The sequence below is a fragment of the Ananas comosus genome, linkage group 20, assembly GCF_001540865.1.
Source record: "Ananas comosus cultivar F153 linkage group 20, ASM154086v1, whole genome shotgun sequence".
Taxonomy (NCBI): domain Eukaryota; kingdom Viridiplantae; phylum Streptophyta; class Magnoliopsida; order Poales; family Bromeliaceae; genus Ananas; species Ananas comosus.
In genome coordinates this window covers 371,431-506,604 of record NC_033640.1, presented here as the reverse complement: position 1 = coordinate 506,604, position 135,174 = coordinate 371,431, and the positions used below count along the sequence as shown (strand labels likewise).

Below are 135,174 nucleotides of genomic sequence, written 5' to 3'. Positions count from 1 at the left end.
AAAATCGAATGACTTTCTAAGAATGGATGATCGAATATGTCAATTTAAGAGTAGAATTATTGATCTTTATCTAGACAGTGAAAAAAAAAAATTTTACCAAAATTTCAGCAGATTTCGATTTTTTTACATCATTAAAATAACAAGTGTTTCACACCGGCTATTAAAAATTATTAATTTTGATATCTTTTGATCGTAAAGAAAATAATGGCGCAAAATTATAATATTTGATTTTTAAAAGTTTTAAATACTCTAGATAATGTCTAACCGTATGGATTGTCGATTTTAATTAAAAGCTTTATCATTGAAAACGACTTATAAATACGAAGGGGATTGTACTTATAAGAGTATAATAGCTAGACTCATATTGCTACTATAGAAATATAATATTAATAGCGTTGCAATACCAATTAAGATGCTACATTAATTTCCTATTGGCGACTCATCAATATTTAGGCTTAGTTTGGTATTGAGGCCTATCTAACGCTATTAGATAGAATGTAGTTGAGGAAAAAGCATGTAGGGATATGCTTCTGTGTTCTCCGATGAGACCGTAGAAAATATATCGTAATCGACTCATTGTGCTATGCGGAACGCAATATTACGTACAGAAACAAACAGAATATTTTTCCAACATACTTTCTCACCGCACGTTACGCAATCTCTCCGCAATCCCAAACGAAGCATTAGCGAACTATACTGAGTTGTGGAGTTTAATTAGTTATAATAATTTATAAAGTTTGAATTAGAAATAATAATAAAATAAAAATTAACGACCGTCACATGCCTCATAGTTTGAGGATGAAAAGTGTAATTTATTCCCCCCTTCACCCTCAAAATAAAAGTGGTAAATAAAAAAATATTTAAATTTCATTCTTTACTAATATAAGTTTTGAGAGAATAATGATTATTTCATATTTCTTAATATTATATTAGGGTAAGAAAATCTAAGTTCGAGTCACATCATTCTGCTAGCATTATAATTTTCTCCTATAGGGAGAGTATTAAAAATAAAAGTATTTAAATATCGTTAAATACCGTTATTTTACAGAGTGATTATTTAACAAAAAGGAGACACACAGGCAACATAAGAAAACATTATCTCTAAAAGAGATAAAAGATTATTTCCTATTATTTAACAAAAAAAAAAAAAGCAACATAAGAAAACATTACCTCTCTTAAAAAGGCCGACTCACCCTTCCGTAGGGCTGGCAAATGAGCGAGCCGGCTCGCGTTCGACTCGATATTTGGCTCGCTCGAGCTCGACTCGAAATTAAATGAGACGAGCTTGAACAAAAAAAAAGGCTCGAAATTCATTTCAAGCCGAACTTGAGTATTACTCGGCTCGTTCGAATTATGCTCGAAAAGCTCGAAAAGCTCGAATATATATATATATATAATATATAAGTATGATATATATATGATCTCATATATTTTTAAAAGAGTATCAGAGTATTGGCTTTGTGGATTTTTAGTCATTAGATTAAAAGATATGCGATTAAGATGATGTGGGCCCCGCTAGGGTTTAGTGGGATGGTTGGTGAATAGTATAGATTAGATGTGTTAAAATGATCGCGAGGATTAAATCTAACGGTAAAGAAATTTAGGAAGCGAAGCACAAGTGCTTTGGTTCTTTGACAAGCACCATAGCTAGAACTCCTCATATTATATATAAGTATATATATATATTAAAAATATATACAATAGTAATTATATTTTAATTATAGGGTCAAATGCATACAGCTGCCCTGCAAACATAGCCAATGTGCGGAATATATCCCTGCAAAATCGAACTCCATAAGTTGCCTGCAAAGTCTTCATTAGGGCAGATATGTCCCTGCAGTTAACATCCGTTAGTGAGCTGTTTGTTTTTTAACAGCGAAGTCGTGAAATGACCATTTTACCCTCACAAATATATCCCTCCAAAAGTTTTCCTCTTCCCCTTTTCTTTCTTTTCCTCTTCCGGCCGCCGGAGCGGATGGCGGCGACGGCGCGGGTCGACCTCGCCGGCGACGAAGAAGAAGGAAGAGAAAGAATGAGAGGAAGAAAAAAAGGGAAGAGGAAGAAGGAGAGAAAGAGGGAGAAGAAGAGAGAAGAGAAAGATAAAGAGGGAAAGGGTTCGTCGCCGCGCGCCGTCGCCGGATCTTCTCCCTCGCCGGCGGCGAAGAAGAGGGAAGAAGAAGAGGAAGAGGGAAAGAAAGAGGGAGAGGAAGAAGAAGAGGGAGAGGGAGAGGGTTCGTCGCCGCCGTCGCATTTTCTCCCTCGCCGGTGATAAAGAAGAGGGAAGAGGAAGAGGGAGAGGAAGAAGAAGGGAGAAAAGGGAAGAGGGAGAGGAAGAAGGAGGAAAAGAAAGAGAGAGGGTTCGCCGTCGCCGCCGTTGTCGCTGCCGTCGCTGCCGCTGTCGCCCTCGCCGGCGACGAAAAAGAGGGAAGAAGAAGAGGAGGAAGAAGAAGGGTAGAACCGTAAATTCACGTTATAATTAACCATGGTTAAGTATTTTAACCGTGGTTAACGAAAATTTTCTAACAGATCTGGAAGGCAGGGACATATCTGCATAACTTTAGACTTTTGCGGGGATATCTTATAGAGTTTTCGTTTTGCAGGGATATTTCTGCAATTCACTATGTTTGCAGGGACGTGTATGCAAATAACCCTTAATTATATATAGACTGAGTGAATAATATGAGTTTAGTTAAAATTGGACTAATATTGTTGACCCATAAAAATAAACCCAATAGACAAATAAAAGATCAAAATTTCACTAAATTTATACATTTTTCCTTTTTTTCTTTCTTTCACAGAGCTCTAAACTTTTAATATGTTTCTCTCTTTCTTTTTTTCTGTCTCTCACCCTAAGTGGCCAAACCGGAAGCCCTCCAAGTTATCAAGTAACAGTATATACCCACCATTGCCTACTTTGCTATTAATTGTATGCTTGAGAAAATATACAAAATATTTTTAAAGTAAAAAATTATTATTCATATAAAATTTTAATTTTAGTTGTATATGATTGGATAGTTTAATCCAATATTTATTTATATAATTTATTTATTTTTGATTGTATAAATGAAAATGAATAATATGGAGATTGAAGGCGAAAGAAAAGATACGTGAGACGGAAAAGATTAGATATTTAACTCATAATTTTTTTTTTTCATATTATAATACTATATTTTATATAATTATTTTGTACTTTGAACTATTTGACATATTTTTGTATCAAATTATAAATAATATTCTATACAAATTAAACTATTGATCGTATGATGTTGAGAATTTCAAGCGGCTCGTTTAGGGCTCGAGCTCGCTCGACTCGAAATTAGGCTCGCTCGAGCTCGGCTCGAATTAATTTCAATCCAAGCTTGAGCTTAAATTTAGGGTCGAAATTAATTTCAAGCCGAATTTGAGCCGAGATAAGCTCGCTCGAGCTCGGCTCGTTTCCACCCCTACCCTTCCGAATGGAAAAAGTGGCTTCCCTTCTCAAGCCTCTCTATTTATAGGGAAAACTTTAAATACCCCCTTCTGGTTTTATTTTTTCTCACTTTAGTATTCTATGGTTTAAAGTGTATCAAGTTAGTACCCTGTGGTTTTGCATTTTTTCACTTTAGTATCCTGTGATTTAAAGCGTATAAAGTTAGTACCTTGTGATTTCGTACTTTATCACTTTAGTACTCTGTGGTTTCGCACTTTTTTACTTTAGCACCCTGTGGTTTAAAAATTACGGAGTACTAACTTGATACAAAAATAAAACTATAGAGTACTAACTTGATAGACTTTGAACCACATAATACTAAAGTGATAAAGTGAGAAACTATAGGGTACTAATTTGATACAAAAATAAAATCACAGAGTACTAACTTGATAATTTTAAAACATATGGTACTAAAATAAAAAAGTACGAAATCACGTAGCGGTTTTTGAAGTTTTCCCCTATTTATACTAATAAAAAAAATATGGAAATGATATTTTTATATGTAAGTGGTCCTTCGAAAGGAGGGGAACAAAAAACTTGGTGAGCGTTCGCTTTGGCCCCAGCACGTGAGAAAACAGACACAACTGAGTCAATGCTCTCGTGGGCTCCGTTAAACTTTAAAAAAATTTAAGATCATATTTCTGTCATTATTTTGATTTTTATATTCGAATGGTAGATGTTGATTCTTGTTCTTAATTCGTTCTCGTTCACGGTTTGTGAAAGAGCAGTTTTCTTATCCTCGGAGATGGAACCATCAGGAATTAGAATTAGGGTCAAGCCGAGAATTCCGTATATAATATATTTATGTATAACTTAGATATACAAATATTAAATCACGTCTGTCCATTAAGAACATATCCGGATATATCCTGCTAAATTTATCGTATCTTTATAGATCGATTTGAATAGACCGACTGTATTTTTATAAATCACCTTAAATAAATCACGTGGGTCACATTCAATAGGCTCTTCTAGAAAGAGCAGGAGAGAGCTAGAGAGAAATTAACCGAATTATTTGTGCCGAGTATATAAAACACATCGAATATGTTATATTAGGTTTAGATTTGTGCCGAGCATACAAAACACATCGAATATGTTATATTTGGTTTAGATTTGTAGTTACTTAACTTAAAATTAAATTATAATTTAATTAGAATTATATATAATTTAAATTTAATTTGGTATATATATGGATTATAAATAAGAGTGTAATTCTAATTGAATTAAAATTATATTCTAGTTAAAAGACATGTGTTATATACACACGCTACGGCCAAATTAATGAAAGGCAGCAACTCGCATTAAGCCTAGTATATTAGAGAGTTCTCGGTTTTGTACGGTCAAGGAGCCAAAGGCGCGTTTGCTTGCTTATGCGGAGGTGCCGTACATTCTTGTTTTGGTGAGCCGAGTCGAGATATATTGTCGGGATGCGTGCTAAGAAGGTACCGTATGCGATAACGCGCGTCGAATATATATTTACTTTGGTTTTCAGTTTCTTCGAGAGATTATTTTTGTACTCCGCATTTTCGATATTAATAAAGTATTTACTCCGTCTTCATCCGCGGACGTAAGCCGTTGGCCGAACCACGTAAAATATCGGTACGATCTTTTCTCTTTTCTTTTCTTTTCCAGCATTAAATTATTTTATAGATCTATTTTTCGCCGTTCCGATTTTAACATAATACAATTCCCAACTAATTATATTGTGTCAAATAAGTTTGTACTGAAATCATGATGCTGTTTTTTTTAAATAAGAAATTATATATTCATACAATATGAAGATATTTGATTGGATGATTTTTTTAAAAAAAACTTGCTAGTGTATCAATTAAATTTATAGTGAGTTCGGGTAAGTTGTTCAACGTGAAGGGAGATAAGTGAGGATTAGAACTCAAGCCCAAAATCCATCAAGTTGAAGGTTCACTTAATTACTAGGATTTTTTTTTTTTTTTTTTTAGAAAAAAGTACCATACTATTTGAAAAAAAACTTAGTTGAAAATACGAATCAGATAGAATTCGAATTTAGGATCTCGAATATCAATCATTAAATTTTTTACCACTTCAGTTAGAGACAAATTATCAAATTCTTTACTACTTGCTTTGAAAACGGTCGGTAATTTTTCTTTTTCTAATTCGCTATTTTGATGTTGTCCTTTCCGAAATGCATCAAAAATATTGAGCTGTCTCTTCTAACGTCGAGGCATCACGTCAGCATGAATACAATTGGAGGCGTGAATCACGACACGGAAAAATTCTAGAATGTAACGGATATATTAGTGACGTGGCATAACAAATCAATTAAATATTTTATTTTAGAAATATGTCCCATCATAATTTTAAAAAATATTTTTATTGTATTTTTATTTGAAAAGAAAGAATCTGTTTGACTTATTATTAATGACGTGGTGTAAGTGTGATCGTACAGAAATCCTCCACGACACGGCCCACCACAGAATTAATTTTGGAGCTTCTTTCCATCCACCACATGCTCCAATTACCAACACGCAGTCCATAATAAATGTAGTAGTACCATTGTTCAAAGCTTCTTAATTAACCTCGTACGATTGAATGAATGATTAACTGTTGATATTTTCATCCAAAATTCTGTAGTAGAGAAAAAAAAAATTTTTGAGAGAGAGAGAGAAAGCTCGTTCGACGAAGGAAGCGATATAAATGTGTCTGTGAAAAATTCAAAATTTTAAAATTTGAATTTTATACTATTTGAATTTTAAATTTATTTATTTAATATTTATCATAATTTTTTATTTGTTAATTTTATTCTTTTATTTATTTAATTTTATTTATTTACTTATTTTATTTTCTTTCTTAGTGAGGAAGAAACCAACGAGATTTTTTTTTTTCGTTCCGTTTCTTTCGCCAAACGGCGGATTCTGCTTTTTTCTCGTAACGAGAAAAAGCGTGAAATTCTCTTTTCTTTTATACCATTTCTTTTTCTCCTTGTTTAAGATAGAGCCGGTAGAAAAAATATTAGATTATTGGTTAATTCTATTGATTCATTCTTTTATCTTTTATTTTTGAATATTCTCTTTATCCATTCGGTGTTGACAGAATCTCCGTCAACCTTCTTCACGATCGTGCTCGCACAAGGAGAAATTGCGGTCGTACCTTTGGATGTTATTTCTGATTAATCCCGCACGTAAGGACGGAAATACGCTTTAGGGCAATGACTCGCATGCTTTCGGATAAAATCAAATTTTTATTCAGATATTTGTGTTTATCTGTAAGTTGATTTATTTATTTTTATCACAAAACTAATTAGATTTTAATCACAATCAGATTTCAATGCGGTATTTCCCTAACAAAATGCTTGCTGAAATGACCGGCATATCCCATACTGGTGTCCGTAAGCAAAGTAAAAACTGAAATCACTTTTCAATTTTTGGGTAAATTGCACTAGTTTGTAAATTTTAAGTCAAGTTTTATTTGATCCTCAAACTTTTGATTTTGATATTTAAGATCCAAAATGTTCAATAAGATTACATTTTACTGAGTAATGGAGGCACGAGGGATGCCCGCGCAAGCAAGTTATGGAGACTTCGTGTACCTTTAAAAGTTAAGGTGTTTTGCTGGCTCGTCCTAAAAAAGAGGATTCTTACGGCCGATAACCTCCTGAAAAGAGGGTGGAGCGGTGACACGGCTTGTGTTCTGTGCGGGTCTGAAGAGGAAACAGCGGATCACCTGTTCACCGCTTGTGTCTTTGCTAAATCCATCTTTGTGATGGCAGTAGAGGGTGTGCAACCTTGGGAGTTGGGAGACGGCGTTCAAGGGATATGGGATACATGGGCGGGTAGAAAGAGCCCACAATATACGAGTAACAGGCTTCCGGAACTAGCGGCTTGTTGGTGGATCATCTCAGAGAGCAAGAACGATGTGATCTTCAGAAAGATTTAGCTGGAACCGCTGAGAGTAGTCCGTAAGGTTAAACAGTTGTCGATTTTTTGGGACCAATTTTTGTCGGCTAATCGGTATTTTTTTTTTTCATCCGAATCGAGGCCCAGTTGCCTCACTTCTGTAGCCTAATTCATCTGTCCAATGAATGAAGTTGGTAGCATACTACCTTATCCTCAAAAAAAAAAAAAAAAGATTACATTTTACTCTCCAAGCTTTTAACAAATCTTTATTTTGATTCTTACCTTAAAAGTAAATATTATTGGTTGCACATAGTTTATATATAAATATGCATACTAAAAAAATTTGTATATCATACTTTTCATTCCCAATCTGCTTCTCTCTCTCTCTCTTTTTTAACAAAACACTCTTAAAAATGTATTGGGACCGCTCAACATGTACAGTAGGCCACTTGTAAATGAGTGGTTGAGTAAAAAGTTAGGGATAAATTTAAGAATACATAATTAATTATTGTTGGATCGTTGTCGCTAGTCATTAATCTCAAAAACTCGAGCTAATAGAAAGATACAGTCAATTTAGTTATAACGTATAGATACAATGCCCACGGATTTCGATTGTGACTCGGCCAACCAATCTCATACCACTCCGAATATGACTCGGTCCAACCAGACCTCCACCAATCTGGCCTCTCCCACCACTTGGCAAGATACTGGCCAACAATTAGTAGGTTGTAATTTACTTGTGAATTTGAAAAAGAGTACTTTGCTGCCCAACTTGCTTTATATAAATTTATTCAGATTGTGATTACGATGGTCGAATCAAGAAGTTTGGTGGATATGCTTTAATCTACTCTAAATGGGTGGTTGCACCATTCCGTACATGAAAGTAATGTAGCTTATTAGCATCTATGATTTGTGTTGAGCAAGTTAGTTGTGCACTAATGTACTATAAAAATGAGTACATTAGTATCCTATTTTTTAGAACCGCTATTTTTTTAACCCTATTCTGTTTTGATTATCCTATTAAGTTAAGTTTCGATTATGCCTAATCTAGTTGATATTCTAGTTTTAGTAGATTTGTATTTCTAATCGTATTAGGATTTAACCACTATTATAAATTTATCCTTTATTTTATTAATTTGGTGCGACAGATGAGAAACTGTATGGGTGTATTTTTGAGATTAGGATTTTGTAAGGGAGGTATATTTTGTACACCACTTTAATTATAATGAAGATCTCCACAACGTCTTCGTCCGTGGACGTAGACCGGTGGCCGAACCACGTAAATATTATGTGCTTTATTTTTCTACTCTCATTTTCGATTCTCTTTTGGTATTTTTGCATCCGATGAATTTGATCTTTTCGGTTTTTGTTATAACAACTCACACCACGGCCCACAACAAAATCTTCTGAATTTCTTGCCTTTCGAAAATTTTTAAAATGTAATACTTATTTTGCTGATATGATATCTTTAACCAATCAAAATACTCTTGAGATTCACCGGTCTTGTCATAATTTTTATAAAAATATTTTTATTATATTTTTCTCAAAAAAAATAATTAATTAAAAATATATATGACGTGGTGTAATAAGTGTTATACAGTGCACTTCCTCCTTCCCCTCCACTACATGAATCCGACTATATGCAGCCCATAATAAATGTAGTACTATCCTTTTTCTTTCTTTTTTTTTTTTTTTTTTTGTCACGTGCGCTAAGGACGGTCGTCGTATTATAATTACGGTGGTTGAGTCAGTAGCTTGGTGCATATGCTTTAATCTACTATAAATAAGTGGTTCCATCATTCTTTTCATGAAATTAATGTAGTTTATTAGCATCTATGATATTTGAGCAAGGTAGTTGTGCATTAATGTACTAAAATAAAAAAAATATAAAATAGAGTAGCTGCATCACTCTTTTCATGAAAATAATGTAGCATATATAGTACGAATATACCATCTATGATTTGCATTTTATCACCTGGGGCTTATATTATGTAGTAGTTTGTTATCTTACTTAATAATAATTTTTTACAACTGACCATCCCTACACCAAGTGACAAAAGGTTCGGTGGATGGTACCCGAGGTCCCAAGTTCTAATCCTAGTTGATTCATATTTTTAGTTAAGTTTATTTCTAAATGAAATAAACGAAGCGGGTAGCGTGCTATCTATCTCTCAAAAAAAATAATAATAATATTTTCTTACAATGAAATAAATTTTATTTTTTCAAGTGTTTAAAATTAAGGACGTGTGTTATATTTTCTATACTTTTATTGTTGCGGATGGATGGATTTGATGTAATTAAGGACTTCATTTTTGTTTTTTATTGTTGTAATTTTTTTAAAATTTTTGTATAATTGATTGTGAATCTTTCTAGTTGTAGGAAAGATGTAGATGGATTTGTTCGAGTGTTTATATTCAGCTTATTTTGAAGCTGGATTTGTTTTCTCAAAATCATCACATAACTATGTATATATTACGGACGCTTCTACTCTACAAAATGTATCACAAACACATAGCTAGAAAATTATTGTATCATTTACAAAAATATTTTATAATATTTTTCAAACTCTACAACATACTAGTTATATTTCAATCTTGAAATTATAGTCATGCTTATTTTCTCACAATTTACACTTTTCTATTAATTAAATACCGCCACTTATATCAGTTTATAATATGCTGTAAAGCTTGTTCGTAAGTATAGCATTACTCATAATAATATTATGCAAAGTATGCTCGTGGAGAGTCAAATTAGAAGTAATATGATATTTTATATTAAAACGATGCTTTCAAAAAAAATTCTTGTACTTTTATACAATGTGGAGATATCTGATTGGATATGATATTTTTTATCTGAAATTGATGAAGAAGATTTTCACAGTGAGAGAGCTTTAGGAAGAAAGGACGGAAGCTTTCATGCTTTGATTTTATTTTTATCAAATCTTTCATGCTTCAAATAACTACTAATTAAATCGATAGAAAATAGAATTTGAGCCATACCATTGGCGAGGAGTTGTATCGTATCAATATTTTTTCAGCATAGTATAACAAAATAGACACAGCTTGTGCTGATAGGCGCTACAATCGTTGCATACCACACACACTTTTCGCGATTTATATCTGCATCAGAGATCTCATCCAGGATCATATGTGTGAAGAAATTTCATGCAAATGAAAAGACACTATACTAATAACTATACTCTTATGTATTGTGTATTGTGAGAATCTTTAATTGTATTGTGTATTTAAATTGCGTTAATTTTAGTTTATATTGATATATGGAGTCCGGCTACTATACCCTTATGAGTACGATCGCCCTCGTACTCATAAGTTATTTTCGATGATGGAGCTTCCGAATCGACAATCCATACCGTTAAACATTATCTAGAGCATTTAAAACTTCTAAAAATCAAATTTCATAATTTTTCGACATCATTTACTTTACGATCAAAAGCTCACAAAATTGATAATTTTTAACGGCTGGTATGTAATACTTGCTAGCTTAACGGCGTAAAAGAATTGGAATTGGTTGAATTTTTGATAGAAAATTCTATTCACTATCTAGATAAAGATCAATAACTCCGATCTTAAATTAAAGGATCCAATCATCCATTTTTAGGACGTCGTTCGATTTTGACCGTTTATTTTATATCCGCTTGATTGACTTTATTATGATTTTGAAAACTTACGAAATTTATTTTTTAAAAGTTTCAAATACTCTAGATCATATTTAACGGAGTGGATCGTCGATTCGGAAGCCCCATCATCAAAAACAACTTATGAGTACGAAGGGCTCTATACTCGTAATAGTACTATATAGCCCTACTCTTGATATATGTATATTAGCATACATCATTAATTATCCGAATTATTCCATCAATTTCTTATAATTTATACTCAAAATGCTCTTGAAAATAATATAAATATATTAAAAAATATTTGTTATTATAAAATAAGTAAAGGTAATTTGATCGTTTAGTTCTCTTCATTAACTCTGTAATTACCTAAAAATATTTTTGAAATTTTAAAGGGTAAAAATATATGGAGGCCCTCACTAGTACGCCATTTATAAATGAGTGAATGAATAAACAGTTAGGGATACACAATTAATTAAACACTACGTTGTGATTAACTTATGAGTTTATAAAAAGTACTTTCCTGCCCTACATGCTTTATATAAATTTATTCGTATTGTAATTATGGTGGGTAGAGTCAATAGTTTGGAGTATATACTTTAATCTACTGTAAATTAAAATGAGTGGTTGCATCATTCCTTTCATGAAAATAATTAATAATTAATGTAGCATGTTAGCATCTATGATATTTGAGCAAGGTAGTTGTGCATTAATGTACTAAAAAAATATAAAATAGAGTAGCTGCATCACTCTTTTCATGAAAATAATGTAGCATATATAGTACCAATATACCATCTATGATTTGCATTTTATCACCCTACGACTTATATTATGTAGTAGTTTGTTATCCTATTTAATAATAATTTCTTACGACGAAATAAATTTTATTTTTTCAAGTGTTTAAAATTAAAGACTTGTGTTATATATATTTTCTTTACTTTTATTGTTGCGGATGGATGGATTTGATGTAATTAAGGACTTCATTTTTGTTTTTTATTGTTGTATTTTTTTTAATTTTTGTATAATTAATTGTGAATCTTTCTAGTTGTGGATGGATTGTCCGTTTGCTTATGTTCAACTTATTTGTAGCCGGATTTGTTTCTTCAAAATCATCACATAAAAGTATAAAACTATGCATTACAGACACTTTTTTAAATCTTGCGTGTTTGCGCGTATGTTTGTGTCAGACTTGTGTTCGCAGATATGCTATGGTCATGTGCTTGGTATGAGTCCATGTTGCAACCCATCAAAAAATATTTTTTATTTTATTTTTTTATACAAATATCATATTTTGGCTTTTAATGAATGTATACGAAATTTTTTTAGACAATATAAATAAATTATGAATGGTGGTGAAAAATTTTCATACTAAAAATATATAAACTATTAACAACAATTTTATTAACTATCATTTCTATGAAGCCTAATTCATCCATTCAATGAATGAAGCAGGTAGCGTGCTATCTATTCTCTAAAAAAAAAAAAACTATCATTCCTATAAAAATATAACGATATTTTAGCAAAATTAATATTTTATATATAATAAATATATATTATTATAATATTGCTAATATTATATTTTGTTAGCAGTATTACATTGTGTTCATGTTCTAATTTTTAAGAATCTACTAAGTCGTCGTGTCTAAATTGTGTAGTATTTCGTTCTCACGTCCGTATCTGGGGATGCTTAGTCACATAATATGGTCATGTAGGATCTCAATTTCCACAACTACCTCTAGGAACTGCAACTTCTTTCACTCTTTATTTGAAATCTTTTTTTGTATTGAAAAACTTTTTTTTTTTTCCGTATAAGGTAGTGTTTTTGTAAGTTTATTTCTAACAAGTTGATCTTTCTAAAGGCATGCATGCATGAAAATTCAGATTTTTCAAAGAGTATTTATATGTCGATTTCTCTCTCTTTCTGTGTCTCTATATATCTACTCTTCTTTTTATTGATTACTTTGGATTTTTGTTTTGTTTTGTTTTTTTTTTTGCTTTTTGTTGTTGAATTGCGTATGCAATGGCTAATCAATGATTTTCCAGCTTCTGAGCAGCTTAAAAGAAATTTGTATATCATGGGCTAAGAGAGAGCCTTAGCATTTAAGATAACTTTTGTAGCTTCAAATCCAAATTATTGCTATTTTTGGTGTTTTCATTGTAGATTAAAGAAATTTGAGATAAATTATATGATGGTCTGTCGGGTTGTTGGCGTTAACCATTAATCCCAAAAGCTCGAGCTGTTAGAAATACGCAATCAATTCACTTAAAACGTACAGATACAGCATCCATGGGTTTCGATTGTGACTCGACTCAACCAGTTTCACGCCACTTCGAACATGATTTGGCCCACCCCAGCCTCACACTATTTCGAACATGGCCTCCCGCCACGGCCCAACATGGCCTCCCGCCACAGGGCAGGATGCTGACTTATTTAAGTCAACAATACCCCCTCCAACATCTAGACACATTTGCAACATGCGGAAATCAAACCCGTGACCTTTGGTTCTGATACCACTTGTAAGATCGTTGGTGCTAACTATTAATCATAAAAATTCGAGCTGTTAGAAATACACAACCAATTCACTTAAAGTGTACAGATACAGCGTCCACGGATTTCGCTTATAACTCGGCCCAACCAATCTTACGCCACTTCGAACATGACTTGTCCCACCCCAGTCTCACGCCATTTCGAATATGACTCGGTCCAACATGGCCTTCCGCCACAGGGCAGAATACTGACTCATTTAAACCAACAGGTGCAGATAAAACATACTCTTCGAGTGCTCCTGTTTAGGAGTCAAATTGTTGGCAAATTAAAGCAAGGAGTTGAGTAAGAACTGTTGGAATTTGTTATTTACTTGGTGATTTAAAACTTTAATTTGGGGCATTGATCTGTTGATCAGTTCAATATCTAATAGGCTATATCTCGGATTTTTAACACAATTTTAAAGAAGTTTTAAACTTTTATTACTTAAATAAAAACCCCGCAAATGCTTTGATAGAAGTTGAGACATGAGAGAGGACATAGCATCTCGTCTTAACATTTTAATGTCATCTTTTGATAGTTCAAAATAGCTAGTAACTAATTTTAATACCAAATGTAATAATCCAGTCCACTAACACTGAAAACTCATCTGATCTAAATTATCTGTCCAAAATACTTAAATATGATTATTAATCAGTATTTTTTTTTCTTTATTGAATGAGGCGGTAGCATGCTACCTCATTCTCAAAAGAAAAAGGTACTAAAATCTCTAGTTCTTTATATTCTCAATCATAATACCTTTTTCATACGACGTAGGTCTTAAGTGAAAGTTTTTGTTCCGGTGCACATAGGTGTCAATAGATAAGGTTTCGTTAACGTCACTTTTTTAGTGCATTAAAGAGAGCTTAGTGAAATTAGTTTGGAACGGCGATAAGGCTATGGTGGCTCTAGATGCAGCAACTAACTTCCAATCTCTCTCACACACACTTAAAACATGATCAGGCCACAAAAAAAAAAAAAAAAAGTTAGGTTGAAATAAGAAATCAAAATTTGAAAACCATATTAAATTAAAGGCTCCTAACTTTAATTAGTAGATGACGAAATCCAAACACATTACNATAGCTAGTAACTAATTTTAATACCAAATGTAATAATCCAGTCCACTAACACTGAAAACTCATCTGATCTAAATTATCTGTCCAAAATACTTAAATATGATTATTAATCAGTATTTTTTTTTCTTTATTGAATGAGGCGGTAGCATGCTACCTCATTCTCAAAAGAAAAAGGTACTAAAATCTCTAGTTCTTTATATTCTCAATCATAATACCTTTTTCATACGACGTAGGTCTTAAGTGAAAGTTTTTGTTCCGGTGCACATAGGTGTCAATAGATAAGGTTTCGTTAACGTCACTTTTTTAGTGCATTAAAGAGAGCTTAGTGAAATTAGTTTGGAACGGCGATAAGGCTATGGTGGCTCTAGATGCAGCAACTAACTTCCAATCTCTCTCACACACACTTAAAACATGATCAGGCCACAAAAAAAAAAAAAAAAAGTTAGGTTGAAATAAGAAATCAAAACTTGAAAACCATATTAAATTAAAGGCTCCTAACTTCAATTAATAGTTGACGAAATCCAAACACATTACCTGTCATGCACTCAAACAAACAAAAAAAAAAGGAATAAAAGAGAAAAAAAATATAAATTGAACCCCAATATTCTTGACCTAACAGTTGACTCCAACAGTAGCAAATTAATTAGAGGGGTATTAATAAAAAGAGAATTGGGACAACTTCGTTTTCTTATCCATGCATGTACCAGAGCAACAAAACAATCAATTAATTTAACTTATAATATAGAAAAAAAAAAAATAGGATTGTTAATATCCTATCCCCTTTCCTAATCTCTCTCTATAAATATATCAATTCCTGTCCACAAACGATTCACTAGGAGCATCCCATTCCATTGCATGTGTTAGAGATTTACTCATCATCTTAATTTATGGCAATAAAGGTAATTAATTCTCTTATCATAAGCTTATAGATTCAATCATCTTTTTCATATGTTATATGACCTTCAATAAAGTGTTCTTTTGAGTTTTATGTTTAAACATTGGGTTGAGCTAGTTTGAAATAGTAAACATGCACATGCCGAACTTACCAGAACTATATATGATCCATCAACTATATATCTAACATACCGACCGTCTCTAGTCCAAGTGGCAAAGGGGTTGGTGGTTGGTACTTGAAGAATTAAATGGTTAGTTTGATCAAGCGCAACATAGTTTCCGGATAAGTTTCGTATGTTTTCAATTTCTAGCTGAGAATTACTAATTTGTTTTTGTATTGAATAATATAATTACTATATGTTGTAATGTCAATAATAAAGAGTAAGTAAATTGAGTTGGGGAATTGATTAATATGTAATGCAGCAAAAGATAGAGATTAAGGTGCAAGTGGAGTGCAAAAACACGAGGCAACAAGCCATGAAGATTGCTTCACTAACAGATGGTACGTAATTGGTGCCCCCCATAATTAATTACTATTTTACGCCTTACATTTGGTATTATTTTCATTACTTTTTTTTTATTTTTGAGAGAGAGAGAGAGAGAGGGGAAGCATCTGTTGTCCATGCACTTCATTCTTTTTAAAAATATATATATATTTATCTGAACATGTGAAGTTTTTAGATTTTGAACTTAGAACTTCGAATATCAACCATTAAATTTTTTTGCCACTTGGGCTAAGTGTGACAGTTTATTTTTTTTCCTCCTCAAGAGTTAATATTGTCTAGATATAATCAAAATGATGTGTAAACCGAAACAAACACGAATATAAATAATAATACAATTATGGTATAGTTAGGGGTGTAATGTGGGCCGTGCCGGGCTGGCAAGGCCCACATTTTTCGGGCCGAACCGAGCTGGAGAGTGGCCCGGCCCGGCCCGTGACTAAATCCAAGGCGGGCCGTGCCGGGCCCAAACTCCCTACCATCCGGCCCAGCACAGCCCCTGGGCCCGGAAGGCACGGGCCATGCCGGGCCGGGCCGTTCTCCGGGCCGGCTCCTTTTTTTATTTTTTAAAAAATGTACATATAATTTAAAAAAAATATNATAATCTATGCTCAATTCTGCTGCTTCTAATGGCATTTTTTAGTAAGTCAGCCCTTGATCCGAAATACAGTTATGGATTCGTTTTCCATTAATATCTCGAAAAAGATGAATCTCTGGTTTGATCTTATGTTTAATCATTCTGTTCAAGAGGGATCTTCAAATCAACGCCAGGGCAATTCCATAGATTTCAATCTAGCTCTTGGCTATTAGTGGTTTGCTTTCTAAGAGGGATTGATTCCCAGCAACCCTACTAATAAAGGGGCTTGAAAGCTGCAAAGGGTGCAAACTCAGGAACACCCTATCTTACTAATAAAAATAAAGGAGCTCGAAAGCAACAACTCGTAGAATAAAAGGGCCGAGTCGCTAGCTTTACCTCGGCCCGGCACGGCCCAGGCCCGTTTCGGGCCGTGCCGTGTCGGGCCGTCGGGCTCCAAATGTGAGGCCCAGCACGGCCCGAAGTGCCTGCCGGGCCCGGCCCGGCCCGGGTGCTATAGTGGCCGTTAAACATGATCTAAACTATTTAAACTATCTGGAAATCAAATTTCACACATTTTCGATACTGTTCTCTTGTCCATCAAGTGAACAGAAAAATGAATGGCTGGAAATGAATATTCTTCAAAAAATGATGATACAATTTTTATATTTGAGATCTAGAGTCTAGATCTTATTTTAAATAGTTTAAAGAATTTTTTAACAAAAAATTAATTGATTTGAACTCTTCTATACCGTTAAACGAGCAACCGCACCATATCTGCTATTAAAATTATAGATTTTGTGACCCTTTGATCGTTCAGTTAGTGATGTCAAAAAATCATGAAAATTGATTTCTAGATAATTTAAATGGTCTAGATCATGTTCAACGGTGCCGATCGTCGATTTGGAAGCTCTATCATCAAAAACAAATCGGTAATAAACCGAACAGTTTACTACCGATAGTAGCCCAGTCAAACTCTATATATATATATATATGTGTCCAAATATAAACATTACATGTAGGAGCTTTATTGAGAACTTTGATGCCAAAGTTTGGACAATAAGTATATATACATTCGCGACTTAATTAGATACTGGGTCTCTGACTAGTTATGCATTTCGCCCTGCTCTAAACTAAAGGCTCTTTAAATGTTATTGACTATATCTATCAAGTTACATTTCATTTTAAGAACTAATCATTGCATGGAGGTATATATATTCTCGATATAGCTAGATACTACAAAAAAAAAATTTAATATAAGGACTCTTTTTAGACGACGCTTAGGGAAAGCGTCTCTAAGTGTTTTTACAATATAGAAAATACCGACACTTCAAAAAGTATCGTCATATGATATCAAACAATTTATTAAATGATGATAAATTTTACTATTATATATTTTTAATTTTCCGACGCTTTAGAGCGTCAGGATTTAAAAAATCCTGACACTATAAAGCATCAGAATATATTTTACCGATGCTTGGTATAAGCGTCGATATATGCGTGGCAACTCTTCATTTGCCGACGCTTTCAAAAGTGACGTTGGAATATATTAAGCATCGTAAAATATAAAAAAGAGCATCCTTAAATGTAACGTTTTTTGTAGTGAGATAATAGTTCTTTGCAGTTTTGAAAGGTACGCGGTGGTTTGCGGTCTAGAGCTTTTTTACTGTAAAAAGAAGCTTAATTAAATAAGCTTCCATAATTAATCAATATTAGGACACAAACCAAATTGCGTAATTTTTTAGCTTAAAATTTGCAGGTGTTGAAAACGTGGGAGTGGAGGGAGATAAGCTGGTGATAACTGGGACTGGAATTTACTGGGTCAGACTGCTCAAGTCGTTGGAGAAGAAATTAGGGTGTATACAACTCCTCACACTAGCAGAGGTGAAGCCGCCGCCGCCGCCGCCGGATCCAAAGCCAAAGCCGAAGCAGGAGCCCCCACCGCCGCCGCCGCCTCCTTGCTCACATCCACCTCCTATGTGTATTATGGTTGATTCCCCTTGCTCCGATCCTTGCTCCATTATGTGAGCAATGGGGATTAATTAACGTTAAATATAAAATTAAATAAATATCGTTCTCTAACAGCTTAAACTGTTAGAGTATAACGGTTGTTTCACATGATATCATAACAGGAGGTCCTTAATTCAAGTCATGTCAGGCTCATAATATATTAATTTTCTCCCATTTAATTCAAACCCACGTCATGGGCCGACTAAAAAATCTCGAGCCCAGACGTGAGGGAGAGTGTTAAATATAAAATTATATAAATATCGTTCTCTAACGGTTTAAATGGTTAAAGTATAACGGTTGTTTCACAATTAATGCTATTAATAATAGTGAGCTACGTATTCTGTAATAAGCACGAATTAGTGAAAATAAAACTCTGGGTCATTACTTGCACTACTGTAAATCATCAGTTTCATTATCTTCTGTATTAATATATATATATATATATATATATATATATATATATATATATATATATNATATATATATATATATATATATATATATATATATATACACTTACTTTAACATGATTTTTGAGTTATTTGATAAATAATACAAACGGATTGAAAAGATGGTAGAAAAAAAAAATAAAAAAAGAAGTGGCTAGGCGATCAGCGACTGAAGCGGCGACCAAGTACAACGTATGAGTTATAACCTTTTCTCTTTTTTTTTTTTGAGAAATAGGTAGCACACTATCCGCTTCGTTTATTTTATTTAGAAATAAATTTGGCTGAAAATGTAAATCAACTAGAATTCGAATTTGGATCTCGGATACCAACCGCCAAGTCCTTTGCCACTTGCTCTAGGGACGATCGGTATGAATGAGTTATAACTAGTTCGGGTTCCCATCTACTTATAAGGCTTTATGGATAAAATATTCTGTAGCCCTACAAAAAAATTTCATGGTTTTGTAACCAATAAATCAAAGACAATAAGTCACCAGATCAAACGGATCGAATTCCATGGTACGCTACAGTATAAACAAGATTTGACACAACCTTTTTTAATCGTAATTTTTTACCTAACACTACTTAAGTTAATCCTTTAGATTAATCCTCCCCTTAATTTTCTGATGGAAATGGACTGTTTCATTAATTAGGAGACAACAATTAATCACTGTAGCTGAAGAGCAACGTTTTAACGGTCACCTCACGATCGATCGCAGGTTCCAACTGGGACCGGGAGGGATGAGATCGGACGATCGAGAACAACATAGCGACAAACTTCAAGGACATGATAATTAAATAGCGCAAGCAAAGTCTGCATTTGGAAATTATATATATATATATAGAGAGAGAGAGAGCTTTGAGTTTCTGTATATTTATAATTTTTTAACAATCGGATAGCCTTAAGATCCATACATGTTAATAAATGAGATTTAAATAGATACATTATTAATCATATTGTACAGATTTTGAGACGATCCGGCGTTAAAAAAGGTCACAGACACGAAGCTCACCTCTCTCTCTCTCTCTCTCTCTCTCTCTCTCTCTCTCTCTCTATATATATATATATATATAGTTTAAGTGGCAAAGAACTCGGTGGTTGGTATCCGAGACTCAAGTTCGAATCCTAGTTGATTCACATTTCTAGCTAAGTTTATTTCTAAATGAAATAAGCGAAGCGGATAGCGCGCGTGCTATCTATCTCTCAAAAAAAAAAGAACAATGCGAACATATATGCAACAACAGTTTTCTAGTTCTATAATGATTAATTGTAACCGTAATAACAAGTTAGAAACCATTTAAAAAAAACAGTGCAAAAAACACATATTGAATTAGATTTGATAGGTGCAATATGTGTGAGTTGTACTTATACACCCAGTGTAGGCAATAATTTCTCCAAAAAAAAAAAAAAAATTGCTTGTTTTCAACAATAAATTACTTTTTAGCACAAGTGACCAATTATTTATTTGAGTTTTCCTGTTTTATACTCTCTGAATAATTGCCTACTATGGGGCTAGCTACTAAGACAATTAGAAAACCTAATAAAACTAACAATTAGAATTTATCTTAATATATAACAAGCCAACTAATCATTTGTACTATGTTAATAGAATATTTTAAGAATCCTTCAAACAAATTAATATATGAATGAAGCAGTTAGCATGCTACCTTCTCCTCAAAAAAAAAAAAAAAAGAAAAAAGAAAAAAAGAAGGAACTGATCTTAAAAATGTATTGAGGCCCCTCACCTGTAGGCCATTTATAAATGAGTGGTTGAATAAATAGTTAGGGAGAGATAATTATTTACTAGGTTGTAATTTACTTGTGAGTTTATAAAAATTAAGTACTTTCCTGCCCTACTATTCAGATTGTAATCAGGGTTGTTGAGTCAACAATTAGCTAGTTTGGTGCATATGCTTTAATCTACTATAAATGAGTGGTTGCACCATTCTTTTCATGAAAGTAATAATGTAGCTTATTAGCATTTATGATTTGTGTTGTGCAAGGTAGTTGTGCATTAATGTACTAAAAAACATAGTTAGTTAATTCGAATTCGGCAAAAATTCAATACGGGTATAATACGCATAAAATTTGTTTTCTAATTTTTAAATTCGTTGAAAAATTCGGCTTAAAAAATAAATTCAGTATAAAACATAAAATATAAGATAATATATATTTAAACATAAAAATTATAAATTTTTTATTCAGATTTTCAATAATTCAGGAATAATTCAACTGGCCCAATATATATATATATATATATATATATATATATAATATATTATATTAAACCTGGCCAATCATAGGGATTCAAACGGGGCGGATCCGGGGCGGGAGAGTTTCCCCACCTCCCGCTCCATGTTCTTATCTGGGCGGGGCAAGATTCGGGTCGGGTTACTTTTTATTTTATTTTTGGCTCCCACTTACCGCTCCATTCGGGGCGGGAGCAGGATTTTAACCGGATCGGGATAGATTCAAAGGAAGAAAAGAGTCTCCCGCCTCCCCCGCTCCCCGCTCGCATTTACTGGCGGATCGGGGCGGATTCGGGGCGGGTTATATTTTTCTATATTTTTTGTTCCCACTTACCACCCCAGTCGGGGCGGATCGGGGTGGAGCTCCACCAACCCGGATCCATTTGCATCCCTACTGCCATCCTTTTAGGATGATAGAGACCTTCGTCCTATCAAATAGTTTTTGATGATAGAGATTCCAAATTGATGATCGGAACCGTTGAAATTAATTTAGAGTATTTGAATTATCTAGAAACTAAATTTTATAAATTTTAAAATTTATTTACATAGTGATCAAAGGATTAAAAAATTGACCGTTTTTTACGGCCTATATGAACCATTTGCTTGTTTAATAATGTAGAGTAATCCAAAATGATTGAATTTTTGATAGAAAATTCTTTATACTATTTAGATAATTTTTAATAACTCCGATTGTAAATTGAGAAAGTCTAACCACTGTTTTCAGAAGGTCATTTATTTTTAACCGTTCATTTTTTGACTCTTCGATGGGCTTGATAATGATTTTTAAAAATTATAAAATTTAGTTTCTAAATTTTTCTAAAAGTGTAGATCACTTCAATGGTTTATCAATTTGAAGTCTCAATCATCTAAAACGACTTGATATGACAAAGGCTTCTATCCTATTAAGAGAATAGTAGCCAGACTCTATATATATATATATATATGGGTTAATTCATACAGGTCCCCGCAAACATGATGAATAGCAGATATATTCCTGCAAAGTTCAACTTTCATAAGTTATTCCTGCAAAAGTCTTAATGTATTCACATATGTCCCTCTGGTTAGAATCAGTTAGAGAACTGTTAATTTTTTAACAGTAGAATTATAAAATGACAACTTTGCCCTTGCCCTCTTCCTCTTCCTCTTCCTCTTCAGGCTGTGGAAGCGGCGGCGGCGGCGACGGCGACCTTGCGGAGCTTGTCGGGGTTGCCGCCAACGGGGTTGCGGAGCTTGTCGACGTCACGGCGTGGCCGATGCCGTCGGAGGCGCCTATGACGATGGCCTACGTGGGCACCACGACGGCAATGACGATCGGATCATCGACAATGACGACGAAGAAAAAGAAGAAGGAGGAAAAAATGAGGAGAAAAATGAGGATATGAAGAAGAAGAGGAAGAAGAAGAAACAGAAGAGGAAGAGGAAGAAGAAGAAAAGGAAGAAAAAGAAGCAGGAGAGGAAGAGGAAAAAAGATAAAAATGTCTTTTTACCTAATTAATTAACTGACTATAGTTAAGTATTTTAACAATGGTTAACTAGATTTCTCTAATAGAGATTAACGACATGGACATATCTGAATACATTAGAACTTTTGAAGGGATAACTTATGAAAGTTAAACTTTGCAGGAATATATCTGCTATTCATCATGTTTGCAGGGACTTGTATAAAATTAACCCTATATATATATATAGAGAAGGGCTGCTGTGCTCTCAGGAGCACGGAGGCCTCCGTGCTCCTGAGCCGTTTTCGATGATGGAGTTTTCGAATCGACGATCGGCTCCGTTAAACTTGATCTAGCGTATTTGAAGTTTCTAGAAAATAATTTTTGTGATTTTTCGATATCATTTACCTAGCAATCGAAATGATTCAAAATTAATAATTTTTAACGGCTGAAAATAAAAATCCTTATAAAAAGTGGTGATATAGCACTAAAATTTTTTATCAGAAATATTGATTTTGTTGTAGACAGTACAAAAAATTTTGTATCAAAATTTCATCTGATTTGAATACTTCTACACCGTTAAATTTGAAAACAGCAGATATCAACCATTAAAAATTATGGATTTTGAATCCTTTCGATCACTAGGTAAATGATATCAAAAAATCGCAAAAATTATTTTCTAGAAACTTCAAATGCGCTAGATTAAGTATAACGGAGCCGATCGTCGATTCGAAAATTCCATCATCGAAAACGGCTCAGGAGCACATAAACCTCCGTTCTCCTGAGAGCATAGCAGCCCTGCGCTATATATATATATATAGTTGAGCTAGAATACTCTCAAAAACACCAAGGGGGTGGTGCTTTTGAGTTTTTAACCATTGGATAGAGAGATGTAGGATTGAGATGATGGTGGTAGGTAGTGGTAGGTGATGGTAGGTGGAATAGTATTTGATCCAAGGGTTATTAGTAATTAAGGAGTAGATCTAAGGGCTAGAAACTTAGAAGCACCAAGGGGTTGGTGCTTCTAAAAGTATTCTAGCTCAATTATATATATATATATATATATATATATATATATATATATATATATATGAGTAGGGCTAGAATACTTGTAAAAGTATCATGGGGATGAACTTGTGTGTTTTTTAGCCCTTGGATGAAAGAATGTGACGTTGAGATGATGATGGTAGGTGGTGGTAGTGGAATAGTGTTTAATCCAAGAACTATTATAATCAAAAAGTAGATCCAATTGCGTTTAAAACCTAATAGCCCATAATAGTGATACTTGTAAAAGTATCATAGCTCAACTCATATATATATATATATAATATATATATATATATATATATATTATATATATATATTGTCTACTATACTATTAATAGGATGATAGTGATCCCCTAGAGTTGAGTGGGTTAGTTGTTGTATAGTATGATATATCAAGTGGAATTGATCAAAGGTGTAAATCTAACGCGCACAAAATTCGCCAGCACTAAACATTGGTACTTTCAATAATATAGTAGCCGGACTGTATCTTCTCTCTCTCTCTCTCTATATATATATATAGTCCGGGCTATTATACTATCTATAGTACCAGTCGTTTTGTGCTATCGAGTTTTCTGCCCGTTAGATCTACTATATATATATATACATATATTATAATTATATATATATTATATATATATAGATATATATATAGTCCGCTACGGTACTTGTAAAAGTACAAAGCACTTTGTGCTTGTAATTTTTTACCGTTAGATTTACGCCTTTGATTCATTTTTCCGTTAGATTATACTATTCAACCAACACCCACTCAACTCAGGGGCCCACATCATCTTAACCGCAACATTGTTTAATCCAAAGGCCGAAAACCACAAGTACCAATGACTTGGTACTTTTAAAAGCATAGGAGCTCAAATTATATATATATATATTATAAAGTTCGGCCTACTAAACTATCGATAGTTCCAACTGTTTGGTGATATCGAGTTTTCTGCCATTATATTCTACCCCTTAGCCATTTTCATCCATTAGATCATATATTAACTAGCCACCTCCTCAACTTTAGGGGGCTACTATCATCCTGACCACACATCCTTTCAATCAAAGGGCCGAAAGCTATATGCAAGCGATGGTGATTATTAATGTATAGTAACTATATATATATATATATATATATATATATATATATATATGCTAGAGCTACTATACTCTAATAAATATAAATTTCTTTATACTCATAAATTTTCGGTCGTTGAATATGCAATTAGAATGATAATGGTCCCCTAGGATTGAATGGGTGGTTAGTTGTATAATATGATTTATGGATGGAAATAGTCAAAAGCATAGATCTAATGGTCGAAAATTTATGAGTATAAAGAGGTCTATACTAATAACAGTATAGTAACCAAACTCTCTCTCTATATAATTATATATAATATATATATTAATTATACAAAATAATATATAGTATATATTTTAATTATATTTGTATAGAATTTAGATTATTGGGTCCACAAAACCAAACTAGTAAAATCCTACTCTAATTGCTCTCTCTCTCTCTCTTTTCACTCGCTCACAGAGTCGCTTTTCCTAATTTTTTTTAATATTATAATATCGTATTTTATTCATTCATTTTGTATATTGAACTATTAGATATATTTTTTGGTATCGAATTTTTAGATAATGTTTTATAAAAATTAAACTATAGATTGTACGATGTTAAGAATTTCAAATGGCTCGTTTAGGGCTCGAGCTCGCTCAACTCGAATTAATTTCACGCCGAGCTTGAGCCTAACTTTAGGCTCAAAATTATGTTCAAGCCAAGCTTGAGCTGACGTAAGCTTGCTCGAGCTCGGCTCATTTCTACCCTTAGGTGGGATCGCAGAAAATATACAATAACCGATTGATCGCAATAAAATATTACGTACAAAAATAAATAAGATTTTTTTTTGAGAGATAAACACGTAACGTAATCCCTCCGCAATCACAAACGAAGCATATATGCGTCTCTGGGGATTTTTTTTTTTTTTTTTTGAGAGATCGCAATTGAGGATTATGACTTTGCCGCTTTGATAGTTGTCATATCCGAAGCCGGATCGGATCCGATGTTTTATCGGATACTATGATATCCGATCCATTTTCACCCATCACTCCTATCCGAACAGGGGATTCTCCACGCTCTCCCCACCTCTCCTCGCAAATGAAAAAAAAACCAAAAACAAAACAAAAAACAAACAAAAGAAAATAACAAATTAAATATAAAAAATTAAAAACTGTGCTTTTGTAGGGGAAAAATGGCGTCTGCGGCAACAATTCCACCATCATTTAATTATGTATGATTCCTTCTACTCTTTTTTTTTTTTCAAGTGTTTACAATTAAGGACATGTGTTGTATTTTTCTTCTTTTTTTTTTTTCTATTGTGCTTTTTTCAGGTTAATAATTTGTATCATTATCATCTATTTTCTGCTGCAATCAAGCCCCACTCGTTGAGAATTATCAGAGTTACTCAATGTCATGTTCATAAACTAAGCAAAGGAAAAGCACATCATGTCAAAATTAAGAATTTAAATGGTTCTTCAAGGGCTATGGTGCAAAATAGCATTTACATCCTTGAACCATCAATAGTAGTAAGTTCTTAGCTTTCATAATTTTTCTTTTTTTCTTTTTTTTTTTTAAAAAATTTGTATGTATGTAAATAGATAATCTTGCATATCTGCTTGTTTTTTTAACTATTTAGTTTTCGATTATTTTGGCAGCGAGGAATTGTGCTCGACATTGAGGGAGCAACATCTCCGATATCATTTGTTACTGATGTTTTATTTCCCTATGCTCGAAACAACGTGCGGAAGCATTTAACGTGGACATACGACAGCGAGGAAACGAAAGATGATATTAAGCTGCTGTGCGAGCAAGTGAGAAAAGATTACGACGCATTCGTATTGTTCGAACATAATTATCCTCTCTGAGTACCCAATTGCACTTCATGTTTTCTGAATCGAAGTTGTGAGCTATGAATTTTGTGTCAAATGCTGCGAATTCTTAATTCTCTGTCGAGTATTTAGATCGCGACATATCAGGTCCATGCTGCAGAATCGATAGGAGCGCATAAATTGATAAATAATCTCCTTACTTTTCACCAATTTTCATTTTTATGATCTGATTTCCGACAGGTCGAGGATGACTTGAAGCGAGGGGTTTCAGGGGCAGTTCCAATTCCACCCGATGATGCTGGAAAAGAGGAAGTGATCGATTCCTTAGTCGCTAATGTCGAAGCCATGATCAAAGCAGATCGAAAAATCACATCACTTAAACAGCTGCAGGTAGTAACAGATATAACTTGGTCTTAGTAGAACATAGCTGACAGCTGTTAGAGATGTCTTATTTTCATGCTGACATGCAGGGCCATATATGGAGGACAAGATTTCAGAACAAGGAACTGCAGGGGGTTGTTTATGATGATGTTCCTGAGGCTCTTAGAAGGTGGCATGCTAATGGAATAAAGGTAACTATTTTAGTTGATCTTAGTGATTATATATCTCTTTGGTTTTATGTATAACTTTTGTTAACTGATTCTGCTAATCGAATAATCGGATTATGCTTGACCGATATAACCTGCACACAATTAAATCAAAACACCATCTAAGTATAAACATCGATTTAAGAGTGCTTTGATAATCTAAGACTTCAAAAATTATATTAATTGGATGAATCAGCATGAGAAAACAAGTAAGATTCTTCTCAGAAGAGAGCAAGTGTGAGGAATAAGTTCTCTTTTTTGTGCAAGGAAAAGAAGGGAGAATAACAGCAGCTATTATTGAAGTTTATGTCAATATAAATATTAAAAACATCATTCTCTAATAACTCAAGCTTTTGGAGTAAATGACCGTTTCATATCTTTTTACATAGTATCAAAGCAGGAGGTCTCAAATCTTACTTTATTTCCTCCCGTTTAATTCAAGTCCATATCTTAAGTATATCAAAAAATCTCAATCAAGACTATCCGAAGTGAGGGAAAGTGTTGAATATATATTAAAAACACTGTTCTTTAGTAGCTTTAGCTTTTGAAGAAAAATAATTGTTTCACACTATGTAACAGTTCGGCTACTTCAATAGTAGCATTGAGGTAAAGCACTTTTTTCTTATTCTGAAGTTGCTGGTACATAATTGTTTGATACAAAAAGAACTTTGATTGACATTCTTTTTGGATCTGCCTATAAAGGTTTACATATATTCAAGTGGTAGTAGAGAAGCTCAGAGACTTATATTTGGAAATACTACTTATGGGGACTTGAGGAAGTACCTGTGTGGGTTTTTTGATACCACAGTGGGGTAATTTTGCAGTTACTTGATTACTTTGATATGCAATTACTTAACACTTATTAGTGCTATATCTTTTATGACTCAAAGAGATTGTTTTCTTTTTCCTTTTTCTGTTTATTAGAAATAAAAGAGAAGCGCGCAGCTACTTCGAAATCGCGCAGTCGGTCGGAGTAGACGAGCCATCACAAATCTTGTTCATTACTGATGTTGTTCAAGAAGCAATCGCAGCGAAATCCGCAGGTAAAAGATACTGCCCTACACTTGTGATGGTTCTCTTTGTTTGTTTCCGCATTTTCGCAGATTGCACTTCTTACTGGTATTGCATGGTTCTTTTTCAGATTTTGCAGTTGTATTTTGCTCTTTTTATGCTTCAGTATTTCTCTTTCGAATTCGCATACTAAAGTTACATATGCCGCATCACATGTTCCAGGTCTTCAAGTACTAATCTCGGTTCGCCCCGGAAACGCACCTCTCCCTGAAAATCACGGATTCGAGACGGTGAATTCATTCGCTGAAATTTTGAATTAACTTAAAAAAGATGTACAAATTTCCTGATGGTTTATTGCTCATAGTTCTTGTTAGCATTGTATGTAAACCCTTTTGTGGGCCAAATTGTCTCTACTCAAATGTATCATAATTTTTTTTTGTTTACTATGTATAAAACTGCATTCATAAACTTAATATATCCGAACAACTGTAAAATGTATTCATTCAAAAGCTTTTAAAATTCTACATTCAAATATTAAAAAGAGACATTAATACAAATTTAGTCCCTAGAGTTTGACCTATATTTCAATTATCTAGCACAAACTGCAGGGATGAAATTTGTACAATTCACAAACGAGGACGAAATTGAAATCAAGGTGAAACTTCAATGACAAAATTTCTACAAACTCAAAATATATGTTGTGGCGTATACACAAGGACCGATTAGTATTGGCATCAACAACAACATAATTTACCAATAACTTGTTCCTAAGAATACATTTCCATCTCGAGCCACTGTAACGACGATTGTACCCTTGAAGAGAGAAACCAAAAAAAAAAAAAAAAGACCAATGTCATTATTACATTTTAGCTGGTCAACCTGCCATTTCGATATCGTTAGATCCATCTTCGTCGGTAGGGCTTGATCGGATGCATGCAAATAAATCCTCGATTCGCAGAGGAGAATGACGAGCAGCATACTGGAACAAAACCTAAATGCAAACAAAAAATAGAAAAAGCAAATTGGAATGAATTGTATCCTCTCTCTAATAACACGGAACTCATAAAACCAGCAAGCACAGTTTCTTTATATACCTTGGAGTGGCTGTCGGCAAAAGCGCGTGCACGATTAGACCTTCCTACAAACTGGAGGTCACTGATCTCCATCTTTCCATCAACAAGCCTCACACTTTCATCTCTAATAGCAAATCGGAGAAGATTTCCTGGGCGTAAACCCGACTGCAAAAAGGATCTAACTGTAGTTCAACACTTCAATTGAAAGAGAACAAATTTTGTCCTCGAAAGTTCAACTACAATTTCAATAACAACTTCAGAGGCTTTATTATAATGATATAGTCAGTGAAGTTTGTGCCGCTTAACGGTAAATTAACAGAACACTTAATAATAAATAGAACAAACTTCAGGGACTAAATTATTGAATTGAGACATTGAGGATGTATTATGAGATATTGGGTTCAAACTTTAGGGACTAAATTTGTATCTGACGCAGTAAATAAATCGAATAAACAAATTAAATAAGCAATACGGGGTTAATTAAAATTTATCAGTTTGTAAAAGAAACGAAAGAGGCCTTAAATAAAAGAGTCAGCTAGACCATATGGATTGGAAAAAAAAATAAAAGGATGTAAGAGTTACCTTCTGAATAAAGTCTCGATCGAAGCAACCAAAGACATGAGGGGGATCATCAGAAGTAGTTAATTTCCCATCCTCTTGCAACTCCAAGACAACCTGATTAATCCACAACGAAATGTAGAAAACACAAATAGGAGTTACAGCGCACAAACAAATGTACGATGCATTGTGTACAACTTCAGCTACAAGTCCATCATGTTTGAACAGTGATCGAATGTATAGTGGTAATGTATGTGTACCTGCTGCTGGCTTGGAACTTGTCCTTTGCTGTCGGTATCAAGAAGATACTGGCTACAAGCTCCATCTTTCCATACTAATGCTAAAGGCGTGTTCCCAGTTTGGTAATGTGCTTGCCTATGTATAAACAAAAGAAAACAAATAAAGGGAAATGCTTATGCAAGAAAGTTTCAAAAGGGGGGAAAAAAAATAAAAAGAGAGCTAAATCATGAACTGAGAACCACGAATTAAATAGCACAATCTTCATTCCTATAGTTAGAATTCTCTAGTTGGATCCATTTTCTCAATTAAATTGGTTAGTTACATGTCAAATAGGGCAGTAATGAAATTATTGTATTTTTGCAACTAAGTGTCCAATTCAAATTCGAGTCATATGAAGAAGCCAAAATAACAGTAGTTAGCTGTTACATAATGATCAATATACCTGCGATAAAGCAACGTATATTACTAAAAGAGTCATAGCCAGAGATTTTTCTCTTTTTTGGGGGTAAATGCACCAGAACGCCCTACATTGTCATGCTTTTAACCATGGAAACCTGAATATTTACAAGCTGAGAAAAAAGTACATGCACAATCTGCAAGTTTCCAACACCTAATCATATTTCTATCAGTTTTTCTTAACAAACGTCAGACATATGAAAGCTAAATGACTACAAAAGGCCCTAAAATCTGGCCTTCAAAAGAACAGGGGTAAGACCTAAACTCGTTATGGGACAGTCATGTCCTACGGCCATTCCAGGAAATTGAAGGAATTCAAGTAAGTAGTTAATTGAAACAGACAGATCCTTCTAGTAGTTCCTTTAACTTTTGAAACTACATGCGGCAGTATGCAATAATGCTATAGCTCAAGGGGACCAACTCATCATCTAGCCATTTTCTTGCTGTTCAATAGTAAACAAATAGTGACAGTAAAAGATGATGACATAATAAGCAGAAAAAGATTGTCTATCCAGATAGGAAACTGAAATAGCAGTGTCCTGAGTAGAGAACTTATCATCAGTGTTACACTGAGATTAGCTATTTAACGACATACGGTACAAGAAAATGTGTATCTTACTTGTTGTAGAATAGAAGCCCATCCTTGACATAAGGCACAACGCCCGAATACGCTGCATGTAGACCCTGTTCAGTGCATTCATATATTGGGACAATGCTGAACCTGTACTTATGATATGTTGATGGAGGATTGCAAGCTCCAGTTTCAGTAAGCTTAGAATTCAACCAAAAGAACCTGAACTCCGCACTGCAGTCGTACAATGAGTATCCTCGCCAGCAAACCATGTCAATGACATAGTATGTTTGGTCAGGCTGAAATTTTATCACCTCATTGTTAAATAATGACATAAATAAAGATGAAAATAATTACATAAACAATTATAAGATATTTACATCCTCTTGCAAGATTTTATATATCCCTACAAAGTCCTACTTTTCGTATATGAACATATATGGTCTTGCCTGCAAGACGAACAAAGAAATGCCCCAATTTAATCCAACATTCTGCAGTGACTTGATGACTCCCCAACTTAAACACGAGGGTATTGTTGTATGAAACTGCTTTTTGAGCATATATTTGAAAATTCTGATTTTATGGAGGTATATGTGTAAAACATCCATTATTAGTCTAGCAATTGATAAATATCGATAATCAGAAACTCTTGCCCTAAACAACATAGAAGATGAAATCTCACCTCATGAAATATGCAGTCAAGAATAGAGTAGGAGCTTGATGGTCCCGACTTGTCTTTTGTTCTAGCTCCGTTAGGCAAGGAAGATGGAAAATGGTGTAGAACCGAGCCATTACGAAGCCTACTCACTGTTGTACCATTAGAAGAAACCACAAAACACCGTTTCCCGGCAGGCCTCGGAAAGACGTACCTACAGAAATTTCCTGTTTACTGTTAATGAACAATCCTATAAATATAGCTGATAAATTTTCCTGCATGTCCTACGTGAAAGTTTCGAGACTAAACTACTTAAATTAACAGTTCAAGAATCAAGATATCATAGAGACTATCCATACATTTTACAACCTTTTCCATTGTAGTTCTTCAAAGCAAGAACATCGTATTCCTACAACTTCAGATACTAATAACACCATCAGTTGTCGAAGTAACAAAAAGATGCAATGAGAAGTCCTTCAAATTATAACACTAAATCCCTACGACTCAACAAATATAACTATCAACAGTTATAGAACTACAAAGTATGCGACATTTCAAAGTTCATACTAGTATCTTCCGAACCCTCCCAATTCAAATATTACTGCAAAAGCAGAACTTCAAAACCTCGTTTTGGCTTTCTCTCACAGCACAAGCCACAGTTATCGCATTTGCCAAACACTCTCCTGCTGCTTCACGGAGTAAAGAAGCACTTCGTGCCACATCGGAAGTGCTTTTGAGCTTAAGTTCCCTGCATCTCATCAAAATCTAAACTTGCTCAAATCCTTCCATATTTCACTACGTTTGGCTCAAATTTATAACATTAAATCCCTACAACCCCACAAATTTAAGTATCAACAGTCCAAAAACTACAAATTACACAATATTTCAAATTAGTATAATCCAAACCCTCCTGAATCAAATCAAATACTAATAAAGGGGACGAACAACAACAAACCAATTGCGATCGAGGTCCGGAGGGGCGTCGATCATCCACTCCGGGAGCATGATCTGGCGCGCGAACCACCGCCGCGCCTCGGCGCCCCCGAGCTTCGCGGCGCGGGGCGCGTCCAAAACCCTAGCCTCGGGTTCGACCTCCGGCTCGGTCCCCGGCTCAACCTCCGGTTCGATCTCCTGCTCGGTTCGGAGAGGGCCTTCAGAGGAGGGGAGGAGGGAGGAGGCGAGTTGCCGCGCGCGGTGGTGGGAGTCGGCGCGGTGCTGCGACTGGCGGAGAAGCGCGAGCTCGCGGCGCCGCTGCTGGTCGGAGATCGCGGGGCGCTTGTAGGCGCGGCGGAGGTCGTGCGACGGCGGAGCCATCGCCGCAGCCGTAGTCGTTCGCTGGATCGTTTACGGTTAGGGTTAGGGTTCCTCCTCCTCCTCCTCGGAGCTCTCTCCTCTCCAGTGTAGTGAGCAACAACAATGGCGATTTTTTTTGGGGGGGGGGGGGGGGGGGGTGGGGGGGGGGGGCGAGATGAGGGTTTTTTTTTTTTTTTTTTTGCTAAATTTATTTATTTATTTATTGATTTATATTTTTTTACAATTACCTCGATCCTTTTTAAATAGTGAGGAAAATCAGAATATTCATTTTAATAATCTGTATGTGGAAATTCAAAGCATCTAAAAATAGTAAAATTTAATTATAATAGTACTAATTTTAAATATCAATTATTTATTTAAATTATGTTGAAAAAACGGGCTTTTTTAACCCTCAATTTATTAACAATAAAATTAAAAAACAACTTTAAGTTGGTTTAGAGGACAATATGAAATGTCCTACTATTATTTTTTCTCCCTAGAGCAATAAATAATTGATATTTAAAATAATAATAATTTATAGAAGTTCAATATTATTATTGTCGATATAATCTTATCAAAAAAAAAAAAACTTTAATGACAGTAAAGTATCTGTTTCTTCACTTTTTCTTTCTAATTTTTAAAATTCTATATTTTACTCCCTAAATATTTTAAGTTATTGCATTTAACCCCCTTCCGTCAGGTTTTATCACTATTCTGTCAATTTCTTATAATATATATTGAAAATATTCTTCAAAATGACATAAATATATTAAAATTATTTTTTATAAAAAAATAAAAGATAATTTGATTATTTTGTCCTCTTCATTAATGTCGTACTCTACTTTTAAAATTTTAATAGGGCAAAATATAAATGTTTAAAAATTAGAAAAAAAAAAGTAAATAAATAGATATTTATAGAGAGATTTTCTATAATTAAGCCTAATTAAGCCTAAATTTTAATTAAATAAAATATGATATTAAGCATTTCATATGTATATATATATATATATATATATATATGTATATGAAGAATATGTATTTTGCATCGATTGTCCAAAAAGCATCATTTGTGGGCATTGATATTTCCAAATAAAAAATTATTAATTTTACAGTAAATTTATTATATTTAACCATGTTTAAGATTTTTTGGCTCTAATTATTGTTTAAATAAATTATTTAAGCAATACCAATTTCTATATAGTATAATTCTCAAAATTTAATAATATTGACTATTGTTAGATTTACAATAATTCAGTACACCTTTCAAATATTATAGAATATATATATTTGATTAGTTAAATTCTGATTTTAAGAATTGTATTGCAGTATATAATGAATGTATATAGTTAGTTATACACGGGGTGCACGCAAACAATGTTCCCCGTAGTCTCTAGTCCCGTGGACCTAAAACCCACACTGTTCACGGTCAGGCCCCACGTGAGATGTTTTATCAACCGTTCATCAAATAAATGGCGCGAATCTTAAAGTCATATAGACGGCGGATATGACTGTCTCACCGACATCCCCACCAAATTTCTGTTTTTAAGTCACGACCTTGTTTATCCTCCGTATTCCGTAATCTACAATCCCTCCCCCGATAAATCTCCCTCTCTCTCTCTCTCTCTCTCTCTCTCTCGTGCGCGCTCTCTCTCTCTCCATGGAAACCCACGCCCCGCAAACCCTAGATCTCCAAATCCAAACCCTAGCGGCCGATCCCTCCCCGCAAACACTAGGGGCCCACGCCGACCCCTCCCACGAAACCCTAGCCCCGGGCGGCGCGCGCCAGGGCTCCGTCGAACGCTCGGCGGAGAACGGCGCCAACAGCGGCGGCGGTGGCGGCGGGGGCGGAGCGTCCGGGGGGGAGGAGGACGCGAGTAGCCGCCGCCGCCGCCGGAGCCGATGGGACCCCCCGTCGGAGAGCGACCACTCCGCCGGCGCCGCCACCACTAGCGGCGGCGCCGGCGACGGATCCACCGGCGGTGGAGGCGCCGGCGCTGGGGCTGGGGGGAGGAAGAGGAAGTCGCGGTGGGCCGACGAGGAGCCGAAGCCGGTGGTGCAGCTCCCGGACTTCATGAAGGACTTCACCGCCGATCTCGATCCCGAGGTGCAGCTCCTCAACGCGCGGCTCCTCGAGATCAGCCGCCTCCTACAATCCGGAGGCCCCCTCGACGATCGCCCCGAGGGGGCGCGGTCGCCGTCCCCCGAGCCCATCTATGATAACATGGGGGTCCGGATCAACACAAGGGAGTACCGCGCCCGCGAGCGGCTGAACAGGGAGCGGCAGGAGATCATCTCCCAGCTCATCCGGCGGAACCCCGCATTCAAGCCCCCGGCCGATTACCGGCCGCCGAAGCTCCAGAAGAAGTTATACATTCCAAAGGACTACCCAGGTTGGAAACCCACAGATTTTTCCCATTTTTGTGAAAAATCAATGAATTATTTACTACTATGTGTCAGTAGAACCCTAAAAAATCACCAAAAACTATGATTTAGCGGTATATTACTTAAACATTTCAAGAGATTTTACCCAAGTTTACTGAATTTTACTGAACATAAGCTGAATGTCAATTTGGTGACTTCGCAGGTTATAACTTTATTGGCCTTATTATCGGGCCGAGGGGGAACACCCAGAAGAGGATGGAGAGGGAGACGGGGGCCAAGATTGTGATCCGGGGTAAAGGTTCAGTGAAAGAAGGGAAATTGCTGCAGAAGAGGGACATGAAGCCGGACCCTGCGGAAAATGAGGATTTGCATGTTCTAGTAGAGGCAGATACACAAGAAGCTTTGGAGGCTGCAGCTGGTATGGTGGAGAAGCTTCTTACTCCTGTTGATGAGGTGTTGAATGAGCATAAGAGGCAGCAGCTGAGGGAACTCGCAGCACTCAATGGTATTGTGAAGCAACCTTCTTCCTTAAAGGATATTGTGTTTTAATATATTCTATCAGCGTTGCCACTCATATCTGGCCTCGATATATTTTTAGTAGACCCAAGATGTTGATTTTTAGTCAAATCGGAGGAAATTAAGTAACACTAAGGACTTGGAAATATTTGACTTGAGACCTCCTGCTCTGTTATCGTGTGAAACTGCTGTCTTTCTTTAAAAGATTAGGCTTCTAGTGAATTGTGTTTCATAATATTTTATATTCAACAGGTACGATCAGAGACGACGAGTTCTGTAGGTTATGTGGCGAGCCTGGGCACCGGCAATTCGCTTGCCCCGCACGTACAACAACTTTCAAGAGTGATGTATTGTGTAAGATTTGTGGAGATGGTGGGCATCCCACCATAGATTGCCCTATGAAAGGATCTGGCAAGAAGATGGACGACGAGTACCAGAATTTCTTGGCTGAATTAGGTGGGAGCGTCCCAGAATCTCTAACAAAGTCGAGCTCAGCACTTCCTCTGCTTGGTTCGGGCAGTTCAGGAAACACGGCTGCGAATGGTGTTAAGAAAGAGTATGATGAGACAAACTTGTATATTGGGTATCTCCCTCCTACCCTTGATGATGATGGATTGATCCGCTTGTTCTCGTCCTTTGGGGATATTGTGATGGCGAAGGTTATTAAGGATAGGACCACCGGGCTTAGCAAAGGTTATGGCTTTGTGAAATATGCAGATGTGTCCCAGGCCACTCAAGCAACCAAAGCCATGAATGGGGCGAATATTGAAGGGAGAACTATAGCTGTAAGAGTAGCTGGTAAGCCTCCTCAGCCCACCGTGGCCCCCGGACCTCCGGCGCCCCCAGCACCACCATACCCTTCTCAGCAGTATATGGCTGGAGGGCAAATTGCCAACCCACCACCCCCACCACCCCCTGGAAGTTATATGCCCGCTCCTGTGCCTTGGGGGCCGCCGGCTCCTTCTCCGTATGCTCCATATCCTCCACCACCCCCTCCTTATGGAATACATTATCCACCGCCAGCTCAGACTGTTCCTCCCGGCACTGCACCGCAAACAGCAATACCTTCTAGTGAAGGGATGCAGAATTACCCTCCTGGTGTGCAACCACCGCCACCAAGTTCTTCCATGGCAGCTCAGCCTGTGCCTGCCAATGTATATGGTGCTGCAGCTACAAGCATTCCGCCAACCTATCCACCACCTCCATATGGCTATGCGCCTTATTATTCTGCTGTTCCTCCGGTTATGCCACCGCCTGTTGATCCATCTCACAGCATTGCAAGTGCACCTTGGGCTTCAAACCCTCCGCCACCCCCACCTCCTCAGCCTTCGTCTGCAGCAGAGCAGCCGGCGTCTTATGGTGCTGATACTGAGTATGAGAAGTTCATGTCGGAGATGAAGTGATGTTGATGAAGTCTGAGTATTGCTTGTACTGAGGAAAGGTGATTATATACTTTCCTTTCCTTTGTTCTGTACATTGCCGCATTATGAGATCAGAAGCAGATACAAATTACACCTCTCCAAAAAAAAAAAAAAAGAAAAAAAAAAGAGAGGAGAGGTTTGCATGAGCATTAATTTTGTGAGCTAATTTTGTTTTCCACAATCTAACTTCAATTCTTTAGCATAATAAGATAACCTCACTTCAATTCTTCACTTCTTTATGATCAGAAAAAAATATTATGTTTTTAAGAGAAGCTTTCATTTCTTATTGTAATTCCTTTTTTCTTTTACTTTTATCTTCAGTGACATTTTCTTTCTTCGTGAACAAGATAGATTTTCAGCTAATGTTTTTACAGAGAAGCTGCACTGTCTCCATTATTTGCAATTTCTCTTCAACTATGTCGAGAATCAACAATAAAAAATTTCACTTTGTTATGCACCACTCTTTGTTGTATTATTGTGTAATTTGGCATATTAACTTACCATCAATACTTTTTCGCAGGCTTGAAGTTTCTTGGAGCTAACATCGACTTGATTTATTTCTTCTTGATATGAGTTGGTCTAGTTGGAAGTTTCGGACTCACATCTTTAAACTTGATGTACTATTATTGATCATTGCAGAGACTGCTGAGCTTAAAGATGCAGCGCCACTGTTCTGGCGAAAAGCTGATACCCTTGCTACATCAAATATTATATGTTTGTGGGTTATAATTTCTTTCTTATGCAGAGAAATCTTCTCCAACCATTATTAGAACTTCTGTAGGAGCTACTAATAATGTCTTTATTACGTTGTTGTTTGCTACCTATCATATAACTTTTTTTGCTATGTTTCATTGGCTGCTACTCTAATTGTCGCTTTCTTTGCCTGTTGCTCTAATGTTTCTTTTGTGCTATGTGAGTCTGATTGCTCTGGTGCCGGACGAAACCTTCATTCGCATGGTTCGGGCAGGCCTTGTCACCATATTGGTACAGGAGTTCGTAGATCATCTGAGTAGCTCCTAAGTTATGCTTTGATTTCTTCTTTTCTTTGAATTACATCACTTCTGAGGTTCTTCCATAGATTTATTTGGGCAGGTTAAGATCTGCTACAGCACTGGTAATACTTCTTCGCCAGGTAAACAGAAAATATAGATGTAAATTTGTCTGTGTGCATCTCCCGTATGCATTTATTTACTACTATATAATTTGCTCAGTTAGTGTGCTAATCAGCTTCTCCTTTATGTTGTTTCTCGGAAGTCACAATGTTTGTCGTTACTTTTAGTTATTATCCTATGCTAAGATTTCTGCTGTAGGTGATCCCGTTAGTGATAATCCTTACAAGTCGCAATCTATGTGATCTTGTTATCCAGTTGATGCATTCTGGGTGCTATCTGTTTTCCGTGGATATTTTCTACTGATAATAAAGGGAAACTTACAGTACCCTCCCTATGGTACCGATTCCACTTATTGCTTCTTTTGTTTCAAAACGTAACACTTTCCCAACTTGGTTTTGTTGCTTTTCCTACAAGATACTCTTTAAAAGTAATTGATTAAGGAGTTGGATCCTGTGTTTTAACGAGTCACATGGCTGCCATGTGCTCGTTTTTAATGATGATTTAAATTACATGTCTAACAGAAGAATAGAACAACAACCACATGGTGGCAAAGCATTACAAATTTGAACCATATGGTGGTTCCATAGAATTGGGCATCTGGGCTTTTGCTGGGGTAGGAGAGGAGCAATTGTTGTTGTTGAATACTCTGAAATAATCTCTTATCATGCTTTAGCGGTTTACTACACATTAAGCAGTTAGGCATTGTGATATGTGCATATTTCTTCCTTCATACTTATTAGATCTTTACCCATATATCTACTTGTTTTGATTCTTAAGAATTGCAATAAGACTCAGGTGGAACTCCAGAAATTCAGGTACTGCATTGGAGGCGTGGTAAGTTACATACTGATGCTACTGATGCGGTTGGCTTTTGTTCGCGTATCACAGTTTGTTTATAAATCATATGTAAGTTTGAAAAAAGACAATTTCTTGAGGCAGATGCGGAAAATATTGATAGAGGGTCATATTACAAATTGTGGATACTCTTTAAGTTAAGTTGTTTAGATTTAAGAGTTAACAATTATGTGAATTCTCAGAGTTGAACATTAAGGTATTGTTTGGTTCGGGGATAAGCAAAAAGTGGCTATTCCAGGGATAGATATAAATTGAGGTATAAGCGGGGATTAGATCAATTTTGCGTTTGGATGAAAATTGAATTATTCCTGAGAATAAAAAAAATAGTGTTTGGTTTGGTAAGATGAAATAAAAATTAGAGTGGGTAGTTATAAATAAAAAACAATGATATTATCCCTTTCTTTACATTAAAATTTAAATTTTTATATTTTATATTTATATTTTAGAATTTAAAGTATAAACTTTTAAATTTTAAAATTTTAAAATCTCAAATTTACAATTTTAAAAAATTAAAATTTAAAATTTTAAACTTTAAATTTAAGATGAAATTTTGATTTAAAAATACAAAATATCAAATTCTAAATATAAAAAAAATTAAAATATCAAATTTTAAATTTTAAAATTAAACAATTTAAAATTTAAATTTTTAATTTTATAATTTTAAAAATTATAAATTTTAATTTTTGAACTTACAAAATTTAAATTTTATAATAAATTAAAAATTCTCTCTCTCTCTCTCACTCTCTCTCCCCACGGGTGGAACAAGCTGGGTTATCCCAGCTTGTTCCACCTTGGGGTGAGAACACTAGTTCCCACCCCTTAACGGGCTATTCTAGAATAGCCCGTTAAGGTGGGAATTAGTGTTCCCACCAAACTTTTTTTGTGTTTAGGGGATAAGGGTGGAATAAACTCTTTATTCCACCCTTAACCCCCCAACCAAACATAGCCTAAAGAAATTAAAGTGTAATTATTTGGAGTCCTTCTGTTTCATTTTATAGGAACATTTTGGTTTTAGTTAGTGCTGACTTAAGATTAGGGTCTGAAACCAATTAGAAAATGAAGTATTTTAGTCATTACTAGAATGGCTCAAAGAAGGCTTAGCTTTAGGACACTCGCTGTATAATTGTCGAAGCTAGACTATGGAGGTAGGGCCAAATTTTTCTGATTGTACTAAGCTGTCTTTAATTGACGTCAACATACAAAGTTAACTGTGTTGCTATATTCTTTAATGAAGCAGTATAAGTTATCAGTTTGATTTATCAAAATGTTTTGAAATCAAGCTTTGTTTATTTTTTTTGTAAAAGCTACCTTTACACCCCTAAGAGGAGTGTATGATGTACACTCCACTCTTCTAGGGTGGGATGATTGTTACTAGTTGTATCGATGTGACTAGTGAAAAATTTTTCACCCTAGGATGGATAGGGTGTACATCATACACCCTTCTTGGGGTGCATGCGTAGCATTGCTCCCTCTCCCTAGAGTAGGATGGTCTTTGCTAGTCGCATCGATATGATTAGTGAAAAAATTTTCACCCTAGGATGGATGGGGTGTACATCATACATCCCTCTTGGCGTGTATGCGTAGCATTTCTCCAACACCCCCCCCCCAAATTATAAGCTTGCGGAAAGGTTGGGAAGAGTGTAGGACAAAGTGCTGTTTGTCAAGGATTCAGGTTTTTTCATTCTTTGCAATAGGTTGAGTCATAGGATCTAATTAGAGTACTTACTGTTCAGAGAAAGGAGTTGTTTTTTACTAATGCATAAGCTTTTCAAATGGTACTTTGTGATGCGATTGCTGGATGAGACTAAGATGAGATGGAGGTAGTAATTCATGTCAGAGAAGGTTTTCTGGATGGAGATGGTATATTAAAAAATTAAAAGGATAGCAAAATTGTGTGTGCGCATGAAGATTATGGCCTCAGAGAAAAAGTGAGTTAGAGGATGCCACAGATAGAGTTTCTATAGTGTTTCATTTAATATTCTAAAACATTTTAATCTTGACCCATGAATGATCCTAGTAGTAGATAGACTTTTTTGTTACTTGATTAGTTGCTAGATGTTTTTGTTAAGGATTGTAAGGTGCTATCAGGAGTAGTATCAAAGAGGTGGGGGAATGAAAGAGAGAGCAAATGCTCTAGTGCTTATCCACAATTTGTCTACTTTGAAAGGTGGGTTAAGCAAGTTAATATCCAAACAAAATTTGATTTAGGAGGTCGGTTGGTAAAGAGTTCAAGTGTGCGAACTTAATGTGAAATGATAATGTCGTTACTCATTTATTGGAAAGGATACATGGGTAACTGGTCAAATATAACTGACTAATAGTTAAAGATAGTTAATTAACATAATTCCTTTTTGCATAATTAGGTAATTATAGTAAGGATTGATAGCTAGCTGATTTAAATATGAATCTACTTTAATAGCACAATGGTTAAATCAATGCAGATCGTCAAGATGAAAAGTGAAATATTTTTGGATAAGAAATACCTAAGAGGGAGTGGAGTCGTTACTGGAGAACTATAGTCCATTTGAAAGGAAAATTGATGTGGATTTTGTGGGCAGAATAGAAGGCCAATGTTTTATGTGGAGAATTCCCTTTGTGTTGTTTTATGTAATGGTAAAGGTAAATTTTAATTGCCGTTTACAGAGCCAACTATAGCTTATGAACTATGGTGATGGACAGCTAGAAAATAAATGTGAACAACTATTGACGTTAGGTTGTTGAAATCCATGGGCTTCAAATTCGGAGCATTGAATAGGTACTCCGAATTCAGAGCACTGTAAGATCATAGGGTCCAATCATTCGAATGAGTGGTATCATATGATCTATTGGTGCTCCAAATTCCGAGCACCTATTTAGTGCTCGAGCTCTCTTATTAGGAAAGATTAAATAAGACCTCCACCTAGGGAAAACATCAGTAGCTTGGATATGGTCAGTCGAGATTGTTATATGGTGCATTCCTTGGGTTTGATCAAGTAGGAAGTGTCTTAAGGGGACGGGTAAAACGAGAAATGTCCTTGGGCGAAGTGTTTGCCAAACGGGAAGGATCTACGGCTCATAAAGTTGGGAGGAAATTTTTGGTAAACATGTGCATCTAAGATTAACATTTCAGTGTAACTAGGTGTTGACAATATGTGTATACGAAGGCCATGATGAAAATGGATTCAACTATATAACACAAATTACGAAGTTGGTAGCTTGCACATAATCTTGGTGGCTTCATATTTTTTTATTGCTTTATGTTGGTTTCGTCTACTGTTGATTTCTTTTTCTGGTAGTAACCTGATCGGGTCTCATTGCTTATCATTTTTTGCTTATTGTTTTTTGGTTTCATGTAAGATAGCCTAAAAGTGCCTCTTTAGCTTTGGATCCAAGCAGCAGTAATTAGGTGTTTGAAAAACAATAAAAGGCTGGAGCTTTTTTGCTCTGAAATGAGCTTCTGGGTCTCAGGAGCATAATCTCTTATATGTAACTTGTGCTTCTGCTTCTCTATGAGATGCTGTTGTATGAATTTTACTGTAAAATGTTGTTAATGCTTCTCTAAAAAGCTCTGTACAGGAAGCACTTCAGTGGAAGCTCCAGTGAGACCAAACTGTCAGCTGCTTGTTTTCTTTTCTTTCTTTTGCTTTAAAGCTGGTTTTCAGTAGAGGTGATAGATAACATTTGTCTTTGGATACTAACATTTAAGTTGATCATCTATTTGGGAAGTGGAATGCGCTGGTTATCATGAAGTGTTGGGTAAAAGTTTCAAATGAGAAGCACTACAAGATGTGGTGGAAGGATATGACAATCATTGAATGAAAATTTGCTGTGATCATCGTAGAACTTGTTTTGACATCAAAACAAAGTCGTAATGTTTCCGTTCGGAGACAGTATGTTCAAAATTCTTGCACACATTTAGTGGGAGGATGAAGTAATTCAACCACAAGGCGCTGCTGAGAGTTTTTGCTGTAGCGGGACGCTAATTTTTTAGTGAGTTGTCAAGATGATTTTAATGAGAACACCGTGATTGCTTATTTGAACAGCTTTAACAAAAGATTACCTGCGCAAATGCTCTTGCTGTGTAAACTTGGTTTTCTGATTCAGTATCCGAAACATGCTTGTCCTTTACTATCTGAAATAAGGGGGGAAAAGAGAAAAGGGTTCTACATGATTCTTTTTTTTATAAAAAAAGGAAAATTTAAAGACCAAAATCCAAATATAAATCTTTTTCTTTGTGATAGTAATGAAAAGTGTCAGTAAACTCGGTGAACATCAAACAGGCCATTTATAATGTTAACGCCTGCTTCAGCCGAAATCACTTGTTTGCTTGGGTGATATGCGAGACCAACCACAACATAATTTGTATAAATCTCATGATCATATAAATGTCATCGGTCGAGAGCGTGGTGATATCTTTTTGAAGTCTCAAATTCAATAAAGTCTCAAAGTCAATAGCGAAAGCTGCATAAGATGTTTAAGATCCATAAAATATTGGAATAGGATTCGGATTGAATTGGATTGGGTAAGGCCCATTGCGAACCCTAACTAGACCCACCACCCAAATCTAACCCAATCTCCCCCAACCCATTCATTCCCTCCATGAGATCTTTTGCTAAGAGCATTGCATCCTAGCCACAACAGTGGGAGACACAATCCAACTCAGCCAGATCCTGGGTGGTGGGAAAACCAAGGAGTGGATTCTCTGTGCCACGTGGCAGCACACGAGAGACCCAAGAACCCATTCTCCTATCCCTCTGGGATAAGCCTCCCACTCCCATGCATTAAACAGGTGGCTCCTCCTCCCCTACTCTCCCCACTCACCACACCAAAGCAAACAACAACAGCAGCAGCAGCAACAACAGCAACAATAATGGCTTCAGTTTCTGCTTCCTCTTCTGCTGTTGCAGCTGTAGCCAGGTACTAAGATTAAAGTTATCTAATCTAATATAACTATATGTTGAATATAAACATTAGAAATACTGTTTTCGGTAATTTAAATTATTGGAGATATGATTTAATATGATACGAGAATAGAACGTCTTGAGTTTGTGTCCCGTCAGGCTCGTAAAGTATGTGCATGCATGTTAGTTGTATATTGTGATCAATGGACTTGTACGTATCCACAGAAATTAATCTGCTTTTCATTTTATTTTTTGTACCTTTTGGGGCTCACTTCTGTAACAGCTTTTCTATTCGAGAAATAATAGACAAGCATTGTAGTCAATATATTTCATACATGTAAAGAAATTAGTCTGTTTTTCATTTCATTTTGTGCCTATTTATTGGGCACGGCTTCTGCTAATGCTTTTCAATTTGCGCGTCTAACAGCTTTTTTATCTGAGAAATAATAAACAAATGCTTGACAAATAAAAGTGATATGTTTTTGTCTAGGTGAAAGCAGGCTTTGAAAAAAAAAAAAAAGAAAAAAAAAANAGTGGGCTGCCTAGGTGGCAGTCAAACAAAAAAAAAAAAAAAAAAAAAAAAAAAAAAAAAAAAGAGCTTCTATTTAAAGTTTCTACTTCTGGTGCAGCAACAAGTGTGCTTTTTTAAGAAGCTCAAAGCAGGCCAAAAAAGCCCTTCTCCATATATTTTAACCTGAAACTTCTTTTGTTAAACAGTATTTCAAAAGCTAACTAACTCTTTGTGCCAAGTACCAGAAGAGATTTCCTTTATATTCTCTTTTTGTTGATTACTCATGGCCTTGTACTACAAAGAAATAACCCATTTAGTTGGTCATAACTTGATATTCTACTAAGATATTCTAAGATTCTGTCTAAACTCAGATCACAACAGTTGCTTCTGCGACATCTCCGATCTCCAAACTGTAATAATTGATTGCAATTTTTATGTTTGTCAGATCTCAGAATGGTCTGAGTGCAACAAGGGCATCCTTCCTCAGTGGAAGGAAACTAAGGCAAGCGAAGACGAACTGGGCCGCCCCGACAGCACGAAAAGCGCTCTCGGTGGCAGCCGAGGCGACCGAAAGGCCTATCTGGTTCCCGGGAAGCACCCCTCCTCCATGGCTTGATGGCAGGTTCATCTTCTTTATCCTATCTCTGCGGATAAGTGTTATATATTCCCGCTTAGTTCTTGTACTTTTCACTTAAACAGTTTTAAAGTGACTGAACTTTCGTATAAGCGTAAAGTTTAGGGACTAATTTGCAATATTGCGAAAGTACAGGAACTGACGATACATTATACCGATATTGTTTTCATATAATAAGTGTATCAATGTTCTCTCTTTCTGCTGCTGCAGCCTTCCAGGAGATTTCGGTTTCGATCCTTTGGGTCTCGGTAAGACTTAATCCTAAATTTTCTACATTAGCGAGTAAATTTATATTCATTCTCTACTTCTACGGTAAAAGCGAAAGCTCTAATATGAAACTTTTACTTTAACTGCATCAGAAGTTGAGCACTTTTACAAGCAATTAGAAGATACATATTTGAGCATATAATGCCTGAATCTTTCTCTGAAATGAACTTACTGATCATTGAATTTTGTCAAACTATGTCTTTGCTTTACATAAAATAAACCATCAGGTATAAAAACATATTGAACTTCAATTACTAAGATAAAAGTTGATGAAAAAGCCATAGATCTTACATGGCATTGAAGAACAATTTTTTACGCAGGATCTGACCCAGAGACCCTGAGATGGAACGTGCAGTCCGAGCTGGTGCACTGCCGGTGGGCAATGCTCGGTGCCGCCGGCATCTTCATCCCCGAATTCTTGACAAAAATCGGCATCCTCAACACCCCCTCATGGTAATGTGAAAATAACCTCTCTTTTTCATCTAAAAGCTCTCATATTTTCATTTCTAACGCTCACCCCTTGACTCATGTCTATGCTCGAAACTTTTAACATATCAAATTACCCTTGAAAACTTCGAAATTGTCGCATATGCTCCTTAGAACTTTGAAATAAGCTAAATTCTTTCATATATACTCTTTCCAGGGAGCATTTACACGCATATTTACAAGGGTTTGCGTGTTAATTGTTTTCTAGAAGCTTAAGCTTTTTCACATTCGAACAGGTACACTGCCGGCGAGCTCCAATACTTCACGGACACCACCACGCTGTTCATAGTCGAGCTCATCCTGATAGGGTGGGCCGAGGGCCGGCGGTGGGCCGACATCATAAAACCCGGGTGCGTGAACACCGACCCGATCTTCCCGAACAACAAGCTAACTGGCACGGATGTCGGGTACCCGGGCGGGCTCTGGTTCGACCCGCTGGGGTGGGGGAGTGGTGATCCTGAGAAGGTGAAGGAGCTGAGGACCAAGGAGATCAAGAATGGGAGGCTGGCCATGTTGGCTGTGATGGGGGCTTGGTTCCAGGCCGTTTACACTGGGACTGGCCCTATTGACAATCTCTTTGCTCACCTTGCTGACCCTGGCCATGCCACAATCTTTGCTGTAAGTTGCCAAACCCAACACCGTCGTCGATCTCATGAACTCCTTTCTTTTCGCATGTTTTCGATGCGCATCGAGATCCGTGCGAGCGCTTCTTTAAGTGCGTGCTCACATGATGGCCAAGCGGAGCGCACGTGAATCCAAGTACGCATTCAACATGCGAAAAAGAGGAAGCACCGACCCCTCCCGTGCTTTCAGAAACATGCTAACTCAAACACTTAGAGCTCACCGTCAGGCTGCATATAAACCGTGTAATCGAGAGAAGTTCGATTACGCATGCTCAGTGCCACGGCACGGCACGGCACGACAAAACTTTATTTCAAACACTTGAATTGCGATTACACGCCGATATCAAGCCGATTCGAATCCTTCATACTCTCACTAACAACTGTTTCATCTTCCTAGGCTTTCACCCCCAAATGAAGAAGGCTTGGAGAGGAGCATGCAGGTGCTGAGCTGCAGAGAGTCTCATGTCATTGTGAATGAATGTACCATTAAAAGTTTGTGTCATGCATTTTATGTAACTAAGAATCACAATGTACAAATACTTTAGAATGCTTTGTTGGGAATTAGAGATTCGATGGATTTAATGATCCTTGTTTCCTCTTTGTTTTCGTGCTTATCGATAATTACAGGTTTTGAATGCAATGCTTAACACAAGAAGAGAATAAGTATTTTGATTTCTTATGTAGACTATTTAAGGTTGTGATAGAAAATATGCAGAAAATCAGAGCGCAGGGACTAAATTACTACACAAGATCATTCTACTCTTTTAAGAAGTTAACACTGGAAACATGGAGAGCTACATAAAAGATGCAAAATCTCATTACTTAAAAGGGTTTAATAACATACTATGATTACCCTCTAGCATTTGATACTGCTAATGAAAAGCATAAAATTTAAGTCTTTTCCTCTTGAAAGTTTAGGAAGAAGAGTTAGTTTAAATTGCACGAGACAATGTTCATAATTTCATCTAAAATTTAAGATTAAACACAGATATTCCTGGAGGGGATATTGGATTTGGAGCTAAATAAATTTCTTCAACCAAAAACAATACCAGACAGAGTGTTTTTGACAGGAATCAGAAGCTGTGATAAAATAAATAAACTGGCGAATATGTCGGGACAAAATAAATTCTTAACTGAAACCTAATAAAGATTCACTAAGGCTTCTACAATTGCTTGAATCTCCTAGATGCTATGAAGGATGAGGAGTTACATGCTACTGTATATCTTTCTACTTAGTAGGTTAAAATTCTTAAAATAATGCAACCCAAATTGTTGAGATATCCTGTTAAATTTCGCGCAAGAAAACTAAACTATAATGAAGTTATTGAAGTAGCATATGCAATTAGTTCTTTAAAAAAAAAAGAAAAAAGAAATATATCTGTTATAAGTGGTACTTGAGCTTATTATCACTGTCCATTGATCAACCTCAAATTGAACATTTTACAGCTACAAATAAAACAATCCAATCATCTATTCACTAAATGAATGAAAAAATAGAACTATTCTACATGATAATGCGCACAAAGATTACAATGCAGATGCACAAACAAGTATAAATTCGTGATTCACTTTTTGTCTGAAAACTTTACAGAAGAGCTTCTGTTTCGACCGGATTTTTCAGTAGCATAGAACATGAAATAGATTCGAAAAATCCAGCTTTTTTTTTCCCCACATCACTCAATAGAATTGCATCTGTTTCCAATTTCTTCATAATTCCTACTCAAATTGAATCCGAAAACTCGAGAAAGAGAGAGCGAATTCTTCACCTACTGAATCGCGAAAGCAGGCTCAGCTGCAAAATCTGCCGGAATTGGATCTTCCTCTGATCCTGAAATGCCAAAGCCGCCCTTTCGAAGAGATCAAATTCTCACTGCACAAGAACTCCCACGAGTACCACTTCTCGATCGTGCGATCGACGTTATGCACCAGGACATCGGTCGAATTCCCCGCCCTCGCGAGCAACGCAGCCGTGTAGATCGCGGCCATCCGTCCCGGCTCCTCCGGCCCCCCGCCGCGGCCCGGCCCGTCGACCACAACCACATCCCACCGCACCTTATTCACAATCTCCGGCAATCCCCGCAGTGCCAGCCGGCATCTCGATTCGTACGTCGGCCCGTCGTTCGGCCGACAAGCCGGAGTCACTCTCGCATACTCGAGCAACTCGTATGCTTGTTTTGCCATCACTTCACATTCGATGTAGTAGATTCCGATTCCCTCGATCCCTCGGGCGCGAACTCTGTCGAATTCTTCGAATTCTTCGTTGACGAGGAAGATGATGGTGTGTCCTGCGGCGTTCGACATGGCGAGATCGAGCAACTGGGGGGTGATTCCGAAGAAGAGGATGTTGCGGGGGGATCTGGTGGAGATGAGGGTTTGGAGGAGGAGGAGCTCTTTGGGGGAGAAGGGGTCTGAATCTGAAGAAGGGGGGGTGGGGGGTGGGGGTTTGGGAGTTTGGGGATTCGAGGAGCGGAGGTGATTTCGGGAGGAGAGGGGAGGGGGAGGGGGGGGTGTGGGGATTGGATCTGAGGTGATGCTTGTGAGAATTAGGAGCCTGATGAAGGAGATTGTTGAGAATATGATCAGGAGGAGGAAGATGAGCTTTTTTGGTGTCATCTCCCTCTCCCCCTCCCCCTTCTTCTTCTTCTTCTTCTTCTTCTCTCTCTCTCTCTCTCTTCTTCTTCTCTCTCTCTCTCTTTCTTCTTCTTCTCTCTCTCTCTCTCTTTCTCTCTTCTTCTTCTCTCTCTCTCTCTCTCTTCTTCTTCTCTCTCTCTCTCTTTCTTCTTCTTCTCTCTCTCTCTCTCTTTCTCTCTTCTTCTTCTCTCTCTCTCTCTCTCTTCTTCTTCTCTCTCTCTCTCTTTCTTCTTCTTCTCTCTCTCTCTCTCTTTCTCTCTTCTTCTTCTCTCTCTCTCTCTCTCTTCTTCTTCTCTCTCTCTCTCTTTCTTCTTCTTCTCTCTCTCTCTCTCTTTCTCTCTTCTTCTTCTCTCTCTCTCTCTCTCTTCTTCTTCTCTCTCTCTCTCTTTCTTCTTCTTCTCTCTCTCTCTCTCTTTCTCTCTTCTTCTTCTCTCTCTCTCTCTCTCTTCTTCTTCTTCTCTCTCTCTCCCCTTCTTCTTCTTCTTCTTCCTCTCTCTCTCTCTCTTTCTCTCTCTCTCTTCTTCTTCTTCTTTTCTCTCTCTTTCTCTTCTTCTTCTCTCTCTCTCTCTCTCTCCTCCTCTTCTTCTTCTTCTTCTTCTTTTTCTTCTTCTTCTCTCTCTCTCTCTCTCTCCTCCTCTTCTTCTTCTTCTTCTTCTTTTTCTTCTTCTCTCTTTTTTTTCACTCTCTCTCTCTCCACCCTTATTCTGCTTCTTCTTCTCTTTTTTTTTTTTTCTTCTTCTTCTTCCTCTTCTTTTAGTTGCTGCAGTTGATGATGCTTATGGTTACTGTTGTATTTGACTCGAAATTTGATTATTGAGTTTGATTTTATATTTCATCAACAGTTTTACAGTGTGATAAATTTTTTAAAAAAAATATATTATGATGAAAAAAAAGGTTTTTTTTTTTTTTTGCCGTGAAGTTCACTCTCTCTTTGCCCGTAATTTTTTTCTACAAAAATTTTTTCACGTAAGTTCTTATGTTCCGTTTTATTTTACTGCTTTATGATTTATCTGCTTTACGATCGCGTTTTTCGTTTATATTTGTGTGATTGTCGTAACAGTTGTTTTGATGATTCTTGTTGAATTTTTTGCTCCAAAACATTCACAAGGCTAAGAATGGTGGAGTAGGTAATGAACTGGGGAGGATGACACTCCTTTTTTTAATTCACATCTCTCTGTGTTTTGTGTGTAACTTTCTTGTGACATTTTTTTAGTGATGTTTAGAACCCTTGATTTTTCTAGAGAGAGAAAATAAGGACAATTTTTTTTTTGCTGCTGGTGCTGCTGGCAGTTTCTCTCTCTCTCAGGGCCTGTTTGGTAACGAGATCCATCGAAGCGGAGTTTGGTCAAAAATATATACATGTATAATATTTCGTATTTTTTTGTAAAAATTTATAAAAAATATATGAGTGAGGCTACTATACTATCGGAAGCACGGAGCCTTCTAACTCGTTTTCGATATTACGACTTTCGAATCGTCAATCGGCTCCGTTAAATTTGATCTAGAGTATTTGAAGTAACTAGAAAATAAATTTTATGATTTTACGATATCATTTGCCTAGCGAACGAAGGGGCTCAAAATCAACGGCTAAAAAAAAAAAGCTTACAAAATATAATAATATGACATTAAAATTTTAAATCAAAGACATTGATCTTGTTTTATAGTATAAAAAATTTTCTATCAAAATTTCACGTGATTTAGATATTTCTACACCGTTAAACTTGCAAACGGTTCACTACGGCCATTGAAATTTGTTGATTTTGAGCTCATTCGATCACTAGACAAATGATATCGAAAAATAATAAAATTTATTTTCTAGGTACTCCAAATACTCTGGATCAAGTTTAACGGAGCCGATCGACAATTCGAAAGTCCCAACATTGAAAACGAGCTGGAAGCACGAAAGGCTCCGTGCTTTCGATAGCATAGTAGCCTCACTCAAAATATATATGTAATATGATATACAAAGAAAATAATATATTCTTTAATTATATTTTTATTTTATCGTACGTAATATAATGTAATCTCTCAATAATATTAGATAATGTATTAGTTGGAGCCTTGGAGGTGGGGCTTTCGGAGTTTAACCCTCACTTACTAGATGAGGATAGGGAGAGTCAGGTGTGGAGAAACAACTTTAGTGAAAAGCTCTTCAATGATATCGATCTGCTGTCGCATATTAATATTGTCTTCATAAAAAATTTATTAGATATTTTTTAATATTAAAATTAAAATATATATATTTAAAGAAGTCGACTTCGGTGGTAGGCTCTCCACTGAAATATTCTTTCAGAAAAGGAAAAAGTAAAATCAATTTAAAATTGGCTTCCATGTGAAATAAAAGAGTTAAAATCCATCCAATGGTTGAATTTGTTGGTGATGTAAAAATTATTTTGGTTTGTTGGAATAGTTAAGTGTAAGGAGTTGGTGGCAGGGAACAATAAATTGTATGTTTGCTTTTAGGATTCCCTTCAATTAAGAGGGGAAAATGCTTTGGGTCCCAAATGTTGGCAAATCTATATAATACTAGTGTAGTAACCCGCGCGATGCGGCGGATAAATAATAAAAGAAAAAATAAAAAATATTAAAGAGGATGAAGAAAGGAGTTTGGAAAATAAAAATTCAAGTGTGTTTTATTTTTTAGGTAGGAAAATATATGAATTGAACTAACCAATATAACCATTGAAATTGATAATTGTCTAGAATCACCATTTAAAGAAAAAATCTACAAAAGTCGTATGAAGATGGAGATGATAATGTTGCAATCATGACGACGATGGCGATGAAAATCTTATAGAAGTTTGCATGATTTTGCACCCTTTTGAGCATGAAATGGTTAGAACTGCCACATCAATTATGAAATCAAAACTAACCTCTCCTCTTTTAATTTTGCATATTAAGAATTGTTTGAGGGAGAAGAAAGAACTTATATTGAAGAGGAAAAACTCAGTAACGTATAAATTAAAAGCACATTGATTATATGTCATTGAATAGAGAGAAGGGGAGGGGAAAAGCCATGATAAAGATTAATTTTAAAAAAAGGTTAGTGAGGGTGGAGGAAAACTTGCCACATGGCAAAATCATTGAGGATTCATATAGGTTAATAGATTTTAAAATATTTGTACTAATTAATTAAAATTTTTATATTAATTAATTAGTATATTTGTTTATTATTTTTTAGATAACACTTTATTATATAGGGTAAACTTCGAATACTCCGTGGTTTCACGTTTTCTCACTTTAATATTCTATGATTTAAAGTGTATCAAGTTAGGTTCTGTGGTTTCACACTTTTTCACTTTAGTATACCACAAGTGTATCAAGTTAGTATCCTGTGTTTTTATTTTTCTCTTTTTATTGTCCATTTCACTAATTTTTTTCGTTAAATCAGTGACAAAGTTAAAATTAAAAAATACTAAAGTGAATATTCGATAAATCTATGTAGGATATCTAAAGTTTTTTGTATATAATTAACGAAATATTAATAGAGGGAAAAAACCAGTGACAAAATTAGAGTACTAAAATAAATATTTGATAAACCTAGGTAGAGTATTTGAAGTTTTTTGTATATAATTTAACGAAATATTAACAGAGGAGCCGACTAAAAGAGAAAAATGAAACCATAAGGTACTGAATTAATGCACTTTAAACCACAGGGTACTGAAGTGAAAAAGTGAGAAATCAGAAGATACTAGATTGATATACTTTAAAGCACAGGATACTAAAGTGAAAAAATATGAAATCGCAGGGGTGGTATTTGAAGTTTTCCATATTAAATAACACTACAATCCACTACAAATTCGAGCAAGTCTGTGAGAAAAGATGTGTCCTTAAGATAGTCTATCTTAGCATTTCTCCTTCTCTTTTAAGTATTAATTATCCACAAATTTATTTTATAATCTGTGTTAGAATATAACATTCTCTAGTGATTCTCCTTGACAACACATCCATAACTAATTTATTAGATTATTTTTCTTAATAATTAACATTGGTGGATACTTTTCTTATATTTTTATTTTTATCATTTTGTAGTTCAAAATGTTGTATTTTGTTCTCCTATATAGTCTAAAACATTTTTACTTTGCCACTTTGCGGTTTCAAATTTTTTTTATTTTGACATCCTATTTTATTTAGAATATTTTGGTAAAATAAAAATTAAACCATATGAAGACAAAGTAAAATTTTATAAACTACATAGCGGCAAAGTGAAAATGATACTACACCGCAGAGGGCGACCCACAGAGATACCATAAGACCATATTAATAACATATTTTGCAACTTGAATTTATCTTAATCGATAATTAACACTCTAGGTAATTTAGTTATATCACAAATGAAGGGAACCCATTTGAAATTTAAAATTTAAATTTAAATTTAAATTTAAACCATTAGGCTAAAAAGGATTCAACATGGATAATTTCAACAAAAAAAGGAACAAACAATGGCCCATAATCAAAATGCAAGATGAATAGTTTGGGGCAATAAATTGGTTTTTGGGCCCTTTAATGGTTCTTGTAGACACATGATCCAATTGGCCCATATTTAATTGGCTCTGTGTGAAATAAATAGGAGAAAATCAAATTACGTGAAATCAAAGTCAAAATTTATCCCATATCTTATATAAAATAATTATTTATCTCCAAAGCTTTAATCAATTAAAAAATAATATTTTAAATATAGTTATATCCAAAAGCAAAAAACCCTATATTCCAAAAACAAGCTTTTAAATTGTACACAAATTGGGGGAATTTTTTTTTTTTTATGAGAAATCATTTACATCACCATCCCCACAATGTACTTTATTATTTTGCTAATGACATTTAATTAATTTAAATTTAATTTTAGTTTAATTTAATAATAATTAATACAACCTCCCATTCAACAGGGACCTATCCCAATTCCCAACAAAGTACACTGCTCAATAAAGTTCCCTCAACTCTACAGTTCACTATATACAACCTACACCCACATTAAATTAAAACATTATTAACTCAAATTAAAATTTTAAAATATAATTAGATAAATTTATTTTTTTATTTTTAAAATTATTAAATTAATTTTTATTTTTTTTAATATGTGACGCCTCGAAGTTGCATCACATTTGGCCTTATCCTCACCTCATTTTTATTTTTTAAATATTTATTTAACTAAACCCCTCAAGATACTTAATACTAATCCCACCGACCCCACTTTCAATTTCCCAAAATGCCCTTCCATAAAAAAGTTAGCACTAAAATATTTAGATTTAATTATTTATTTAGTAGTATTTATATATTTTTTGGTAGCATATTTTATTAAATAACAATAAACTTTAATTAGATTAGATATCACATATTAAATTATTATAAAATATTACAAAAATTGGGCAATAAAATCAAAGCTTCTATATTCTTTATATAAAGTTTGCGGTATTTCTATTTTATTTAAAATTTGTTCACAGCTCACATAAAATAATTAAAATGCCTAAAATTCTTTTATAAATATTTGTTTTTATACTTGATCTTCTGTTTTTATAAATATTTTAAAACTATTGAATTTAGTCCCACATTATTACTATTGTCACTGCTTGGAGCATCATACATTATGTGATTTAATTGAGTAATATAATAAGGTTTTATTTTATTATTATACGCTTAAAGATGATGAAAAAGAAATTAGTAAATAGGAAAAAATTGGATGGGGAGAAAATAAAAAAAAATTCTTTACTTTTTTTTATCATTTCAAAGCGTAGAATAATTACTCTAGCTATATTATAGGATAAGCTTCAAATACCATTTAAGTAGTTTCGTACTTTTCCACTCTAATACCGTTTGATTTAAACTGTATCAATTTAGTATCCTGTAGTTTTTTTTTTCTTTTTTCGTCGTCAGCTCTGTAAACATTTCGTTAAATTTTATATAAAAAAACTTTAGATATCTCACCTAGGTTTATCGAGTATTCACTTTAATACCTTTTAGTTTTAATTTTATCACTGATTTAACGAAAAAATCTGATAAAAAGATAAAAATAAAACTACAGAATACTAAATTAATACACTTTAAACTAAGGATTAAAGTGTCGAAACATGCTGGCGCGGTACAGCACGGTGCGTGTCGGGCCGTGTCGATGCCTGCCGGTCAAAAAAACATATGTGTGCCGACATGAAATGACATGAGATATTTATTTATTTTTTAGCAATAAAATATACTAATTATTTATTGTATATTTTTATCAAATCTTTTGAACTTTGTAGAGAAAATTATCTACTAATTTTAAGAATAGAGAATTTTAAGTTGTGTCTATTGGCATGAAAGCTGTATCGTATCGATATTCTATTGTACGGCACGATGGATACGGTCTGTCTTGATGAGAATTTTAATCCTTGCTTTAAATTATAGAATAGTAAAATAAATAAGTGCCAAACTTACCTGTACCCAAAAAAGCGACAAAATAGTAAATTACGTAATAATAATAATAATAATAATAATAATGAAATTTTAATGGCGAAAAGTAGAGATATCTTTAGTAGAGGAGAATAAAGTGCAAAAAAGAGGAGGGAATTTTAGTGCTTTGGCTCATAAAGTTTTTTCCTCTCGTAGTGGCATTTACGATAATTCGCGAGAAAGGAAGGGCGAATTTTATTACACACCGTGACACCGTACATGATAAAGCATTGTACCTACTGCAAAAACAAAGCGACGAGTCATGTCTCGGGATTTTCTTCGGTGTAACGGTTACATTTCCCAATCGAACGGTCGATAATAGGTCGCGATTTACGAAATCCACGTGTCAACATCATTCTCCGTTAAAAGTGGTATATATATATATATATTTTTGGTAACAACAACAGCTACGTAGATTGTGCCATAATAGTTTACTTAGCCACCAAGTAATTTCTCAACTCAAAAGGGGACCGCAATGTGTTATTTAAAGCGTAACAATATCTACTTAGTCCCTGAAACTAAATAGTTTTACAGTGGAACCCTCTAAATTTTCTCACATGCATCTCAAGAAGAAAAACTTGAGTACAATGTTACAAATTTAACTTAAAATAACAATAAGAGATTTTAATGGTCAAAACCTGTAATATTTAGAAAAATTTGGACGTACTCAGTTTTAAATTTCGCATTTTACAGGGATTGTCCGTACATTTTACTCACGTCGAAAATTTAAAGTTAAATAATATATAACGGCGACAAACCGACCAGGCCACATAAGGGAGTTCTCTGAACCGGGTCCACCACACGACGACACGTGTCGTCGCTCCATTCGTTACATTCACTTGTTTTATCTAAATAAAATAATAATAATAAAACTCTTACATCAAAAAAGCCAAAAATACCCATCATATTAGTAGGCCAAAAATATACAAAATACACAAAACCAAATTTTAAAAAAAAAGCCACAACTAAAAATTACAACAACGCCACAACTCGTGTTCTTATTATTTTTTTTTTTTACTACTTTTCTATTTTCTTTTTCTATTTTTTTTTTTTACTTTTTTCCCCCCTAATTTTCGAAAATTAAACCAAAAAAAGGAAAATATTAAAAATAAAGAACACTTCTCTTCAGACACCCGGACGCCAAAGCCCCCAAAAACGCGGATTGAATAATCCCGTCACGTCCGCCCACCCCCTCCGCCTCTCCACCTCCACCTCCACCTCCACCTCCACCGCCACCGCCTCCTTCGCACCTTCTCTAGTATCCTCGCTCTCCCTACTAGCCTCTTCTAGAAGCTTCTCCTCCCCCGCTTCTAGAAGCTTCTCCCCCTCCTCAACGGCCACCGCAACCGCCTCTTCCCCCTCCCCCTCCGCCTCCTTTATAACCGCCTCTCCATCGTCGCAAACGCTCCTCGTTTCGCTGCTCATGATCCCCCTCTTCGCTTTAGCTTTCTCTCTCTTCTCCGACGATCGCCGCTCCCGCCGCCGCGTCGCCCTCGCTCCGCCGCCGCAGCCGCCGGCGTGGAGCTCCGATTGCGCGGCGGCGACGTGGTCCTCGTACGCGTCGATCGCCTGGTGGATGAGCTCGCGATCGGGGGAGCAGTCCCACCGGCTCCAGAAGCTGCGGTAGCAGTCGAAGCACCCGCAGCTGAAGAGCGCCCGGTGCTGCTGCTGCTGCTGCTGCGCCGCCGCCGCAGCGGCGGGCGTGCGGAAGAGCCGCCGCTCCGCCGGCGACGCCGCGGCGGAGGGCGGCGGCGCGGGGCCGTTCATGGACCAGGTGATGAGGTACGCAAGCACCTCCTTGTCGTCGTCCCCGAGCGCCGCGGTGAGGGCGACGATCGCCGCGGGGAGGAGCCGGAGCACCGCCATGGCGTCCGCCGCGGCCCCGGCGGAGGAGGACGACGACGACGACGACGACGACGGAGATGGATGGATCCGTCCCTTCCCCTTCGGGTAAAGGTTCTTCATGCCTCTTTCTCTCTCTATATATGCTTTTGCTTCGTCTTCCACCTTATTATGCTGCTACTCTTTGTTTGATGCTTCTTCACCTCACCTCGAAATCGCTTTAGAGAGAGAAAGTGAAAGAGGACAGAGATTAGGGTTTATCTCGCAGTAAAGGGATCGGTGTGGAGAGAGAGAGAGAGAGAGAGAGAGAGTACAGAGAGAGGGGAGAGGAGGAGGTGTCGATGCTCTTAAAAGGGGGAAAATGTATCGATCGTCCCCCACCCATCCTGAATTTGAAACGTGGTCCCTGTACGTCCGTCATTAAACACTTCGCATGTGTACCATTTTTTAAGTCTCAAAATAAAAAGATTAGTAATTTATTATACTGAATATATATAAAATAAAACTATAAAAATATATTAAATCTATCTAAATTATGAATTATTTTAAATTCTGAATCTACTATTTTATTATTAAAATATATTTAATTTTACTAGGAGATCATGTGTATATATTTCAACATTTAAATAGTTAGTTTTACTAGGAGATCACGTATATATTTCAACATTTAGATTTATCTATTTTAACAGTTATAATTAAACTATATTATACAATTTATATAAGAATTATATTTTTGTTAAAGTAAATTGTATATCATAAATTTGTATTCAAAAAGCTATTAAATAGCATGAGTTAAAGTTAAATTTAACATGTGAATGAAAATTAGAAAAAAGTTGAATTGTAGTAGAGGTGGCAATCCAGTTTGCTGTTTGCAACCTCGTGTTTGGTTCGAAATGAACTCGAGATCGAATTACTCGTTTAGTAAATGAGTCGAACAGGAGCTGAGGCCAGCTCGCTCGTGTTCGGCTCGATAACAGCTCGAATACGCATATTTTATATTTATATAATTTATATTTATATACAAAAATAAATAATTATATATAATATATATTTTTATTATTTAATTTTTAGCAAAATAAAAATGTAAAGTCGAGGTCAATTTAAAAAAATTTATTTATATGTAAAGTTTTAACCATTAGATCAAAATCTAATGTGTAAAATTTTATAAATTTATTATATATATATAAAGAGAGAGAATTTTGCTAGAATACTATCGGTAGTAAATCGAGCCGTTTACTACCGATTTGTTTTCGATGATAGAGCTTCCAAATTAATGATCGGCACCGTTAAACATGATCTAAACTATTTAAACTATCTAGAAATCAAATTTCACACATTTTCGATATTGTTCTCTTGTCCATCAAGTGAACAGAAAAATGAATGGCTGTAAATGAATATCCTTCAAAAAGTGATGATACAATTTTTATATTTGAGATCTAGAGTCTAGATCTTATTTTAAATAGTTCAAAGAATTTTTTAATAAAAATTTAGTTGATTTGAACACTCTTCTATACCGTTAAACGAGCAAACGGACCATATCGACCATTAAAATTATAGATTTTGTGACCCTTTGATCATTCAGTTAGTGATGCCAAAAAATCATGAAATTTGATTTCTAGATAATTTAAATGGTCTAGATCATGTTCAACGGTGCCGATCGTCAATTTGGAAGCTCTATCATAAAAAACAAATCGGTAGTAAACCTAGCAGTTTACTACCGATAGTAGCCCAGTCAAACTATATATATATATATATATATATATATAATTTAATTTTTTTAATTTATTGTTAGTTGGCCAGCTCGTGTTCCGCTCGTTTATTAACGAGCCGAACACAAATTGTATTTTTTGACTCGATACTTTAACGAGTTAGCTCGTGTTCGGCTCATTTATTAAACGAGCCGAACACGAGTTGGTTTCAGCTCGCTCCTGTTCCGGTCATTGACATCCCTAGATTGCAGTCCAAATATACAACAAAAATAAGTGTAAGTGTAAACTTCAATTTGGCCTGTAGTGGTATAATATATTTTTATTCTGTCATTCCCCATTGTTAGAAGTTGCACTTGGCTACGTTGTGATTTAGCATATTTTTATTTTATCTTTTTGCAATTTAAATTATTATTGTTTCAGTTTAAGAATCTGCTGGTGGATAGAATAATATTATATTGTTTATGAAAAAATGTTTAATTTTCTATCTGATCTGATGGTATATTTTTTTGGGTAAAATAAAAATAAATTATAAAATAGTTAAATGGATAAACTTTTTAAAATTATGAAGTGGCAATGGAGGACTAAATTGCAATATTCAGATAGTGGAGGGACGATCCTGACATTATAACTCGCTTATTAAAGAGAGAGAAAGGCCAACGACTGCTTTCCTCGGCCCGCGCGCACGGTGACCGCATAGCGCCGGTCGAGACCGTACGGTCGGCCACCTAACAAAAGAAATCGTTAACCCCCGCAACCCCCCCCGCATAGAAATTCTATGCGCGCCGCACGAACTAGATCGATCACCTTACTTGCCCAACGGTCGAGATCCTATCGTATAGATAGTTTCTATACGGGCAGTCGTACTGCGGGGTTAGGTTTCGAACCGGGAATTGGTGCGCTCTCGGATTAGCCGCGAACCCTTTTTGGGTTTAAAAAAAGCGGGACAATATACGCAGGGAGTGTAAATTTTTTTGAAAATTTTATTGACATGACAAAAATCCCCGATACATTAGTACCAGTATTATCTGTGCAATTGCCTCTATACTTTTAAATTATTTTTAATAAAAAAATTTTTCGATTAAATATATTTTATTATTTTAAAATTTAAAAAATTAATTTTTTAATTTTTCGATATTATTTTAAAAGCTTATGACTAAAAATTATTATAATTGATAAATTTTAATATTCAATATAAATTCTTGCTAGTTCAACTGTGTAAAAGAATTAAATTAATTGAATTTTTGATAAAAAATTTTATTATCTATTTAGATAAAGATTAATAACTTGCATCTTAATTTGAAAGTTTTAAATTTTTTTTTCAATATGTTGTTTGATTTTGGCCGTTTATTTTACATCCGCTTAATAAGTTTTATTATAGTTTAAAAAAATTACAAATTTTGTTTTCTAAAAGCTCCTGTAAATTATATTTAGCGGTATAGATCGTTGATTCGAATGCTCTATTATCGAAAATAATTTATAAATACAAAAATCTCTAGTAGCTTACTTTATATATTATATATAGAGAGAGAGATAGAGAGAGTTCAGCTATGGTGCTTGTAAAAGTACCAAATACTTAATGTTACAAATTTTTTACCGTTATATTATACTATTCAACCAATCACTCACTCAATGCTAGGGGGCCTATATCATCATAACCGCACATCCCTTAATCCAATGACCAAAAACCTACAAATATTAATAATTTGGTACTTTTAAAAACATAGAAGCTCAATTCTCTCTCTCTCTATATATATATAGAGTACGGCTGGGATACTATCGATAGCATCAAGGGCATAATGTTATCGAATTTTTCACCGTTAACCCTTTGATTATTTTTACCCGTTAAATTATATTATTCAACCAACCATCCACTCAACCCTGTGAGACCCACACCATCCTAACTGCATATTTTTAATCCAAATACTAAAAAACTAATAGCACCAATAATTTGGTGCTATTAATAGTATTCCAGTCTAGCTACATATATATATATAGAGAGAGAGAGAGAGTTGGACTGGGCTACTATTAGTAGCAAAATCTCATTGTTGCTACCAGTTTTTTAGCCTTTGGATCAACTCTTTTTATTATTTCTAACCATTGGATTAAATAATATAACCCAGTGGGGACCACTCAACCCTAAGGAGACCATTCAACTCTAACCGACTAATATCATCCTGACCCTACAATTTTTCATCCAAGAGTTAAAAACTTGATAGCAAAAAGAGTATTTTACTATTAATAGTATTCCAGCCTAATTCTATATATATATATATATATATATATATATATAAAATAATAATAATTAGGTTTCAAATTTTAAATTTTGAATATCAATGATCAAATCCTTACCACATGTAGTATGATGGTCAATATGATTTTGTACTCTATTAGAATCTTAGCAGTATTTTGGTGTAGAAGGTAGATAGCTTGTTTTCCATATGGACGGAAAAGTCGTCCTAAATTTTTTTACAGCCTTTCGAAATTCTAAAGCAGCGCACTTAGTCGCAGTATTATTAAATTAGACTAAAATTAACTAATTAAATCACGTCTAACTTGGTTTGACCAAATTGAGATACTAACCTAGTCAGGTTTGGTCCTAACAGCCTCTTAATTTGCAAGGAGACCTCTATATCTACTTTTAATTTTTTTATTTTCAAAATACCTTTCTAAACTTTAAATTTCATTAGTTAGAATTGTATTTGAAGTAGTTTCTATAAATCGAAATATATTAGATGATTCTTAAATTTTGAAGGATATATTAGATATTATTTTTAAAAACATTGTTTTGTATTTTGAAAGAAATAGATGTCTCGAACTTGAAACTATAAATTAATCCCATGTGTTATAGTGTACGAACATCCAACGAAGCTGTAGAAAAATTGGACCGCTCCAATTCATAATTTCATATTCGATAAATAAAGTCTTATATATTCTATAGATTACGTATGTATATTACCAAGCCTTTTGAATCGTAATCTGTATAGGTAATAATATTTTGATTATAACTATACTTTTGACCGTCGAATTTTGTAGCGAGTGATATTTTTACTCTCAAACTATAATTTATTTTAATTTTTTGCTCAATTTTTTTAAAATATAATAATTATGTTTTACAATTCAATTTAGGTAATCAGCTAATAGTATTATACTAATATAATAATGATGTGATATTTTAGTGATTATTATAATTATAATACAATTGTATCAACTTAATTAAATTACGAGATTTAATGATAACGAATTAAATAATTTGAATCAAAGATTATAAAAAATTAAACTCCGCTAAAGAGCTATATAGGCCTCTAAGATTTAGGGCAAAAAAATGTAAGAAAAATGCTATTTGTATATTTAGATGTGTAAAGTCACTTATTCTAAAATTTATAATTTTTAATTATTTTTAATGTTTTTAAAATTGATAAGATTAGTAAAAAAAATAATTATCTTTAAATGAATATATAAGTTTAGGATAAATTTCAAATTATCACCTCTGTAGTTTCGTTCTTCCTCACTTTATTACCCTGTGGTTTTGTTGTCCTCTGTTTTGTTGGCTTTTTCGTTAATATTCCGTTAAATTATATACAACAAGCTTCAGATATTTCATCTAAGTTTATTGAATATTCAATTTAGTACTTTTTAATTTTAACTTTATCACAGACGTAATGAAAAGAAATTAGTAGAGGGAACAATAAAAAAATAAAATTACGAGATACTAAATTAATACACTTTAAATTATATAGTACGTAAAAAAAAAAAAAAAGAAAAAAGTGTGGAACTGACTGTGTGGTGTTACAAATTTTTTCTAAAATATTTGTAGTTCATATATAGGGTCAATTTCATTTGTGCCCCTCTAAACTTTAAAAATATCACAGATGTCCCTATAAATTTGATTATATCATAATTATCCCTACAAATACTTATTATATTTCAAATATACCCTTAACCTTACTATTCATGTCTTTATAGAATGATAAAATATTTAGATTATCATAAATATGGTCGAAATGTCCATTTTATCCTTAACTTCTAAAATTTTTTACAAAAGTATTTTAGCATGATATATTTATTTTAAAATATTAAAATAAACAGTAAAATATATTATTTTACTGCTGTGTGGTTTATAAAATAAGATACTAAAATAAAATACTTTATATCATTTATTTTAAAATTCGAGATACCAAAGCACAGAAATTTGTGCTAATTCAAATAACTTAATTCACATCATGCATATATATATATATTTAAGTTATATTTTGAATAAATTGTTTAACTTTATTTTAAGGAGTCAATTGATACTTTAAATAATTTTTTGCTAAATTTTTTTTAATTAATTTTTTTTTATTTTTTAGCTCAACATGTCAGGATTATATATATTTTTTTAATTGATAAAAAAATTATCTCTAAATGTAGGTTATTTATAAATTTAAAAGAGTATTTATAAACGTATAAATAATTTTATAGTCAGTTAAATATTTTAAGATGGTAATGACAATAAGGGCAAAGTTGAAATTTTATTTGTTGTTTATTCAAAATTGATAATAAATTAGTGTAAAAATTATTTTCGAAAGTTTTTTTTAAAAAAAATGTTATTTATGATATTTTCATTTTTATAGAGGTATTCATGATATTAGACTTATTTGGGAGGATAGTGATGAAATTTTTCCGTATATATAAATGTACTGTCATGATGGTTCAAAATGCAGTTTAGCATTTTGAACGGATTCGCTGAGCAAACAAATAAATGCTCATAATAATATTTCTCCCGTACATATACAGCAGAAAATTTGGTATTTATTGCTTGGTTAATTGGTTTTGTGCCGTATATGTGGCGGGTGTTGTCACGTGCCTACCTGAATCTGTTCCGGATAACGATCCAACGCATCCTATCAGATTGGGACGTAACAACGCTCCCCCGCACCCCCGCCCCTACAGGTCTTTTTCTCTCCAAAAGCGCCATACAAAAAAAATGTTTTTCCAAAAAAAAGAGGAAAAGCAGAAAACGAGAGGTCCCCTTCGCTTATTCTTATCTTCTTGTCTAGTGGCTACTGCTCTCCTCATCCAACCCATGAATTTGGAGGGAGGGCTTGGTAACAGGTCCCGCCAATTGGAGGGAGGGCATAGTGAGTAGGGAGGGAGTATGGATACTCAAAATTTTATCCGAACTCGAATCCGAATGAAATGAATATATTCGATGTTAAATGAATATGGATTCGGATATGAATATTAAAAATAGAAACCCGAAGGATATGGATTCGAATATGAATTTTGACTNTATATATTCGATGTTATATTTGAATTTTTATTTTAAAAATTTAGGTTTAATATAATATATTTTGAAATATTGAAAAAAAAATTTAATTATTTCGGGTTCAAATTTTCGGGTTCGGGTTCGGATTCGGGTTTCGGATTTTTGGTCAGGTTCGGTTTTGGATATGGATTTTTAAAATCCGTCGAGTTTGAGTTCGGGTTCGGGTCCGAGTCTTGGGTTTGGAGTCGGGTTCGGGTTCAGATTTTTGAAACTTCGCTCCGAATCCGACCCGTTGACATCTCTAATAATGAGAGGTCCCGCCAATAAATAAATATATTACATTTTTGGTTTTTTTTATGTATGCAATCCGTTATATTAGGATTAATTTCATACAAGTCCCTACAAATATGATGAATGTTAAATATATTCCTACTTCAACTTTCTTGACGTCTTCAAATATGTCCCTTCCGTTAAAATTCGTTGGAAAATTTTAGTTAACCATAGATTGAATACTTTATTCTGATTAATTTTTGACATTTTTATCCCTCTTATATTATATTGTTATGATTTTTGGAGAGATATATTTGTGATGGTAAAATTGAAAATATAAACGGTTTTCTAACGGTTCTTTAACGGTAATAAACCAGATGGATATTTTTGAAAATATTAAAATTTTTATAGGGACAACATATGAAAGTTGAACTTTGTAGGGATATATTTATCATTTATTATGTTTACAGGAACCTGTATGAAATTAACTCGCTATATTGTGATTCTCAAATTTTAGTTCTAACTCAATTTCCATTCATAAATGATTTGTGCCGATAGATTAGTTCGATCTAAAATTTGAGAAAAAGGGTGAACGATTTGTGTCGATGGATTTGTTCGATCCAAAACTTCAGATAAAGGGTGAACGATTTGTGTCGATGGATTTTTTCGATCCAAAACTTGAGATACAATGTGTGGGCCAAAAAACGATTCATAAGTAGTTGTTAATGAAGTTGAAGTTACCAAATTTTGAGGAGTCGGTATCAATTTATGCCTGATTGCTCCACATATAGTTCCTCTAACCGCATTTTCTAAACGAACAAGAGCCAATCCGAATTGATCTTTAGTTTCTAGCTCAAGTCCCTTGGTTTTTAGCAATCAAGTTACACAATTTAATTTTATATTATTGATTAAATATTGTCAAATTATTAATGTTAAAGTGATATAAAATGTTGTGATTGATGATATAATAATAATAATAAAATATTATTATTATTGTATATCAATTATTTATCAAAATTTAGCAAATTAAATTAAATTATAATTTGAGATAAAAATTGCGACAAACTAAAATTTGGAAACTAAAACTATACCTCATAGTTTGAGGACCAAAGGTGTAATTTAGCTTAAAAAAAAAAAAAAAACTTCAAATACCACCTTGTGCTTTCGCACTTTATCACTTTAGTACCTGTGGTTTAAAATGTATCAATTTAATGATATATGGTTTCATTTTTATTTTTTTATTATCAATTTTATTAATATTTTTCGTTAAATCAGTGACAAAATTAAGGCTAAAGAATACTAAAGTGAATATTCGATAAACCTATGTACGGTATCTGAAATTTTTTTGTATATAATTTAATAAAATATTAACGAAAAAGCTGACGAAAAGATAAAAATAAAATTACATAATACTAACTTAATATACTTTAAATCATATAGTATTAAAGTGAGAAATTACGAAATTATAGAAGTAATATTCGAAGTTCACTAAAAAAAAAAAAAAAAAAAAAAAAAAAAAAAAAAAAAACACTCACGGGTAGAGAGAGAAAGTGGCCACAGCGCTGAATAGTGGCAGAGAGAGACAGGGTGAACACTAAACAGTGGTCCACCGCATCAGCATGGGGTTTAAAGTTTAAACCTGACTCGGGGTTGGGGTCGTCGTTGTTGGGTAATTGGATACTCTTGAAGAAAAGGATGAACAGGGTTTAGCCTTTGTTTGGGATTGCGGGGAGATTATGTTACGTGCGGTGAGAAAGTACGTTAGAAAAATATTCTGTTTGTTTCCGTACATAATATTATTTTTCATATATCACGATGAGTTGGTTATGATATATTTTCTACGGTCCTATCGGAGAATACAGAAATATATTCCTACTTTTTTTTTTCTCAACTTCATTTTATTTTATCTAATAGCGTTAGATAGATATCAATATCAAACTAAGCCTTAATAAGAGAAAGGCCAAATCTTTACTCCGTGGCATAGCTTATTTATATTTTGATATTCCATAATTTAAAAAATAACATTTAATTATTTTATAATTTTACTTTTGTTTCAACGAAAAAAATCAATCTCAAATAGAATAATAAAATAATTTTTTTAAAAAAGTATAGAATAGTATCCTATTTGGTAGTAGATTTTTATAGTAAAATAAAAATAATAAAATTATAAGATAGTTAAGTATATCTTTTAAATTAGAAAATAAAAATGTAAAAATATACTATATTATAGAATAATTAAGTGCAACATTTTTAAACTAAAGATTGGTAAAGTGAAGAGACGCTCATTATAAGGGGGCAAATTCAAGTTTACCATAAGAAAAAAAAATTTTCCTTAGACTTACACGTACTAATATATTGAGTTAAGCAACAATGGAAAAAAGAGCAGAGCTGTTTATTCCCGTGTTATTTAAAATATCCAAATCGGAGTACAATACCATAACATGAATTAGATTATTTAAAATTTTTAAAAATTAAATTTTATAATTTTCAACACTATTTGTCTAATATTCGTATAGCTCAAAAATTGGTAATTTTAATGTACCCCACGGTAAATAAGATATTGACACCACTTACTGCAGTAATATGAAGCCGTTAGATAATTCTAATGAAAATATACTCTATACTTTTTAAAATAGTTTTAATCAAATAACACTTTTAAAAAAGCCTTTATCGAAGCCGAACAAGCCCAAACAGTCCGACTTTCCTATTACCCAGATTGTTGGGCATGGATCCTCGTAGAATAATCCAATTGCTTAAACTTCTGTGGCTCCATCGAACGACCAATTCAACTCACATCTAGGGATACAAAACGGGACGGATCTGGGGGTAAGAGCCCTGTCCCGCCTTCCGCCCCACCTCCCGTCTCGAATTCGTGACGGATTAAAAGTTATATTCCATAATCCGCCCCGCCTCGTAACCTGCCTCCCGCCGGTTTCCGAATCTGCCCCACGAACTAATATTTTTTATAAAATTATAATATTATTAATATTTTATAAAATATAAAATAATAATTTTTAATAATATTATATATATAATTAATAATATCAATTATAAAAATTAAAAATGTTAATCACAATTCAAAATAAAATTCAAAAATTTTAAATACATGAAAAATGAAAGCAATAAATTATTTGTATTTTAAACCTTGTTTGTAAATATATTATTTTTTAGGAATATTTTTTTAAAATATAAATAGTTTTCGGGACGGATTCGGGACGGGTCAAAATTTCTTCCCAAATTCATCTCGGATCATAAAATTATTCTTGTTTCAGTTTATTTTCTCTCGTTTACTGCCCAATTCGGGGCGGATTGGCGTGTGAGCTCCACCAATCCAGATCCGTTTGCATCCCTACTCACATCCAGTAGTGGTTATTGGATCCCGATTCTAGAAGTACAATCCAAAAGCTTATGGGGATTGTAAGGTAACATTCGAATAGAGAATTAAGTTTAGTCGTAAGTTTCAACACTGAAACATTCAAGGACACACAACAGCACAGATATGAAATTGCATTACCATACGAACAGAGAATTAAGTTTAGCATTAAATTTCAACACAGAAACATCCAAGGACATAAAACCACTCAATGGGATTCATCAGCACGGATATGAAATTGCATTTACCATTGTATAAACAAGTCAAGCAGCGCAGATACACAGATCATCATGTACGACACGTTACAATCTATGCCCATTTGACTATATGCTAACACGGGAGTAAACAAATAGAAATCACTAAAAGCTATTCAGCATATGTTTATTGTAAATGTGGCAACAGGAGTAGAAATGAAAATACACAGATTAACATGTACAACATGTTACAATTTTATACCCATTCGGTTATATGCTAACACAGGGAGTGAATAAATAGAAATCACTTGGAGATATTCAGCACATGTTTTTATTGTAAATGTGGTTAACAGAAATAGAGATGAAGAATAAAAGATGGTGTTGTATGATGTTTGTGTAGAGCTCAATAGCTCACCTAGCAAGTGCCATCCATGAATTCCACCAACAAATCCCGCACCATTCCTCGGTCCGGCATCTTCCCTGCCGCACCGTAGATCGGAGCCATCCCTCCGTCTATCGGGCCGGGGTTCTCTTTTACCTAAAAGAGAAGCCATAGAACAGCGCAGAGAATTAAGTAAAGGGGAGGCAAAATAAATGTAAAGAGGATTGCAGAAAATAATTAAACAAAAAAAAAACGAGAGAGAGAGAGAGAGAGAGAGAGAGAGAGAGAGAGAGCGCTTACAATTTTAACAGAATCTTTTAGATCGTTGAGGAAGTCTTCGAAAACAGTAACGTGTTGAAGGGTCACGCAAATATGAAGGCTGAGCGAAGAAGTGATTTGTTAGATGTTATAAACAATTTAACATTAATGTAGAATAAATATAAAAATTTAGGTAGTCCAATAAAGATCAAACATTAGCAGAGTGCACGGACGATATTCTCGGTTTATTTAATTCATCTCAATCTCTAGTTCGCTACAATCATGGTCTCCGTAGCATTCTACTTTGATTTATCCTTTATACCGTGCATTATAATTTTCTATAGATACATAAAGTTTTCCAATAGTCCTTTATAGACCTTATTGCGCGCGCGCGCGCACACAAAAACTATCATTTAATCTCGAAAAACATTCGTCAATGAATTGTTTTTATCACTGCGCACATTTGAAATTGTGCATCTCCGCCCCACAGCGTAGGGACAATTTGGCCTAAAAGTTGAAAATTGATCTTAAGTTGCAAAATTGAAAGCAGTATCATGTTTCCAAAACAGAAAAAAAAAAAAAAGAAGAAAAGAAAAGGTTTTTTATGTTGGGGGGGGTGTGGGGGGAAAGAAGATATTTTTTTAAATGAAATTGCTTTTTAGCTTTTCTTTGTCATGCATCGCACGAGATTAAACAATAGGTAGTAAAAACTAGGGTTTACCTGTTAGGTCTCTGCAAAGCACTCAGGTGCCACCCTTTCGACGACATTATATCGTTCACCTCAAAGATGTCGAGGACATTCGAGCCGAAAGCTATCACAGTCATGTGCGGTTTTCCAACGATAAACAACTGTGGAATCTCCTCTATCCTGTGGACAGGTCTCTGATGTTAAGAACATCTTGAGTTTTTCATTCACAAATGAAAATGAAGTGAAACTTTTTGTCGCAATTTACCCTTTCTGTATCTTCTTCGCTACTTCCATTATCTGTCTCGTATTTTCCAAGTATCCTAATAATAAGATAACAGGGGAGGTGCAACTTTTGTTTTAAGCATTGTAGTGAAACTTTGTATTAATCAAGTTCAGTTGGAAATAAAGGAAAAAAAGAAAAACAAGTTATTGTTTACCGTTCAGGCCTAGTGACATCATAGCGGCCCAAGCCCCGGCGATTAATCCACCAGGCCGGCTTCCTGCCATCGTAGGGGAAACGTACAGCCCGCCTGACCACTCAGTTACTGTAACAAGGAGATAAGGCCATGAATGAAAAAGAAAGGAGTTGCATTAGATATTTATTTTATAAAAACAAAATTTCAATAAAAAAAAAACCACCTTACACCAATCAAAGTTGTTGTTTTTTTGTATTAGTCAACCACAAGGAAGAAATATTTCCTAGATAAGAGTATCATCATCAGGTCATAACTTAGCATTTATTTTATTCAGTTTTCATCCTTTCTGTTGCCTTAAAAAAGTTCATATCTGTTGATTTTAGCCTACCTAACCTAATTAAGAAAATAGACTGATTGATCAGATAATTTGTGAATGAGTCCAACTATACTATCTCTTGATTTTAGGCTACCTAACCTAATTAAGAAAATAGAGTGATTGATCAGCTAATTTGCGAATGAGTCCAACTAGCAACCAATTTTCAATTTGGATGAAACTGAAAACCTTCAGAAAGTAGCATGCTTCAGAACAGAAGGAAAAATAATAATAACAATAATTCTTCAAAAATCATGTAAAGGACAATTACTTACCGGCAACAAATTGATGCTGTTGAAGATATCACCAATAGTCGATAGTGCAAAGCAAACAAAATGAATAATGAATTAGTACCCATCGATAATGAAGTCATAGAGTTCTTCAATCTTCAATAATCTACATCTAAAGAATTTCTGAAATAGTTTTTAGATGCCCTCAAAAAATTCAGTATGTTTCCTTCGAACTACGGAAGAGATTTATAGCTCAGCGTAAGCAGATAGATATTTTACCTTTCTAATTTCATGATTTCTGTAAAGAACTATACTCGTGCCCTTAGGAGCTAATCCATACTTATGGACATCTGTTGAAATGGATGTAACTCCTTTCACAGAGAAATCGAAAGGTGGAAGTGGATACCTGCATAATACAAACTGTTTAAAACTACAGTCGTATGGCCTTTGCGGGAAAACATAAATTAGAAGGTAAAAATGCAAAACTTACGGAATGATGCAATAAACTACTACTGGTTATCTTAAAGCATCTATATGACAGCACATGTTGCCGATAGGAATCATTCTGGAAATGGACCTAGACTACTAGTACGAAAATTAGATCACTATGTGTCATCATATCTTCATAAGAAAAGAATGAAGTGTGTAGTGCAGAGTACATTACATTGGCAGTGCAACTAACAATTCAAGTGGTTCTTAAAAATCTAAAGCTATGGAGTTCACTCATCAGCAACCAGCACTGTTTTGTCTGTTCTTTCTTGTAAATAATGCTCTTTCCTCTTCAAGTTTTTTTTTTTTTTTTTCCATTGATGCTGTGTCAACTTTCATTTCTGCTGTAACATGCCATGTGTTTTCCTCAATAGTACTAGTCAAAAACCTGAATTCATGTCCCTTCTCCACTTCTTCAAATTTGAAACTAAATTAAAGCGCTGAATAATGAATAGATCACAATGTTTCATTATATGCATACAAATACCATTACCAAAATGTCAACAAAACACTAAAAGGTCATCTACTATTGCATCCACTACTTAATGAATTGCCTCTCACAATATAAGTAGAAGTTATGGTTTGTTACATGAGGTATACTTGACATCAATATACCCAAGTAAATTTTTGCTTTTGTGGCCTCATGATTCGAGCTCTGATCTTCACTTCCACACTTGAAAATTCAGAATGCGGTTAGCATTTAATCTAGGTTCTAAGATGAGACCAATTTAGCATTCTAAACATGTCATGTACACGCCGGCATGCTAGGAAACTCTCAGATTAACTCTTTATTTGAAGATGAAGACGAAACCCACTTGAGATCTCATATACAATGTGTTTATTATTTTCTATTTGGTTCCAACTATTATTAAAGTGCAACAATGATAAAAGTGGAGTAGAACATAAAAACATAAGATGTTGAGTGTAACCGAATGCAATGGATTATCCCGCTAAGAATAAATACCCAAGCTTACGAGCAAATGGCAAAACGAAGCCACCAAGGCAAAGATCAACATGCAGGCAAATACCATAAGATGACGCCAGTTCTCCAAGCTCCTAAGTTGCAAAAATCATACTATCGAGTAAGTAACAAAGGAGGCAAAAACTCCACAAACAAATACCGTGACGCAGTCGAAATTTTTTTGGAGGATGTCCACAATTCAACATACTTCTATGGGATCGATAATGCCATGTGGAAATCCGGGTGCAGAACCAACAATCTGGAACAAGAAAAGCACGTTAGTGTTGAAAATCTAATCATTAATCCATTTTATGAGAAACTGATACTGTAAGCTATACCATAATTCTTGTTTACTTAGATCAATAGTGCAATAATGATATTAAACCACACTCCTGATCAACAGAAACATACGGAGTGTGGTACAAGAGTGGAGGACGAGTAAAATACCAGTATGGTGTTTCTGTTGATGCGTTGCTTTATTCCTTTAACGTCTGCAACAAAGTTCTTGTTTACGGGTACACGCCACAGCTTGATGTTGTAATATTGTGCAGCCTTGTCATATGCAGAATGTGCTGATTCAGGTATTATCCTGTTAAGTTAGCCAATTAGCAAGAGAGCAAGACAAATATGAACAGGGTTAATTACAAATTTAGTCCTGAATTTTGACCTAGTCTCACTTTCATCCTCATAGTTTCATTATAACAAATCAGCCCCTGAAGCTTGTAATGCATAACAATATAGTCTTTCTACAGGAATATTAGCTGCAAAAAGCACCATGTAACCAACATTGTAAGACTTCACTTATTTAAAATAGAAACCTTAACGACTAAATTGGAAATCGTGATTAAACATGAGGGACCAAATTGTCGAATTGACAGTGAGAGTGAAATCAAAATGGGATTCAAGATTGTTACGATTGAAATTCTAAAGACAAAATTGAAGTTCAGATCAAATTGCAAAGACTAAATTTCATAGAAACAACACCACTTATGACTCACATTTCTGGTTTAGTAATTCCCTTCTTCGACCTCATATAGTCACGAGATGTTTTAACAGCCAATAGTATGCTTTCTGTCCCTCCTGATGTCATGTTGCCACAAATTTGCCCTCCAGATGTCTTTTCCTTGCTGCCAAGAAGAGCAGCTGTCATCGCAACCACCTCCGCCTCAAAACGTGCCACACTCTGGAACACATCCTGGTGTAGCGGATTGGTGTGTGAAAACCTGAATTAAGATAATCGATATGATAACTACCATAATAATATCGAATACAACATGAATAGCTGACATTGTCCAACAGATATTCACATTTGTTTCCTTGCAAAACTAATTTTAATCTGAATATAACCCAATCTAGGTCAGGTTGGTCAATTTTAAATCAGGGACACAGTGATGGACTGAAAAGTATTAAGACTGCGCCATGTTGTCTCAACTTACATTGAATATGCCTCGTTTATCAGCGCAAAATGGCCATCAGACTCATTTCCAGCAATATATCTGCAGCATGAAAAGATTGATGAGCATTTAATTTATTGGAAACGGATCGGGTGATTTTGCGGCATCTGCTGATCTTCTAAATTTTTAATAGCAGACGTACACTGTACCAGAGCATTTGCCTTGCCAAACCACATCTTTAGCTTTTGCTTCTTTAAGTTCCTGAATTGCTCCTTCACTAAGCCCAACAATCGGTAACTCGGTTCTCCAGTTCTCTCTTTGAGACTTGCTTCCTGACTGCAACTTGTCAACAACCTAGTAGAAGATGCCAAGAACAGTAGTTAGAGCAAAGTGTTTAAGTAATAAACTTACTAAACAGCTACAAAAACAGTACAAAACCAGCAATAGAAATCCATTAGTTTCAATTCAGTTAAGTCTGTGTAATACATTGAACATGCATGCATGGCATACAAACAAATCATGTGTTTTAATGGTCTGAATGGCATTGTTGATGATTCCACAAAGTTGCTTCTTGAGTAAAGTTGTTCCTGGTAACACCGATAGTTTTGTTAAAGTTCTCCAATAGCTTTAAGGTTGTAAGTAGCTGATAGTGGGTATATAGCATTTAGGGGTTCTCATAATAGAAAGTAGATAGCAAGCGCCATATCGGGTGCCACGAACCTATAACGGCTTTTACAAAAAATTACTTAATATGCTATATTCCTTATAGAAAGTACATATGATTTTAAAGAAAAGATAACTAGACATTACCTCTTTCTAGTACTGCAAGGCATATTTAATCTCATTATCTAGAAGAATAATTTTAAAATATTATGATTTAGCAAACCAAAAGGACAAAAGAAAAACAGAAAATCTATAACCTATTTATAGGATTTTGATCATTTTATTTAATTTTAAAGCCCGACAGGATAAGACATTTTGACATGTTTGCAATTTTCAAGCTTTTGAGCTCATAGCGTCCTTTTCGGCCCTGTTTTATAGCGCCCATTTTAGCGAGCTAAAGCGGATGCTATGAACTCGCTCCGCTAAATTCCATTCTAAATATTATGATGTAGCTGTATCATAGTAATTTCGGTATAACAGTTGCTATTTAAAAAGAATGAATAGTTTCCTGTTGCAGTAGAGGGGAAATTTTCAAATAGAGCTTTTAATTTGGGGCTCAAAAGCTCCTCTTTTTTTTTTTTTACCCCTCACTTTGGACAGTAGCAAAAAAACACTCTTCACCTACCAACAAAATGCATGGCCCACAATTTTCACTTTTCTGGTGGTGGTTCCCATCACCATTTCTTACCATTGTAGGAGGAAGTTTCTAAAATGCTTTTTGGTTCTGTGGACCTCTGAACCATAAATGAGGGTTTGTTTGGGCAAAAGTACATTCTCAAACTCTGACACAAACTATAAAAGCCATGGCCAATTAAAAGAAGAGGAGGAGGAGGAGGAGGTTTCTCTCAATTTGGCACAAAGATCGAGGGATCTAGAATCCTAGATAACTCTACTATTTCCATTCGTTTTAAACAACTACTATTATTCCCCTTCCCATTCAATACCAACTTGAACAAAATAACCTACTCATGCACGCGAGGTCCACAGCACAGTAACTTAGATTTCTCTAATCACAACAATCGAATTCACTAAAAAAGATTCGAGTGATCACGAACCTTCCTCTTCTCCGATTCGATGTAGCCGCTCACTCCGGGAATCAACCTGATCCAACCGATCGAAAAGAGGATTAACCACCAAATTAGCCATTAATTATCCCAATCTAATGAGAAAGAGAGGGAGAGAGAGAGAGGTTACTTCGCGGAGCTCATGAGAAACCCTAGCACGGCGCCCTGGATCCCCTTCTCGTGGAGCACGGCGAGGGCGGAGTGGAGGGCGCGGGCGAGGAGGAGCGCGAGGAGAGGGGCGAGGACGAGCGCGACGGGCTCGTACTCGGCTAGGGCTTCGTTCGCCGCGGCGCGGAGTCGGAGCAAGGGCTCCTTCGCCATCGCCATCGCCATCGCCATTAGAGAGGTAGTAGAGAGAGATAGGAGGGGATGAGTCGACGGGTTTATATAGACCGGGGGAGTGTGAGAGGAGGCGACGAAGACGACGCATTTCATTCGGTGTAACGGTGATATGCCACGGATCCTTGAGTATGACATGTGGGCCCCGCGAAAGTGGAGTCCACGTGTTAGTACCGTGGCTATGATTGGGATGATTATTCTCTGAACCAGAGATATCCGTACATTTGGTGTACCCCACCACATCTACCCTCTACATAACCATGGAATTTATTTGAATTTATCAATCATTTTAAAATTTTAATTTACTTCATATTTAGTTTTTTAAATTTAAATACGTTATTTATTTTTACAGATTTAATCGATATAAATTTATATAATTCTCGTAATTATTAATTTATTAAATTAGTTAACTTAAATTTTGAAGGAAAAGTATTTTTGACTGACTTAAATTAAATAAATCAAAAGATTAAATAGTAAAATCAAAATATTCGAAAGAATAGGTAGCCGATTCAAAATGGTTCAGATAAATTCTGTATATTTTTATCTTCATTTATTATAATTTTGATATACATTTTTCTAATTATTATAATTAAGTTTTGTAGTATAATTTTTTTAACTGAATTTTATAGTCGCAGTGTCATTCAATCAGTCAACTATATTAGACTCTGAAATCTAATTATAATAATCTTAAAAATTTAAGCGAGAAATTATAATAAAAATTAAAATTTAAAAATAAAGGTCCACTTTAGCCTCCGAATATTGGAGGAGAGGAAAATAATGCAATTAATGAACGCTGTGTGATATGCGGTGCACAGGGTGTACGGTTGCACCGGGTTCAGGGAATAAATTCTCTAAGACTGTTTAGAGCGTTACACCGAAGTAGTTTGGGTGTCAATGGAAGCGAAGTGGGCGTGCCTTGTTTCTTCCGTATACTTTTTGTTTGGGGGCCTCTTTATGCGTATGAAACACGGAGTGGCAAAATCGAAAATAGAAAAAAACTTACAAAACTTAGCGAAGCGTTAAATTATTTTGTATTTAATTATTGGCTAAATTACAGAAAATCTCCTGTAATAATCCGTTTTTTTACTTTTCCTTCCTGATATTTAGAAACCTACACTTTGCCCCTCTATAAAATGAAAAATATTCACAGAAGGGTTACGGTATATAAAATGACCATTTTGCCTCTCGCCATTGTCATCTTCTTTCCCATCTTCCTCAGCCGCTCCCTCGTTCGGCCGCGATTCCCACCTCAATCGGCCGCGATTTCTCTCCATTTCCTTCTCCACTTGCTCCCTTTCTCCTCCTGCATCCTCGCCGCCTTTCGATTTCGACGACAGTAGGAGAAAACCGAGGTGGGTGACAGTAGAAAAAAGACAAAGAAGGCGAAGGCGAGGCGGCGGAGGACGGCGAAGGAGATGTGGGTGAGGGCGAGGCAGTGGGAATGGCGAGGCGGTTAGGCTGAGAGACGGCGAGGCGGCGGCGAGGTGGCGAGCCGGAGGGAGGCGAAGCAATAGGGAGATGGCGGAGGGGTACTTTCGGCATAAAAATATATTTTTTAACGGAACCCTAACGGTAGGGGGTGAAGTGCACATTTTTTATTTTACAGGGGAAAAAAGTGTAGGTTTTTAAATGTCAGGAAGGAAAAGTGAAAAAACGGGTTATTACAAGAGAATTTTCTGTAATTTAGCCTTAATTATTTAATGTTTTAATTTATATAATTTGAGACGGTCAACGATATTTTAATAAATTTATAATTGCGACATATTTAAAATTTAAAACTAAAATATCGTTGATTGATTCAAATCAAATAAATGGTAAGATTCCACGTATTATTTGGAAGGGTCACTTATTAATAAATAATTGCATAAAAATTAAATATTGGCGTTATAATACTTGCATTTTTTTTTAACAAAATCTAGTTAACAAAATCTATTCCCCATTTTACATTGTTTCGAAAAAAATTTGTATCTGCATGTATTCATGTACCCATGCAATATAATGAGTTGCATATGTTTATTCAGTATTTTTTTTGAGGAAAAAGTAGTACACTATCGCTTCATTCATTAGAATAATGAACTAGGCTACAGAGATGAGCCTCGAAAGTTTGACAAAAAAATAAATAAAAAAAAAAAAAATCAAAGTGTCAGTTTAGCTGTGAGAATATAATCCCACTCCTTTATCAACTGCTTAAACTTGTGGACTACTTGCATAGGATTCTGCGTGATCTTCCTAAAGATTATATAAATAGAAAGAGTGGTGTAGTGTTGTTGTGATGAATTTTTAGAGTTGTTTGGGACTGCAAGAGATAATGCAACTTAAAAATTTTTTAAAAATTAGGGACTGAAATATAAACTTTTGGTTCAAAATTCGCCCTCCACGAGCCTAATAATTGCAAGCAACGATAATACTCTGCTATATCGTGTAATAAATAATTGATAATGATCATGATTGGACATTATTATCAAACAATATTAGTAATACGATTAGATTATAATTTACAATCATAGATTCATAATAGCCCACTTGGCATGTTAGGAACCAAACACATTTGGTCAAATAAGTAGGCCTTTTTTGATCCAGAAGAAGATAACTATAACAGTTTTAAGATTGCAAAGTTCCTTCTTGTGTTGACCGAATGATGTTAGAATAAATTAAGAGCATGCTATGTTCATAGAACACTTTCACACTAGTGTTTTAGATCGAAAGAGCTACAAACATAGCTTATTTTAAACCCTTTCCGGGAGCTCTCTTGAATAAGGTTGTCATCGGGTCGAACATGAGCGAGCTGAGGCTGGTTTGTGCTCCACACGAGCTGGCTCATTAAAGCATTGAGCCAAAAAATTCAACTCGTGTTTCACTCGTTTATTAAATGAGCTAAAAAATTCAACTTGTATTCAGTTCGTTTATTAAAAAAATGATTCGATCTCAAGCTTATTTCGAACCGAACACAAATGGATTAATTACTACCCTTACTCTTGAACGAGCAAAATAGACATAAATATAGCTATAGTTATAGATATGCCATGTGTATAAGGAATCGAGGATTAATATATAGTTTATAGTGATACATATTATAGGTTATAGATATCTTACTATTTTAGTTCGTTACAATATTTTGAGCTAACACCTGAAAACACATCAATAAAGTGAAAGAGTACAATAATTCATTTTGCATTTTTTTTTTTTACATGAAAGTGGTGAAAAATCTATCAAAGGTTTTCATTAATGTAAGATAAATATTTTCACAATTTTTTTATATAGTAGGAGTTAGCAAAATAATCATCCATAAAGAACTAAAAATCATTTATTATTTATTAATTTAAAAGAACAGAAATATAATGGGCAATGAACCAGACTAGCAAGAGGATTCCACCCAAATCCAACATTGCAGACCCTAACAACCAAATCAATTTGTTTTATTGAACTTAAGATTCATTTCGTTCAAGTTATGTAATATTATAGAATATTTTGATGTATCCAGATATTTTAGATTTATAAATGAGATTACTATTAATGCTGCATTAGCACATTTAATTTAATATAGTAATGTAATGTTGAATTGTAATATTTATAATATTACTATAATTGACTCAGTTTATAAAATTCAATAATTTTGACAATAAAATATAGTCAATTTAAAAATTGCTCTTAGCCATATTTTTCATTGCACTCTCTCGTAATGCTTCGTTCACACAATCCCAGATAGAGTTGTAGAGCCCATCTATATTAACAAGGAGAAGAACTATGCTACATACCTTCAATAACTTCTGCTTGAAGCAGAATCAGGAGCACGCGTCATATATTTTCAACAGCCTCTCTTTGAAGTAGAATCAGAGCCACTTAGTTTCATTTGGAATTGCGGGGAGATTGCATTACGTGGTGAAAAACGATGATGAAAAGATATCCTGTTTGATTCCGTACGTAGTATTGCATTGCACATATTACGATTAATCGGTTACGATATATTTTCTATGGTGAGAACGCAGAAGTATATCTCTATATACTTTTCCTCAACTTCATTCTATCTAATAGCGATAGATAAATCTCAATACCAAACTAAGTCTCAAATGAACCAATTTTACTTTTCTCGTAACGAAAAATCTTTTCTTTTTTTTCAAATTTTTAAAATTATTTTATAGAAATTTTTATTACTGAAAACAAAAGCAGAGAAACAAGGATAAAAGAGCCCATAAATGCGAATACGGATATGTAATCTACACAGCCCACATTACCAACAACTTGACCCGAATTGTTGTTTTTAAATTGGAGTTGGTTTGGATCCCTACAAAGTCAACCCAGATCCGACCCATTTACACACCTAACTCCGCCCCAAAATATCAGTAATAAGGATATTCTTCTTCCCCAAGAAATGTAGTATGTATCTTTTCTCCCTGTCGTGGTGAAAAATTCTCCACAAAAGTGTCACCATCATTTTGCTTAATTATTATATATAAATAAAGGGTAAATTTCAAATACCACCCCTGTAAATTTGCAATTTTTCACTTTAGTACCGTATGATTTAAATTATATCAATTTAGTATCCTGTGCTTTCATTTTTCTCTTTTCGTCAGCTCCTCCGTTAATATTTCGTTAAATTATATGCAAAAAATTTCAGATATCCTATCTAAATTTGTCGAATATTCACTTAAGTATCTTTTAATTTTAACTCTGTGACTGATTTAACAAAAAAAATTAGCAGATGGAATAATAAAAAGAGAAAATAAAGGCACGAGTACTAAATTGATACACTTTAAGTTATAGAATACTAAAATAAAAAAGTGAAAAACCACAGAAATTATATTTAAAGCTTTTTTCATAAATAAATAAATAATTAAATAAAAATGTGATTTAAAAAGAGGAAAGCTTCGCTTATCCAATTTCTTCGAGTATTACCGATGAGTCAGTTGTAAAAAGATCGAGTAACAAATAATAGAGAAAATGAAAAAAAAAAATATATAGAGGTTTATGATAAGCTTTAATACTTTGTTAGTTAAAAAAAATGATTTTTCATAGAAATAGTGTTGAAAAATAATTATGTATCAGTATTTTATATATAACAAGTAGTAATTAATTTATTAAAATTTTAGAATTGGTGTTTCCTTATATATTACATTTATTTATTTATTTATTTACAATAATTGTAAGGGCTAAGAGTTAAGCACTAATTATCGAGGAGAAACGACATTTTCAACCGTCTGATTACGATCCAAAGGTTGTGACATTGCTCCCAGAACCTTCGGAGGAATTTTTTCCCTAAACCGGGTGTATAAATTGCACCTCACGTAATATTTATTTATTTAATGATAATTGTCGCAAGAGCATTTGCATAAAATGGCATATATATATATTTTTTTACGAAAAGTGTAAAAGGGTCACAAAAAATCAACAACCATAATTTATTATTTTTTAATAAATGTATATATTCTAAATATATTAAAAACACATATTTCGTTAGCTACGTGGTGTATAGAACGTACTTATAAACCGGGTCCACATAATTTTCTCCTCTCACGTATCATTGATGAACCGCTTATGATCTGGCCCTTATTTCTCCAGAGGTTTCAATCATAGCCGTCAAATAACTTTCGATTGTATGCGGTTCACAAATGAAGACGGTGCACGCGGTTCATTTAGGATTTTTTTCCAATCTGAATCGTCCGTTAGTTCAATCGGACGGCACATATCGCGTATCACGACTCCGCGATATAAAAAAAGTTTCTACGCGAGACACCGTATGCGAATACGGTATCTACGATGGCACTTCCGTAAATACGGTCACAATTATGGGCATCTTTATGAGTACTCAGCAGAGTATATTACGGCGTTTTGGCGAATACTTGGGGAGAGCTTGTGGGTAGAGAGTGGAGGAGAAAACGCAAAGGGTTGGGGTCGAGCGCGAACCCTAGAACTCGCAAAACCCTAGAAGGCGCACTCTCCGCGCGAATCGAACCTTCGATCGCGGAGCCAGAGCGATTCGATGATCGGTGGTGCCCGCGTGATCGTCTAGGGTTTTCGATCGGCCATGGCGCTCGGGAAGCTCACCCTCGTCATCGGAGCAGGTTCTTCAGTTCTTCTCCTCTTCCCCTTCCATTGATCTCTGATCCTCTTAAACCCGAGTGTTTGTTCGAGGATTTTCTGTGTTGTTGTTATTGTTTCTTTTCGATTCGTAGGGTTCCGCGAATTATTTGGTGTTAGGGTATGCTAGTGCTTCAATCTGTTGCGAACATTCTCTTCGTTGCGATTTAAACTGAATTTGATGTGGTTTTAATTGGTGGATACGTTGGTACTAAAGTAGAATGAGTATTAAGTTAAAAAAAAAGAAAAGAAATTAACGACTTAAAAGTGTTGTGACTGTCGTATTGATTGCTTAGAAAGCAGTTTTTGCTTAGGATTTGAGCGTGAGATATATCATGAAAGCTGTGGAACATCTGAGTGTTCTTCTTTGGTTTAGTTTTGTTGAGTAAAATTCTTGAAAGATCGGAATATTGAGTTGGATGTGAAGCAGAATAGGAGAGCAGGAGATAAGTATGATGAAGTGGCCTTTTGTGATAACGAAGTGAGTACTTGAAAAAAATGCTTCTTGTATTGATTTTGACATACTCATAGTTTGCCTAATTATGCTGATTACTAAGAACTTTTGAGCTTAAAGGGAATATTGGATGGTATAATATGTTAGGGTCATGGTCACTGGTCAGATATGGTAGATACTGCGTTTTCAGTGAACTGCCTGGAGTAGTATTGAGTAATGAATTTACAATCACTTGGACTTGTTAGAGAACATAGGCTCAGAAAAGTTTAGTTTGGGTTACCACATTTAGATTGTACTAAGTACAGTCAGATTTATATGCGCCTAAACAAAAGTTTATTATCTGTAAGCGTTCTAGGAGTTTGAGTTCTTGATGCAGACTTGCAATGATAGGCTATGAATTCTCAATTTGCTTTGATTTTAAGTAAATTTGATTGTTTTTAGATCTGTCATTTATGTTAGTTGTTGTTTCAAGTTTTAACCTATTTGTCTAATTTTTTCTTCTTGCTTCGAAGATTTCTTTAGCAATATATTCATTTCTTGTTCTGTTTGATGACCATATTTGTCCTGTTTGGACCCAGAAAAAATAATGGTATAATGCAAATTCTCAGGAGTAATATTTGACTTCCCATATATGTAAACTGTATATCAGTTTTCCGGTTATTGTTGCAGGAATTGTCGGATCCATACTTAGCGATAAAGCGAGCTTGTCTGACATAACAAAGATATTTTCTGGTGCTTCGAAGGTACTCCATCTAGAACTGTTTTAACATGGAATAGCCTTACCGACTATTGCTTGAGAACTGCCTTTCATTACTTAGCAAAATGTATATTTCTGTCCCTTACATTTGTTTCTGAATATTGTAGATATTCTCGAAGCACCTTCGGCAGGAAGATGGTAGCAATCAATCCACCAGTAAACCGCATACCGATTCTCTACTAGCTCAGGTTAATTATCTTGCTCCTGATGACTCTTCTCTTTCTTTCTTCTGCTTCTAATGGGCCATCTAAACCCTTTTTTTTTCCAACACCATTCGCCAAATGATCGAAGCGCCGCAAAATTTATAATTTTAACGATCGATACAGGGTGTTTGCTCGTTAAACGGTGTAAAAGAATCCAAATCAGTTGAATTTTTGTTAAATTTTTTTTAAAACTATTTAAAACAAGATATACACCTCTTAAATACAAAAATTCTATCATTAATTTTAAAAGGATATATATTTCTAGCCCTTCATTTTTGCATTCACTTGATGCACAACAGAACAATATCGAAAAATTTGATTTCTAGATACTTAAATGATCTGGATTATGTTTAACGGTATCGATCCTCAATTTGGAAGCTCTATCATTGAAAACAAATCGGCAACTACATAGCCCGTTTGTTTACCGATAGTATTCAAGATCAAAGTGTGTGTATGTAGATTTAATCTGCTAGTTTGTTTATACTTTGAGGCATTTTGTATTCCTTATTTTTTTCATTCAATGAACAAGCTCTTGTGGGAATTAAGGCACTATGAAATTCTACAGGTCGATATTCTAAGGCAAGAGCTGCAACGGTTCGCAACGAAGGAAGTTACTATTATTACTAATACTACCACAACAGGTTCGTGACATATGATTAAAAAGTTTCCAACTTCTGGCCTCATTTATGTGTAGGTTATGTACTGTTTGTTTATGAAGATATTTACAATCATAAGATTGTATATGTAAATATGCTCTTTCAAAATCTGAATAGTCACTTACAAAAATTGCCTTTAAGAAACTTCTACTGCAAACCATTTTCTTCCATGAATTGTATGGGTACCCAACTTTAGATGTGGGTAGTTTTGCAAGAAACAGCTCCTTTGACAAAGATTTATTGCTATGTTAGAAAATAATTAGAAAATAAGATTCATTTCACTTTTTGAAGTCGATTAAAGCGTAGCTTTTCCCCCTATGAAGTAATGAATTTAGAACTGCTTTATCCTTATCGTTTGTAGTGGCATTCTTTATCGTTTATCATATATTCTATTGCAGGTTCTGGTACATATCGTATAACAGCTGTGATTATTGTTGGAGCTGTTGGGTATGGATACATAAGGTGGAAGGTAAATGCTCTTCCAGCTCTCGTTCAAATAATCGCTTGAAATCTAGAAAGTAGAAAAAGGAAGAGCAAGCATTTTACAATAATCACTTTAGGACATAAGGCTTATGTCTTAATAGTTGGACCTAAACCACTTCTAGAGTTATAGGCGGTAAGGCTTTAAAGAGATAAAGAGAGAACAAGGAAATACAGAAATTCATGTGACATAGAAATGGATGATCAAGTCATCTCAAGATTGATGAAAATGAGACAATGCAAGGTGATTATTACCAGTTCGATTTTATTAAGTTTAAATTATGTATTTGACAATACAAAATATATTTTAAACATTTCACGGGAAAGTGGATAATGATTTAGGTTATCTCAAGACTTAACATTGATAGTAAAGGAACAAGCGAGGTGATTATGTCCAGACTAATTTTATCAGTTGATTGTAACCAGGCTGGATGTGCGATATAGCAAACACATGCTAATAAAACAATCAAGGAGAATCTAAAGAGATATTAGGATTTGTGTTGTGTTTCTCAATTCCCAGGTTGAAATAGCCTATAGCCATCAATGTTAATCATGTGAGGTCCAGTGAAGTCTGAGCCAGATACGTATAATTAATTAATACATATAAGTAATTAGTGAATACTAGTTTCCTTATCACCCGTTTGGCCTGACTTTTGCCGGGCCAAAACGTGGATCAGCCTATAACTAGGCATTTGGCGAGAAGGGCGGAACACACTTTTGTGCGTTCTGCAATCCTTCAGCAATCTGCAACCCAAGTGCAGAAGCTCCGTTACAGGAGCTTCTGCAGAAGATTAATTATATCTTTAGTCCTTAATCTTAGCATTTTTTTTTTTATTTTGGTCTCCAACCTATTTTTTGTAGGTTAATTATTATTTGGTTTAGAATTTAAATTTCATATTTAAAATCAAAATTTGAAGTTAAATTACATTTTGAATTGAATTTCAAAATTTATGATTAGATTGTCTTTAGTTCAAATTTCAAATTTGAATTCTGATCTGGAGTTCGAATTTCGAATGTAAATTCTAATTTTGCAGTTGACTTATAAATTTGATTTTGGGTTTATATTCTAAATTTAAATTTTTATTTTGGATTTGAATTTTAAATTCAAATTCAATTCTGCATTCAAGTTCAAACTTTGTGCTTAATATTAAATTCAAATTCAAATTTTAGTTTGAATTTTAAAGTTATTTTCAGAATTTGATTTTGAATTCCAGATTTAAAACGTGAATTTGAATTCAAATTTTACATTCAATTTAGATTTAAAATCAGATTTTAATATTAAATTTAAAATTTGTACTAAAGTTAAAACTTTAATTTCAAATTGATTTTGAATTCTCTCTTTGTCTCTCCTGTTAATTTTTACTTAATTTAATTTTTTGAATTAATATCTCTTGAACTTCTAGGTTCTTTAGTTTCATATTGCAGTTAGTTAAACAAAAATTATTGTTCGATAATAATTTTATTAAATGTTAGCTATTAGTTGTCATAATTTTGTTTGCTAAAAAACCAAGTTCTGTAGAATTTTTGAAAATTTTGACAAAATTGTTTATTTAATAGACCAATTCTTTTGAAATTTAAAACATGAAAAATTAAGGGAATATTAATAAAAAGTAATTAATTTGACCATTTAATTAAATTTATATATATTTAATATACTTTACTTTTGTAATAATTTATCAGAGTTTTTATGTAACAACTTTCTATAGTAGACAATATTTTTGTAACAAATGCTGTCAAACGCTCTACAAATTTTTTTTTTTTTTTTTAAGAACAGCACCGCACTATTTACTACTGTACTTTTTCAGCAGCAGTACTCCCTAGAGCCCACAACTAGGCCAATCGGACCCTTAAATTTATTATCAAACAACTATTCAAAATATATTACTAGAGCTGATTTGTATATCTTGTATAAAAGTCTAGTTAAATATTGTGGAACTTCTGTCATATTCCTCTGGATATTCTTAAATGTCTCTGTAGTCATGTTAATCAGAGGTTTTGGTCATCTGTTGTAGGGTTGGAAGCTTTCTGATATGATGTTTGTGACTCGGCGTGGCTTATCTGATGCTTGCACTGCAGTAGGCAAACAACTTGAGCAAGTTTCTTCTTCTATCGCTGTAAGTTTTTTTGTTCTTTTCAGTTCTTAGTGTGGTTTTTGATTTTTAATTGTCTCCGTCTTTTAAACTAATCCAATCATTACTTAGATGATGAGCTCCACTGCGGTTAATATATGTTTTTTCTATAATTAAATTACATCGTGTGATATCCTGTTTTATTAAGTTATGAACTGTACACTAACAGGAATTCTCTTTTAAAGTTTATGATACAAAGATTGTAAAGGATACTTTACTCAATTGAGGACTGCTTCCATCAAATGCTGTACTAATTTTAGACCATAAACTTTCCAAATTGTTCTTATTTTGGCCTGTTAGTTACAAGTTACATTGGGCTTCCGAAGACAAATAAAAATTTGTGCTTAGATGCTTGATGATGACAAAACATCACTATAAAGTAATGTTATCATGGGTTGCTTTTTTTTTTATCCCACTTCATTGCCTTCTTTTTCCTTCATATTTAATATCAAAATTCCATTCTGCAGGCTGCAAAGCGGCATTTATCTTCTAGGATTGATCGTGTCGATTGTCGTTTAGATGAATGCAAGGAGATCACTATTGAAACCAAAGATCAGGTGAGGGACCTTTTTTAAAATTTTTAAAATGCAGAAACTACTCTGACATTTTCTCAATTATGATTTTGCCCCCTGAAATTCAAAAATATACAGTAAACACCTTAATTAATGTGGTTTGTTACTTCGCCCCCTTCCATCTCATTTCTCTCAGTTGCCTTATAATCACCTTATAAAACCAGATAATGACTGTTCCGGAATACCCATTACACGTTTTCTATGGCTGGATCGATGTTATTGCTAGCCTTTTGTCTTCAAATGTGATCTCCTGTTTGTTGATGATGGGGTATTTTGGCCATGTAGGTGCTTCTTCATCTGATGAGAAAGGCTTCCAAGCTCTTTACTAAATATTATTCTGACCTCAACTGATTGTGTGATACATGGGTAGTTTTTAGAGATAGTAACGCATCATATATATATATATATATATATATATATATATATATATATATTTTGAGAGTAGAAACGCATCATATTTTCACTGAACACTGAGCCATATTCTTATATAACAATGAGGAAAGGGGCAACAAAGACAAACTGCATAAATGTTTATGGGGTTGAGTAGAGTTTTCTGAATGTCATCCCGGCAAAGTGATAATCAGAAAAATTAAAAGGGTTTTCTGCATTTTATCTTTTCACATTTTTGACTACCTGAATAAAATTCTTCTGTATCAACTCATTTCTAGGTCACTTTAATGCATGGAGACCTCAGTAACTTCCATCTGGAAATGGAATCTGTTCATTCTGTAGTGCAAAATCTGGTGAATTATCTTGCACTTAGCCTTATTTAACTCTCATTTCTCTAAGAATAATGCCGACTCTTAGCTTTTTTTTAATCTCAGGAAACAAAACTTTATGAGCTTGAGTCAAGTCAGGTATTTGAGTGCAATATCATTATGATGGTCTCTTCCAGCTTCTATCCTATAGTATACTAATAGGTAGGGTTTTGAATAAACTATCAGGATTATACAACAGAAGGGATATACAGATTATGCAAGTTTGCGAATACCTTGGAGCAAAACCGAAATGCAGAGTCTACTCAGGCAAGTTATCGTTGCTAAATTTGTTTTCATTTTATTTAGTATATTTGATTGGGCTTTGTTCCATATTGGTTATTTTTGAACTTATTGTTCTAGCATTTGTTTTAGTTGATGAAACTTCTTGTTGTTGTTTCCTTCTTCTATTAAGTCGAAAAAAATGTAGATTCATCCATTTTTTTATGGTCTCTGTGAGGCCTTAATTACATGGGATAAACCTGCATCACTACAATTTGAACTTGTAACCCGTACTAGCTAATGAAAGGACATGAATCCATTCAATATCTGAGCACTCCATGCTGATTTGTTATAATTGCTGCCTCCTCCTCACACTTAATTAATGATATATAGATGCAAAAATACCTTGTTTTACTTCATCGTCAAGGTTTGTATTCCAGGATATTAGCATGTTCATGTGCAAGCGTTATTAAAAAGGCATTATTTTTAATACTAAAGTTGTTATTTTCTATAGAAGGCTAGATCTAATCAACTATTTATTCTTTTCAGGCTTTGCCATCCAGTGCTTCCTATCCAGCTATTGAATCTTCGCGGTCTTCACCAGTCACAAGGGTAACTGGGAACTACTTTCCAATGAGACATCTTAACATATTAACGTCTTACATATAACCTTGTAGTTGGAAAATGCCCCACAAAACTGTTTTTTCTAATTAAAAACCAACTTTCCCCCCACGAAATGGATAATTGCTTTTCTTGGGGCATATATGAAAATTCAGATTTCACAGGGTGTATATGCAAAAATTCCATTGGCAATTTCGAAGCACTTTTTTGTGCGCTTGCTAACTTTGTGATGTCAATCACCAATCATAACAGGCTGGCTCTTTGCCCCCTCCAGCACTCGAAACACCTTCGCCATTAGCATCTTCATCAGCTTCAGTTGAGACACCTAAGGTTGGGATTCCTTAAATTTTGAAGTATAGCTGATAAATAAGCACCTTCATTTCATCTAATAATATTTTATTTCCTTTTGTAGGTTTTGCGCACCATGACAGCCATCTCTGCTTCGGGTCTAAAAGTAAACCACATCCCAATTGTTACATTCTGTTTCTTATTTTTCCTCATTGAACTCCTTGATAGGAAAAGATTAAACCGAATTAGATGGTAGAGTGCTTACATATGACACCATTTTTATAAGAGGCAGGTTTATATCCGTGTTGTTCGAAAAAGCTGTAATTTGCATTCTTTCGAATCTGCCCATAAACTTCCGATTGCATCTAGAAGCTCATTCTGGCTTTGTGCCACCGCTAGAAGCTCTAGGAAGTCTGCTTCTGCTTTCGAGCAATTAACAAATCTAGAAGCCAGGTCAAATTAGGAACACGGTTTTAGCGTTGCCATCAATCGGATTCATCTGTGATTGGTATTTTGCATGTGTGCCTCTAAAAGCCTAACTTATCTGCTCGTGCCCCTGCCCAGGAGTATCTAACACAATAACAGTTTTTGCATTCATGGCTTGGTAGGGGCATGAATACAGACAAATACGGTTTCCAATGGTGTGCATGTGCAAATACTATTACTCGGGATGGATAATTGCACTATTTTGCATATTTGCAGGGGTTACGTATGCCAAAAGAAACAAAACTTTTTTTTCTTTTGTTGCTCTTAATTCATGATTTGAACTCAATTATTTCAGGTGCTCCAGGCTAGTGCAATTCCCCCAGGCTTCTCCAGATCGAACTCTGTGAAACCAGTTGTCTCTGAACACTCCAACGGAGCCTCATCTTCCACCGAACAGAGCAACACTAATACCAGCACATCAAGTTCGAACCGCTTTGCGTGGAAGCTACCCGGACTCAACGTTCTCTCCCGAACCCGGAGTACCGCGAGCTGATGAACTGGCCCATTCAAGTGTTATTATTCTCCATGTGTATCATATTTCCTACTTGGCATTTTCTAGTTATTCGCAGTAGAAGAGAAGCGAAAATTTAGGTCTCTTTGGTTTTGCAAATATACGTGTTATATGTTTTATAGTGCTCAATTTACTCGTATCCATTTTGAGCTCTGAATTTTGTAGAAATCTAGAGATCTTTAAGGAGAGAATAATTGAAGTCAATTCATATGACGAACTGATATTTTAAGGACTCTATGAGTGAGAACGTTGCCTCGTTATCGAATAGTAACTCAAAAAAAAGTATGGCGAGGGTTTAATATCACAATCATCTGTTGAAGCTTGTGTTATTTTGAGTTGGTATCTGGGGAAAATAAATGTAGTTATACTGAATTTGAAGATTGTTATTCTCAGTTGATATATATTCCAGGTGAAAACATATGCGCCTTTACTGTGAAATTTAGTATTAACTTGGGAATAAAGAGACTAATAAACGATGGTTGTTTTTGTAATCTTGTTATGTAGTAGTTTTTGCCTGTTTGTGTCAGCTAATTTTTCTTGAGTGGAGCTCTCTGCTGAATCATTGGGAATCTTAGGAAGTAAAAGAGAGTTCACAAAAATATAGGATATGATTTTTTTCTCTTTTTATTATCCTCTTTATTTATTTTTTTTTTCCGTTAAATTCGTGGCAAAGTTAAAACTAAAGAAAATTAAAGAGAATATTTAATAAATCGAGATGGGGTTTATGAAGTTTTTTGTATATGATTTAACCAAATATTACTAAGGGTTCACAGAAAAAAAGAAAAAGAAAAAAATTACTAAATTAATATATTTTTAATTATAGAATACTATAACTAGTATAGTTTGTTACTGGGTCTCGTGACTCTCGTCCACTGCGACCAAATCGCGCAATCGCGCTGTGGAACCCGAACTCACGAAGCAGAGCAACGAGAGTTTAAACTCAACCAAACACGCACACACGCACACACACACACACACAAAAACTCCAACACAAACAACCCCTCTCTTTCCCCTTCCCCCCAATCGAAGATCGCAAGAGAGAGAGAGAGAGATAGAGAGGAGAGAGAGAGAGGAAAAAGAAAGAAAAATGGTGGCGGCTCTCGCTCGCTTCTCCCGCAAAACCCTAGCCTCCGTCCCCTCCTCCCTCCGCCCCCTCCTCAGCCGCGGCTTCCCCCTCTCCTCCTCCTCCGAGACGGCGGCGGCTCATCCGGCGGCGTCTCCGCCTCCTCCGGCGTCTTCTCCGGCGACCTCCGGGGATCGGGTGCGGTGGGACTACAGGGGCCAGAGGCAGATCATCCCGCTCGGGCAGTGGGTCCCAAAGATCGCCGTCGACGCCTTCGTCGCCCCCAACGCCGTCCTCGCGGGGCAGGTCACGATCTACGACGCCGCCTCCGTGTGGTACGGCTCCGTCCTCCGCGGCGACCTCAACAAGATCACCCTCGGCTTCTCCTCTAATGTCCAGGAGCGATGCGTCCTCCACGCCGCGTGGTCCTCCCCTACAGGTCCTATCAATTTTGATCCCATTTTCACCTCTTCACTCGATGGATCCAACAATTTGGTTTCGTTTTGATTGAAACTGAGACATCGAATCAGTTTATGGGATCTGCGAGATCTTACTACTGGTATAGATACCCGAATTTTTGGAACTTTTTATTTTTACTGCCAATCTTAAAGATTACTTGTAAACATGTTTAGCCTTAGATCACAGGTTAGTTAATTGTAGTGATTGTTTGAATGATCAAATTATAGCAGGTGTGATAGGTTAATTCCTTCAGGAAGTTAAGGGGAAAGAGGTTGACTTGTGAAATCCTTTGTTATTTTGATGTGTAGTTTAAAATGATAATATTGATTAGTAGAGATTGAATTTTGCGTTACGGGGATTTCTCAAATTCTTAGCAGAGTGTAGGCTACTACATTAGAATGCTGAAATTAATAGTCTCAGGATGCTATCAAATTATTCAAGTCCCTTCGAGCCAGTTAATCATGACTAGATAAACAGTAAAAGATCTAGTAGTAGAATAATCAGTTAAGTTAGGGTGGGAGAAAGAGGTAATGCACTAACGTTGTTCCGATTATCAAATATATGATGGATATCATGAGATTTTGGAAGTCGGAGCAATCTATCAACCGGTGGTGATGGCACTAGAGTAAGCAGTTGCTGAGTGAAATGACCTTGGAGCTGTGTGCATACTAGTGATTGGAGAAGCTAAAGGGACAACAATGAGAATTTGTACTTTATTTTAATTCAGTTAGAAAAGCGACAGAATAATATGAAGAATTTTAGAAAGCTTGAATGTCAATTCGACAGAAGACAGTCTTGGGAAAAGTGGATCCTAATTGCAACAATATGATGGAATTAATTAGGAAAGAACAGTGATATTAGGAGGACAGTATTTTTATTACTAGACACGCATTGAACCTGGTCAGTTGTCGCATGATAAACTTGATTTGGTTCAGCGAACCTGCTAGTTAATAGCAATCTTAGCTCTGCTAATATCACTAGCCTTTAGGAAAATAAGAAGTTGGTGATGGTCTTCTTGTTATTGTTACTGGCCATGGAAAAGAGTATGTCATCTTGCTTGAATTTAAAAGCGAAGTTATTGTTGCTGGTGGTGGGTTCTTGTTTTTCTAAGAACTCTTATCAAGTATGACCAATATTAAATGCTTATTTTTATAATTAAGTGCTTGTCTAACTTGACTTCGAGAATAGCTTCTCTACACGAAGAAGTAGTAGTTAGGCGTTTGACAAACAAAAGGCTTAAAGATTTTGCTATAGCTGGGAGATGAAAGAAGCTTTACGCTTTAAAAGCAAAATCTTCAATGTAAAGCTTTTGCTTTTGCAATAGGTGGAAGCTTTGGGGAGTATTGTTATGAGAAAATTGTTAATGCTTCTTCGAACAACTCTACTCAAATAGCACTTTTGCAGAAACTCCAGGTAAGGCCAAATAGGCACTTGAGCTTCTACAGAAGTGCTATTTGAGTAAAGTTGCTTGAGGAAGTATTGATAGTTCTTCACTAAAATCTTCCTTGTAGTTTTCTCCTGCAGCAGAAGTAGACACTTTAAGATGGAGTGTTTGCGTGTGGAGCGTAAAAGCTAACATTAGCATTCCGTCATAGCAAAAGCATAAAGATTGGTGTGGCAAACATCTGGCTACTACTTCTTAAAGTAGAAAAGCTGTTCTAGAAGCCAAGTCGAATAGGCACTGATTCAAGCATGTCATGCTTTCATAGCGAGATTCTCAATACTATTGCACAGTAGCTGTGAAACAACCTAAGTTAGGTACTGTTTGAGGTCAAAGCAAGGCAACTAAGACTATCTGTACTCTATAGCTATATCAGCTTCTTACTCCTAAAGTTAACCTTCCATGACATGCTCATTTTATATCACCTCAGCCATGCAAGTTGGATGCCTAGAGATTCGTCTCAATAGTCAACACACTTGATGGCCGTAGTCTCGAATCAATGAATTCAGCCCTCATCTCATGCTGAGTGCACTAGACTGTATGCTTCTACAAAAATTTATTTTCCTATTAGGATGTCTTTCCCTTGCCAAACTTTTGGACATGGGCCTTTGTTTCTCCATGTACAATTTCGTTTCGTTTTTTTTTTTGCTGAATTTATGCTTTGCTTTAATCGTAAATTATTCTCTAGCAAACTGAAACAGTTTAGTTGTCCTAGAGTAACATTTTGTTCGTTGGTAAATCTTTGTTGTAAACCCAAGAACCATTCATGTCCAGTTGTTGGAGAATAATTATCTCGCATTACCTTGCTCCTTCTGATGATTCTGTAGTTCTTCACATAGAAATGAATGTCTGTAATCATTACCGACAACTCAGTAAATTTATTGATCTAATCCCCATTCATCTTCTTTCTGGTTCATTTCCTTGATTTCTGCTTCATATTTTCTAACCCATGGCCACTGCATATGCAAGAGTCAGGTCATAGAGTTAGTACAGCACATTTAATAGTAGCTAATCTGATTTTTAGCCTTATTTTAAACAGTGAACTTGTTATTCTACGACGTACTTTGTTTCTCATATTTCCTCTACCGGTCCACGAAGCACCTAAATAAGGGCTTTTTTCTCTGTCTGGAGCTTGTATTATTTTGCTGTTCAAACATATCTGCCTAAAGAAGCATTCTGCTGCAGCAAAGCAGAAGGTTCAAATTGGGCCTATTTTTGGAGCCAAGAAGTTTATTTTGGGTTCTTTTCACAAAAAAATGCTGTTAGCTTTATTTGTTCATCATGCATTTAGTCGCTGCATCCCAACGTAGAGAAGCTGTTCTAGAAGTCAGGCCAATAAGTTCTATATGTGCTTGTTCATCTTAGTTTCAAAAATTTTTGGTACCCTCTTCTTGTTATATCAATCTTGTCAAAGACCCCTTTTCTTATCAGCAGTATATAGTACTTTACTGTGTGACTATGTACCTCCCTCTTTCATAACCGGAGCCCTTTTGGGCTTTGATCTGATCTGACTTTCTTTATAGGAAACAATGGCGTGACATATATGCAAGTCATAACTATAAAGATCCCCGGTATTCTAAATAGATTTCCTAAAGAATTTTTGGACCAACTTGACAGTCGTGAGTCTCTATTCGGTCTCAATAGCTTGTTCCTTTTCTATTGAATTTGATGTTTTTTTTTTCACTTTTGTCTTAATATTGTATTGCCGAAATGGTGTTGCCATATGCTGTAACAATGAAGGAATTCACAGCACCTAATGAAGTAATGAACAAGTAATAAACCTCAAACCCTTTGCTAGTGCGTGGTTGGAAGATTCTGTCCTTAGTACTGGGATTAATATCCTTCCTAAGAGCTTTGTTCTATGTTATTGCTATTTAGTTTGGTTAAAGTATCTTAAAATATATCTTAGAATATAGTTGATGAGTCAGTTTTGTACATATGATAATTAATTAATTATTTAGCTTTTTGAAATTCGTTCATGATATGTGATTTAGACATTTAATTTTGAAAAGTTGAATTTTAAATAGTTGTCATATGTGCGAAGCTGGCTTATCAACTGTATTTTGAGGTGTAGGCTGAGGTACACATTACTCTATCATTTTAACTATATTGAAGTTAAACCTTTCCGGTCCTTATTCTCTAGTTTCAACAGGACTTCCAGCCGAGACATCCGTCGATCGATATGTTACAATCGGCGGGTACTGTCTCTTGCGCTCGTGCACGATCGAACCTGAGTGCATAATCGGCCAACACTCGGTCCTCATGGAGGGCTCGTTGGTCGAGACCAACTCAATCCTCGAAGCCGGGTCAGTTCTCCCGCCGGGCCGGAGGATTCCGACCGGCGAACTTTGGGCCGGAAACCCAGCTCGGTTTGTTCGGAAACTCACCCACGAGGAGACTCTGGAGATCCCGAAGCTTGCGGTGGCTATTAACGATCTCATGCAAAGCCATTTCTCGGAGTTTCTTCCCTACTCCACTGCTTATTTGGAAGTCGAGAAGCTGAAGAAGGCTTTTAACATTCCTCTATGAAGAAGCAGTTTAGTTATTGCTTTACTGCTTTTGCGAGAATAAGCGGCGAAAACAACTATTTTGATACATTTTGATACTGTAAGACCATCCTTTTCTTGGGTAGAAGGAATGTGCTACTTCTGGGTGTTTGTGTATGGGTTTTATGTACTATTTATGGAATTTCAATTTCTCTTTTTTTTTTCTCTTCTTATCTTGTTCGTTTTGAAGTAAAACTGATCTTATGGCTTCGATCTAATGTTATTGTCGCGAACAAGCGGTTGACCATTGTAGAATAAGAAAGTAAGATTTTAATCTTGGTAAACACATTGTTCATTTCATTTCACTTGATATTGGTGTTATTTAATCTGCGAGAAAAATCATTTAGATGTTAGATCTTTTGATATATTTGATTTGAGCTATTTGATAGTTTTTGTTTCCATGTTTTGTACATTTAGCATTACTATTTTTCAATTAAAATGAATGTCCAAACTTTGTTCAAAGGAATCATCAAATAGCTGAAATTAAAATTATTGAAATATTAGATCATAAAATCAAAATATTTACAACTAGATGTTTAAATTTAATCCATCAGTCAAGTAAGTATGATTGAAATATTAGATCACAAAATCAAAATATTTACACCTAGATGCTTAAATTTAATTCACCAGTCAAGTAAATTTCATACATTTTCACTTTGAGAAAACTCTATTTGTTTATCCAAATATATAATGTAAATCTTAGAGCAAGACTGTTGTGCTCTTAGGAGACGCCGTGCTTCTGAGCCGTTTTCGATAATGGAATATTCGTATCAACTATCGGCTCTGTTAGATTTGATCTAGCATATTTGAAGCTTTTTGAAAATAATTTTTGCGATTTTTCGATATTATTTACCTAGTGATTGAAAGAGTTCAAAATCAATAATTTTTAATGGTTGATGTCTGCTGTTTTCAAATTTAACGGCGTAAAAGTACTCAAATCATATAAAATTTTGATACAAAATTTTTTATACTATCTACAACAAGATTAATATTTTTCATTGAAAATTTTAGTGCTATATCACCACTTTTTATAAAGTTTTTATTTTCAGCCGTTAATGTTAAATCCTTTTGATTGCTAGATTAGTGATATCAAAAAATCACAAAAAATATGTTCTAAAAACTTCAAATACGCTAGATTAAATCTAACAGAGTCGATTATCAATTCGAAAATTCTATCATCTAATACGGCTCAGGAGTACAAAGGCCTCCGTACTCCTAAGAGCACAGCACTTTAGGTGGATAGTTATTCTGTTTCTCCTTCTCCTCCTTCACTTCTGCTTTCTCGTGCTTTTTCTATACCCAACATCTCTTTGCCCTCCATCTCCAACTCTACCTCCACTGCAGTATCTCTGGTCATACATTTTTGTTTACTTAAACTAAAAAAAATTAATCAAAGGCTAAAAATTAGAGAATAAAAAAGAATAATTAGAAGAGAACGAAAAAAAAAAGAGCACTATTTTAAAAGAACGTTATACTGTTATAAATATAAATTATACTTTTAATATATAAATTACATTTTTTAAGATAAAAATTACACTCTTTAAATAAATTTAGAAATAATTACATTATTTTTTCTCCTCTTCTTTCTTTATATTTCCTTATGTTTCTTCTATGTCCAACTCCTTTTCGTACTCCCCCACTCCAACGAAAAATTTTAGAATGCAACGGGTGTATTAGTGACGTGGCGTAACAAACCAATCAAGTTAATCCTTTTAAGGATATATGTCCCATCATGATTGTAAAAGAGTATTTTAATTATACTTTTGTTTGAAAAGAAGGAATGTGATTAACTTGTTATTGATAACGTGGTGCAAGTGTGACAGTGTAGAATTCCTCCACTCCAACAACTATTCGAAATTATACGGGACATTCTTGCAACTAGGCGCGCGCGAAGTGCGGGACAACTCATCACGTTGCCACGTTACGAATTCCTATTGGTCCGGGAAACACTCATCTGTTTCCCGAAACGTGTCGTTTCCTCGCGCTGACACGTCGGACGGAAAACGACGACCCTTTCCTCGTACGAGGGCATAAAAAGCAAAAGAAAAAAAGAAAAAAAAACGAAAAAGAAGTGGGAGCGAGCGAGTGAGGACTGGGGAGGAGGAGGCGCAGGTGCTCGACAACAGAAAGCCGAATAAAACACCCTCCACGAGACCTACGTGTCGATCGCGATGAGGTCGATGGCGACGCGAACCTCTTCTCGTCCCCTTCCCCACCACCCTTTCTCCCCATTTGCGATTCCAGAGAGAGAGAGAGAGAGAGGTCATCGATCGATCGATCGATCGATCGATACGTCCATCGATGTTGCCCTACAAATCCCCTCCTCCCCCGCTTCTGCGTCGTCTTCGTCTTCGTTCGTGGGGGCGGGGATTAGGGTTTTGTGGGGGTCGGGGAAGGGCGCGGCGATGGTGAGGGGGAGGGTGGAGCTGCGGCGGATCGAGGACAAGGCGAGTCGCCAGGTGTGCTTCTCGAAGCGGCGGGCCGGGCTCATGAAGAAGGCGCGCGAGCTCGCCGTGCTCTGCGACGCCGAGGTCGGCCTCGTCGTCTTCTCCGCCAAGGGCAAGCTCTACGACNCTCCCCCCCTCTCTCTCTCTCTCTCACTATGACTTGATTAAAACCCTAGGTTTTTGATCCGTTCGTACGAGCTTCGCCAAGTAGTTCTCTGTTTGCCGAGGTTTTTTCTCACTACGAGTTGTGATTTAAACCCTATAGGTGGAGATATTTACACGATATTTCTCTGCTTGGCCTTGTTGTACATAGGGACGGTGCAGTTACTTATTTGGTTTGGGGCAAATTAAATTCATTCGCCACTCTACTATTTCAAAATTAAAAATCAATTGTTGTAACTTTGTTTTTCGTCTTCTTATGTGCTAGGTAGTATGAAAAATTTAGTAAAAATAAAATAATTATGTGGAAAAATTTCTTCACCTGCACTTTAGTTCCACTTAAGGTTATTTTTAACTGGAAAATCAGTTACAGACAAATGGAGAAACTAAGAAAGTTTACTCTTATGTGATATTTGGTCCATCTTTTGTCATTTCTATCGATTCTGATCGTACGATAGTTGTGACGGGTCAAATCACTAATTTCATGTTACAATTGTTTGAGAATTATTGAGTACCAGGTTATTTTCCGTTCCTTGTGGTTGTTTTCGATTCACGTATGTTCCCATATGTCTCTGAAGCTTTAATTTTTTATCTATTTTTTTCTTGAAGTTTTGTGAAATAAGTCGCAGTTTATCAGAGGGGACACTTGTAATGATCAAAGAATGAATTTTGGTGAGAATTAGCACTATATAAATGATATAAATGGTAGTGATCGATTTCGGCTTAGGGTGAGTTTGGTTCCTCAAGAAAATAAATTTAGTAAAAAAGTAAGATTCCAATATTTGTTTGATCATAAAAAGAATTTTTCAAATTTTTTTTTTTTTACGAATTGTAATGAAAACGCGTGTTTTCGTTTTTTGCTCGAAACGAGCGAAAACGAAAACCAACACTCAAAAATCACGAGATTGAGAGGGAGAGGGGCAGCAGGCACGCGGTCCATAAGGCACACCCCACCTCGTGGACCGCGAGAGAGAGGTCTCCTTCCTCTTTTCTTTTACATATAATATATATATATATATATATATATATATATATATATTAAAAATAGTATTTTATTTTTAATATAAATATATTTATTATATAATATTTTATTTATAAATATCTAGTAATTTATTTTATAGTATTAAATATATACTATTATATTATATACATTACATTACATACTTAATTATTGTATAATATATTTTAAATATATTTTATTTATAAATATAAACTATAATACTAATATATGTAATATGATAATAATTATATATCAATAATATAAAATATATAGAATAAGAAAAAATATATAACCTTTTCTTCTTTTTCTTTCAACCAAACAACCGTAACAAAAAATAAATTTTTTTCTATAAACCAAACACTAGAAGACATAAAATTTATTTTCCTCCGAAAATTTTTTCCACCGAAATTTTTTTTTTCATAGTTTTACGTCGAACCGAGCACACCCTTGTAATAACAAACCTTTGCTTCTGAACAATCATTAACTATAAGATACTAACTCCGCAAAAACCTTTCTAAGGGCCTTCTGAGGTACACAAAGAACTACTCTTTTCAATATGTGAGTTTCATGTCTGAATTGGTGAAAATCTTTTGAGAGAAGCATTGCATTAACAGGGGAAGATGGCTAGACATTATACATAGCGAATGAAATAATTGCAAGCCTTCTGCTCTAACATATAAGAATTAACTTGCCTATCTTAGGATTCATGTGCGACTTAACGGACCTTGTTTTATGCAATATTGAAACTAGGCATGTGAAATGCATTTTTTTTCACTTTGACATTTATGAAGAAGAACAAACCAATTGAATATGAACTAACAACTGCATCTCTTTTTCAGCATGGACAAAATAATTGCTCACTATCGACAATTTTCACATGCAGAAAGAATAGTACAGGTAAGTATACTATCAGTGCAGCATGTTGTGGTTTTGTTGCTTTGTTATTTGACATGAAAATTAAGAAAGTTTTTCTCGAAAGCAGCACCTAACCGTGTAAAAGTTCCAACTAAAGAGCTTGTGGACTAGATCAATGTTTCAAAAGCATTTTCTGAACCAAAAACATAAATGGAATCCCTTCTATATAAACAGAACTTAAATGACGGCATGCTACTGGTGCCTATGTCGTAGATTTATGCATATGCCTACAAGTAGTGCTGAGAATTTCACTCAGAATATGGGGGTTACACTATGTTATTTCATAAATTAACTTTCAACCTCTGCAGGGCACCAAGGGCTTTGCTTGTCCAAGAACTAAAGATGAGCTATTGGAGTTTTCTCAAAGGTGATGCACCACTCTATTTTAAAACACCAATACACGATTTTCTATTTGTTGATGCACAACAGAGTACATTTCAGGTCACTAGACAAGTCAAACATCGCACAGCTGAGCTTTGATGAGCTCAACCAAGTTGAAAGTGAACTGGATGGTGCATTAACACAAACAATTGCCCGAAAGGTTAGCAAACTTTACCCCTGTTTAGCAGGAAAATTTCCTGATTTGGATAAGAAACTTCTTACCGAAAGAAGTATGGATCTTTAAAATGACATCCGCGGTTCAAATTTATTATGCCAAATTGTGAAAATGGTAAAGCAACTTTACAGATTTTACATTATAATCTGGTGCTGTGCATGCACACAGACTCAAGTGATGATGGATATGATCGCTGAGCTTCAGGAAAAGGTATGTGAAAACTTTATACATTTTTTCTTTCTAGTCGATTTGATCAACATAGATAACTTTGATTATCCGATGCACTTATGTATAGTGCATAGCAGTTCACACCTTTTAGAATATGATCTTAGATACGGGGGGATGCAAAGGGGAAAATTAAAGAAAAAGTGCTCTTCTATTTTTTATATTGGGAATCTTTAGCATTTCACAACTAGAATATGATCTTTGATAGGGGTGATGCAAAGGGAAATTTTAGGTCAGGAATCTTCTTTGTCCATAGCATCAATGTCCCAATTCTGTACTAGACTAGATAAGCACTAATCCACTTAGGAAGATATAGATCTTGGCTGTTAAATCACTTTCGTAAGGCGCAACTAGCCCGCTAGTGTTTGTAGCTTTTTGCAGAAGCCGACTTTAGACATTGTGGCCTGAGATGCTTCAGTCAAAGTTGACAAGATAAGTGGGCTAGTTGAACGTCGCACACTGCAGACAAACCGCTCCACTAGTTATAGAACAATTCGGGTGCGACAGCTCTTAACTACACGCTAACTAATCTCTTTTCTTTGTTTGATTACCACCAGCATCTGATGATCCTCTTCCAACAGTTTTTAGCATCCCCACTAGTATCTCATGATAAATTCTCAACAACCTTCAGCAAAGACTAAGAGATCATGATTCCTTAATACTATTCATCACTTTGTGCAAGTTAGGGCTTAGGATTTTGAACTTCTTCTGTACTCCGAAGACAGATAGCCTGTGTTCGGCAAACAAAGCTCTTAAGCTTTTGCTGTAACGAGAAGCTAACGCAAACTAAGTTCCTCTGAATATCTGTCTGCAGTAGGATAGACTGAGTGGATGGTAACAAAAGTGTGGAAAAAGGCTGCTAGTGCTTCTTAAAAAGTTCTACTTAAACGGCGCAGTTGAACCAGCACGATAAGAGCATAGAGATCAATTGAATCTTCAAAATTGCTGAGGGAACGAACCCGAAAGAGTCGTGGTACCACTTACATGCAAGATAACCTTGCATGTTACCATATTAAAATAAGTTTACGCGCACTATCGATCGTTTCAGTTTGTCTCTCTTAACTTGTTATATTGCGGATTCGCAGGGGGAGAAGCTTCTTGAAAAGAGGAGGGTACTCCAATCAGTAAGCTGCTTCTCATGATCATCTTTTACCCACCCTCATTATTAACATCATGATCATCATCTCACTCAACGTGGCTCTCGCATGGTGCTCGTATATGGAAGTATCTCAACATGGAGAGGCAAGACGAGCACGGTGGCGACGGGATAGGCGTGAGCAGCAGCAACAACGGCGGCGGCGGCGACGAATGCGGTGAGTGCAGCGGCGGGAATGCGATCCCCCACCGTGACGTCCCGCGATTGCCGCGGTGGGGGACGCAGGTGCAGCCGCTGCCCTTCTTGTTACTGGACACGTAAAACGCTAGTCCATGGTTGTCGGAGAGTCGCATGTACTTAGCTATAGGTTGTAGTTTGTTTGTTGTTCTGCGTCTCCTGCTACTACTACTACTATGCGAATGTATAAATGTACGCGTGAAAATATGTTGGCGTACTTAGCATATATATTGATATTTAAAATGTATTATCCATGTATATATATGTTAGCCATGTATGTATGTATGCATCTACGTACTTCTTCCTGATGTGAGAAAAGTTTTTTTTTTGTGTTTTTCTTTTTTGAAGAATTAAATTCAGTACTTAATATAGTATTCTTTTCGTAGATGTTGAGGATTGACGATTTATTAGTGGGGGATCGAATAACCGATCTTCATACCAGCAAGTGAAAAATAGGCTAAATTGCATTCGTAAATCATAGTCTCTAAATTTTTGATAAAAAATTATTTTATTTGCATTTTTTTTCTTTTTTTTTTTTTGTGGTCTACTATTTGGTACTTCAATTTGGCTATGTCCTCTTGACCGACCGTCCCTAGATCAAAGTGGCAAAGGACTTGATGGTTGGTATCCGAGGTCTTAAGTTCGAATCTTAGTTGATTCATATTTCAAACTAAGTTTATTTCTAAATGAAATAAGCGAAGCGAATGGCGTGCTATCTATCTCTCAAAAAAAAAAAAAAAAGTTTTGACGATTCATCTATATTTCATTTTTTTTAACTTTATTTTATAGTTTAAAGTAAATTAATTTAGTATCTTATAATTTTATTTTTATATTTTTATTATCGATTCAACTAATTTTTTTCATTAAATTAGCGACAAAGTTAAAACTAAAGGGTACTAAAGTGAATATTTGATAAACCTATGTGTGATATCTGAAATTTTTTTTGTATATAATTTAATAAAATATTAACGAAAAAATTAACGAAAAAATAAAAATAAAACCACATGACACTAACTTGATACACTTTAAACTACATGAATACTAAAATAAAAAAGTATAAAGTTATATGGATGGTATTTGAAGTTTACCTTTTAACTTTTAACTACAAAAATTTTATCCTTGTTGCATTTTTTTTCAAAATTTAAAATCAATAATTTTTCTCTCTCTCTCTCTCTCTTTAAGTCAGTATCAACTGACCAATTACAAACCGAAAGAAAAGGGGAAAAAAAAACTAAACTAAACTAAACTACCTCAATTGTTTAAACAACTACAAAAAATAAAAATAAAATAAAACGACCTAATAGCAATATCGATATACTTGAGGGACTCTCCCGGAAAAAAAGAAAAAAAAGGGAAAAAACCTAGCTAGCTACAGGCCACAAATAGGCCACCACATTCATTAGTCACCGATTCAGAATTTCTCATATATATAATTATATATATATATATATATTATATTATTATCTTGCTTGGAGTCGCCGCCGATCCCCCTCCTCTCCACTTCCTCTTCTTCCTCCATTCGCCTCTTCCTCTTCCTCTCTCTCAAGAGACCGAGAGAGAGAGAGAGAGAGAGAGTATAGAGAGAGAGAGAGAGATCATCGTCTTCATCATCTTCATCATCATCATCGAAATCGAGTATCGAGAGTTTTTGATCGATCGATCGATGGATCCGGACGGGGTGGCGCGGGCGTTCGTGGAGCACTACTACAGGACGTTCGACGGGAACCGGGCGGCGCTGGGGGGGCTGTACCAGGAGGGGTCGATGCTGACGTTCGAGGGCGACAAGATCCAGGGCGCGCAGTCCATCGTCGCCAAGCTCACCTCCCTCCCCTTCCAGCAGTGCCTCCACCACATCTCCACCGTCGACTGCCAGCCCTCCGGCCCCCAGGGCGGCATGCTCGTCTTCGTCTCCGGCGCCATCCAGCTCGCCGGCGAAAACCACCAGCTCAAGTTCAGCCAGGTCAGTAGTTTCTTCCTCTCTTTCGAACTTCTGAATGCATGCTGCAACAGATCTACTCTAGCGTCTGATTTTATTATTATGTAAATGAGGGCTATTTGATAGGTCTTGGTATCCAATCAGGCGGAAATGGAAATGAGGCTGGATCTAGGGTTTCCTTCTCATTTTTCGACACTTGTGTTCAGTTTCATCTGGAGTTTTGCTTTTTATTTTTTCTTCCATATTCTACTCCCCAATCTAAGTAAGAAGAGAGAAGAGATCGATGACTCGATTGATTGATAGCACTTCTTTTCTTGTGCCTTTTGTGTTTGATCCTTGTGGTGAAATGGATCTAGGGGTTTTCGCTGCCGAGCCAGCGTAGTTAAAACGGAGGAAGAGATCAACCAGATTTATGGTTTTTTTTTTTCCCCTTCACTACTTTCTTTCTTTAACTTTTTTTGGTGCTAAAGCAACCTGAGAACGATATCATTGTTAGATTTTTAATTTTTCCCCCTCTATTTGATATGATATGGTGTTCACTCAATCATGTTTAAATGATGATTGGCGATCAGATAATGGTCGATCCTACTAGATAAAGTGTAATTGATGTGCCTTTACTCCTATACATTCTATGCTTTCCTTGTGGCCAGCCTGTTTTAGGGTTCCGTGTGTTGTGTTCTTTTGTTGGTTTTTTTTTGGGAGGGGGCTTACTTTCTTTTTGCAAGGTGGTCTAATCAATAGAGAATGAGGTCATTTGTTGATGTTTAGGGTGTCTTTGTCGGATCGTTGGCGCTAACCATTAATCCCAAAAGCTCGAGCTGTTAGAAATACGCAACCAATTCACTTAAAGCGTACAGAAACAGCGCCCACGGGTCTCGATTGTGACTCGGCCCACCTGGCCTCACGCCACTTCGAACATGACTCGGCCCAACCCAGCCTCACGCCATTTCGAACATGACTCGGCCCACATGGCCTCCCGCCACAGGGCAGGATGCTGGCCCATTTAAGCCAACAGTCTTCGACTAATCTGATGTGCCCTGTTTTCTTCCCTATGTCTCTTCTTGGTCTGGAGCCTTATGTCTCTAAGCTTCCTTGATTTCATCCTTGTGGATTATGAATCTAGGGTTTTCTTTCTTAGTTAATTGTTCTTTTAGGGGAAATCTTATGCACCTGTTTGAGATTTGAATCCGATTTTATTGATTGCTTGCTACGATTAGGAGGAGAATTTTTGCTCTTTAGGCATGGATTTGGCATGCCCCATAGCTTTTAGATGAGAGATTGATTTTGAGGTTCTCTTTTTTAGGAGCACAAAGTATATAGAAAAAAGATATTTGACCCTTGTGCTATTTTTTGTTTTCTCATTTTTCTACGAGCTGGATGAACCAGAAATATGATAGACTATTGTAAAAGAGGAATAAGAAAAGCTGATGAAGGTAGGTTGGATGGGAAAAGAAAAGGAACTTTTGAATCTTCATAAGTTGTGAAGAAGACGGTTGGTTCTATGTTGCTCGAGAGTGATTTGATTGATCAAGTGTACGTCTGGGGTTCTTAATCTGCGAGGAAAATGCCTAACTATGTAACAAAGAAGCTCTAGGATTGGATTGATTGTGATAGGACCTTTGGACCGTGGCGAAGAATTTTGACTACAATTATTCCAATTGAATGAAATGACAAAATAGTTGCACGGTGCGTTGTTTGACGTCATTGGCAAAGAATTTAACTCCATTCAAAAGCTCAATGAAATGACAAAATAAGTGCATAGTTTGTTGTTTGGCATCATTGGCAAAGAATTTAACTCCCCTCAAAAGCTGTGTGCGCGCGCGTGCGTGTAATATGTGCAATTGTTTTGCGAGCATTCGTCCGTGTTTTATTTGTGTTTGTGACTTTTCTGTAGTGATCCCCTTTTTTTTTTGCCTCCACGAAAGTCATCTTTGGTTAAACTTGATCCGTAATGTCAGTTTCCTCTTTACTTTTTTCAGCATATTATCCCCTGGTTATTTTCTAAATAGAAAAGTTCATTATGATTGTAAACAAATTATACTTAATCCCCAATCCTTTGTACTTTTTGGTTTATGTTTATCTTGTCCGCCCCTCGTAGTTGTTCATAATAGCAGAAGTGCGAGCAGCAGTTCATGGATATGTTGAAAGTTATGTTATCTTTCTGTTTATGTGCTTTTCGTTTCAAGTAAGGCTTCTCTTTGTATATGCAATCATTGCTATCAACCTATATGTATCAAATGCTAATGACGAGAGACCTAATTGCCTTTTTTTTTCCTTTTTCTTTTTTTTTGTTTAATTTCCATAGATGTTTCATTTGATGCCGACGCCTCAGGGGAGCTTCTACGTGCTGAATGACATATTCCGTCTGAATTATGCTTGAAGAGTCTTTTAGAGAGTCTGGAAGATAACTTTTCCTCTTTTGGATTTGCTATGAAGTGATGGTTGTTATTTCCTTCTTTGCTCGTTTTCGTCTTTGGTTTTTTTTTTTTTTTTTTTTTTTNGAATTTATGAGAAAGGCACCTTGCGATGAACAGATCTAGTCCTGTTATTGTTGCTTAATTTGCAAACACATATTTAAAGGAATCATAAGTTACTAATTTGTTCTTTTGTCAAAAACAGAAAAAAAAAAAGAAGAAGAAAAACTATGGTAAGCTATTTTATCTGATTGAACTTGTCTCTGCTTCTTGGCATTGCTTGCTCAGTCTTCTTAATACCTTACATGGCGATCCGACTTAATGATGCGGACTCGAACCAGTATCCCACAAAACCATCTCAGTTGGGTTCAGTGATGGTAAGAGGTGCGCCCATCGTGGCTTTAATTGGTGGATTTGTCTGCGTTGTCTCGACACTTTGGGCTCTTTTTGGTCGTGCCGATGGTGGTTTCGGAAGTCTAGCTGATCGATGGCTATATTTGGGAAATTATATCGGATCAGAGAGGCTTGCTTATGCATTCATATGGGATATTCTACTTTACGCCGTATTCCAACCTTGGTTGATTGGTGACAACCTTCAAAATGTAAAAGAAGATTATACAGAACTCGTAAATGTCTTAAGATTCGTCCCTGTTGTGGGCTTGGTTGCATATCTCTTGTGCTTGGATTATGTAAAAGAGTCCTAGTTGAAGTTTGAATTTTAATCATATACTTTGTACTATGTTCATGAATTTCAAGAGCTTTTTTTTTTTTTTTTTTTTTTTATGTTTTCAGATTTTGATGACAAGATTTCTACTCAAAAACATTAAACTAATCAATAGTAAGTTTTGCATTTCTCATGCACAATGCCAATGTCAGTTTATCAGCAGTTTTTTAGTTCAGAAAATAATGCTTTGGGTGCCTTACAAATGATCCCCTATGTGATTGTTGATAAATCGACAAACCTCTTTTTGCCATACAACATTCAGAAGCATTGTTGCCATCTTAATGTTTCGGATCCATTACTCATCTCCAACAATCATCTGATCTGTCCTAATCATGTTTCCTTTTCTTTTCAGTAGTAATAAGAATCATCTGATCTGTCCTAATCATGCTACCTTTTCTTTTTAATTGTAATAATACAAAACATGAGCAAAGGAGTTTGTCATTTGCAAATAAAGGAAAAGGAAGTGAACAAACAGAAGTAGGGTGTAGAAGGACAATACTGGAAGGAAAAACATGACATAAGCAAAATATCAACCTCTCTATATTTTAAACACATGTTCTTCAAGTTGCTTCTTCCCTCCTGTCTGAGTTAGAAGAGAACTATGAAGAGGATCTATTCATCATATATATATTTCTATCATGGCACGAACCAAAATTGTTTCGGATTGCTCATCCAAGGAGAAAAGTTGGATTTTTTTTTTTTTATGCAGCCGGTGCACTAGTATTATTTTAAAATTTTATTTTTTTTATTTATTCATTAATAATTTAATTATAAATATTATGATATTTTAAAAATATATATAAAATAATTTAAAATTTAAGATTTAAAATTATTTTTTACATATATTTTTTGAATATAATATTAAATTAAAATTAAAAATTAAAAATTTAAAGTAAACATGATACACCGGGTGCACCAAAAAAAAAAAAAAAAAAAAAAAAAAAGCTGGTGGGCGAAAGTAGGTTAGCACATTCATTAGTCACCGACTTAGAATTTCTCATTAATATCCTTACTATTGTATATATTACATTATCATTATCATTACATATAAGGAGCGCCGCCGCTCCGCCCCTCCTCCTCTTCTCCTCCGTTCGCCTCTTCCTCTTCCTCTTCCTCTCTGTCGAGATCATCGTGATCCTTTACATCTTCTTAACAATGGTATATCTCGAGCGTTTGCACGAGCGAGCGATGGATCGATCGAGCGATCCGGACGTGATGGCCCGGGCGTTCGCGGAGCACTACTGCAAGACGTTCAACGAGAACCGGGCGGCGCTGGGGGCTCTGTACCAGGAAGGGTCGATGCTGACGTTCGAGGGCGACAAGATCCAGGGCGCGCAGGCCATCGTCGCCAAGCTCGCCTCCCTCCCCTTCCAGTTCCACCACATCTATACCGTCGACTGCCAGCACTATGTCCCCCCCCAGGGTGGCTTGCTCGTCTCCGTCTCCGGCGTCATCCAGCTCGCCGGCGAAAACCTCCGGCAAGAGTGCATCCAGGTCTGTAGTTTCTTTCTTTCGAACCACGAAGAACGCTGCAACAGATCTAGTTTAGGTTTATCAATTAAAGCATAATCATCAAGTCTTGTTGGATTTTTTTTTTATTTTTTTTTTTTGTGGGATTTGATATCTGAATCTGAAATTAAAGGAGAAAGAAGAATCGAGCCACCGATTTAGGTTTCCACCGATCTAGGTTTTCTTCTTTGGGTAGTTGTTCGTGGAGATTTGAAAATCTGATGTAGAATAAGTTGAAATCAAACTATGAAAGAGGAATCAAGTGCGGCATCGTTTGGGAGAGACAAATCAGATCTAGGGTTTTTTTGTTGGTTTGACCGGATTTGCAATCCGGTAAATGAAAGAACGATCATCTCTTTTTCCTTCCGATCCGATCTAGAATTTTTGTTTGTTTGTTTGTTTGTTTGATGAGATTCGAAATCCCCGTCCATAGGATTGATGGAAATGAAAGAGAAACCGATTGATTTTATTATTATATAATAATAATATATGTTTGTTCGGTGCTTGGGATGATGATATGGATCCGGGGTTAAGGATTATCATATCTGAGGCAGATACTCGATATGGCCTCAATAAAGGAACTATTTACCTATCTAGCTTCTTTACAAAAAAATATTCCCTATCTAGCCTCCCTTTGAAAAATATTCCCCATCTAGCCTCATCTTCAAAGATTAGAGAAAAAAAGATAAATTAATTCCTTTAATATATATTAAGGGGTTAAGTGGGGGAGATTATCTTTTTCTCTCTCCTCTCCCATTAATTTTTATATCAAAATAATCTTGATCCCATTCGGCCTATAAATTTTATGTTTTAATGTATTAAAACCTAAAGTACGAGAAATCCAAATAGTTTTGGATCAGGACCATTATAATCAACTCCTTCCGAACCATGCATAATATTTCCATCAAAATATAAAAAGATTGGAATTGGTTGATGCGCTATATAAAAATTTTCTATTTTGAAATAAATCTATATGAGATAAATTATACGCAAAAATTAGAGAGCGAGAAGGAATCTCGGGAAATAGGAGAGGAGAGAGAAAAAAATAATCTCCCCCACTTAACCCCTTAATATATATTAAAGGAATTAATTTATCTTTTTTTCTCTAATCTTTGAAAATGAGGCTAGATGGGGAATATTTTTCAAAAGAAGGCTAGATAGGAAATATTTTTTTGTAAAGAGGCTAGATAGGTAAATAGTTCTCAATAAAGCCTGATCTAAATAAAAGCAAAATGAAAGAGGAATGGAAAGAGAGCAGAGAAATATCTAACAACCTAGTTAGAAGAGGAAGGTAGTTAAGACAGTAACTTAGGTAGGGATGAAATAAGTGGCGGCAACAGGATGGATCCTGCAGGGAGCGCCTTCGAAGGACTCGGGCGCTGACGGAGAAGAAACCGGAGGTGACTAGGGCATCCATGGAGACAGAGAGGAGAGAGGAGATTGGGCGGGGACAGAGAGGAGAGAGGAGATCGGGCGGAGACAGAGAGGAGAGAGGAGATAGGGCGGAGACAGAGAGGAGAGAGGAGATCGGGTGGAGGGAGATCCGACCAAATCTACAAACTTGGGGAAGTAGTAATACTTCAGCAAATGGCGGATCGGGCGGTCGGATTGCTGAATCGGGCGTAAAACGCGGACCCACTATCCGCCTAATTGAGGATCATGCTGAGAAGGCAGCCCGATATCCACTCAACCGATTATCATCATCGGCGGGTTGCGGATTGTCGGGGGTCATTACAAATTGGTATCGGAGCGGCTAGATCCCAAGGATTGGTGCAGTGTAGTTGCACGTTGGTTCCAATTCTTTGGATCGTTGACTTTCCTGTAATGATCCCCTCTTTTTTTTGCCTCCATTCCTCTTACTATTTTCAGTAAATTAACCCCTGGTTATTTTCTCAATAGAAAAGTCCATTACGATTGTAAACGTATTATACTTAATCCCCAATCCTTTGTACTTTTTGGTTTATGTTTATCTTGCCCGCCCCTTGTAGTTGTTCATAATAGCAGAAGTGCAAGCAGCAGTAAATATGTATGTTGAAAGTTATGTTATCTTTCTGTTTATGTGCTTTTCGTTTCAAGTAAGGCTTCTATTTGTATATGCAGTCATTGCTATCAACCGATATATATATCAAATGCTAATGACGAGGGACCTAATTGTTTTTTTTTTTTTTTTCCTTTTTTTAACTTCTGTAGATGTTTAATTTGATGCCGACGCTTCAGGGGAGCTTCCACGTGCTGAACCACATATTCCGTCTATTCCCTCTGAATTATCCGTCTATTCCCTCTGAATTATGCTTGAAGAGTCTGTCAAAGCGTCTAGAAGATAGCTTTTCCTCCTCTGGATTTGCTGTGAAGTGACGTTTGTTATTTCCTTCTTAGCTCGTTTTCGTCTTTGGTTTCCTTTTTTTTCTTTCCTTTTGGTCCGAAGCATTATGCTCAAACCTGTTCGAAGACCTATACATCATCTTATCCTCCCCATGTTTTAGGGAGGTGGCACAGTGCTTCTCTTATAAGTATTGAAGATTGTTTTTGCTTTTTTTATCAGTATTGAAGATTGTTTTTTTTTTTTTTTTGACTTTTCGGTGCATGGATGTTAACTAATGTGTCTATGAATCTCTTGGATGTTTGTTTTCGCCACATGCGTTGGGTTTTTCTTGATCCCTCAAACTGCAAATTGCACTTTGCCTCTCTTGATATATAGACTTGTTTGTATTTACCCCCTCGATGTTTAGATCATTATTAGTACGTGACCCCTTTCCTGTCTTATATGAAATTGTTACGAGTTCTAAAATAGTGTCTATTTAACCCTATCATGGGGGATGGTAAGCATTTCATTCGAAAACTGCATGATACTTCCTGATTAAGAAGTGTAACAAGAAAGGGCGAAGCATGAAAGGTTTAAATATTGAGGGGATTAATGTAGGTGTTTTTGTAAAAGATGGGTTAAGTGCAATGATGCTCTTTGCAGGGAATTTCTGCATTACAGCCTTTTATTTTTCACTCACTGGTTTCTGTTGTGTTTTTTTAATGATGTTGGTAAATACTTGATTGAAACATGCATTGCAAAAATGTTGCACTGTATATAGCAGGTCCATCAGATTTTTTTATCTTAGCATTGTAGTGGTTCAACTTCTAGATGGTAGTGATCTAGAAAGAGCAATACCATGTGTAGAAGAATCAGTATTATATACTTTGCAATTAGTAAAAGGTTTAGTTTTTCTTTTTCAGATTTTGATGACAAAATTTCTACTAAGAAATATTAAAATAATCAGTAGTAAGTTTTGCATCCCTCATGTACAATGCGAGTTTATCGGCAGTTTTTTAGTTCAGAAAGTAATGCTTTCAAATGATTGTTGATAAATCGACAAACCTCTTTTTGCCATACAACATTCAGAAACATTGTTGCCATCTTAATGTTTCGGTTTCATTACTCAGTCTCCAATAATCATCTGATCTGTCCTAATCATGCTTCCTTTTCGTTTCAGTAGTAATAATACAAAACATGAGCAAAGGAGTTTGTCATTTGCAAATAAAGGAAAAGGAAATGAGCAAACACAAGTAGGATGTAGGCCAATACTGGAAGGAAAAACATGACATAAGCAAAATATCAGCCTCTCTATATTTTAAACACATGTTCTTCAAGTTGCTTCTTCCCTCTTGTCCGAGTTAGAAGAGAACTATGAAGAGGATCTATTCATCATATATAAATAAATGCATGCAAACCCACCCCCCCCTCGCGGGCTGCGCAAAGATTACAAGATTTACAATAAACAAAGAACTGACATATGATTTACGGAGGTGCGGTCACTGTCGTGAGAGCCGATCTCATATTTACGATAGCGGAGGCATTGGCGCCCAATCGAATAGCTTGTTTGCTTGCTTGTATAAATCTTTTTACCGCGCGCTTAACGTACGCGTCGGCCTGCTTAACGGTCATCTTCTTGCCTGTTTCGTGGCCGAAGCTGTTCAGGAAGTAGTCGCCGTTAAGAACGGCGGCTAGCTGGACCAGCTCGCTTTGGAATTCTGAGAGCCACCCGTCTTCGTTAGCTACGCCCGGTTGTAACGAAGTGACTTCTGGTAATACCTCTGTTAGAAACCAACAACAGTACAGTTTTAGCGTAGAGTGAACGCAAAAGTAGCGAAATAGGTTTCTATGTTCTTCATTTGCTATCTTTCTCTCTCAAATAGTACCAAATGCGCGCGCTTGATAACAAACGCGTGAGGTTTCTAATAAAGGAGAAGTAAATCGCTAAATCATAATTCCTTTCTCTGCTTTTAACGCATAAATGAACGCGAGAGATGCGGATTACCAGGGCAATCGGTTCTCGGTGAGCTCAGTTCGGTGAAGATATGTTCGAATGTGCCGGCCCAAGCGTCTCTTTTTGTCAAGAAGTCGGATGTGAGGTTGAAGATCTTCTTTATGGTTGCCGGAATCGAAGAGTGCTCGAATTCGGAATTTGGATACGGTCCCTTCGGTCTGTTCACAACTGCATTACAACCAAAAATTAGGCATTCGACGAGAATTCCACAGCTGAGTAAGTTTTCACCGGAATGTGAAATTTCAAACATGATATGCGGAGAAAGATTCTAATTTACAAATTACTACCGGTGATAGGAAAAAGAACATCAAATGAAAACGATACAGCACAAATAGTTTCAGCCACATAATGCATGTGAGTTGATACAGATTCAAACTTACCATCTCTTCGTCTCGGCTCTGAGATCGCAAATGTTTAATCAAAATTATCGACATTCGTAGACAGAAACTAGGACGAATTGAAGTCTTAGTGGTAGCAATTTAGCATGATGCACCAGTCCAAGCACAGAACAAATGATCAAATTACTAGTAGTAGTACCAAATTAGAAATGCTAAGGAACAAGTAAACAACAAGAACAACAACATTAACAACAAGAACAATAACAAATTGTTTACCTGTTCCTTTCTTGATCCAGGGGGAGACCATGATGGTGGGGATGCGGACGCCGAGGCGATCGAAGGGGAAGCGGAAGGGCTCGGGGCCGATCAAGCCGTCGGGGTTGGGGACGCCGACGAAGGGAGTGGCGACGTGATCGAAGAAGCCGCCGTGCTCGTCGTAGGTGACGACGAGCAGGGTGTGGTTCCACTGGGGGCCGGCCCTGAGCGTCTCGTACACCTCCTTCACGAGGCGCTGACCGTTGGCGACGTCGTGCGAGGGGTGGTCGTCGTCGGCGGGGGCGCCGATGAGGTCGAAGTAGCGCGGCTCGATCACGCTCAAGCTCGGCAATCGGCCGCTCATGGCGTGGGATCTGAAGGTGTCGTCGTAGGGGTGGAACTTGGAGACGTGCTTCAAGCGGCGGAGGTCGCGGTAGAAGAGGGTGGTGGGGATGGAGCGGAAGTAGACGCCGAAGTCGAGGTCGGAGGAGGCGAGGGAGTCGAAGATGGTGGGTTGGGGGTAGCCGCGGAGGAGGTTCCACTTGTCGTGGGCGACGGCGCCATGGGAGGTGGCGGAGTAGAGGAAGAGGCGGTTGGGCTGGGTCGGGCCGGGGATGGAGGAGAACCAGCGATCGAACACGGCGAAGTGCGCGGCTAGGGTTTCGAAGACAGGGAGGCGGGAGGGGTCGAAGCCCTTCATCACGGTGGCGGAGAGGTCGGGGGAGATGGAGAGGGCTTGCTCCACGAACCCGGACATGGACGGGGTCCTCTTCGCCGCGGAGGGGGAGGAGGAGGACGACGACGACGAGGGGCCGAAGACCTGGAGGAGGACGTCCTCGAAGGAGTGGCCGGGGTCGGCGGCGACGAAGCGGGCGTCGTCGGAGACGCAGACGAGGGGGGGATTAGGGTTAGGGTTAGGGTTAGGGTTAGGGTTAGGGTTTGGGGAGGAGGAGGAGGAGTTGGGGTTGCATTCGGAGCCGGTGAGGCCGTCGAGGAGGGGGTTGAGGGAGCGCTTCAGCCACCCCAGCATGTGGTCGAAGGAGCGGTTCTCGAGCACCAGCACCACCATGGACCGGATCGGGGACCCCCGCTGACGTGGTGCGCCGGATGACGTGGCGGAGCCCGATTGGACGAGCAGGAGGAGGATGATCATGATCATGAAGAGGTAGAGGTAGTAGAGGAGGAGGAGAGTGTGGTGGGTTCTTTCTTGGGTCCTTTTCATGTTAGTGTGTGTGTGTGTGTTTTTTTTTTTTCTTTTGTTTTTTGTTTTTTTTGTTTTTAAGGTGGAATTGTGTTGAGAGGTTGAAGATGAGTTTGGGGGAGTGATATGAGGGAGAAAAGAGTGTTGCAAAAATGGTGGTGGTGGTGGTGGTGGTGGTGTTGTGGGGTGTAGATATGGAGTTGAGAAGTGAAGGGTTTGATGAGAGGAGGAAAAAGGTGGTGTGAATTTTTTTTTTTTTTTTTTTTTTTTGGTTTTGTGGAGTGGTTTTATGATGGTTTCATGCACATAATAATAACAACATGCCAACCAACTTGAGAAAGTGAGAGAGAGAGATAAGAGTGTGTGGGTCTTGAGAGAGAGAGAGAGAGAGAGAGAGAAAGAGAGTGCATGCACTCATATGACTTCATGGGGCATCACAAAAGAAAGATAAAAAAGAACAAAAAATAGAATGTAGATCTTGTGACTCAGGCTTTTTTTTCTTTTTCTTTTTCTTTTCCTATTTCAAAATAGTAGAAGTAAAATATTTGATATATATTGAACTAATAAAATTTTTTTTTGTCTAAAAAGTGAAAGTTCTAATTCTAAAATTTAAAAAAAAAAAAGGCAATATTTCAAGTAGTAGGCATACTGCAGAATTAGGCCCTGTTACTATCAACTCGATCTATACATAAAGATAGATAGTATGCTACACGTAACTTAGTTAGAAGGGCTTTTTTCGCAAATAGCTTCCTTACAAATTTTTTTTTTTTAATTGGCCCTGTCAAAAATTTATTTGTAAAAATGGCCCTGGCCCCGTCACGCAAGCGCCACGTCAACGCCACGCGGGCGGGGCTGGACCAGATGGTTAAGTTGAACACGGTGAACCATTCACCGTGTTCAATACAAAGTTTTTATATTGGACACGGTGAATGATTTACCGTGTCTAATACAAAATAACTAAGATCAAAATATTTGTATTGGACACGGTGAATCATTCACCGTGTCCAATACAAATAATTGGACACGGTGAATGGTTCACCGTGTCTAATACAAATACCTCCAACTTAGTTATTGTTGGGGTATTTGTATTGGACACGGTGAACCATTCACCGTGTCCAATACAAAAATTTTATATTGAATACGGTGAATGGTTCACCGTGTTCAACTTAAACACCTGGGCCCGCTCTGCCCGCGTGGCGCTGGCGTGGCAGGAGCAGGGCCATTTTTGCAAATAATTTTTGGACGGGACTATTTTTGCAAATTTAATTTGTCAAGGGGCTATTTGCAAAAAAAGCCCTAGTTAGAAATGTGAATCAATTAAGATTTGAACTTGGGACTTTGGATACCAACTATCAAGTTTTTTGCCATTTGCACTTGGGACGGTCGATTTTTCAGCATTATTATTAGGCTAAATTACAGAAAACCTCCCTGTCAAAATCCGATTTTTCACTTTCTTCCCCTATTATTTAAAACTTACACTTTGTCCCTTTGTAAAATAAAAAATGTTCACAGAGATACAGTGTGAACTTGGATGATAAAATGACTATTTTGCTCCTCACCATTTTGCCCCTCACTATGTTCACAGAAAAGAAGGCTTAGGGCATTTTTGACATTAAAAAATATATAATAATATTTTATAAACGGAACTCTAATGGATTACTAACAGCATGAGACGAAGTGAACATTTTTTATTTTATAAGAGAGCAAAGTGTAGATTTTTAAATGACAGAGAAAAAAAGTGAAAAATCGAATTTTGACAGAAGGATTTAATGTAATTTAGCCTTATTATTATAATCTGATGTTACATTGTCTAAGTTACTTTTATTAGTGCTCCAAAAGTGAATATAGTAGCAGCAAGGAATTTTTCTGCTTGTACTTTGTAGGGAAGATTCAAAATAATTACCTTATTACATAATAAGGCCAATTGCTTTACTGATAATAGTGGTACTTCCTCCAAAAGCACTTGCTGCAGAAGCTTTACTAGTGAGAGAACTCATAGATTCACTGGTAGAAAATTTCATAAAATCAAGTTAGTTTTTTTAATGTTTTGTGGGGGTAAACTACAAATTATGCTGCCCCACAAAGAGAAGGGGTCAAGAGAGTTCCTTGGAATTTTTTTTTTTATAGAGAGAGATAAGTAGTACGCTATCCGTTTCGTTTATTTCATTTAAAAATAAACTTAGCTGAAAATATGAATCAATTAGGATTCGAACTTGGGTTTCGGATATCAACCATCAAATCTTTTGCCACTTGCTTTAGGGACGGTCGGTGAGTTCTTTGGATCTTAATGGTGGTTTCTTGCAAATTGGGACATGGGAGGCTCTCCTTTCATCAGAATTCACAGATATTTCTTTGGGTAAAATATATTGATAGTCCCCTGCACTATACCAGAGCTGTGTTTTGGTCCCTAAATTTTGGTCTCTCAACTTTTCACAAATATTGCGCATTTCTAAGCACCTAAGCATGGACATATATATATATATATATATATATATATATATAGAGAGTTCAGCTATTATACTATCAATAGCATCGAATAATTAGTACTATCAAATTTTTAGCTGTTAAATTTATCATTTTGACTAATTCTATTCTTTAAATTATATTATTCAGTCAATCACCTACTCAACCCTAAGAGACCATCTATTATCCTAATAGCATGTTTCTCCATTCAAAGGCCAAAAGCTTAAAAGCGCCAATGACTTGGTGCTATTAGAAGCATTCCAGCATGCATATATATATATATATATATTATATATATAATTATATATTATATATATATATATATATATATATTATATAATATATATAAATATATTTTCGTCGTTAGATCATACTATCAACCAACCACCCACTCAACCCTAGGGGGCCCACATCATCCTAACCATACATCTCTTAATCTAATGACCAAAAACTTGGTACACCAATGACTTTTGCTATTAATAGTATATTAGCCTATTCTATATTATATAATATATATATATATATATATATATATATATGAAGTTGGACTGGGGTACTATTAGTAGAAAATTCCATTGTTGCTAAGTTTTTTAGCCTTTGGATCAACTCTTTTCATTATTTCTAACCATTGGATTAAATACTATAACCCAGTGGGACCACTCACCCTAGGGGAGACCACTCAACTCTAACCGACTAATATCATCCTGACCCTACAATTTTCATCCAAGGGTTAAAAACTTGATAGCAAAAAGATCATTTTACTATAAAAGTATTCCAGCTAATTCTATATATATATATATATATATTATATATATATATATATATATATATATATATATATATATATGGTGGAGCTAGAATACTCTCAAAAGCAGCAAGTGCGTGGTGCTTTAGAGTTTTTAACCCTTGAATGGAGAGATGTGAGGTTGAGATGATGGTGGTAGGTGATGGTAGGTGGAATACTGTTTGATCCAAGGGATATTAGTAATTATGGAGTAGATCCAAGGGTTAGAAACTTAGAAGCACCAAATGGGTGGTGCTTCTAAAAGTATTCTAGCTCAACTCTCTCTCTCTCTCTCTCTCTATATATATATATATATATAGTAGAACTTGTGTGCTATTAGGAATACGGAGACTTTCATCTCCTATATCATTTTCGATGATGGAACTATCTAAAAAATAAATTTTATAATTTTTTTTAAAAAATCAATAATTTTTAATAGTTGATTTGTGCCGTTTATATGTTTAACGGTGTAGAAGTATTTAAATCAAATGAAATTTTGATAGAAAATTTTTTATGCTATTTACAGTAAGATCAATATCTCTAATTGAAATTTTAGTATTACATCATAACTTTTTATAATATTTTTATTTTTAGCCGTCTATGTTTAAGTTATTTATTTTTTAGATACTTCAAATATCCTAATTATTTTAAGTTTTTTAATTTCTTATTTTTTATTTATTTGTTTATTCATTTATTTTTATGAACATGTTTGGAAGAGTTGAGGACTAGTGTACAGCTGTATGCTTAATTGGCATTGCATGGATAAATCCAAAGAAGAGCCTCATGTATTTGTCCATATATGTATCATCACACCCTTCACCTCCTTTTCCCATATCATTTTATATTTTTCTTTTAAGTATTTTTTTATTAAATTGTTTATTTCACTCCCTTTGCTTCATCAACATAGGTTGTGCCATGTGGTGTTGAGGGTAAAGTAATAGAGTAAACTCCACTATTCCAATTTTTCATTTTGATCATTCAACTGAAGATTAAAATAAAATATTGTCTGGCCTCTGTATTTCTAAGTCATTTTCGATGATGAAACAGACTTGTATCTGTATAATCCGTCTTTCATCACCTTTTTATACTCAAACGCGATTATATAGAGGTGTAAAACGGGCGGGACCTCGGCACGGCACGGAAACTATAGAATTCGACCCGACCCTGCCCGGCCCGGCCCAAACAATCGAGCCGTGCTGGGCCTACAAATTTAGGCCCATATTTTTTAAAACAATATATGGTTTTCCCTTTAACCAAATAATATTTTTTTAAAAAAAACTTAATTTCATTTTTAAAATTCTTTCTAAATATTTTTTAAACTTTTATTCAAATTTTTTTCTATATTTATAAATTAAATTCGTGTAAAAATTAATTTTTCATTTTAATTTTAATTTTAATTTATTATAACCATAATAGCATTTTAATAGTTAATATTTTTATATTTTTAAAGATAAAAAATTTCAAAACTTAAAAAAAAAAAAAAAAAAAAAAAAACTAGGCCAGCACGGGCCAAGCGCGGTCCCAATTTGACCGTTTAGCTTTACTGGACCGAGCCAGACCGGGCCGGCCCGGGCCGGGTTGGGCTCCGGCCCATTTTGGCCCGGAAAAGTTCTGTAGCATATGTTTGAGTCTGGTCACCCCCCGGTGAGCTCACCCCCTTTACAACTTCGCCCCAATTGCTTCAAAATAATTTTTTTTGTGGGTTTGTGTCGAAAATAATTAGAGGTCACTTTTATGGAGCGGTGAGTGTACCTCGGTTTGGTCCGTACACAATAAATTTATAGAGAGAGAGAGAGAGAGAGAAAATTTTGAGGATTAAAAAAATTGAAATGATTATACGAATAAAATAAAACGAATATTCCATACACATTTTTAAAAAATAATTAATTAATCAAAAACAAATTAGGATTGAAATAGAATGATTTAAAAATAGACTTATCAAATCAACAATTGTCTGAATTCAAATAATAAACTTCAAAATTAAATTTAAATTTTGGGTTTGATTCATAAATCTATATATAAATTCAAACTTAAATTTTAGTTTTGGAATCAAATCAAATTTTTAAGTTTTGGGTATATAGAAAAGAAAAATTGTATTTTATGGAACACATATAATAAATATTTATAGATACATAGAAGTCGACCCGTATTTTAATATATATATATATATATATATATATATATATATATATAGTTTTTGCTTTAAAATATCCAGTGATTTAATTTTTGTATCAAATTTTTTTAAGTTATTTTTAATTCTTTCTGAAAATTTTTTGAGATTTATTTATAAACTTTTATTCAAATCGTTTTTTAAATTTTAATTTGAAAATTCTCCTAAAAGATAATTTTAATTTTAATTTTAATTTAATTTTAATTAACCAATATTATATCCTTTTAATAATTAAAAATTATTTAGAATTTTTTTTAGATTGTTGCATATAAAAATATTGAAAAACTAAAAAAAAAAAAATACTAGGCTAGCACCCAAGCCCAATATTTTAGCTTTTGTAGGCCCGGCCAGACCGGGCCGGGTTCGCGCCAGTTTAGGCCCGCAAAAGGTGGGCCTCATTACACCGAAACCCATCCGAAACCCTTACTGTAGTGGTTACTTGGGTGTGGTCACCTCCCGTAAGCTCACCTCCTTTTACAGCATCGCCCGATTCGCCCGAAAATAAATTTTTTGCGGGTTCGGTATATAAATCGCGGTCACTTTAACGAAGAGGTGAGTGTACCGATGTGGTCCGTAAACAACTAAATTTATGTTATTATATATATATATATATATATATTATATATATTATTATATATATTATATATATATAAATGGAAAAAAATTTGAGGAATAAAAAGATTTAAAATAATTATCCAAATAAAATAAACGTATATTTCATGCAAATTTTTAAAAAATAATTTATTAACAAAAAAAAAAATCAAGTTTGAGAAATAGAATGGTTTAAAGATAGGTTTATCAAATCAACGATTGTTTAAATTTAAATTTAAATTTTAGTTTTGTAATCAAATCACATTTTTAAATTTTGGGTGTACACCCAAAAAAAAATGTGTTATGGAACACATAAAAAATATATACGATATTACTAAATTAAAAAAATATACTTAGAAACAAATCAAATTTATAAATAAATTAATTTAGAAAAAAAACTCATAGCCGTCAAAAACTATTTAAATTTTAAATTTTAAATTTTAAATTCATTCAAAATTTATTTTAATTTAAAATTTTCGTTTTAATGTAATTTAATTTGCAAATAGGACATGTATTGCAGGTGCTTTATAACTTAGTGTGTGTGTATATATATTAATATATACACACACCGATGATTAGCAAAAAATTTAGAGTAGTTAGTTGATACCACCCAGCTTAAAACAGATTATTAACGTAAATTAGGTTTTGATGCATGTGCTCGGTAGGCGCAGTTCGTGCCTAACACTATAGGATTAATCACAAAATAGTAATAGTAATAATAATAAAAAAAAAAAAATAATTAGTCCCATATCAGATAATGCCGCAAATAACTTGGGCTTAAACATTTTAGTTTTAACATAGTTAAAGACTCAAGTGTACACAAAAATAGCAACTTGCCCACCTTATTGTAGATTAGTGTTAATAACATAACAAAAAATCTCTTTGATAACAACAAAGAGATTTTTATGTTTAGCGTAGATAAATCTATAAGAAGTTGAAGGCAAATACTCGTGAAAATTGAATCAAGTTAAATGATTGATCAAGCTCATTCTCAAGAAGAAGATGACCCTGTTGAGATGAATGTATACAAAGTAAACATAAAACAAAAGCCATTTGGAAGAGGATATGCAAACATGTGGAGCATATGATCACACACTGTTGTTACTTACAACCCACATGAGATATGAGACAAACACCTAACTCATCAACGGATGCTTCTAAAACTGATCAAGGACAAATTTAAAGGCCAAAATTTGACAGTATAATAAAGGATGAGAGATGAGACAAACTCCATTCACGAGGTGGCATCTTTCGCGAGACAAAGAGGGGACTCGGACCCCTATCTTTCAGAAGAAATTGAAATATTTTAGAAAACAACAAGAAAAAGATTCAGATCCACAATTGATTGTTTGCATGAAAAAACATGACATCTCAATGTCCCACATTAGGCAACCCCATCCCGAATTCTCAATTCAGGGAGGAGAAGATCTTGTTCATACCGCAAACGCTACATAAGATGTATCACAGTTGAATCAACACCCAAATAAAAATTTACTACTAAAAGGATTTCAACCATCATTTTACCGCTTAAAATTTACCAAAATACTCTCGTAATTGGCACGTGGTATATCCTATGCGGCATTAGCATAACATAAAAGACACTAAGGTTTCCTGTCTATGTAGTCAGAAAAGAAGGAAAAACATAAGACCAACACAATTTTAACTCTAGACCACATGCTATTTGATCAACTCATATATATATATATTTACATCATGAGAAAGAAATAATTTACAGGAAATCATGATATACGACATTTATTTACAAGCACCTTAGTTACACTTCACAGGACGGCGAGCGCTAGAAAATCATTTAACAAGCATGAGTATTAAGTCTTATTAAGTTACTATTAGTTGGTAAATTAGAACCCAGGCCTTTCCTTAAACTTACGATGAGTACATGAAGTCATCATCTTCTATGATAGTAAAGTCATCACGGAGTCTTGATGTTGCTTCATCCGGCGTGCTCGAATCAGCCTACAAATTAGGAAACAATAAAAGAGATTGTTGAGTAGCTCACAAAATGTAAATATGAAGAACCTCCTGTTTTTTGGCTTTTTTTTTTCTAATTCACATCCCAACTTTGTTCAATTTGATTAGAATTGTTCCAATAGTAGGTATGCCTCCATCCCCTCTTCAGCAAACAGAATTGTCAATTCCCTTAACAGTTTAGGTCTAAGAGCAAATGGAGGTGTTTGCAGTAAATGGAGGGGGGGTTAACTCTTAACAGAATCCTCAATTATAACAAAATAAGTTAAACTAGATTGTACAACAATTGAATGGTGTCAACATAGGTCGTGGACGTAAATTCAAGGGGTCCAAGTGCATTTTTACCTTCAAGAGATACATAAAATGCTGATCACTAAGATAAGGCTTACTAGAAAAGTTTAATAGGTAAATGAAACGGAGTTGTGGTAATACTTTGTTAAATATTAGGTTAATATAAGCCACCAACTTCTAGTTAAACACTGTAAGTGAGGTTCCAACTTGCATACAGCAGACCAAAATAATTTTCAGTTGGATAGCCAATTGATGAATCTTTTCAGAATTTAATGATTTTGGGCTGCAAACTCAAAAGCTCTGATTTAGAGCTTTTGCTTCTACTATAGAGGGGATTTCAATGGAAAAGCAATCACTGCTTGTTTTAACAGCTCTAATAAAAGCATACTTATATGCAGAAGTTCTACCACTATCACTGTGATGTTCTATTAGTTTCCACTACATTCTTTTTTGGTGTCTACCTTAGCTTGGTGATATCTTCCGAGCACGCGGCAGTACTGCTGCCTAGCTTTGGGGGAGTCTACCATAGAAAGCACCCGAGAAACGGCTTCTTCGAGAGCTTCATCCACTTTTTGCTTCCGGAAAACCTTGGCTACATCTTCCTCCTCCTCATCCTCCTCCACTTCAACCATTTCCGGTTCGGGTTCATTTCGAAACCCACGTAGACCGCTCCCTCTCCTTCGCCACCTCAGTACGATCTTCTCTATGACACTTACAGCCCGAAGTATCTCTCTGTATTTCTTTCTCACCTGATGGCCTCTTACATGGGCCTGTCACAAATCAAAGTAAAAATATTATATTTATCTTAGATTCATAAAAATCTTCTATATCTGTGCAGATACTTCAAATTCTCTAGGCATGTCCATATTCAATAAGAACGAACTCGTCTTCCGTGAAAATAGATACTGGATGCATCACAATATGTGTTGGATGCTTCTTTTACTTATCTGATTACTCAAACAAAGTTAAAAATACAATTGCAAGTAAGATAATTCTAATGAGGGACATTAACTTATAAGTTAATGATGAGCATGTCACAAAGAGCCCCACTTGAAGATAATACATTATGAATGCCCTTCTTCAAAAATTCTAATAGAAAACTAACTGCCCCTGATGAATCAGATGACTCCCTAGATTAAGATAAGGGCACTTATGTCAATTGTAAGAAACTGCACTTTTAAGAGGCACATATGAAAATTCAAATTTTACAGGGTTGCACATAAAAAGAAAAAGGTACTACTCAGTCAAGTACCTGTATCTTCACAACATGTTTGCGAAGAGTAAGAAAATCTTTGCGTCCTTTCCAACCCCGATAATTCTTCTGAATAGAAAGAGCCGCTCTCTCAAACTTCTGAGACCTATGCAACTTAGCTGCAGCCAAAACTTCTTCTTGAGTCATTCCATAATCATCTATGAATTGACCAGCTTTTTCCTGCTTCTTCCTGAAAGAATGAGCTCGAAAAGCCGCTTGAATGCGAGCTGCAGCTTGAGTCGCGTTTCTAACAGCTGCCAAAGAATCCCTTATGGTAAGCTCATCTTCGGAACCTCCACGTAATTGTGCACTCCTTTGCGATATGCTTTCTACGGCCATATCAGCTTCTACTTCAGCAGAAACTTTAGAAATCTCACATTCTTGTATTGTAAGGGAGAAGAGATGGCTGGTGAGGGCAATTTCAGAAAGATAGCCAGCGAGACCTTTGTGGCCTCTTGCAGACGCTATAAAACCAGGAGTTTTGCCGACTGGATCTTGTGGAGTGGGGTCTGTAACTAAACCAGCTGATGCGCCAGCTGCAAGAAGTGCAGCAACCATATTTTCCCTGCAAAAACAAAAAGAAAAAAAAAGATCCTACCAATCAATCATCAAGTTTCTTCTTCATTTAGTAAAATTATATATTTTCCAAAGGACAGTAATATTTACAAAGCAACTATTATTATTGATAGAGAAAGTGCAATGCACCTGGTCAATTCTGTTATTGACCTAACATCTGGATAAAATGTACCCCTCAAACTATAACATCATTACTACCAAATTGGAAAAGAAATATTTATATTTCCCGGAATTATGTCGATTAAAATATTATCCTATACACACTTATGAAACATGATTTTTTTTAGAAATATGCCCTTATAATTATGAAAACATCCCTCTTAAAAGAACTCTTTTGTAAGAAAAAATGAAGCTCCCCTTATCCTATAGATAACTCCCCATCTTAATGGTATTTCTTTTAAGAAATTGCACTTACAAAGGGCATAAATCAAAATTAGATTTAATAGGGTGTACAGGTAAATAGATGATTTTCAAAGGCATACAGTAAATCAACACAAAGATATCTCTCTTCAGAAGGTCCAACTTCAAAAAGTAAACAAATTTAATTACCTTCCAAAATGTGCAGCCCAATGAAGAGGGGTCCATCCATTTGCATCACGAAAATTTATGCCGACACCCGCATTAATTATTGGATTTAGGGCCCATTCATATCCCAGACCAGAAATCAAATGTATAATCCCTTGTTCTTGCTTAGATAGTACGCTTTTTGATGATAGCCAACTGAAAAGCTTATCTTTCAATAGCTCCTCGATAATCCAATCAACGGTGCCTAATGGATTCTCACACCCACTTTCGAGAGCATCAATCAGTTGTTGCCACTGATCATCAGAAGCATTTAATCTTCCAAAGCATTCTGTAGTTGAACTATCATTTTGAGATATGAGCAATTGTACAAACTTTGCAAGCAATAATTGTTCTTCAGCAATTTTTGCATTGTTCATAGATGGGGAAGTGCCTGTGGAAAAAGCAGTAGTTGGCCTTTCACGAAATTCAAATTCTCGCAATTCGCTGCATGATTCCCTATTAGCAGACGTGACACATAGTGTGACTTTTCCTGCACTATGTTGAGGAGCTTTGCAACGAAGGACACCCCCTTGTACAATTTCGATTGGGACCTCGACGTCGCCAAACATAGCTGCCCATGAACACTCTGAGGGATCGCAAAGAAATTTTCCCACAATGATCACCTGTAATTTGTGTTTTTTACATGATTATATCAGAAGAGGAATTGTTTCAAGTGCAACTCGTAAAGTAAGCAGAAAAAAAAGGCAAAGAAATTGATTAAATCAGGATATGAATTCACTAAATTTCCAGGGCTTTCCAGACTAAGAATTGCATACGATCAATTGAAAATATTAAAGATTACAGCAGTACGATAGTTGCAAGCTTAACATGATCATAACAGGATGAAATAGGAGAGATAAATTAATCCCAAGAAAAATTATAGAAACAAATTTGATATGAAATCTTTTTAAATCTCGCTGAAACTTCCATATATCCCTATCTTTGGTTGCTATAGAATATGGAGGAAATGAAATTAAATGTCAAAGTCAACAGTGAGAACATATCAGCAGAAAAAGAAAAATAAACCAGTAAATACAATTGATAATCACATAACTATCTTGGTACTTCCAATACAACTAGTTGATTTTAATATTCAACAACATCATTACCTTCGTCCGTTCAGAGCAATATGCCCATTCTGGTGAGATTTCAGAAATGCTAAACTGCTGATTCTGCACTGGTGTTAGACTCGAATCCAGCCCAAGAGACGAATTGAACTGATAGTGATCAAACCATGACCTTAAGTCGGTAGAGTATATGTTGTTCTCAGTAGAGTATATGTTGTTCTCAGTAGAGTATGTGTTGTTCTCAACAGCCAAGGGTATACTCGCCATCCAATTCGTGCGGGGGTTTCCTTGAAGCATCAAATCATCAGTTAGGACTTGAAGAGAATTTGATGATGGTGACTGATTATAGTTGTTGGATCCTAGCAGATATCTTCTAGAGGCAGATAGTTGGACCCGCAATTCACTCTCATCAAGTTGATGGCCATTAGAGGTGTCTTTTGAATTTTGCAATACCGATAATTCTTCAAATGAAATTGTTGGGCCTTCATTTCTTTCTGCTGAAAACAGCATTGTATTCTGCAAAGAGAAACTAAATTAGTATACATATGAATTTGATTATTAAAAGTAACAGAACAACGTAGATTATGCAATTGTATGTTACTTTGAATGGGAAATAGAAGAAATTAAAGTCTTCGAAGTGTATTTGCTCCTAAAACTCAGCATCCCTGGAGAAACTAAGTGCTAAATCTCAAATTTAAAAGCAAATAGGACGTACTTAGACCTGCTCTTTATTATATATGGTGTAGATTAAAAAAAAATGACCGATATTTTATATAGATCCCTTTAAAATTATCTTCAGATAATACGTATAATGAATGGTGACCAAACCAAAAAAGGAAAAGAAAGTGATGAAATAAAGAGATATAAAGAGTCCTCACTGTTCCATTTGTTAGCATATCTTTGGCAGGAGCCTCTAACTCAGGAGTGTCATTGGAGCCCAAGAAATTTGTTCTTCTATAATCGTCACTCCCACCTGAGCTTGAACTCAACTCCAGCATATCCTTCCACGAAGGTGATTCTTTTCTTTCAAAACCATAGCTAGTACCAAGATAAAGAGTCTGTTCCATTCGATGATTCCCTAAATTAATAAAGTAAGAAATAGCTTATACAGGAGTGGCAGCTTCTTAGTATCAACACGTTAGAATCTCATGACATTAAAAAAATGTAAAATGTAAGATGATCCCTATATTATCCTGATATCGCCACTTGGTCCCTGAACTGACTTAAACACTTTAGTTCTCGAACTTTCTTAGAGATTACAATTCCATCCGACCATCCAAGGCATCTTAGTTTTCTTGTTAAAATGACCATTTTACTCCCTACCCTGGCTTGTTTCTCTTTACTTGAAACAGGGTTGAAAACGCCAGTTCATGTAAAAGTAACAGATAACACGTATTTTCATGGCCAAAGATGGAATTGCAATATAATGAGAAGATTCAGGGACCAATGATATTAAGTGAAAATTTCAAGGACCAAGAAGGAATCAGGATAGTAGAGCAATTATCCATACATTTCAATCATATCATCTAGTGATTCAATTATATTTATAAATGCCGGAAAATCAGGATTAGTTTCAAACTACCTAAGGGTGTGTTTGGTTTGACATAAAACTATGAAAAACAAAAATCGGTGGAAAAACAAAATTCGGAGGAAAATAAATTTTATGTCCTCTAGTGTTTGGTTTGTAGGAAAAAAAAAAAGTTTTCTGTTACGGTTGTTTAGTTGAAAGGAAAAAAAAAGAAAAATTTATAAATAAAATTATTATATATTTTTTCTATTTTATATATTTTATATTATTAATATATAATTATTATCATATTACATATGTTAGTATTATAGTTTATATTTATAAATAAAATATATTTAAAATATATTATGCAATAATTAAGTATGTAATATAATATATAATAGTATATATTTAATACTATAAAATAAATTACTAGATATTTATAAATAATATTTATAAATAAAATATTATATAATAAAAATATATTTATATTTTAATAAAATACTATCTTTTAAAATATATATATATATATATTATATAAAAGAAAAGAGGGGGGGGGAGAGAGGTCCACCGTGTGCCTCGTGGACTCCGCGCCTGCTGCCCCCGCTCTCCTCCCAAAGCCGTGATTTTTCGGCGTTGGTTTTCGTTTTCCGCTCGAAACGAGCAGAAAACGAAAACACTGGTTTTCCTCAGAATTCGTAAGGGGAGTTTTCCGAAAAAAAAAAATTTACAAGCAAACAAACATCAGAATTTTGCTTTTCCACTGAAAATTTTTTTTCAAGGCAGTTTTACGACAAAACAAACACATCCTAAACCTATTTAATTTGATAGGTATACAGGAACTACCTGAAACATCAAGTGATTGGAAATCGGCATATCCAACCTGCTTTCCAGCGCCACTATCGTGAACATATCCCCCGACATTGGATGATAATTGTAAATTCTCATTCATGACAGGGTAATCAGGGTGATTTTTTTCAAGGTGAATGTAATCATCATCTTCTAAACTTAACTGCTCTGCAAGCTTTTTTAGGGCTTGACGAGTCGAGCTGTTATATTTTCCCGATCCATCTGTGGAATCATTCCTTTCGTCTGCCTTAGAAATAGCATCCTCTACCGGACTTGAGCTGCATGAGCTATGATATGGTTCACAGAACTCATTATTTCCCGTAGTGAGGCCCTGAGATTGGGTATTGCTACTGATGGTGGTCCGATCAACTGTTGCGTTCGGTTCTGGTGACAAGTTTGAGATTGATCCAGTATATCTTCCCTGAGTGATGAAAGAAAGAAATTAGACTACAAGAAAAGTGTCCTTGCATTTCTCGAGGTAGACGTGAAACATATACTATAAGGTGATGCATAACTTATTGTTCGGTTGAAATCTCACTGTTGAAAAAAGAAAGAGCAAGTCATCAAAAAAATAGTCTCAAAAGAGATAAAGAAAAAAAAAGCAGAAGAAGAAAAAAAGAAAAAGGGAAAAGAGAAAATTTAACCATCGGACACTGAAGAGAGAACAGCATAATGGGGGAAGGAACAAAAGAAAAAAAAAAATAACAGATACAGATATCTGATTAAAAAAATATAGCTTGATATATCTCTTGAGCAATTACAAGCATTCAAAGAACAGGAACTTATGAATTAAGTGCAGGTTAAGAATTATCATGCATAAGCTAAGGTTTATGAATTAAGTGGACAATGTAGGAAAGTGTGCGTAGAAGAAATTGATAACAAACCTCAGCCACTTCTCTATAGTGAACAAGAACAATGTGCTCATAAGCCCTGCAAAGGAAATAAATATGAGACAGGTGGCAGTGATATATAATGGTTATAGCAGCAGAAATAGTAAACTAACATCGATAACCGAAAACTAGGCCAACGTAAAGCTGAAGAACCTGAATACGGCACATCAAACACACACACACATATATATATATATATCATTTGACTAAAACAATCTAGTAAGCTCAGAATTTCTGCAATGTATAGAACTTAGAAAGTACAACTTTGAGGAATGCAAAATAGAGGCTAACTATATCATTACATTAAAACTGTTTCAGATTTGGCCCACAAGTTAGAGAAAACTGCCAAAAAAAAAAGGTTGCAGGTTAGAAACAATTTCTTTGGAGGAAATGGATGCATAAAAACAAAAAAGTAACAAAATTGGATGATTTTGAACTGTATATTGTGAGTCATCTTGTTTCAGCTATTATAATTGCAAATTCTGAGACCAAGTGATGATTTTGTAATGAAGTGATGCTTCAATTTTCATTTATCACATCTTAAGGACATCTATATTAGATGAAAATGCTGTGTCATTAATTTTATTTGGAAGAATAGACCACATGCCCTTTCTTTCTAGCCAATTTAGATTTACTTCCTCAAACTTCATAGCAATCCATCCGCTAAACTTGTCTAAAATGTCCAGATCATTTTTCCCTCTCAACTTGGCTGAAACTGTGAACAAAAAGTCGAGTAATAAAAATTCAGCATATTGTCCGCTAAACCTAAATGTCAACTTGAGGAAGCAAATGCAAAAACCAAAGTATCAAATCACCAGGATGTGAAAGAATAAGGAAGTTGAATAGAAATTAAATATAAAGTTGTTTATGCTTACAGGTCATTTTTGATGCTGGGGCATCCAAATTGAAGATTGGCATATTAAACATAATCTACAGTATTTTAAGTTCATAGAAATCAAATTTCATGATTTTTCAAAATCATTTACCTTACAACTGAGTGGTCCAAAAGTGAACAGTAAAATTGAAAACCTCACAACATTAGATGATACGATTCTTCAAACTTGAAGTCATAGGACATGATCTTGTTTTGCACAGTGAAGAGCATTCTCTATCAAAAATTAACTAATTCAAATTACTCTGCACCATCAAACAACCAAATACCTTATGTTGGCCATTAAAAATGTTGATTTTGAGAACTTTCAATAATAAAGTGAACAATGTAGACAAATCATGAAATTTGGTTCCTCAATACTTCTAATACTCTGGATTATGTTTAACAGTCTCAGTTGCCGATTCAGATGCCTTAGCATAAAAAACTAGTAAGCACGAAGGGCTCTGCGCTCATGGGCACAAAAGCATCCTAGCTCAAGTACTAAATAATTTCTTTCAACACTTCCAGAAATGTTTAACTTACGGATCCAGCATCCAATAGCTTCGTCTCTGAAAGTATGGATTTCGCTCTCCATGAGCATAATAGCAACTCAAGACATCAGCATTCCCAACCTATAAATGCACACAAATGTCAGATATACTTCTGAACAAAATGAATACTTCTGAACATGAGAAACATAGCCACAATCAGCAGACCAAATAAAACAAAGGATAGCATATTGTAAGATAAAATAGAGATTTCCTACTGATGAAGATTAATGTGCACATCTAATCCTGAGATTTGCTGAAAACAAGGAAGAAGAGGTGACAAATTCAATTCAAAGAATGGGGAAACTACAAAAGTGCTTGATGAATTGCTCTTCAACACCAAGAGCAGAGACTATAGCTTAAACCTACGCCACCACATCCGACATGGGCCGCCCATCCCATCTCCCTCCGTCCTATATCATACTTTTCCATCAGGCCGTCCAACTCTCTTTAAAGAAAATGTGTATAATTCTTAAATCAAGAAAAGGCTGCAACTCACTTTCAGCGACAACTAAAACTAGAGATGCAATGAAAGGAGATGGGATGAGAGGCCCACTACCAACGTGGGGTTCCCAGGTTCACATAATAATTCCTTCACTAGCAGAGGGTACAATTCATGAACATTCACAATAATTCTTAACTAAAAGCCATTGCTCGTTCACATGTTCCAGTACAACATTAATTTTAGAGAACCTTTCTTTGGAGCTACCGCCTTCACTATCCCCATCCTAAGTTAAAAGTTCTTATTAAAACTATTAGTATGCACTGTTTTACGAGAAAATGGTAGGGGAGCTGGTACATGTAGAATAGAATCTATTATAAGCATCCTTCAGGAAAAACAAAAAAAACAAAAAAATGCTACATTAAGCATAATCTACTGACCAGCAGAGATGAAAACACTCGGTGTTTTGACATGCCAGTACAAAAAAAAAAAGTAATATGAAATTAACCTTAAGTTTCTCATGAGCTTCGCCAACAGCCCTCCCATCTTTCTTCCTCCGCCACGCATGGCCATCTTTCCGGAAAAACCGGAGCACCCTACGGTTGAAAAGGAACAGCGAACCACCTAAACAAATCGAGAAAATGCAAATTAATGGCCACCATAAATTAATACGTAAGCAAGACAAAACATCAGAGAAATGAAGTTTCTAAGCAATACTGGGTGGCTTTTGAGGGGGCTCGGAATCGATCTTGAAACTCTCATAATTCTGCAAGATGAAAAGCACTTCAGAAGGCTTCAGCCACCTCGCGTGAGCTTCTTGTCTCAGCAGATTGATATCATAACCTGGAGAAGCGCATAAAGTGAACATATCAAACTTCAAAATAAGTCGACCGCATGATCACCGAAGGGTAATTAGAACACTACATCATTGACGCACGAATGCAAACGAAAGCAAAAAGTTCACCCTATGAATTCCTGGTATAAAGATTAGCCCTTTTCCATAGCTCCTCCACTCCATAACAAATTGAACTCTCCATTTACTTACAAAGCAAAGCCTTTCGGAATCTTAGCACGCCAAATTAAAATTGACCAAGCACTCAAACAGTGTATAACTTCTAACTACAGCATTTAATCGAACAAGTAAAGAGCTTATGATTCCAACTCAAAGCAACGACCCAGAATCCAAATTTCTCACTAAAAAAGACTAATTACTGCTGATTTAAAAAAACAAAAACAGATCTTGCGACTACCAGACACTAATTTACTCTAAATAGTACAAAAAAAAAAAAAAACAAAAGGGCAAAAAAAATTCCAAACTTTTACAAATCCCACCAACTTTTGCTACCGAATCAGACCAAAATTGACTACGACTCAAACCAAAAACAAAAGCTCGCGCCGTAAAAGTGAATAAAAGAACAAAAAAGGGACCCTTACAGATCCACAACGGGAAAATCGAAAAAGGATGCGATTTTGGATTTTGGCCTTTGTACCTTGTTGCTGCATCGTCCTCCTCGCTTCGCGTTGAGCTCTAAATGGTTTAATCGTGTGGCATGAAACCCTAACCCTAAAGAGAGAGAGAGAGAGAGAGAGATTAAAGAGGAGGAGTAGAAGAGATTGACAAAGGGGGAATCATCGTACACGTATACGACGGGTGGGAGTGAAAATCCAAAAAAAAAAGAAAAGAAAAAAGTGAGCAATGAGAGAACTGTAATATGTACGGAGACCACTCAACTATTAGATAATTCGAAACAAGTCCCTCGGACTTCTTTTTGAGTCTTTTTTTAACGTACAATTCACAACATTTTGACGTTTTTGAAATTAACAATTTTAGAAAAATAGATTAAAAAAAAATGTTATGAACAACCCCTTATCTAGTCCAATGGTTGGTGCACTGATTATTATCCATAAGGTCAGAATTTTATTTCTGATTATATTTGTCATTGATTATATTTGTTATACAAAAAATAAAAAAAAATTTAGTAATTTTCAGCAATAAATGTTCACTTTAGTTTTTCGGTTCACCGTCCATCGAAAATCAAACTCTCCACAATAGCTTAATTCACTTCAACCTAATCTATAAGATAAAATCAATTGCAGAAAAATAAAAGTAAAAGAAAAGGAATAAGATATTAATTGATTTCTCACACCTCTAATTTGTACATCATTTATTTTCTAGCAAATAAATAGTAAAATTAAAAAAAAACGTCGGTTTTACAATTATATAATAAACAATGAAAGAAAATTAATTTTATCCAAACTCTAGTTCATCCGAAAATTTTAGCGAAACAAACAAGCCGAAGTGAAGCACTTTTTTTCGCTTTTCAGATTTAAAAAAAATAATATAAGGGGAGCCTGGAGATTAAAACCTAGTGACAAACTCAAAAGAAAATATAGCATATTTTCATAATCTAAATATAATGAAGGGGAAACTTCAAATGCCCCCCCGTGGTTTCGCACGTTCTCACTTTAGTACCCTGTGGTTTCAAGTGTATCAAGTTAGTACCATGTGGTTTCGCATTTTCTCACTTTAATACCATATAGTTTCAAGTGTATCAAGTTGGTATCTTGTGGTTTCGCACTTTCTCACTTTAGTACCTGTGGTTTAATATTTTTAAAATTATATACTCTGAAATGGATAATAAAAAAAAAAAATTAAAATCACATGATACTAACGTGATACAAAAATAAAACCATAGGGTACTAACTCGATACACTTGAAACTACATGGTACTAAAGTCAGAGAGTGCGAAACCACAGAGTACTAACTTGATACACTTTAAACCACAGGATACTAAAATAAAAAAGTGCGAAATTATAGGGGAGTATTTAAAGTTTCCCCTATACTAAATAATCTAAATTAGAAAAAGAAGAGGTTTCCATTAAAAAAAAAAAAGAAAAGGGGGGAGCATTTAGGGTTCATTTGAGTACTCTGGATAGTTGAGGGGGTTATCTGCATGAATTTTTCAGCCGGAGGTGGCGGCCAGTTTCAAGTTTCAACCGTTGCCTTTTCTCCCAACTAATTGCTTTCCAAAAACTATTATCAATTAATAGCTGAAAGAAAAAAAAAAAAAAAAAATTATACTGTAGCCACTCAAATGTAGTTTACATGCCATTTTTGAAATACACTACTGAAGTAATTTTTTTTTTAAAAAAAAGAAAGATAGGAAGCAATTTATTTTATTTAATTCCACTAAAATAAATTTAGTGGAATTGGAGTGATCAGATCAGCACTAAGTTTTGAAAAATGATATTACTTTTTTTTAATTCATGTCGAAAAAAATGAGAATACATAGGATTTGTCATGAAAAAAAATCTTTAACAGATGTCTTTCTTTTTCTGCAATTTTGCATACAAATTTTACAAAAGATTAATTTCTCTGTCGTCACAAAGACGGAGAATATGCACAAAATAATTCTGCCGTAGACGGTCAACGGGATCGCCGTCCACCAGAGGCTCAAATCCACCCCTACTATAACATTTTTTTTTTTAGAGAGATTGGTAGCACGCTACCTGCTTCGTTTATTTCATTTAGAAATAAACTTAGCTGGAAATGTGAATCAACTAGGATTCGAACTTAG

General features: G+C 35.3%; 17 protein-coding genes across 20 annotated transcripts; 11 read left to right on the top strand and 6 right to left on the bottom strand.

The window, feature by feature from the left end:
- Nucleotides 15,342–18,956, top strand: LOC109725824 (heavy metal-associated isoprenylated plant protein 2-like). Its single transcript, XM_020255199.1, has 3 exons — nt 15,342–15,474; nt 15,893–15,971; nt 18,306–18,956. Exons 1-3 carry the CDS (start codon nt 15,463–15,465, stop codon nt 18,572–18,574), a joined length of 360 nt encoding a protein of 119 aa, XP_020110788.1. The 5' UTR covers nt 15,342–15,462; the 3' UTR covers nt 18,575–18,956.
- On the top strand, nt 25,862–28,668 carry LOC109725705 (probable bifunctional methylthioribulose-1-phosphate dehydratase/enolase-phosphatase E1). 3 transcript variants are annotated; one of them, XM_020255003.1, is made up of 8 exons: nt 25,862–26,026; nt 26,172–26,321; nt 26,451–26,606; nt 26,865–27,014; nt 27,095–27,196; nt 27,914–28,023; nt 28,136–28,254; nt 28,445–28,668. In XM_020255003.1, the coding sequence occupies exons 1-8, from the start codon at nt 25,988–25,990 to the stop codon at nt 28,540–28,542; spliced, it is 924 nt and encodes a 307-aa protein (XP_020110592.1). In that variant the 5' UTR covers nt 25,862–25,987; the 3' UTR covers nt 28,543–28,668. The 3 variants fall into 3 exon arrangements, with proteins under 3 accessions (XP_020110592.1, XP_020110591.1, XP_020110593.1); XM_020255002.1 differs by having other exon boundaries at nt 26,127–26,321; XM_020255004.1 differs by lacking the exon at nt 26,172–26,321 and having other exon boundaries at nt 25,863–26,026.
- Nucleotides 28,867–33,205, bottom strand: LOC109725704 (snurportin-1). Its single transcript, XM_020255001.1, has 7 exons — nt 32,731–33,205; nt 31,803–31,989; nt 31,169–31,419; nt 30,114–30,228; nt 29,878–29,970; nt 29,317–29,460; nt 28,867–29,213 (listed from the first exon to the last, which is right to left on the bottom strand). The coding sequence occupies exons 1-7, from the start codon at nt 33,087–33,089 to the stop codon at nt 29,097–29,099; spliced, it is 1,266 nt and encodes a 421-aa protein (XP_020110590.1). The 5' UTR covers nt 33,090–33,205; the 3' UTR covers nt 28,867–29,096.
- On the top strand, nt 34,646–38,254 carry LOC109725657 (branchpoint-bridging protein). Of its 2 annotated transcripts, none has more exons than XM_020254926.1 (4): nt 34,646–35,458; nt 35,653–35,955; nt 36,219–37,407; nt 38,027–38,254. In XM_020254926.1, exons 1-3 carry the CDS (start codon nt 34,726–34,728, stop codon nt 37,367–37,369), a joined length of 2,187 nt encoding a protein of 728 aa, XP_020110515.1. In that variant the 5' UTR covers nt 34,646–34,725; the 3' UTR covers nt 37,370–37,407; nt 38,027–38,254. The 2 variants fall into 2 exon arrangements, with proteins under 2 accessions (XP_020110515.1, XP_020110514.1); XM_020254925.1 differs by having other exon boundaries at nt 37,908–38,254.
- Nucleotides 44,093–47,355, top strand: LOC109725337 (chlorophyll a-b binding protein 7, chloroplastic). The gene is made up of 6 exons (XM_020254492.1): nt 44,093–44,250; nt 45,191–45,367; nt 45,590–45,627; nt 45,967–46,099; nt 46,369–46,750; nt 47,153–47,355. Exons 1-6 carry the CDS (start codon nt 44,204–44,206, stop codon nt 47,168–47,170), a joined length of 795 nt encoding a protein of 264 aa, XP_020110081.1. The 5' UTR covers nt 44,093–44,203; the 3' UTR covers nt 47,171–47,355.
- Nucleotides 48,137–49,416, bottom strand: LOC109725336 (glucuronoxylan 4-O-methyltransferase 2). The gene has a single exon (XM_020254491.1). It carries the CDS (start codon nt 49,366–49,368, stop codon nt 48,544–48,546), a length of 825 nt encoding a protein of 274 aa, XP_020110080.1. The 5' UTR covers nt 49,369–49,416; the 3' UTR covers nt 48,137–48,543.
- On the bottom strand, nt 56,517–58,127 carry LOC109725443. Its single transcript, XM_020254631.1, has one exon. It carries the CDS (start codon nt 57,772–57,774, stop codon nt 56,935–56,937), a length of 840 nt encoding a protein of 279 aa, XP_020110220.1. The 5' UTR covers nt 57,775–58,127; the 3' UTR covers nt 56,517–56,934.
- LOC109725774 (sphingosine-1-phosphate lyase) lies at nt 68,461–75,724 on the bottom strand. The gene is made up of 15 exons (XM_020255121.1): nt 75,491–75,724; nt 75,352–75,397; nt 73,836–73,987; nt 73,676–73,735; nt 73,238–73,462; nt 72,687–72,828; nt 72,448–72,498; nt 72,243–72,334; nt 71,069–71,195; nt 70,835–70,850; nt 70,208–70,315; nt 70,036–70,090; nt 69,804–69,950; nt 69,125–69,203; nt 68,461–68,980 (listed from the first exon to the last, which is right to left on the bottom strand). Exons 1-15 carry the CDS (start codon nt 75,697–75,699, stop codon nt 68,858–68,860), a joined length of 1,632 nt encoding a protein of 543 aa, XP_020110710.1. The 5' UTR covers nt 75,700–75,724; the 3' UTR covers nt 68,461–68,857.
- On the top strand, nt 81,542–90,318 carry LOC109725808. The gene is made up of 14 exons (XM_020255174.1): nt 81,542–81,758; nt 82,898–82,971; nt 83,093–83,173; nt 83,754–83,829; nt 84,243–84,313; nt 86,337–86,438; nt 86,921–87,010; nt 87,694–87,768; nt 87,850–87,882; nt 87,970–88,050; nt 88,552–88,614; nt 88,876–88,953; nt 89,036–89,077; nt 89,693–90,318. The coding sequence occupies exons 1-14, from the start codon at nt 81,722–81,724 to the stop codon at nt 89,888–89,890; spliced, it is 1,101 nt and encodes a 366-aa protein (XP_020110763.1). The 5' UTR covers nt 81,542–81,721; the 3' UTR covers nt 89,891–90,318.
- LOC109725776 (gamma carbonic anhydrase-like 2, mitochondrial) lies at nt 90,865–95,701 on the top strand. Its single transcript, XM_020255124.1, has 2 exons — nt 90,865–91,410; nt 95,024–95,701. Exons 1-2 carry the CDS (start codon nt 90,996–90,998, stop codon nt 95,398–95,400), a joined length of 792 nt encoding a protein of 263 aa, XP_020110713.1. The 5' UTR covers nt 90,865–90,995; the 3' UTR covers nt 95,401–95,701.
- On the top strand, nt 97,472–98,023 carry LOC109726017 (MADS-box transcription factor 58-like). The gene has a single exon (XM_020255449.1). It carries the CDS (start codon nt 97,589–97,591, stop codon nt 98,021–98,023), a length of 435 nt encoding a protein of 144 aa, XP_020111038.1. The 5' UTR covers nt 97,472–97,588.
- On the top strand, nt 99,835–102,381 carry LOC109725347 (transcription factor CAULIFLOWER-like). Its single transcript, XM_020254504.1, has 6 exons — nt 99,835–99,920; nt 100,247–100,305; nt 100,380–100,479; nt 100,663–100,704; nt 101,805–101,843; nt 101,945–102,381. The coding sequence occupies exons 1-6, from the start codon at nt 99,864–99,866 to the stop codon at nt 102,134–102,136; spliced, it is 489 nt and encodes a 162-aa protein (XP_020110093.1). The 5' UTR covers nt 99,835–99,863; the 3' UTR covers nt 102,137–102,381.
- LOC109725995 (nuclear transport factor 2-like) lies at nt 103,581–106,441 on the top strand. Its single transcript, XM_020255417.1, has 2 exons — nt 103,581–104,012; nt 106,294–106,441. The coding sequence occupies exons 1-2, from the start codon at nt 103,716–103,718 to the stop codon at nt 106,366–106,368; spliced, it is 372 nt and encodes a 123-aa protein (XP_020111006.1). The 5' UTR covers nt 103,581–103,715; the 3' UTR covers nt 106,369–106,441.
- Nucleotides 106,496–107,174, top strand: LOC109725993. The gene has a single exon (XM_020255416.1). It carries the CDS (start codon nt 106,708–106,710, stop codon nt 107,104–107,106), a length of 399 nt encoding a protein of 132 aa, XP_020111005.1. The 5' UTR covers nt 106,496–106,707; the 3' UTR covers nt 107,107–107,174.
- LOC109725992 (nuclear transport factor 2-like) lies at nt 108,066–111,203 on the top strand. The gene is made up of 2 exons (XM_020255415.1): nt 108,066–108,620; nt 110,826–111,203. The coding sequence occupies exons 1-2, from the start codon at nt 108,282–108,284 to the stop codon at nt 110,988–110,990; spliced, it is 504 nt and encodes a 167-aa protein (XP_020111004.1). The 5' UTR covers nt 108,066–108,281; the 3' UTR covers nt 110,991–111,203.
- Nucleotides 112,136–115,114, bottom strand: LOC109725991 (non-specific phospholipase C6-like). Its single transcript, XM_020255414.1, has 3 exons — nt 113,566–115,114; nt 112,943–113,119; nt 112,136–112,718 (listed from the first exon to the last, which is right to left on the bottom strand). The coding sequence occupies exons 1-3, from the start codon at nt 114,764–114,766 to the stop codon at nt 112,423–112,425; spliced, it is 1,674 nt and encodes a 557-aa protein (XP_020111003.1). The 5' UTR covers nt 114,767–115,114; the 3' UTR covers nt 112,136–112,422.
- On the bottom strand, nt 122,411–133,249 carry LOC109725630 (calmodulin-binding transcription activator 4-like). Its single transcript, XM_020254873.1, has 12 exons — nt 133,087–133,249; nt 132,314–132,439; nt 132,105–132,220; nt 131,150–131,238; nt 129,730–129,775; nt 128,843–129,266; nt 127,368–127,567; nt 126,532–127,005; nt 125,408–126,045; nt 124,283–124,847; nt 123,492–123,800; nt 122,411–122,727 (listed from the first exon to the last, which is right to left on the bottom strand). Exons 1-12 carry the CDS (start codon nt 133,097–133,099, stop codon nt 122,638–122,640), a joined length of 3,090 nt encoding a protein of 1,029 aa, XP_020110462.1. The 5' UTR covers nt 133,100–133,249; the 3' UTR covers nt 122,411–122,637.

Coding starts and splice junctions, on each gene's coding strand:
- LOC109725774 (XM_020255121.1), bottom strand. CDS start 75,699: ATGGCGATGGCGATGGCGATGGCGAAGGAGCCCTTGCTCCGACTCCGC. Junction 75,398..75,490: donor TTTCTCATGAGCTCCGCGAA/GTAACCTCTCTC, acceptor CGGTTGGATCAG/GTTGATTCCCGGAGTGAGCG. Junction 72,829..73,237: donor GGAATTACTAAACCAGAAAT/GTGAGTCATAAG, acceptor CTAACTTAACAG/GATAATACCTGAATCAGCAC.
- LOC109725657 (XM_020254926.1), top strand. CDS start 34,726: ATGGAAACCCACGCCCCGCAAACCCTAGATCTCCAAATCCAAACCCTA. Junction 35,459..35,652: donor CATTCCAAAGGACTACCCAG/GTTGGAAACCCA, acceptor GTGACTTCGCAG/GTTATAACTTTATTGGCCTT. Junction 35,956..36,218: donor GGAACTCGCAGCACTCAATG/GTATTGTGAAGC, acceptor TATATTCAACAG/GTACGATCAGAGACGACGAG.
- LOC109725808 (XM_020255174.1), top strand. CDS start 81,722: ATGGCGCTCGGGAAGCTCACCCTCGTCATCGGAGCAG. Junction 87,883..87,969: donor ATGAGCTTGAGTCAAGTCAG/GTATTTGAGTGC, acceptor ATAAACTATCAG/GATTATACAACAGAAGGGAT. Junction 88,615..88,875: donor GGTCTTCACCAGTCACAAGG/GTAACTGGGAAC, acceptor CAATCATAACAG/GCTGGCTCTTTGCCCCCTCC.
- LOC109725992 (XM_020255415.1), top strand. CDS start 108,282: ATGGTATATCTCGAGCGTTTGCACGAGCGAGCGATGGATCGATCGAGC. Junction 108,621..110,825: donor TCCGGCAAGAGTGCATCCAG/GTCTGTAGTTTC, acceptor TAACTTCTGTAG/ATGTTTAATTTGATGCCGAC.
- LOC109725336 (XM_020254491.1), bottom strand. CDS start 49,368: ATGACACCAAAAAAGCTCATCTTCCTCCTCCTGATCATATTCTCAACA.
- LOC109725337 (XM_020254492.1), top strand. CDS start 44,204: ATGGCTTCAGTTTCTGCTTCCTCTTCTGCTGTTGCAGCTGTAGCCAG. Junction 45,628..45,966: donor TTTCGATCCTTTGGGTCTCG/GTAAGACTTAAT, acceptor TTTTTTACGCAG/GATCTGACCCAGAGACCCTG. Junction 46,100..46,368: donor ATCCTCAACACCCCCTCATG/GTAATGTGAAAA, acceptor ACATTCGAACAG/GTACACTGCCGGCGAGCTCC.
- LOC109725630 (XM_020254873.1), bottom strand. Junction 129,267..129,729: donor ACTATAGAGAAGTGGCTGAG/GTTTGTTATCAA, acceptor TTCATCACTCAG/GGAAGATATACTGGATCAAT. Junction 123,801..124,282: donor AACATGTTGTGAAGATACAG/GTACTTGACTGA, acceptor GATTTGTGACAG/GCCCATGTAAGAGGCCATCA.
- LOC109725705 (XM_020255002.1), top strand. CDS start 25,988: ATGGCGTCTGCGGCAACAATTCCACCATCATTTAATTAT. Junction 26,322..26,450: donor TCCTTGAACCATCAATAGTA/GTAAGTTCTTAG, acceptor TTATTTTGGCAG/CGAGGAATTGTGCTCGACAT. Junction 26,607..26,864: donor TTAAGCTGCTGTGCGAGCAA/GTGAGAAAAGAT, acceptor GATTTCCGACAG/GTCGAGGATGACTTGAAGCG.
- LOC109725993 (XM_020255416.1), top strand. CDS start 106,708: ATGGCGATCCGACTTAATGATGCGGACTCGAACCAGTATCCCACAAAA.
- LOC109725995 (XM_020255417.1), top strand. CDS start 103,716: ATGGATCCGGACGGGGTGGCGCGGGCGTTCGTGGAGCACTACTACAGG. Junction 104,013..106,293: donor ACCAGCTCAAGTTCAGCCAG/GTCAGTAGTTTC, acceptor TAATTTCCATAG/ATGTTTCATTTGATGCCGAC.
- LOC109725347 (XM_020254504.1), top strand. CDS start 99,864: ATGGACAAAATAATTGCTCACTATCGACAATTTTCACATGCAGAAAGA. Junction 99,921..100,246: donor ATGCAGAAAGAATAGTACAG/GTAAGTATACTA, acceptor CAACCTCTGCAG/GGCACCAAGGGCTTTGCTTG. Junction 101,844..101,944: donor AGAGGAGGGTACTCCAATCA/GTAAGCTGCTTC, acceptor CGTATATGGAAG/TATCTCAACATGGAGAGGCA.
- LOC109725776 (XM_020255124.1), top strand. CDS start 90,996: ATGGTGGCGGCTCTCGCTCGCTTCTCCCGCAAAACCCTAGCCTCCGTC. Junction 91,411..95,023: donor CGCGTGGTCCTCCCCTACAG/GTCCTATCAATT, acceptor TAGTTTCAACAG/GACTTCCAGCCGAGACATCC.
- LOC109725991 (XM_020255414.1), bottom strand. CDS start 114,766: ATGAAAAGGACCCAAGAAAGAACCCACCACACTCTCCTCCTCCTCTAC. Junction 113,120..113,565: donor CTGGATCAAGAAAGGAACAG/GTAAACAATTTG, acceptor GTTGTAATGCAG/TTGTGAACAGACCGAAGGGA. Junction 112,719..112,942: donor ACCGAGAACCGATTGCCCTG/GTAATCCGCATC, acceptor GGTTTCTAACAG/AGGTATTACCAGAAGTCACT.
- LOC109725443 (XM_020254631.1), bottom strand. CDS start 57,774: ATGAAGAACCTTTACCCGAAGGGGAAGGGACGGATCCATCCATCTCCG.
- LOC109725704 (XM_020255001.1), bottom strand. CDS start 33,089: ATGGCTCCGCCGTCGCACGACCTCCGCCGCGCCTACAAGCGCCCCGCG. Junction 31,990..32,730: donor CCGGACCTCGATCGCAATTG/GTTTGTTGTTGT, acceptor AAATTTCTGTAG/GTACGTCTTTCCGAGGCCTG. Junction 29,971..30,113: donor AAGTTCCAAGCCAGCAGCAG/GTACACATACAT, acceptor TGGATTAATCAG/GTTGTCTTGGAGTTGCAAGA.
- LOC109725824 (XM_020255199.1), top strand. Junction 15,972..18,305: donor GATTGCTTCACTAACAGATG/GTACGTAATTGG, acceptor TAAAATTTGCAG/GTGTTGAAAACGTGGGAGTG.